Source organism: Aphelocoma coerulescens (assembly GCF_041296385.1).
Source record: "Aphelocoma coerulescens isolate FSJ_1873_10779 chromosome Z unlocalized genomic scaffold, UR_Acoe_1.0 ChrZ, whole genome shotgun sequence".
NCBI lineage: Eukaryota > Metazoa > Chordata > Aves > Passeriformes > Corvidae > Aphelocoma > Aphelocoma coerulescens.
The window spans coordinates 45,125,528-45,248,348 of record NW_027184085.1 but is presented as its reverse complement, the minus strand read 5'-3'; the positions used below and the strand labels follow the sequence as shown (position 1 = coordinate 45,248,348).

General features: G+C 40.9%; 2 protein-coding genes and 1 pseudogene across 3 annotated transcripts in view; 1 reads left to right on the top strand and 2 right to left on the bottom strand.

Moving 5' to 3' along the window:
- Window positions 1-11,148: 11,148 nt before the first annotated feature.
- Window positions 11,149-78,081, bottom strand: GAK (cyclin G associated kinase). Of its 2 annotated transcripts, none has more exons than XM_069000749.1 (28): window positions 77,766-78,081; window positions 71,557-71,618; window positions 70,240-70,299; window positions 68,333-68,447; window positions 67,761-67,903; window positions 65,395-65,520; window positions 64,164-64,253; window positions 60,010-60,145; window positions 59,292-59,404; window positions 58,633-58,744; window positions 56,297-56,420; window positions 48,190-48,239; window positions 47,947-48,095; window positions 44,235-44,357; window positions 42,325-42,458; window positions 41,146-41,340; window positions 40,451-40,568; window positions 38,030-38,109; window positions 37,486-37,679; window positions 35,483-35,641; window positions 34,242-34,709; window positions 32,081-32,245; window positions 24,615-24,749; window positions 24,171-24,290; window positions 21,396-21,608; window positions 19,301-19,449; window positions 17,982-18,158; window positions 11,149-16,394 (listed from the first exon to the last, which is right to left on the bottom strand). In XM_069000749.1, the coding sequence occupies exons 1-28, from the start codon at window positions 77,905-77,907 to the stop codon at window positions 16,293-16,295; spliced, it is 3,954 nt and encodes a 1,317-aa protein (XP_068856850.1). In that variant the 5' UTR covers window positions 77,908-78,081; the 3' UTR covers window positions 11,149-16,292. The 2 variants fall into 2 exon arrangements, with proteins under 2 accessions (XP_068856850.1, XP_068856851.1); XM_069000750.1 differs by having other exon boundaries at window positions 34,242-34,706.
- Window positions 78,082-83,606: 5,525 nt separating this feature from the next.
- On the bottom strand, window positions 83,607-101,754 carry LOC138103541 (S-adenosylmethionine synthase-like; annotated as a pseudogene).
- Window positions 101,755-118,344: 16,590 nt separating this feature from the next.
- TMEM175 (transmembrane protein 175) overlaps window positions 118,345-122,821 on the top strand; it is an 11,719-nt gene continuing 7,242 nt past the window's right edge. The window contains exons 1-5 of the mRNA XM_069001811.1: window positions 118,345-118,510; window positions 118,908-118,946; window positions 120,006-120,103; window positions 120,902-120,953; window positions 121,817-121,852. Of these exons, the coding sequence (XP_068857912.1) occupies window positions 118,373-118,510; window positions 118,908-118,946; window positions 120,006-120,103; window positions 120,902-120,953; window positions 121,817-121,852 (363 nt within the window). The 5' untranslated portion in view covers window positions 118,345-118,372. The remainder of the gene's footprint in view (window positions 118,511-118,907; window positions 118,947-120,005; window positions 120,104-120,901; window positions 120,954-121,816; window positions 121,853-122,821) is intronic.

The following is a 122,821-nucleotide window of genomic DNA, read 5'->3' as shown; positions in this document are numbered from 1 at the left end:
ATTATTTTATGAATCATCTAACATCAGACTTGGTACATCTTTTTTTGTTGTTGTTGTTGCTGTTAAGCAGAGCCCTTACTTTCAATTCTTTTGTCCACTGATACCAACGTAGCTCTGTCTGGCTTATCTCATTTCACAGGCACTAAATAAAGCCTTCCTAGCAGTGAAGCTGGCCATGCGTATGGCAACGTGCTCTGCATTCCCGAGGCGTCTGCTCACTGGCAGATGGAGCCTGTGGCCTCGGGAGGACGCAGATCGTGCTGTGCACGACAGGAAGGCGGTGCTGTCGGCTGGGTCCCACTGACAGGCTGCTTCGACCCAGGGCTCGGCTTCGTTTGCAGCCCAACAAGCCTTTGACCCAGACACGCACCAGGGCTTCAAAGTACACACACAAAACCTGTTCTGGGGCCAAAGCACGCTCCGTGCTTGCTGCTAGGCACAAACCCTGCCACCTCAAGCCCGGCGTCAGGGCAGCTCCTCAGCAGAGGGTGGGTGGGAAGCTCTAAAAGGTGTCATGCCCTGCAGCTCAGCATGGCTGTCACAGGCAGGGCAGCAGGAGGGAGGCCTGTGGGAAGTGCCTGTCCCTCTGTGGTACCAAGGAAAAGCCAGGCTGAGCAGCAGGGCCTCTTGTGCTGTTGTACGACACAGAGGTGTGTCTGTTGCAGAAGGGCATGTAAAAGACTTAAGAAGTGCAGCTTTGGACCATAAGGAGAACATTGCGTCCCTTGCTTTTTAGCTGCTGTGACAGTAAGAGGAGCAGGGGCAGGCCTCTCCAAGACACCTGGGACAGGATTTACAGGACATGCAACAATAGGCAGGTTCCTCTGGTCTCCTGCCCCAGCATGAGGTATGTGAGGGGGAAACAGCAGGAGAAAGAGAGCCTGGAGGGCTGGTTGAAGGAACCCAATTGCTTTTATTCAGTTCATTGTCCCATGGCACAAATGGGTACATTACCATGACACCAGCCCCTGGGGAAGGGAAGAACCTTTCTCTGATGCTGAGCTGTTAGATCTGCATTTGCATGGTCAGCTGTTCCACTGCTTCAGGCTCACAACATCACAGACATTGTATCAAGCTTCCCAGAAACCCCAGGATATGATAGCCCCCGAGCCGAAAGAGTAAACATACAAAGACTCCCCTCCAGGGGTCCAGACCACACAAGGCAGGTGGATCTAGTTCAGGGTTCCTGAGGAGGCAGTGTGCAGATTCCCAACTGTCATGTGCCTTGCTTCCAAAAGGTTTGCTCTGAAGTCAAAGATCCAAGACCACAGCAGATACCCAGAACTCCAGAGCTGCCCTGCTTCCTGCAGCAGCCTCTGTCGGCCCTGGAGCAAGCTCCTGCAAACAGTCCCCCAGCAGCAATGCAGAGCCAGCTCCCTTGTCAGCTCCTGTTGAGCCTGCAGCAGCAGGAGCAGAACCAATTCTGCCTAGTGAGGTATTTCTCCCTGACATCAGTCTGTGTAGCTGCATGCTGCTCATGCAGAGCCTCAGGGTTCAGTTGGCCAGCAGTGGCTCCCACTGCACAGGATGCTCCTGGTCCTGATGACAATGCAAACTGTGATATTACAAGTAGAGAGGCAGGAAATGGCTTGTGCCGTCTCATCTTCCGTGTCCCCAGGGCTGAAATGTCCATATTAAAAGCAAGAAATATTCTAAATGCATGTGTTATTTGCTAGAGATCAATTACAGATCAGTATAAACAGCTGATCTCCCACTGAATTCGCTTCCTTATTATACAATTTATTAGAGGATTATTCAGACAGCTCAGCTGGACCTTACTAGCACACAAATATTTATTCTGCCCTTTAGCAAGAAGCAGAAATGCAAAGCATAATTTTCTTAACTCTCCTGCTGGGAAGGCTGCACTTTCCTGATGCCACAGAAGTCCTCTCTGTCCTCCATGAAGTCTTGTGACCCCATGCAGACCCACTCCTGGGCCTGGCTTGGGAACACATTCCAGGTGGCGCAGGCAACACAGTGTCCATGTGTCACCAAAGAGACATCTGCCCAAGCCAGGGACCCCACAGCACTGGCCAATGACTGCTGTGGAAACCTGAGTTGTAGCTAAAAAGATAAGTGAGGACGTGCCTGCCATAGTGCTTAATGCCACGGGAACCACTTCAGAATTCAAAAAATACCATAGTGAGAAAAACAGATAAATCACCACTATTTCAGATGACTCTGATGCTGGAGTTTCAGAGATTGATAAGCAGATAGTTCTGCAAAAGCCATATATCTGAAAACAAGTCTCTGCCTCAGCACATATTTGCCTAGGGTGCTGGGCTGCTTTCTTGTTCATGCTTACTTCTCCAAAAATAAATAGCTTCAGCATTGGTAACTGGATGCGTAAAACAAGAGCAAACATTACTTCAGACACAGTCAAACATCAGAAAATACAAAATACATAGGCCTGTAGGGCCTGTACTAAAGGCATGAAAATCTAAAAACCTTAGATTTTTTGGAAGCTGCCTAAGTTATCAGAAGTATTGACCTCCCATTGCAAAGTCCACAGTACCGTAGATTGCTTTAAGGGCTTAATTCCTTGTAACTCTTGGAAATTCCTGACAGAGTAAAGTGCCTGTTTGCTCTCCACAAGTATATCACTGAAAACAGAATTTCTGACATTTCCTATCTTCCATATCAAAGAGGCCTCGGATTTGCCTTCTCTCACCTAGAAATTGTAACCTTGTATCTCAGTCATACTGTAGCAGGTTCAGTTTGTAAACTGGGCAGAAACACCAGTGTAGTGGTTTGGTTCAAAATATCCATTACTTACTTATTTTCCTTCTGTGAGATAAGAATTAGGAGAAAGCAAAGCAGGCACAAAATTTAAAAGAAAAGAATATAAAGAAGTTTATTAACAGATCTAAAAGAAGGAAAAAAAGTCAGACTAAACCTTCAGAACACTTCTCTGCCCCCCACCTTTCTCCCTTCTCCCACTGACAATGTAAAAAGACAACCCTTGAGATTTTCAGTCAGTTTACCACCTCCATAATAATCTTTTTCAGTTCATTTAGGGAGAGGAGTCTCTCTTGCTCATGCTATGGAGACATCTCCACAAGAAACAGCTCTCTCATGGCTTCAATGTCACAGCCAGACAGCCGCCCGGGTCGGTTCTCTGCTCACATGTGAAAGTCCATTCCTTCATCTTACAGCTTTCCCCACAACTGCTTTCGAGGGTTCAATCTTTAGCTAATGGGGTACCATTTTAAGGTTGAGCTGTTCAGAAGCAAAGGTTCTCTTCATCTATCTCTGGGAGCATCTTCATCTCTAGGAACAGAGGTCTTCTTCTTCCCTGGGAGCAAGGGTCTTCATCACTTTCATCTCTCTCTGTTCAAGCTTCTCATCAAATCACAGCTACTTCAACATTTGCTTATTTCAGCACAGGTACTTTTGCTCACAATTGCAGTTTGAACGCTCCACCCCCCATGCTTTCATGAAATTACAATGGGTACTCTGATGTATCACAGTCCATCACCATAGCTTTACAACAGAATTTCAGCTTCTAGGCTTGAAGCATCTCCTCTTTCTCCTGTCTTGGGGTTTCAGCTCTTCCTTCTTCACTGACTTTGGTGTCTTTATGGCGTTTTCTTCACATGCCTTCACCTTTCCTTTTCTTTTGACTTGAGAGAGGATTGATGTCTGCAGGCGTCATCTGTTCTGGAGAGAGTTTACAACACTACAAGGGTGAATCTCACCCGGCCCCGCAGCTGGAATTCCCTTATCGCTGTTGGCCACACGCTCTTTGCCGGCAGCGCCTCAGATGAATCTCGGCCTCACTGGAGGGGGGAGCCGGGCCGTGCCGCCCGCCCGGAGCAGGGCCGCGGGCCTGGCCTGACTGAGGGGCCGCGGGCGGAGCAGGGCCACACGGCTCCAGGATCGCTGTCTCCTGGGCCCAATAGGGCCTGGCCCGGCGCTCCCCACTTACCTGTCTGAAAGCCGGAAGCAAGAGAGCTTTCCCGGGCTTTGTTCATTCTCAAATGTGGATCACAGAGGTGTGTCAAGCTTCTTAAGTGGCTTAAAAAGTTGTCAATATTCAAACTAGCCAATTGATTGGTTCTGTTAGGTCATAGAGGAAGCTGTAAGCACCTCTTTGCAAAGAATCACTTCCGTGGCTGATGGAGACCTCTAACAAAAAACCCAAACTATACTAAACCATGACACATACTAACAACACCTCTTGGACTTCGTGACATTGCTTTACTAGACCTCAAGTTGTCAGGCCTTAAATGTATGTTTGCTTGATTTTGGCTACCTTTGCAAAATCTGTTAAGATGCATCACCTGCAATTTACCTTAGGCACTTATTGTCTAGCTCGTCTTAGCTGCAACAGCAAAATTGTCCAGTGGCCAGTGCCTGCTCTTGTCCTGTGGCTTTGAGCTTTTTTTCTTTGAGCTATTGCCTCAAATGTCTTTTATTGTAAGTTTTGTTTAGCTCATGCAATTGTGTTGCTCTTCCTTCCTAAGAAATTGTTTCTTATACAAAGAAACAGCAAACCTGAATAATCATAGTATAATTAACCCTGTGGACCCACAGGAGACAAGAAAGTATAACTTACCAGTATGTGCGAGGCTGATACATACAAAGATCTCCCTAAATGTACCCAAGAAAAAGAAGAAAAATAGTAACCATTATCCACAAAGCATTTTCCTAGAAAATGCTGTGAAATGCCAATGAGCAATGTACAGGAAGGGATAAGGCAAGATACTGGTGAAATAACCATTGCTACAAGCAAAGCATTGTCCCTTTTAGGACAAACTTTTTGCTCTTTTCCTTTTCTTATGTTGGAGAGGCCAGCTCAGGAGCAATGCTGTGCCCAAGATGAAGCCAGGACATGTCCAGGTTCTTGAGCTTCAAGAAAACTCCTGCCCCTTATCCTGTCACTACATGCTTTTTCCAAAAGTCCCTCTCCCTCCTTTTTATAAGCATCCTTTAGGTGCTGGAAGGCCACAATGAGGTCATCTCAGAGCCTTCTCTTTCCATGCTGAACGATCCCAGGTCTTCACAGGAGAGCTGCTTCAGCCCTCTGATAATCTCTGTGGCCCGCTTGGAACTCACTCCAACGGGTCCATATCTTTATGCAGGAGACTACAGAGATGGACTCAGTACTTCAGGTGGCATCTCACGAGAGCAACGTAGGGAGGGAAAATGCAAAAGACTCAAACCATTTCTAAGAGGAAGGTAAGGAATAATTGCTTGGTTTTCTTTATCTTGAACTCAAGTGACTTCCTGGGAGAAAATTCAGGGGTGGGTCTGGCAGGAGGACATGGTTGGCACAGTAGGTAGATGTGTGCCTTCTCCTGTGCATTGTCCAGTGGGGATCACTAAAACTGATGCAGCCTTTGTCCTGTTAAGGGGTAAAAAGGTACACCACTGCTCCACAGAACTGGAGCTTCATTTCACAATTCTGGATAAAAGCATGGTCTGCTAACATGCATGCTTCTGCAGAAATTGCTAACACTGCTAGGAGAAATGTCTTTGGGAAATGTATTTGCATTTCAGTCTGTCTGTGGAAAAGGATAATGAAGTATTAAATGCCACCACAGATGACAGCAACAGGAATTCCAGCCTGTACTAAAGATCTGCTGAAAAATTCAGCAGATTCTGATTTTCCAGCATCAGGAGTAATCTTCTAATATTATTTGCATAGCACTGAAATTAAATAACTTCATTTATCATGTCTCAGTTGAAGCAGACACATTACACTTGACAGCAATGGAATTAAAAGTTGAAGCTCATCTGATTTTATTTACCTTACACAAGATGCTTGATCATATTAAAATGCAGTTTCCAATCATTCATCCAGGTAAAACTCAAACTTTGTTTTTAAGGTCTTGTTAGTATCAAATCCTTTTGAATTGCTGTCAGTTAGGCTTTTATACCATCCTGTACAAGGATGAATAAATGCACATCAATTTTCCTTTGAAACTGTGGACATTTTTTTTCAGACAGGAAAATATTCCAGGACAGAACTTGATTCAGAACCTGAGTTTGAGTATTCAAGATGCCCACCAGATGAATTTTGTGGCATTCATGGTAGGGCACAGGAACACTGGTGAGAGATTGGCCTTTCTCTGAGAGCGCTTGTTAAGGCTGCGAACCCTGTCTGTAGTGCAGGACCGTGAAGGCAGGTACCCTTTGCAGTCACCCAGGAACCTCACCCCAGTCACCTCAACAACCTCACATGGGTGAAGCAGCCTGGGCCGAACAGTCAGGGCACCCTCATTTACTCAGAGCAGGTGCTGGGACAGTACAGCATTTTGCACTGCCAGGAAGCTTTGGGCGTTTAATCTATCATTCCTCCTCCCACTGCAGCTCTCTGAGTACCTGCATTCTAAATATTCCCTGTATGTGTGCTGTGTCACACTTGCTCACTACAGGCTGAGCACATGCAGTGCACAGCCCTGGGATCTACCTGGGTGCTTACTGCACAGCCCCTTGCTCTCCTGTGCTGTTTCCAGTCCGTGTGTCCAACCCCCCACCCAAAGTTCTGGGACTCCTGTGGTGCATGTCTCCTCTTCCTCATTCTCCAGCATAGATTACTTGCTTCTGTCCACTTGGAATGGAGCACCTGTTCTCATGGGGTAGGAGTTAAAAGGAGCTGTGTGCTCCTGGAGGGCTAAAGGAGACAGCAGTGCCCTGTCTGGAAAAAGGAGCAGCTGCACCGCACAGTCCCCAGCTGAGCTCGAGTAGAGCAGCTGTGTGCCTCTGCTGCTCTTCCAGCTCCAGAGAGCCGTGAGCTCTGCCTCAGGCATTGCCAGCCTGTGAATTCAGATGTCCAAAAGCAGCCCTTTTTGCAACATTCACATACAAACTGCACAAACACATTTAAAATGCTTAGTAGTAAAAAAATCTATGTGGTGTGTGTGAAATGGTAATGAATGCATCATTCTGCCAGCAGATGGCAATCAAAACAAAGAAACATGGTTACTGATGAGCAATAATTCCACATGAAGTCAGGTGCATTTTATTCAGGGGAGCAATGCAGTTGCCACCCACCACGAGGGGTTACATGGTGGAGGGTTGGTGGGCTGAGGACAGGCCAAGAAGAGCTGCCTGCATTAGAAAAAGCAGAGCTTAGATGGACATCCTTTCTGCCTCTCCCCCTTGGATGAACTCCTAGGAAGATAAGAAACCCCCAAACATCCTTTAATATATCTGAAGATGGCAAACAATTGCAGTTCAACTCTCCACAGGAGATGTGGTCCTCATGTGGTCCCACACACAAGGGAAGAAATAAAGAGGTCTGACAGAGGCTCGTACCTTGCACACGTGGGGCAGCAGCTGCAGTGGGGCCACAGAAGCAGGTGAGGAATTTCCAGGTCCAGTATGTGTTAGGCTCATGGTGGTAAGAGCAGCAGAAAAGCCTTGTGAGGAGAAGTGAGTGGGGGAAGAAAAAGGGAGGGCAGCTTCCATAGTGAAGATAGTAGAGGAAAAAAAATGTTGGTAATAAAACAAATATAAAACTCCTGCATTCATCCCTGGTTTCATGATGAGTAAGTAAAGGCACGACCAGCAAGTTTAGCCATACTGTATAAAAATGTCTCAGCATGAAATTACATAGAATATGTCATACATAAAATCCCTATTAGTGCTTGGTCTTTGCATATTAAGTGCTTTAATTAATTTTGAGTTAAATATTTTTAAATTGAATGTTAAAATTAACCCATCAGCCCAGGTACAGAAATCAAGTTTTATTATTTTGGTTTTCACTCATTCCAAGCTGTTCATTTGTGCCCTTCCCAGTAAAAAATCCCCAGTTAAAAGTTCCCCAGTTAAAATCCCTTTTCAAACATTAATCACTTGTACACCATAAGAGTTATCTTTCCTATGTTTACTGTATACTTTTACAAGTGTTTTAAGATGTGTTGGATGTATTTTTTTTATGTTTTTACTTGTACTTTAGTTCCAAAGAAGATTTCAAAACCCCAGTTCCAACAAACAGCACAGCCCCCACAGCCATTACCCTGTAAGCTCCATAGCAACCTGAATTTTAATGACCCTTATCTCAACTAATACCACCCCTCTGACAAGGGTGAGCCATTGGTTGACAGAGATAATCTGTCAAAGGGAAAACACCAATCACCTTAAACCAAAGGGGCGGACTGTGGGCGGAGCAAAAGCTATAAAACAGGGAGCACAGGAAAGACACGCGCTCATTTTTTCCTTCCTCTCCAGCTTGCTAAGTTCAGTGCTGGAGAAACCTACCCCTTCTCAGGGGCGTTTAGAAATATATTTATTTTTGACCAGCCTAGCACTGCAAGCCTTTTTTTCTCTACCTGAGGTCCAGTGCTGTCTAAGCCTGAAGATCTCGAATCCCTGCGCTCCTGGGGCATACCTCCTGAGCCACTAGGATCCCAAAATTTTTATAATTTGCTAATTTTTGCAATTTTACAATTTTTCTGTTTAATAAATTGTTTTAATTTCTACTAAGAGTTGTCTCATTCCTCACAAATATACACTGGGTTCAACAGCCTTAATTCAATCCATTGAAAAAACATGTAGGAGGCCAGTTATTATGGTTCATACATGCCTAGAACAGAACCTGGCACCTTATTTGCCTCTAAGGTGAGCCACAGCTAGGATGTGGACAGAGCAGGTGTGCAGCAAGAAAGGAAGAGCTATGAGATACCACAGTAGCTAACTGCTGTAGGTGACTGTTTGTGGTTCTGCTTTGCTGGAGGTCAGTTTCCACATGAAGTCTAGTGAATCCATTGCTTTAAAAACTTCAGAAGCCCAGAGAATGTAAAAATCTTGGAACTGGTGACAAGAGGAAAGTCTTTGGATCAGACACTCCACTAACACCTTCTAGGAATGCTGTCAGCATTTTTGAGCTTTCTAATGAGACTGACATTAATGACTGGGCTAGCAGGGGTCAGGAGAGGAGCAGATCCAGCAGGAGCACCAAACTCACACACTAAACTATGGAACACTCAGTGTTTCATAGTACACACAGCAACACCCCTGCAATGGCAAACCAAGGCTTGTAATTTAAAGTAGCTTCCTGAGCAAGCTGGATGAGCTGTTTCTTCAGGTTTCCTCTTGCACATTAGAAGTGTGCTGAACCCACTGCATATTGTCAGGGAGGCAGTGCACTGACAATCCCATCTCCTACAGAGTATTTGTGCTGTTTTGCTGCTCACCAGAGCCATGTGCAAAGAAACAAGCACTGCAGTTCACCAATTACTAATGGCCTTATTAAATGTGAGCCCCCAAACACCCGCACACAGACAATTACTTAAATCTTGGGTCTACCAACACCATTATATACTGGAAAATTTCACAGCCCTCATTTTGTGTGTGCCCAGAGATTTCATTAGGAGCTGAAGCCACTCCAGAATACCCAGCAGCTTTACAGATTAAAGGAGTTGAGGAGTTCCTTACAAGTTTGTACTAAAAGAGATCCTTCTAGTTCAAGTCTTCACCTATCTGCATGCTCCATTTTCCCTTCTTCAGTGTTTTTTTGCCCAAAACTCTACCAGAAGTCTTCCTCTCACCCTTGTAAGAGAGGCAGTGCTGAGGCAGGGCAAATCATATCCTCTCCCACACTACAGTAACCAGGTCAGGCATCTACAAGTGCAGACTTGGAAATCTTTGACTGCTCCAGGCTGCTCTGCACACCACAGAATAGAGGGTGTTTCTGCTGCCTTTTTTTAATCCCCCATTCACTCTGTTTTGTTTGCTTTGCTTGATACTGAATTTATGGCCATGCTATTTCTTTGTCATGCATTCTGCCTACCTGGTGCAATTACTGACACTTGCTAGCTTGACTCTTCAGGATTTCTATCTGCTGTGTTCTCCCAACTCAAGTCTTTCTAAATACAGGTCACAGTAGCCAGAAAGCCTTTCATACGGCAGAGAAAGATGCCCTTGACTAACATTATCCTCCTCTGCTGCAGTGAAGGACCAGAAGTAGGTATCCATGCATTTTTCAGCATCTTTGCATGTTAGGAAAAACCTGATTAGCAGCAAAAGTGGCAGCCTGTTCTGTATGTGATACATGGAGAAAGGTCTTTTAGCAGCTTGTCACTGCATAATCTATCATAAATTCTTGTAAACCCATCAGATTATTCATAGTAAGCAGAATATGAAAAACATTATCCAGTAGCAATGGCCTTTCCCTTAAAAGAATGTCATTTGCTTGCTAGTGCTTCTCTTTCTTGTCCCATGAATTTCCATCCGTACTTCTTTGGTCATACCTGTCCATTCTCTTCACCTTCCTGTTTTTCACCCTTCCCCTTGGGGACCCCCAATGGTAATCCTGTACTTCTGTGCTTTTAACTTTGAGAAAGCTTCTTTTAAAGTCACTGAGTGGTTTGTTCCCATGTATGAAAGACCCTGCTTGCCCATTCTTGTTTGAGGGTATGGAGCCAAAAGATGCTTCTGGGCACCCTGTCAGTACACTCCCAGCAGCAGCTCACCCTTTGCCATGCCACATTCCCTCAGATTCCTGCCAGCTGCAGTCCTTTAGCGCCAGATGTGTCCCCCCACCATCTCTACAGGCTGCTCAGTCCTCTCTCCTGCCTCAGTTGTGTCCACGTGCTCCTGCTCTCTTCTCTTTGATTACTGCTGTACACTCAGGCCAGAGCTTCCCTTGGGCAAGGGAAAGGAACCGCACCAGATCCTGTGCAAGGACCCCCTCAGCCCAACACAAGCACTTAGAAAATGCAGCTGCCAAACCCCAGGGCACACTGCAGCGACACCTCTCCAACAAGAGAGACACTTCTGAAGAACCACTTAGCTCCTAACAGGTTCAGACAACCTGAACATACTAATGAGAACCACTTCTCTAACATTTGCAGATGGCTCTGGAAGAGGCAGTGGAAATGCTTTGGGTGTTCAGACCATTTCTCCCTTGGTAAAGAAGGAAACCTCCCTTGGTAAAGAAGGAAACATACAAAGTTATTTTGTTTGTTTTAATTGATCACTGGTCAAATTGTACTACATTTCAAAGCAAAATAATCTGTTCAAGGACATTGTACCAAACATTAAATCTACTTTTAAACAAGGCTTAATTTGACTATTTTACCTTATATACATACAGGTATAAGTTTCATTTCACTAGTAGCAAAATTACACAGTACATTGCATTTCCTGAAAGATGGAAAAAACAGGACTTGACTGTTCTGTCAACAGGAAGGACTGTTCTGTCCTTCCACACACTCCAAATCAGAAAATAAACACAGGTATTGAAAGTACAGTCACAACTACAGGTAAATACAAGGACCTCAGAGCAAGCCAAGACCTTATGAGAGATGACAATCACTACAAGAAATCTACATTGCAAATATACAGTACATTCCACTAAAGAGTTTTGGGAGTTCCCACAATGCCTCTTAATCCCCTTTTGGTAATAAAAGCTTCTATGACAACATGTATCCTTCATAAAAATTACTGAATTCGTATTTTTGGAGCATATGCTGGAAGCTTAATGCAGTGTAAACTGTAGTCCATGATAAGCTCACCCAAAGAGAGAGTAAGCAAGCATTGCAAGATTGATCAAGTTCAGAACCAGAGGTCAGCTCGTCGTCATTGGGCTTCTGGGTGCAAGAGCTGCTCTGCACCAGAGACAGGCTCAAAAGAGTGGGAAGTGATACATTCCTTTTACAGCTTTCGCAGGTCAATCACCTGCAAGTTCTTGACAGAAAATGTCAACTGACTCATACAAGATTTATTTGAGCTTATTTACAAAGCAGCTGTTACACTGCTATTGTTAGACAATTAAGGACACAGCTAAGGAGCAACAAGTTTCCACATTTATGTTATCCCTGAAACACTTCTGTGAGCAGCAGAGAATGCAGCGGCCAGCAAGTACGCAAGCACACTGCCACTGCTAGGGAAACGGCAGTCTGGCCTCGGGAGGTGGAAAGGTGCACAGAACCCAGCAGCCCCAAAGGCCTGATGAGATTTCTGTTACGCTCAAACTCCGCTTTGGTTTGTGCAAAATACTAATCTTGTGCATGTAGCTTTCACAAACTGCTGCTCTGTGCTTGGCAACACAAAATGGGAGGAACTGTCCAGAATTACCAAGAAAATGGAGGTAAACAAGGCATTTTTCATGAGCACTAGCTACCCTCACAAGTACAATGCCAAGGACTCTGCCACTGTTCCAAGGATTTGTACTTCATCAGCACTGTTGGAGGTTTCCTGTTCTGTACTTGCTGAAGAAGCTACCATTGATTAGTTAATAGCTGAACTTGACCCAACTAACAATGCTGAAGAACTTTTCCTTCCAGGCTTTTTGTCTAACTAACCACTAACACTCTTTGCTGCTCCTAAGGAACTCTGACAGCACTAGGAAACACCGAACAGGCATGCCTGAGGTTGAAGACACCAACTGATTTCCTCCAACAAGGATAAAATACATCACTTGTTTCTATCAGACAGACTCCAGCCACACACACTCTGCACACCAATTCTTCTTCACAGATCTGTTTTAAAAGTTATGTTGCTGGACTCCCCAGATCTAACAGCAATGTAACACAAGCAATTTAATTAAAAAATAACTACTAGAAACCTGCCCAATCATTTTTTAAACCTGCTTTACAGAAACTTCTGGGGGAAAAAAAAGCTAATGACCCTTGGTACTCCCACCTGTTACAGTCAGACAGCAGCATTCTAAAAGGGCTGGAAAAGCATGCAGCAAACCAGGTTCTCTCTGCTAGCCTAGACCTGTTCTTAGCAGAGGTAGGTAGCAACAGGTCAGTGGACAGAGAATTAGAAAACAGTATTTCAGATGTACTTTAGAGCCCTGGTGTTTTTCTCTACTCTTCCTTTAATCTCTCTTGTGCTGCTTTCCTTTTTCCTTGCAATAACCATCTCAGCCTCCTTACTTTTGGAAAGTGAGCTCTGGTAGGCTGCAAACAGTGCATGACTTTAGTCAGGTGCTGTTACCAGACAGAGGAACAACCAACACGGGCCAGCAGGCACGATTTGCTGCAAGAGTCAAGGAGGTGCTTCACAAGAGAACATCAAGTGCCACAGGCAAAGCCTGGTAGGCACAGTATCAACCTGCTGGCAACAGCCAGTTACCTCAGCTTGAAGCTTCATAGCCAGCAGAAGCAGATACAAAGTCCAGCTTCCAGGGCACAGCTTCAACACTTCAAAACCGTGCAGTGAACAATTAACATGAATGGAAAATATACATTTTTAGCAAAGAGAGAATCCAGCCAAGTCTCTGGTTAATTATTTTTTTCTGAAGCCTGTTCTAAAAGCTTTTCAGTTTGTGGCACTAAGAATACAGCTACAGTGAAATGTGTGTGTAATCATTTGAGTGCACTCCTAGCCCATAGAGCAGACAGATAACGACCAAGTACAAAGCATGCAAAAGGTTGAAAAGCCCTCATTCCCAGATTTTCTACCATTTTTTTCTGCTGTTTTAAGATGAATTCATACAACTGCTGAACTTTTTCTTCCAAATGACCCTCTCCTATAAAAGTGACATTAAGACTCAATACACATTTATATGAAATATACTTCCCTCTTCCCAGGTTCTTGTATCTAACATAAAAACCTTACACAAAGAAACACTTAGTGGTCCTCATGCTGCTTTGTGTTTCACAGAAAACAAAACTTCAGTTTATTATGTTCATATTCACCACTTGAACTTTTTTTAATTTCCAAATTACAGTTTGCTTACAGAACCTTAGTGAAATCCCCATTGTTTGCACATTCTTGTATGTAACACAGATAAATGGCACAGCTACAAAAAAAAACGAACCAAAACACTCTACCTGAAGTAGTTTCATTGTCAAGATTTATTGGTTTACCAAACCAAGCTTCTCCCAGATTCTTAGCAGCAAAATTCAACTATGCAGAAAGGAGCAGGACAGAGAAATCAGTCAGTTCCCCCATTGAGAACCAGAGCTGCCTAAGCCATAAAATAAGCTGAGTGGCTCTATCAACCCAACTGAAGTTTCAGTAATTATCTAATGGCTCTTGGAAGAATCCACAGCCAAATGTCTTGATTTTCTGTAATTTTAAAAAGAGAGAGCTAATTTCAAGACATCTTCAGTTCCAGGTAAAATACTTGCATTCATGTTTTCCCTGCTTACTTAAATCACATCTAAGGTTCTCCTCTGATGTTTCAAGATGATTTTGCAAGCAAGAGTAGAGAAATTAAAAAAAGATTAGTGTAGACATCATCCAGAAAATGCTACCAAATACACAAAGCAGAGAAAGATATTTCCCTCCCAATTTTCATGTTTTAATTTTTTAAACACATATTTCAAGAAAAGAGCAATTAAAAATGTATGCCTCAGAATTAAGTTGCCTGTACCTGCTCAATGAACATGGGTTTTTAAAGCAGTTCCTCCCTATTCTAAGCAGCTCCCTCAGAAATGCTTTATCTCTCAACTGTATATAGCACTACAAATTTATTATATATCTGCGTCTATCCTTTTAAATCTCTTACTAGATATGATTTGCCCTAGAATGGTAAAGAGCCATGCAGGTCTCCCACAAACCTATCCTACCAGCAGAAGCCTTTAATTTCCATGGATGCAGAACACATATACAAAGAATTAATGAAGTGTCCAAAGGAAAAAAGATTAACTCTTACTTTAAATCAGACAGCAAGTTACATACTTTTATGAAGAAATCTACTGAGATTTAAGACTGCTTCAAAGCAGTAACTGAAATACAACAGCAGCTATGAATAATATATAACCTTCCTGATCCATAACCAATCCTAGCTTCATCTTAAAAAAAAAAACCAATCACAGCAGCTGAATATATATATGCAAATATACACAAACAAAACCTTTGATCAGAGGTTAATAAGTAACTGTGTTTTATCAGAGCTAGACATTGCAAATGTTCAGCAGACTCTAACCCATCAGCTCTCAGGCTGGTGCAGCAGTGGAAAATCTCTTCCAACACACCTTTCAGGTGGCATTGGAATCTTGTGTTTCCTGTTCAGATGTTGCTCAGCTGAACAGTTACCTCTGCTAATAATACAGCTTCCCTCTCAGTTAAGCATGCAAAATATATAAAAAGGCAAGTGATCAAAATATCCCCTTGAATGCCCAACTGCACGGTATTAAGAGACTGCTGCTGAAGATTTAATAACCCAGCACTAAATTTCAACATTTTCAAACTTGATATGAAAATTGCATTTTGTTATTACACAGAGTATAACAGTCATTGGTCGTTTGCATCGTACACCCCAGCACTAGTGAAAAAGTGCCTTCTGAACAGGGATGAGAAAACAAGGCAAGTTTTGTTACCAAGTTGTGTCTCTACTCATCTTGCACTAAGCAGTGCATGGAAATAGGTGAGCAGAAATTCAACAGTCTACCAAGACACGCCGTGTTTTCACATGCACTGATGCCATGCGTATCTCAAAAATACAGAAGTTAAAACATGCAGCAAAATGTTTGTTAAAGCACTTTAAATGCTCTCCAGATGATAATGAGTGATTTAATACTCAGACAAATCAAAGCACAGTAAAAGGTTTGTGCTTACACTTCAAGTTTCAGAGTAACATTGTTTCTATCAGAGTATCTGAAAAGGAATATTCCACTGAATTCAGAAGCAAGAGACACCATTTAAAGAACTAGGAAAACAAGCACAGGTCAGAGTACTGCAATAAATAACAAAACAGCAGGAACATGCAGACATTAAGAGTCAAAATTTCTTTTGAGATTCATGATATGAAAAAAAAAAAAATCATCAAGAACAACCCTGTCTGACTTTCCCGCATGTGGTGTCTTTTTGGCTAAACAACTGTTACTCTATTGTAGGGAACACACGTATTACCAGAAAACATTATTTACAGACTGATTATCAGATTGATTATATAAAATACAGATGAAAATATACACCCTTAGGTTTGAAATAAGCCAAGCAAATTCACTGCTGCTAACTAAAGCACTTTGAAGAAGGCGACAGGCACCAAATATCAAAATTGAATCACAAAACTACTCAAAGTAACAGACAAATTTGGGAAGGTAGAGGTACAGCAAAGATCAGTTAAGTTGGAATGATTTATAACTAATACTAGGCTATCAGGAATTATTTAGCTTCATTAAAATTCAATTTTTCTTATACAAAACTGAAGAGAAACCTTTACTCCCAGACTGTGATTTCTACAGGTACTCAGCAGCTTTTGTCTTAATGCATCTATGTAATGCTTTGTACTCTACATCTTACAAAATACATCCCCACATTTAAGTGCATGACTAGAAACTGTGCTGAAATCATGGAAAAGCGCTTCATAAATCTCAGGTGCAATGGAGTCATAACAATGCTCAGCTCCAGTTTCTGGAAGCAGTTCTGTGAAAGGTGAAGCTTCAGAAAAGGGACTTCGATCCCTGGTTTTCAAACTCTGACCATGCATCATTCAATTCCATGAAGATCATTTTGGCATATTGCTCATAAGGTTGTCCTGTGGCCTGGAAACAAACAGAAGGTACCATAAGCATAAAAATATAAGGAATTAGGTCACTTGGGAAATATCCCACCCCTTTTATATTTGCACTTATTCAACAGCTGCAGACTGCTTTGTGAATATAATTTTACAGACACAGAACCCTCTCCAACCTTATCCAAAGCTTGCCATGAGTATTTAAACAAATCCAAATCCTTGGTTTCCTTACTTTATCTTCAAGCTTTCAGTACAATTCATGAATAATTGAAACTTAACTAAAAACAGTTTTCAAAGCTGTTCTTTTCATAAATAGTTTTAGTTATTATTACTTACTAATCAAATTAAGTCATTTTTGGAATTGCTTCCTGAGAGATCTTGCAGTAGTGTACAAAAATAAAATCTGAGTCTTATTTAAGACAACTTCTTTTGAATGGGATTCCCTGGAGAAAAATCTGTTGCTGGTTGTGAATGATGCTAAGACTCAACATGACTGCCATAGCACTTCCTGTGTGTTTGCTTCCATACTCAAAGATAGTATGCTCCTGATTCTCTGCCTGTTTCACAGCAGCCCTGACTCTGGGCCAACACAATCCAACCCTTGTGGTTAATAAAGATCCAGTCCCAAAAGATGGTTCTCTCTAACATGAAAAGGAAGCCCCAGAGCCCCCTCCAGTATCCTTCCCCTTCTCCTGCTGCTTAGCTTTTGCCACCTGCAGTACTTTATTGACCCTTTTAGAGAGTGCTTCAATGGATAAGTGGCAGAATAAAAGAACAAGGAAGACAAATATGGCTTAAAGAGAGCTGTGTTCTGACCCTGATGTGTTAAGGGGCTTAAAGGAAACACCTAAAAAACCACCACAAAGGTGGAAGAAGTCACATGGCCAAGAACACTGAAGGACAGGGGGAATTAAAAAACCAAAAAATGTTATGTTTTTTTTTGTTATGGACACAAGATAACATAGGATTTAGACTACTACTCACCAGTGAATGCAAACCTGAAAATTCAAACCAGGTATATCCAATGCTTATCTTTATATCTAATGCAACTGCTCAGAACAAGAAGCTATCTTGATACATTGGGATGCATTAAATATTTTTAAAAAGACAACTGCAGTGTAATATTCATTACATATTTTTCATTCAATAATTTGTTAATTCTAGTAAGTTTACTTCTGCAAGTAAAAATGATTTAGTAAATGAGGGTCGGCAGGTTTTTCCTACCAGTTTTGCTGTGGCAGCCCCTGAGTTTCCATATTAGTTCTAAAAAACTTGAAGTATCAGCTTACAGAAATGAAACAGATTCCACTAAACAGCATGAAATCTGCCAGCTGTCAGTCAGAAGCCAGCATGACTGACTTTGGTGCTCAGTACAACCTTCATGGGATCTTTCATTTGTTAACACTTCTCTGTTGAATTCCATGCTGTGTCAGGATGACAAGAATAATCCTGTGCTACCTGAATGCAGTAGGTAGATTCAGAAGACACTGGAAGCAAACTGAAGAACATCTAGGGTGCTGATCAAGAAGCAACGCATTTGCCAGTAACCAGTATGGTGTGATAAAAGCAGTTTGTATTCCTTCTAAAATAAAGAAGATCAGAGGAACACACTCACCTTATCAGGATGAACCACAAGCACTGCTCTCCTGTAGTACTTCTTTACTTGTTCAGGAGTTACTAAATCTGCCATGCTGACTGGTTTCCACTTATTTTCCCCTTCCCAAAGCACTGTATGAAGAGTGGATATTAATGCTCTGATATTTCTCTCCTTTCCTTCAATCCATTCCAGAATCTGGGAAAATCAGAATATATAGAAGTGAATGCATTCTCAGCCTCTACAGATATAATCTTCACTCTCTGCAAGACTATATGATCATGACTCAAGTACAGTTGTCCAACTGCACTCACTCCCCACATTCAATTGTCTTAGCCATCCAAAAGTGATATTTTGCATCTACCACTAGGGAATAGCTAACTGTAACTAGTTTATTGCAGAAATTCAGTTACCGCAAGAGAAATTAATGAGATAGTTAACATGTTACAAACCCCTGTAAAAGTAATGGCAAGATAACTGACAGGTGTAATTAAAAACATCTGTTACAATTAGATATTACATTCATCTTGTCCCTGCCAGGGCACACATATTGAAATTATTACTTGATTTGTACAAAAGTGTAAATATATTTTAAAATTTCTATTGTACAAGCTTTGTGCAAAAGATCAAGTCTATTAATATTTCATGTTTACTTAAGCAACCTGCAGAGGTGCACAAATGGAAGTGTTCTTTGAGATATCCGCAAAGTCAATCAGAGTAACTTTTCAGACTCTAACAGCAATATTCAAGCCATGATACAGGGATACAGTGTTTTCATTGAACACTTACATAGTATGAAAATCTCTGCCCTCTATCACCAGTACATATCTGTACTTATTTCCACCTGTGGTGATTTGTGTTAAAAGCTACCCATACAAGCTATGCACTCTCTCTTCAGGAAGGACACTTTCTGAAAACAAGCTTCAGCATCCCTCTGAAGTTCTTTTACAAACTTTTGTAAAGCACCCATAAAGACCACAAAACAGGAAGTGTATTAATATGTGAAGTTATCAATGACTAAAGCATCAAAAAAAAAATCTGAACAGCAAGGAACACCTCCCAAACTAGTTATACAGCCTACCTCCAGAATTGCACCTTCTAGTAATATCTTAGGACAGCAGCAGCACTTGTTAACCAGAAAGTGAAAGTACATGGTCACCCTGAAGACAGCTATTCTCACATGCCTCATTTTTAATGCATATTTTTGTATTATCAACTAAATCCATCTTTTCTAAACCATGACCATTAGTTTCTCTGTTAGTCATTGTATCCTTCTGCTCTGTTACCTGCAGTTCTAAGCATAAGATCAGATTTTCACTTAAAATCACTGTTAAACAAACCTTGAGTTTCAAGGGGTCCATATCTTTAGACATCTCTTGTTTTCTCATCTCAGCAATTGTCTTCGGTCCCTTTTTATCAGATTTTGCTGAAAATCCTTGATTAGATAAGAGATCCTCAAAGTCATTTTCTGAAACTTTTGGCTTTTGACCTATGAAAGGAGAAAAAACATTAAATGCAAAGTTCCACAGGAGAATACATTTACAGGGGAAATATATTGCACTTATATTCACTTGGATGGCATTTATCACTACCATGATAAATACCCTTCTGTGATGACAGATGCCACAAAACTAAGAAGGATAGAAATAAAATGGATCATTAACAAACTTTCAGTCCAGCAGAGCAGACAACCTCACATGCTCACCTCTGACTAAATGATTGCATGCCGTCCTTTTTAAAACAATTGAGTAGATTTGATGGAGCACACAACTATCCATGATTTTGGAAATGGCTCCATTTTTCCACTCTAAGTTAGTTCCAAATACTACGTGGCAGTTTTTCAAGTAACCGTATATTCAATATTCTCATTCAAAGCATGTAGTCAACACCTAAGTACATCGAAACTTACCCAGAATAATGAAGGTGTAAAACACTAACATGAATATTCATTACAGAGCCAACAAATTTCAGAGAACTGTAGAATAACTCAACTCTGAAGAGGCCTCTGGATGTTGTCTAGTCCAATCCCCACTCAAAGCAATGACACCTAGGCATATTTGTTAGATCCTTGTTCAGCTGAGGCCCATCTGTTTTCAAGGGACAGGAACTACACCATCTTTCTTCAGCATTTCATTGTGCCAATTGATTTTTTTGTCTTGTTCTACAGACTTTCCCATGCTGCAGCCTATGCCCACTGCCTCTCTCTCCTGACACCTCTTCCCAGATATGGATCAACAGAATAATTTCAACTTAAAGAAGTACCTGCTATTCACTTATATGCCAGTTTAAGGGAGGCATAATCCTAATACCAAAACACCAGAAAATAAAATTTACTAATAAAGTTCATATAAAAGAGGCCAAGCCTATCCCTATAACTCTAGGTTTGCCTATTCAGTTGGAACATCTTAAAGGACTGTATGATTCCACCTGGTCCTATCCCCGTATCTCATTCAAACACAAGAATTTTCAGTCATTTTAATCTCAATGTTTCTCAAGACCAGCTACTTCTAGCTTCAGCTAGGAAAAACACTGTATCCCTTTACCTGTGTATCACAAATAGGCTAACATGAAGCAACATTATCAATCATGCCTCCCCAGACGGATCAAATTTACCTTTCTAAACCAGTGATACAAAACCCCTACGCATGTGGGCGAGTTATTATAGCCTTGAGACTTTATGCCCAAACTTGCATACGCTTGTGCCATCTTCAGCTTGTCTGTTACATACTGGGATAGCTTTGGAAAAGCAGGATACCAAATTTGACAAGGGTTTTTCTGTTTTCTACTAGACACAACTTAAATGTAAATAAAAATATGAAGTTAAAAGCACTTCTGCAGATAACAGCACACCTAACTATCTTCACACGTGTCCTGGGGTGATGTTACGAGGCCGCTTTATTCCTTAATCTTCCGCTCAATGCCCAAGAACGCTGTGCCTTTAAGATGGACCTGGGGCCGGAGCCACGGACCCGAGGGGGCAGTGGAACAGTTCAGCCCAATGGCTCGGGAGCGCTGTGCTGTTTTTCTGGGTTTCCTTTGTGTTCCAGCTAGCTGGGAAAAGGTTCTGTTGGGTTTTTTTCTTATTCTTTTTTCCCTTCCCTTCCCCTTGCCTCACTGCCTCCCTTTCCTCCTTGCCAGTCCAGGGAGCCTGCAGGGGTGGCCCCGGCTGGTCCAAGCCCGGGTGTTTGTTCCCTCTCTGGGAATTTGTTGTACTTTGAGCTTGCTTTTTTTTTTAATCCTGTTCTACCCTGTTTTGTTTGTGTGTTAATAAAAAGTTTGGTCTCTTTTTCCCACTTTCACTCCTTGTGACCCATTTGTCTCATTGATGGAGGAAAAGGGGAGGAACACTCATTCCAGAGTGTTTCCTCCTGAAGTTTTGTCTCAAAAACCAAGACAACATGGGACATTACAAATACATGTTTTCAGAAAACTTACCAAAGCTTGGGGCTCTGACTCCTCTTTCTTCTCGTCCTGCAATAACACTCAAGTTTACTGTGTAGTTGGGCTTAGCTGCTGTGCTGGACTTAGTCCGGGACTGCCATGAAGTACTCTGTGGCTTCGGGGACTTCTGCCACTGATTTCCCAGCTTCTGAGATGGAGCAGTCTTCTGACTAAATCCACTACCCAAGAGTCCACCAGTGGACGAACCTAACAATAAATACTAAGTTAGTTGGTCAGTTCAGTGCCTGTCACCTGTTTAATACAAGTAAGACAGTTTGGTCTTGACATACAACCACATAGCTCACAGCAATACCATCATAGAAGACAAAATATAACAGGAAAATGTGGGTAAAATGAAGTTAAGAGTCTCATTAACAAGTAACTTGGATGGCAGGAGCTGGAGGCATTACTGAAAATCTACTCTTAGAACTCAAGGTCTTGACTGTCAGTTTTAGCAAAAACATGCACCCTTATCTGAAGGGTCAGGCACGTGTCAGGCCAGTAGATAATTTCGTTGTGACAGTAGTTCTGTCTCCCACTTCATTATACTTCTGCTAACATGCAGTGCACAATAAATAACTAATTACAAAAAAGGTAACAGGCTGATATTATTTTCAAATGAATGCTTTCAAAGGAAGATGGGAAGATTATTCTACAGCAGCATTGACAGGGAATACTGCACGTGAGTAAGAGAAGCACAGCAGCCTGCAGGAGATACATTAACCACCCTGCTGTGGCATAGGCCAAGCTTGTCTGGGTATACACAGCAGTGTAAACTTGTCTTGCTCTTTCAAAAATGGCTCCTCACCCTTCAGCTCTCTTGATACCTCTTCTTTTGTAGCGGCTGCTCATAGTTCTAACTTGCACAAGACGATGTCTCTGCAGGGCCATGTATGAGATACCATACTATATCTTGAAATACCACACCTGATAAAACCCAGTGTTGCAATACAACACCTAATAAAATCTAGGAATGCGCTGTTTTTTCATGAAATCACTCAGCTGCAGTCAACTCAGTTTTCAGTCATTGATAACTTGTGAAATTTACAGAAAAAAAATTTGTTAGTAGTCAGAGCAAATAACCCTGCAAACTGAAAAATTCTGTCTTTTTCTTTCAAAGCATTCTACACTCATTATTCCAGTTTCCAAGGTCAACGAATTCTTCCCATAGGACAAGTCAAGGCCTCACTGTTCACAGAAACGTTTCAACACCACACTCCTACTTTCTGATACAAGACCATTCCTAAGGAAGAGTGTGATAACACCAACCAGGACGGAGCACTGTTGGTATCCTACCACTATGCTAATACACCACTATTAACTACTTTTAGCTACTGTTTCTTTTGGGTTTATATAGCATTCATAATTAAGCAGCTTGAACTCTTAAATTTTCTTCCAGAACAATGTTTTGTATGAGGAAGCCAAAAAACTCCCATGAAAAATACAACACAGTGTGGGCATTCCAGTTTATTCCAAAACTGAATTCCAGTTCTTGTGATGACTCGAAAATACATTTCAAGCTTGCGAATGTTAACTAGGACAGCGACATCTGGCTACTTTTTAATGCAGTCACTTTTCCTGTTGGAAGCTAACTGAAAAAGTAATGAATTGACCCAAGCCCTGCTACAATTAGTGTGATTTCTTTCACTGGATTCAGTGTAGGCTATACCTACATCTTCAAGTCAAAGATAAATTGACCTTTTTTACTGTTCACACTATCTGTATTAACCTGAGTTATTAAACTAGAAAATTTTTGAAAATTGTTTACTGCAAAGCAGCCTCATGGGTACTGCTTCAACACCAGAATTTTGGCAGTGATTATGCACAACCAACAACAAGAAGTCAAACGCTGCATGTTACCTAGTGTTTCTACAAGAATTCCACGGGTACTCAATTCAATACACAACACTAACTTCCAAGGCAACAGGGAAGCAACAGGCTCCAAGCTAAGGGAAAAGCAGGTTTGTGCAATTCAGTGACACTAGGCTATTCTGAATCATTCCTTGTATTCTGAGCAGCTGGTCACATTTGTTATGGTAGTATAGGTTCTGAAATGCAAGGACCTCAGGTCTTTTCACTGCCCTTCCTTTTTCCAGCCCTTTTGAGAATGCTGCAGGACTAATTCCTGAATTTCAGGCCAATAAAACACCCTGGAATGGGAGTTACTCTGCAATGTGTCTTACCTTCCAAAACTCCTTGTGCCCTCCATTGCAAACTGACAAATGTTCATAATGCTTTTGGTACTGGTGTGCACACAGGGCTTTACTTTGTGCTCATCTTACAGACATGCTAGATCTGAGTAGCAGAGCTATGAAAGTCCGCTGAATTCAAAATACTGAACTAACAGGAAAACAATTGTCACTTTGGAACTAACAAATTTAACTAACTTAATCCTGCTTTCATTTTAAATCCTTTGAGAACAGTATTAATCGATGCAAGGTAAGAAACCTCATGCTCACTTACTGAATCAGTAACTCCTGGTTTCTCTTACCATCTCAACTAGATTCTGAAGCATTGCTTATTTTTACTGTTTCTATATCACTGTTAGCTGTAGTTATCTTCTGAAATATTATTCTGGATATTTCACACAATATCTGTAAGATTCAATCTTTTCTTGTTACTCATCAGCTCTCAGCAAATACCTCAAGCTGATCATTAAGAACTAAAAGGAAATACTTTCCTTTATAGACTGTCAGTAACATTTATTGGTACAAGAACCAAATCAAACAGTAGAAGCACTAAGTATAGTCTAAAAAAGTAAGATCTCACCTGGAAGACCAGATCCCAGATTTGCAAGATCAGCAAAAGGATCAAAGTTCTGAGATTTCGCCTGGCTGAAAGACAGACCTGAAGACACACTGGACTGGCTTCCGGTGGTAAAAGCTTGGCCTGTATAATAAGAAAACACATCACGTACTTGGTCTGTTTGGAAATTGAGGGAAAGAATAAAAGTAGTATCTCCACAATGCCTCACGCAAACCTCCCCAGCATCCTGCTTCACAATATCTTTTCCCATGACAAGAATCACCATTACTACAGAGAACTGAAACAATTTAATTCCTGTGTCTTGAACTTAAATCTGAAAAACTACATGAGTGCATTACTAAAGGAGTTTTTAAGCAACAAACCAAAAATGCTTGAAGACATGTTCAGGTGGTTAAACTGACCCAGTCTGGAGTATTCCTCTAATGGAAACATTTAATTTCATAATACCTTCACAAACAGGCTTCAGCTGTGGTGATGCTGCACTGCTGGTTGTTGAGGAATCTGCCCAAGAATCCCAACCACTTAAGAGATCTGGGTGGCTTGTAGATGATGATATTTTAGGTGGCTCTGGTGTCAAATTGCCTACAGAAGAAAAAAGAAATATTTTTATGTTTAAGAAAACCATCACAATAACATATTTTACCAATTCCAACAGAATGGGTACCACATTGTCAGCTGCACAGCTTGCTTAAATCTCTTGACAATAGTTGTGCAGTCTTAAACAGGACTCAGAAGGGTTTTACCACTGGGATTCCTTCATCTCTATTTTAAAACATCCCACACACTTCATAAATGAAGTATTTTCATGCACAAGCAATGCTTTGAATTTAACAGCTTAGGTCTCCTGACAAAAAGGACTAGCTCAGGTACAGGTCTAGGGCATGCTGCTGTTTCTGACAACACAGCAGATAAGCAGGAAGCAGCAGTGCTTCATGAATGGTGCTGTTAATCACTCAGCAGTCTGGGTGCTACACAGGTGAAGCCAGGTCACTTGAAACTGCAGGTATGCCTAACCTAAGCCTCTTGTGACAAAGGGGCCTCTTGGACAACTAATAGACCCTTTTAGGTGTAACACACAAACAAATGCACAGAATTGAAGACCAGGATACAGGAAGAATGATTTTTTTTCTGGGGAAAGGTTAAGAATCTCTAGCTCCATGGATAAAAACCGCTCTTCTACATGCAAAACAAACCCACCATGACATCTAAATGAGAAAGTCGTATTTAAAAGCATGCAAGGGTGCTGCCACTAACTCCTGGAAAATGCCACATCCCACCTAAAGATATAACTGCCATCCCTGATGCTTGCAAATGATTCTCCACTTACACACTCACACATACTGTAAGGTGAGCAATCCTCAGAATGAGATATGCTATGTATGGAACACTCAAAGCTGCCTGACAGTTCTGAGAATTGTCCTTAAGCACAGCTTTTGGAGACTTAGAGTGAAGCAGGACAGCTTTTGAACGGAAGCCCTACTTTAATGCTACAACAACAGTCAGTGCTACAGTGAGAGGTGGTATTTCAGTAAAGCCGGAACATTTAGTGGTGCTCTAAGACATTTCACAGACATAACTTTCTAAACCCTAACCCACCCATCCTTAAAAAAGCAATGACATTTTCAGGGTTTGACTGTTTCAACTAGTACATCACAGCCTTTCACTTGTCTCAGCTTCTCAACTTTACATTCTGTAAATATTGATATCAAATCCTCTTAATCAAGGAAATCATTAGAAGCAAATTAAATACCCCTCCAGTACCTCAATCTAGTAATACTATTTATAATTAGATCTTACAGCTGCAAAGCAAGCACATCAAATACTGCACAACAAATATCTGCTGAAAGCCTGTATTTCAGCAGTATTCTCTGCTGCATGGGAAGGAAAACATCAGAATAAAATGCAAGAAGTACCCACCATTTCCAGCCCTTTCTCCACACCCACGCTTCATCTCCCTGTCTCTGAAACCATGAGAAAAACAGTACGTATTTGCCTCAATACTCAGGACCCCAGCTATCTGCTAAACAGCAGTGTCAGGCTATAAACCAGCACCTATTCACCAGCTCAGAAGTCTTCTCTATCATATACCACTCCCAAAAAGTTTAGCAGGCCTTGAATTAATACTAATATTGATTTTTAATATTAATATTTTTAGACTAGAAATTATTTTGTTCTACAATCTCTGCTATTAAAAGTCTTTTTACAGGGGCATAAGAAAATTAACAACGACACATAAAATTAACTATTATGAAAACAAGTGGAGAGAAATAAGAATAAATTAAATTACAGCTGAGTGCATTTGAAAGATTGAGAACATACTGTGGAAATTGAGCTGTTTTATAACAGTTGGCTTAAGAGCAGTCAAGTTCATCACCTCCCCCACCCTGAACTAAGCAGGAAGTAGCCTACTGCTACGCACAGCAGTAGATTCACTATTAATAGTAAAAACACATATACATCCACTACACTTACCAGAAAAAGCTGAAACATGCAATGTGCAATATACTAAACAGATAACCTATTCCTCCTGAAACTTTTTATTCTTATGCTATCTTCTGTTTAGTTCTACAACCTGGGCACTATTGTATGTCAGATTTTAACATCAAGAAAAAGTGATATTAACATGATTCTCTGACTTCTACATATTCTGAAAAGGTATGATGAGACCACATAATGATTCCCTATTTTTGTAACTGGTGCATTGGAGTTCATACAGACACATTAAGATAAAGGAGCAGAATATCTGAAGAAATGGTAAAACACGAACTATAGCTCAATATTCAAAAAATGGAAGCAATTAAGATCATGGGCATGCAGGCCCAAACCTGGTTGTTTCAAGTTTTTAATATGCATATTGATACTCCTTAGCCATACAGCAATGAACCACTGGAGGTCAGGGCAAAGAACTGTGTTCATTACTAACACTGCTCAAACTAAGCTAAGATGCAAGAATAAGTTGGTGGTAATCAGATCACACTTTCCAGCTTCCCAAAATAAGAGACCTGCATTTTACTATATCCTACACACAACTTCACATAAGGTTTTCTTTATTTAACTTGTCATGTCTACAGGAAATCCTTTAATCACAGACGACAACAGGATTTTCTGTGAACCAAGAGGCTGGTTTAGTATGATGCAAGTTTTTTTAACCTTGTCTAAAGCCTGATTGAGAACACAAGTTCACAGAAACTAACTTCTGCTCGAGAAAAAACTGCACTGATCACTCCGGTTTCTTTTGATCACCTTCCAAATCTTGTGCTGTCTTTGAGGGAAATACATTCCTGACTCAACCTGCATTAAAGATGATCTGCTACTTGAAAAATCCAAAAGAAAATTAAGTTACCTTGTAAAGGCACAGCTGCTTAGCAGCAACAGCACAACATTTTCCTATTACAGGACAGAATGCTTTAAGAGACCAGATATTGTATAAGAATGTCTTGGGGTGACTTTATGATGTGTATCCTCATATCGCTGCCCTATGCCCAGAAATTAATTTTTGTGCCTTTTTATGCCTTTAAACTGAGCCTGAGAGGGGGAAGGAAAAACTGAGCAAAACTTTTTCAAAGCAGTTTGCAGCTTGTTCAAAGTCACACAGAGATAGCGACTTTTTTTCCAGCTACGGCAGGGGAGGGAGGAAGCACCCGGCTTGCTGTTTTCCAGTCAGCTTTTGGCCAGTTTTTCAGCTTTTTCTCTGGAGAGACACTGAGAGTTGAACTTTTTTTCCTTCCCTGGAATTTCGGATTTTCTCCCTTTTCTGCTGGATGGCTTCAATATCAGAGCACATTGGGAGGACTTTCCACCGAGCACAGAGGGTCTGGCCCTGGGCCAAGCCCCGGCTCTGAGGACACCAAAGGGAGGACTCGAACACTTTCCCGGGCTTTTTCTCCACAGCGAAAGGTTTTATTATTTAGTATTATTTTCCTTTCCCGTGTGTTTGTTAAATAAATAGTTTTATCTCCTTCACTTTCCTTCGAGGAAAATTTATTCTTTCCCGAATCTGGTGGGGGAGGGGTGGTTGTGCCTTCTCTCAGAGGATATATTTCTAAATTTGGCCAAACCGGCACAAAGAACTATCTTTCATTTTAAAACTCCTGTGATTTTAAATTTTAAGTCAACATTTGAGAAATACAAGGTTAAAATTCTGTGTCTTGAACTTGTGTTCACTGAAACAGCTTTTCTCCTCTATCTCTAGCCGTTTAGTAATCATTTACTAGCAAAGCATACCCACCACTAAAATTCGATTCTAGACACTTATAATCTGAATCTGCTCTAATAGATTCATCAAATCTCATTACTGCAGCTTATTTTCAATGGTCATTGCCATTACTACTAATTTTTTTTCTCCCTTTAATGACCTCATGTTTGCACTGTCTTCTGCTCACTTAACACAACTCTTCCAAATATGTCATTTGAGAACATGTTCTTATTTCTCCTTTCTTCTCCAGTTACTAGTGATCCTGTCCTTTCAGGACTCACAAATTCACATTAAAAGCAATATAACTTTTAATATGCCTAACTTACTTGATTAAATTGGTAACTGTAACTGGACAGAATGCTAAAGGCTCAAATACATACATCATTTTAGCTAAACACAGATAAAAGCTCTCATTTGAAAGATAAAAAAAGCATGAAATGTTACCCCACTTTCTCCACTTCCATATGGTTTTTAAAGACTGCATAGCAATAGAGAAATATTGGGAAATCAGTGTAAAACAACAGGCTGAAGAGAAAATGGGTACATTTTAAGTATCTTTTCCTATGTTGACAGAAAGCCCCAGAAATTACATTAAAATAGCAGGTATCCTAATGCACTTAATGGAGTGCAAGCTATCAAGTAAAATCAGAAGGAGTAACCATAAAACAATAAGAATTGAAGTTAGATGTAAAAATATTCCTTTTCTTCCTGTACTTGCTCAAATATTATTAACAGCTGAATATTGATGCTGTTCTCCTTAAGACTGCAGATAAACATTAAGTGAACAGAAATCTGTACTTTTTTTTCCCACTTTAATTTAATACAGAAAAGGGTTTTTTGTCTCCTCTCTGATATGGGGGTTCTGGTACTATTAAACTTGGAGAAAAGAACTGGGAACGTTCTTATAAATGTGTAAAAATACTTAATGTGAATAAACAAAAAAAGACTGTGACAGACTCTTATCTGTGTTGCTCAGTGGAAGGACAAGAGGCAATGGGCACAAACTGAAACACAAGGAACTCCATTAAAAAATACTTTCCTTCTTCTAAGATCTCTCCAACACTGGCATAGGTTGCCCAGCTGCACAGTCTACAGCCCTGGAAATACTAAAAATCAGCAAGGACATGGTCCTGAATAGCCTACTTTACTTGACCCTGGCTTTAAGCACATCAACTAGAGTATCTCCAGAGGTCCTGCCTCTCAACTGAGTTAAATTTTGGCTGAGACCATAAAATATGTTGAGCTGCAAGGGAACCACAAGGACAATGAAGTCCAGCTCCCAGCTCTGCACAGGGCAGCCCCAAGAATCACACCATGTGCCTAACAGTGTTTTCCAAACACTTCTGGAACCCTTGTCAGGCTGGTGCTGTGACCACTTCCCACTGTTCCAATGCCCAACCAGCCTCTGGGAGAAAAACCTTTTCCTGATATCCAACCTAAACCTCCTCTTTCAGGCCATTGCCTTGGGTCCTGTCACTGTCACCACAGAGATCAGATCAGTGTCTGCTTCTCCTCTTCCCCTCACAAGGAAGTTGTAACTGCAATGAGGTCTCCCCTCAGTCTCCTCCAAGCTCAACAGACCAAGTGACCTCAGCTGCTCCTCATACAGCTTCCCCTCAAGAAGCTTCACCATTCTCATGGCCCTCCTTTGGACACTCTCTAACAGCTTAATGTCTTTTTTACATTGTGGCACCCAGACCTGCCCCCAGCACTCGAGGTGAGGCCACCCCAGAGCAGAGCAGGACAATCCCCTCCCTTGCCCAGCTGTCGATGCTGTGCCTGATTCTCCCAGGACATGGGTGGCCCTCCTGGCTGCCAGGGCACTGCTGACTCATCCAGCTTGCCATCGACCAGGACTCCCAGGTCCCCTTCCATGGTGCTCCTCTCCAGCATCTCATTCCCCAGTCTGCATCCAGAGTTGCCCCATCCCAGGCACAGAGTCTGGTGGAGATAATGCTCCACAGATCAGTATTGATAAAATCTTCTACTGAGCAAAATATTTATGTTTGGTAACCTCACACAGGGACAGCAATAGTGGCATAAAACTGGCAACTATACAAGTATACAACTGAAACATATGGCTGTTACTATCTACAGGACAGAACAGAAACATTGCAAAGGAGGCAGCAAGTGGAATCTTCTCAGCAGAATCAACCACAGCTGGAATATAATGATTAATAATATGGTATAGAGAGCAATCAGCTGGGTAGCCTTTTATTTCAAAGAAGAAGCCCTTCTGTCAGTCAGACAAATAATGCATTTTTTTCTGTCCAGTTTATCTGTATCTAATACTCAGACTGCATCACTCAGAGGCAGGGTCAACTAGAGCAACTGCTAAACAAGGAGGGGCAAGTCAAAGCTGCATGCAATAAGCCCTGGGAAGAAATCATTCTAGATTCAGGATAAGGTGTGTGATAGCACCATTCCTAGCTACCTGCACATTGTAAGTAGGTGTCTGTGGGAGAAGAGGCCTGGGCTTCTCTGTTGGAAAGAGCCAGCTCCAACAGATTCACCACAAGCCACAGCTGAGCCTCGCAGACTAGATGTCTTTGAGAAAACATGCTAGAAAAAGCAAAAAATGCTGCACAGCAGCTGTAAGAGAAGGGAGAGATGTGCGAGAAACAGGCCTGCAGACATTAAGGTTGGTGGAGAAGGAACAGAAGGAGGTGCTCCAGATGCCAAGAGCAGGGATTGCCCTGCAACACATGGGAAACACCACAGGGGAACAAATACTCACACTGTAACCTGTGGAGGATGCTACACAGGTGGACATGTCCTGGATGAAGCCACAGCTCAGAGAGAGCAGCTCACACAGCAGCAGGTTCCTGGCAAGAGCTGCAGTCCCTGGGAGAACCACACCCCTATATCAATCTCTTCCTAAAGGACTGTACCCTACAGAGACCCATGTTCTTAAAAGATTGTATCCCATGGGAAGGGCCTATGCAGAAAGAGAAGAATGAGAGAGCTGCAGAGAAGAGCTCTTACAGACTGATCACAGCTTGTATTCCTATGGAGAGAACCCATACCTTTCTTTCAAAGCCAGATTTTAAAAAGCTCTAACACTAATGGCTCTACCACTCCACCATTTTTGCAAATGTCTGTTTCTCTTTAAAGAATGATGGGAAGACTGAACATATCACAAAGATTTTTGTTTAAAGATTAATAGATTTTAAAATAAATGCATGAGGAAAAGGCTTTGCCAAGAATATATCAGAGAAATGAAACAAATAAGATTAGAGTATTACATAATGTACTTTGTGAGTATATTACCAGAATGCATTCAGGTCAGGAAGGTGCTAGCTAGCCCCAGCCTGCACTTTCTGAACTGGCTATATTGTAACTTGACTTGCTCATTTCTCTTCCTAGGTTTCCATAAAATCTTTACGATCTGAACAGTCAACATAGCATACTATCACCTATAACGTAAGTTTCCAGATGTTTGTGTACCCTCAGTTCTTAGATCATTGAGAGGAGACTCCATCTCCTAACATATGGTTAGCAATACTAGAAATCCTGTCACATCATAAATAATAGCATGACATTATACAGGAAACACTTGCTTCTTGGTGCATTTGCATCTGCACTTCCAGAATACAAAGCCAACTAAAACAGCAATCACAACAAGTGGATCTATGAAGACACTAATCCACTAAGCTGAAAGATAAAGGCACAGAGGAGAGGAAACTGTTGAGAAACAGAACACCAGAAGCACACTTACCTAAATTTAAGAAATCTGAGCTGGAAGAAGGTGGAAGTGAACTTTGTGTGGAAGGAGCTGCATTAGCTGTTGAGGTTGGATTAAGAAAGTCCCCAAAGAGGTCTGGACCAGATAGGGCTTGATTCTCTGAACTTGATGACATTGTGAATGGGTCAAATGGATCGGCTAAAAAAGAAGCAAAAAACCAAAAATTATCTTATGACAAATTGCAGAATAAATGAAGCTGGAAAAGCCTTACTCCTCTGAGGGCACAGACAAAAAGTAAAGTTCATGCTAGTAACTGCAGCAGCCTTCTGACAACTTTTTGTGGCAAAGAGTAATCACCTATTCCTTCCTCTAGACAAATGAACTTTCACATTGGTACAAAAAGGATCTCAGCCATACATAATATGAATAGTTTTGCCTTCAAATACAAGCAGCAAGACTGCATACAATTCATTAGCATTGTTAATTTCACCCATTTAAGACACACCTTAAGTTTGAGTGATCACCTACATACACGAAGAATTACATTTGTTAAATACTCTATAACACCAAATTTGCAACAGATTTTAAGAAAATGGACTATTATACTATTAAAAAGAATATGAAGTAAAACATTCATACTACCATTTAGACTTGAAGGCATTGACGATTCTGGGGCAGAAAGTACGTCAACCCAAGAATGAAAACCAATAGAAGTAAGACTTCAGCAGGTCTCTAGTGATTCCAATGAAGAAAAAAACTAACTGGAAGAGTATTTATAGTCAGCATGGAGTAACATGTGACAGTCAGCTGGAATCACGGCTTTAGAGCTTCCTGTTTCTGCTGCCCTCTAGGGTCAAGAACCCTCAAGAGCCCAGGGAGTCCTGCCAGACTCACTCAGAAGCTGAAGAGAAGGAATAATCCTGCTATAACACCTCAGCACGTCCTCAGGTAATAACCACATTGTGCAGGACTCAACAACGTTTCAATCAAACTTACTATAGCATCGCACATAAACAAGAGCTCAAGTACAAGTGTGTTGTGCAAGACAACATGTAACAGTGGCCAAATATTCCCACTTTTGCACTTACCTCTCAATACAATTGCATGAAATACATTGAATGACAATGACTACAAGAATGCGATACATACATGACTACTGCTCAGGTGCTTCATGCAGTGGATATGAGTAAAGAAAGATAAAGAATTCTATAAAAGGGAACCTTTATTACTACCTATGTAAAAATGGTAAATTAAAATTATTTCTCCCTGACCATAGTAACTAAGTTCAACAGTGAATTCCTCAAAATAAGTAAATATTTTAAATCATCTAAATACTCTGTAAAAAATACTTTTAGTTGTCTATAGATGAAAGCTTTTAGTCCCTATGAATTATCTTTGTGCAAACAAACAAAGCCTTGTAATGGTTTCCCAGGTTACGCAACTAATATTCCCAGAAATCTTAGTATTAACTTCAGGCAGAGAATTGTTATTACTGAAAGGTTAGTAAAGTGACAAAGAGCTGAATATTCACTGGTAAGAGGAACAGAATCTCTGAACTAAAACACCTTGATTAAATACCAAATAGACAGCACTACCTAGCATTCTCTTTAAGGATACTGACCTGCCAACAACATCAGTAAAATCAGCAGGAAAACATCGTTTAGCAGTATCATTATCCTACTGGTTTGGACAATAATCTACAGGATTTCCAGTTGCTCAGCAGTCTTATGTGATTAACACTTAAAAATCCCACACACACATTTGACCTAAGCAGACAGCTCTGTGCATCTAATGGCATTGCTTTATGTAAAGTTCAAGAAAGCAGTAAGTTATGACAATTCTATGCCTTAGCAAGGAAAGTTATAGATTTAGAAAAGGATCTAGCACATAACATTCATATGGGAAAGCTAAGAATTCTTTAAGATACTAAATTTCCCTTAAATTCAAGATTTTATACTTTTCTGTTTACGGAATTTAAAGTTAATAGGATACTGGCAACATAATAGAACGCCTGGAAAATGTACAGGAATTTTTCTCCTTCATGCAGAAATAATATCTATTCTATTCACAGTCTTGCTATAGACTGACATGTCTTCACAGTACTGTTGAAACATGGTACTTATTTTCTAAGCACAGTGCAAGCAGCAATTCATGTGTTGCCCAGGTGACAAGTACTGATGTTAAACTCACATACCTGAAGACATGGCTGCTGCTGAAGACGTACCCTGAGTAGCAGCTGGACACTGACTGCTGAAAAAGAAATCTGTTCCTTGTCCAAGAAGATCTCCAGTGGGCTCTGAAACCTGTGACATACTACTCACAAACAGATTGTTCAACAAGTCAGCATTACTTGATGACGAGTTAATTTCTGAGATAGGTTGTTTCTGTTCTGCTGAAATATCAGAGTCTAGTCCCAGCAAGTCTACATTCTCTTCAGGGAGAGATTTTTGTAACGGTGCAGATGGAGCTTCAAAACTAGTTTCAAAAAGCAACTCTCCTTCTGGAGTAGAGTCTTTTTCATCAACAATTACTGCATTTCCTTCATCTGGAAATGTAGGGAACTCCTCATCTGAAGGATCACTCTCTTCTCTGTCATCAGATAGCTGAACAGGATCATTTTTAGATGAATTGTCTTCTATTCCACTTTCTGGAGTTTTTCCTTCTTGAATAGAAAAAAAAGAATAACATCTTTAAATGACCAGGCTTATTCTTCTGACTAGCGTAAGAGAGACTTTCATGGTGACATCATATGAAATTAATTCCTAACTAACCAAAACTCACATAAGAATTGATGAAAAAGGAACTACGTGTTGCCTGCCACCTGTTTGTGCAGGGCAGGCAAAGCAGCAGCTGACTACCCTACTTGCCACTCCACAATGGTAGGCATTACAAATTTTTTCAAAATTAGACTGACTTGGACATTCACCTCAGATCTCTGTGCCCCTCAGAGCTTACAAGATTTCTCAGTAATTGCTTCTCCACTCAATGAAAGTATAAGCAGCTGCTGTCATTTTTGCCAACAAAGCAGCACCCAGAAAAGGGAGTCACACATGTACTATAAAATTACATTTTCTTAGTCCTCTTTACTGATCTGGACCCTACAGGCTAGTCTACTTTGTTTCCTCTGTTCCTCAGCCAACATGGGGCTGTGGGAGTAAAAAGCTTCCTTGCAGACCTTAAAGGTTAAGATTTCTACAGAAAAAGAAAAATTTAGCTCAGCATTTAAGTTATACTCAACACCAAACCCCCTTACTTGGTGTTTATCCAAATGAAGCAGAACAACTGCTTGTTATGCTGCAGGGCTCACTCTTTAAATAGCTTTTCCTCATGGTTAGTGAATTAGAGACTCTTGCTGCCTAAGAAGGCTTAAGCATTCACTGGAAGGCATACAAGACAAACGTAAGCCACACAGTTACTTCAGAGGAAAACCTGTACCTTTCCAGTCCAGAGAGTGAAAGAAGTTATTGGCATCAGTACTACTGCTGTGTGGGGATTCTGTATCAGTAGGTGCACCTTCTGAAGACTGCTCCAGCTGGGATGCCTCTGCTTCATATTGTGCAGTGGAACCTGGCTGTCTAGGCAACTCTGGTTTCCCTATAAAACAGAATTTAAGCCAGAACACTTAGAGAGAAACTTCTCAATCCTCCACATGGCAGCTGATACTTGTCTTTCAGGCTGACTGCTGTAGGAAGACAATTATCTCCAATCTTTTGCTCTGCAAATGCAAATTCCTGCCCCCACCATCTCTGAAATTAGCATTATTAACTTTGTTTCAACTGCAAAAACTGGTAAGATCCTGTTTTGAACTAGGACATTAAATCAGAATCATAGTGTAACACTCAAGCATTCTATTTATATTTGTAGAAAAATGTGATTAACACCTCACTTGTACCAACCATCCCCTAAAACATTCAAGAGCTATGAACAATATCTGAAATAAGAGACAGAAAAACAGAAAATAGCAAATGCAGCTGTAGAAAGACTCAGAATATACAAAGCTAGTGAAGAACATGGAGCTATTAAAAAACACCACAAAAGGGGTTAATACATTGTATGCTGCCATTAACTGCTTCTTTTATTTCTTATTTTACTGAAATCAGATATTAAGTGACCCTTGTGTAAGACTCATAGGGCAGTTACCTACTGTTGTATTAGCTCTCAAAACCAAAGTTTTGTCAAAGCAAATTAAGAAGATTTCCTAAATTAGTTAGTATTCATCTACTGTTTGAAAAAAGTGGATGAATGGCTGGGAGAAACCTATTTATCTAAATTGAAATACGCAACTAGTAGAGCACTTTTTCACTCTTCCTCCACATTCTCAGTTTTAGTTCAGAGGTGCTGAATAAATAGTATGTCTCAAACCATACATGAAAGATTATAATGAAAGAGTAAATTCAATTTTAATGGCAAGTTTAATAAAACTTCACAGCACTTGCTTTTGTCGTATTCCCTTCCCACCAATCTTAAGAAATACTTTCAATGTAATTTGAAATCCTTACATTTCATGTATCAATCAGAAAATGGAAGTGACTTAAGAACACAAGAGTAACAATGACGTAAAGCTACACACCTTAGCTTTAGAGAGCTGAGAGTTATGTTCACAATAGGATTAAGATTAGTTAAATAGAAAGTGGTCAAAATCATAATACAAACAACATATATCCTGCTTTAAAAGAAAAAAAGGCCAGCAGCAACCACCTTATATGAAAAGAAACGTACTTGAGATGTACCACATTAACATAGGGTGAGATCTCACATATTACTAAAATCACCATAGTAATCTTCATCATGCCTCTTTATCCTCAAAACACAGAGAAGGCTTAAGAGCCTGAATGAAAATGTCAAAGCTAATTACTGATATCAGGAGAAGAAGAAAGATACTGAATAGCATTAAGTGGAATTAATGCAGGCATCTACAGATGAAGCACTGAATAAGCAGCATTAACAAAAAAACTCTGCTAGAACATATTAGGAAAAGTTGGGGAAATTAATTACAACATTACATGGCTATGCATAAGGATGTTGATAAAAACATTCTTACCTAAAATCATTTGTGAGGCATGCTCACATAATTTTAACTGAAATGATACTGATGCCAGTTTAGCCAAATAAATCTCTTTCAAGTATTTGTGTCTACAAATACCGACTTTTAAAATTCCATTTGCTAAAAGTCCCTTCCCTGCAAATGGCCTATTCATAGCTTTAAAGCAAGCACATGTAAGCACAATGAAAGTAAGACAGGGATAATTATAATCCATTACTGGAGGATAACTTAAGCTCCTCCATACAAAGCATATTTTAAACTGGTATTTAAAAAAAAAAAAACACCTTTTAAATTTCTTTCAATTAATGGAATATCAAAAATTAAACAAAGGCCTCAAACACTAAGTACATTGAAAATTTTTTCACGTTCTTTAGTTTTTCAAGGGATTCATTACCAAATTTGGATAAAATCTCTTGTTGTTCCTCTCGGGTGGAGAAGAGAATCTTGGGATTTAGTCCCTTTATATTCATGTTATCCCAAGGTGGCTGTTCACAGCTGGGCCTGTCTCTGGGCTCCACCTCTACTTCCAGATTGACTTGAAATAAATCAGGGTATTTCTCTTGTATGTCACAGGCATCCAGATCATACCTGTAAAGACACGGACAAGAAGTTTCTTGATACTGAGGGCTAACTGAATTAGACCTACTGCAGTCCAAAACAAAACTTCAAAGCATTTAGTGTAAGACAAAAAAAATGCTGCATTTGTTTACTTTTCCCATTTTAAACAGGTGGTATTTTTGCACACAGGTTTTTTTGTATCATTAACAAAACATTTAGTTTCCTTAATGTGAGTAAACAAAATAATCTTATTGCTATCAAAGTCATCTACTTCCTACACTGACTATATTTCCTTCTCCCTGCTATATGTTGATGTTTGGCAGGTTAAGCAGTTTCAAAGAAAATTTCTTCCAGTCTCCTACAAAAAGGTGTCAACATACTTGGCAAATTTCACTGTAGTGGCATTTCGGGGCACAAAACCTGTATGGAACTGAATCTGAAACATCTTCATTGAAGCCATCTGTTGAAAAGAAACAGGAAACTGCATAAACCAACACGAACAGTATGTACAATGTTCTGCCTTTAACATAATGCAAAGTATTAACAGTATTAAAATATTTTAGTATTTGCTTTGCTACAAAAAACTTCCATTTAATTAGAAGTATACTTTATCTTGAAAGATTTAAATGCAGTTGAGACAGAACATAAATAGATCTATTACTACCACTAATAAACCAAATGATCTTCAGTAAGATACGTCTCATCACTAACCTCAAAACACGCTACCAAAGTCTAATGTAGTTCCAGATCCTGTTCTGGAGGCTAAAATTGCATGACCTTTGTTCCTTTTCTGAATAACATATGCTCAGAAAAATCCATTGTGCAATACAGTAACCAAGAAATATACTTATGTCACATATAAAGGAATCAATTGAAAACAGTTTTAAATGTAGCACATTTAAAAGAACACTTCAGAAGGCGTGCAAGGAGTTTTTTCTTCAAGTGCAACTTCAAGTCAGCCATTCATTCCAGACAGAATTATAGGGCTTTTCTGAACTGACTCATTTTAGTCACTCAACTGTTGAGAGAAAAACTACTTTCCCATGCCTGATGGGAGTGCCCAGAAAATGCTACTGTAGAAGATTCATGTACCTCCTGGTCTTGCACAAATCCAAATTACAGCTCAGTGATCAACGTAGCCTGTATTTGTTTCCCAGCCTTAGCTACAATACCTGTGAAATAGTCTTGCCAGTTCTTACAAAGAAGTAATACAGTAATAGTCCAGAAAATATGATACAGTAATTTGAATTATGAAAGCTTTCCTTGTAAATGAGCGTTTACCGAACATCATAGCCAGAAATCAAATACTACAAAAAACACTGCCACAGGTTAAGGGGGGGGTTGATCCTTCCCCTCTATTCAGCACCAGTGAAGCCCCATCTGTAATTGTGTCCAGTGCTGGGCTCCTTACTCCAAGAGACATGGATATACTGGAGAGAGCTTCTCTGATTCTTCCATCCCTACCATCGTTTTCCTAGAAGATAAACTAAACCCTCTCTCAAATTAGCTGTGAGCAAGTAGAAGACATTCACAATGCTCAGCTCTAAACACAAGAGAAATCCTGAAATGTGGTGGATGATCTCTGTAAGAGACCTGCAGAGAACTTCAGGGGGCAATTTACAGTACATAAAACTAAGGACACATTGAATATTGTTCCATCAAACCTCCAAACCCAGATCATCACACACACTGTTGATGTATCATGTGTTATAGCTGACAGCTGAGAAAATTCTAGTCTTTTCTATTAGCGACTAAATGCCAGAGAAACCACATCAAAGAAACTCTATCATGAATAAAGGTGAGGTTGTACAAGGAGTATAACCTAACCTTCACTAAATTTTGTCAGTTTTATGCCCTTTTCCTGATGATGTTGATACAGCAGTTATTTTTGTGCATTAAGGAATCATTTCACTGAGTTTTTAGTTTTAAGGTGTTCTGGAAGGTCTTGTTGAACCTCTGCAACATGACAAGATTTGATACTCACCTTCCTACTCACAAAGCAGAAAAAAAACACAGGAAAAACAATTTCAGTAACAGTAACAATGTATGAATATATATGTATGTCCCACATGTACAGAAACTGGTTGAAAAACTGGATCAATTTCCACAAAGCTCCAAGCTCTAAACTTTGCACTTCCCCTCCTTATCTTTTACACAGATTTCCAAGTTTAATTTGGGTTACTCATCTGGAGAAAAAAGAACATGCCTCTCTTTTAAAAAATTTGAAGACAGGCTTCATTAACAAGTTTCTTGTGATATTATTTGCATCCATAGTTGAATTAAAAAAGAAAATATGCATTCTCCCTAGTAGAACAAAAGTAAGAAAATTAGCTATAAAAACTGAACCTGACTTTAGAAATAGGTTATAAAACCACATGGATTTTTCTAGCCTGTTTTGTATAGGCAGTCTCTGGAATCCCACTTTTCTGGTGAGTGGTATTTTTCCCTTGTTTGCAGTTTGTGTGCATAGAATCAAAAAGTTCTGGGTTGTTGTGTAACTTAACAGACAATAATTGCTGCCTCAAAAAAGCTGGCTAGTGGCTTTCCTTACAAATACAATAATTATCAATACTGAAGTACTTTCCAAAAATGCTTACCAAAGCATCTACATGTACAGCATTAGGAGTGGACATACTCAGAAGGCCTGAAAAGGTTGAATTCACAAGTGAATGAAAACCTCAAACATTTCTATGAACGAAGAACAGTAAATATAGCAAAGTACTTAGGAGATAACTAGTAGGATATAAAACTGCAACGAAAAAAGCAAATCCTCCATTTAGGCTCTTAAATTTGTCAATTACCTTGGCTTGTAGTCGTCCTCCTAGAGTTGACCTGGCATGATAGATCACAATGAGAACATCTCCTTGGACCGTTATACCCAGTGGGATTACTGCTTTCCCATCTTCAATTTTAAACTCCCTAAAGAAAAAAAAAAAAAAAGACATAACCACAGTTAATTTCATTTAAAAGAGATTAAATAGAGTACTACCTTAGTATTTAGCCTGCTTTCTCCAAGGCCTTCAGTAGCTGAAAAGCTAGACAGACTTCTGTATTCTCTCATTTCTCTTGTCTATGATTACCCACATCTAGTAGTGTTAGTATTTGCAATTCTTGCACAGACACCAGAGCTGTACAGGGGCTAATAAGCAGTCACCTTGCAGCTGCCATGCCTGTGGGATCCTTACAGTTTCCATGACTGAGACATAACACTATGCTTAGCACAAGTACATCAGGGATCGAAGTTCCCAGTCTTACATCACATGGAGTGAGAAGAGGGTCTTGCTCACTGCCTTGCAGTGTCCAGGGTGCCACCCCACCATCACACCCACTGTTCTGCAAGACCAGATCCAAGCTGCTGTAACAACCACATTCTCTTCCCCATGATTTACCTTTCAAGATCAGGTAAAAGGGGACAGAGGAATCTAGAAACATGTAAATGCTATAATCTAGAAAAACAAAACTTGCTGTTTCAGAGCAAGTTGTAATCTATACTTACTTCATTTTGTCATATTCCTGGGACGTAGTGGTTACTCTTTCATCCCCCACATAAACCTCACAAAAAGGCCTGCAGCCATTACGCTGCTTACTGAAAAGCGGAACAGGAGTCATGACAATTGATCTGACCAGGATGGGCTTGCTGTGAGGAATAATGGGTTCTTCAGCCATCATGTCACACATGTATTCAATGTATCTGCCAAACCAGAAGGTACTCATTTAGTCAGAGCACAAAATTCTAAGAAACGGGTGAAGGCATAAGCGAGTTACTTCTGTTCTTATCCAGTCGCTAAGCCTTGGTAAGTGTTAACAGTGAAACAGAGGGAACACTTAACACCACCTCCAGTGAACAGATTTTCAAACCTGATCAAATGACACAAAAGGGTTTGTAGCTTTACATATATTGACTTCTAAAACAAACTAGCTGCTATTTTAAAAGGTCTTAAAACACTAAACTAGGAGAACTACTTATTTTGCGTCTTATACATAATGGATCACTCAAATCTTCCTAAAGGCTTTAAATTTGTCCTAATAGATATTATTTTGTAGAGAACCCCTTAAGCGTACTCAAACTAAATGTGTACAAAAACATAATCTGTCATTTATAGTGAACTAATACTTTACTTCCCACCCCTCAAAATTTAATCCTTTTTGTAGGAAACACCCTTACTAACAGTGTCACTTGCTATTCAGACTTTATGGTTGTAAGATCTATCAAATTAAATCAAATAATCAGTTTAAAACATTTGTCAAAGTATATGCAAGTCACCTCTGCATACACTCCTTTAAAAAGCACTAGGCATTTTTACCCAATTGACTGAAAAAGCTTCTGGTATTCCCATAGACCTTGCAGTGTTCTGACACAATAAAACCTATTGTAACAACGAGGAAATAGGAAGTAATTCTTACACATGTGGAAGAGGATTTTGTAATTAAGAAAGCATTCAAAAGCTCTGCATACCCTTATCTTCATTCCTGACACTTCTTCACTACAGGTCATACTTGACCCACTTCTGATGGGTACTTACAAGCTCAGAAAATTCAGAACTACCTTCTATTCACAATACAGCAAAATACTTGGAAAAACACGTTTGAACACAGACATTACTGAAATAATCTATCTTTCTAAAAACATCCTATGCCATATTCAGAATTCAATAACTACTTGCTTCAACAGTACCTTTTATGAGAAGGCCAAATGCCAGGTGGACAGCGTTTCATACTGAACATATAAACAGCAGCTTCAGCAGTAGTGAAGAGACGACAAAAACACAGGAAGGAACAAACTACAACAGCAGATGCTGCTCTTCCATCCTAATAAAAAAAAAAAAGGCTTTGTTAGTAAACCTAGTGGAAAAAGCATTATACAAGTTACTGAAGAACATCCTATTATGTATCCTATATCCTGTCATTATTTCATGTCATGACGTCCAGGGTCCAGTGCCATGATTTGATTTGAAGTTTGTATCTGAATGTGAGACGTTTTCAATTCATTTCCACACAACACAAAAGATACTACATATTATCTTCTGCAAATGCGAATAATTACTTTAGCCGAACACTATTTGAAATTTTTAATTGATGTTCTTTACCTTATTGTCACTAATACCCATTTTTTAGGTTTGTTTCCTGGCTGCTATCTGAAATCCCAGATCAGTGCTATTTTTGACTGACAGCCATGGACTTCTGCTCAAAGGGAAGTACAAAGATTCAGAAGAACTAAACCACACTACACTCTTTAGACTTCTGTCTAAAGCTGTTAATAGCTTGCCAAGAAACCAAGAGAAGGAGATTAAAACACTGAACTTCTTTCTGCAGGAACCCCAGCTACATACATATCCCTAGATACATCCCTATATTTTAAAAGGCAGAAGATTTGAAAGAGGTAATGGTTGACAGAATAGCACTTCTCCAGGTTTGTTTGCTAGCCACATGGAACAGAATTTTTATCATTGATTTCTAATAGTCCTGGTGTACACTTTTTGCATCACATTTGGCACACAGCCACATATACAAAAAAGTTTCCCTCACACATGAGGAAAATGAATGAGTTAGGTGCCTTGAACAAAAGATTTCGAAGGAAAGATGTTACAAAACCTGGCGCTAATTCATCACATGAGCTTCTTACCTACTTGACACAATCATGTGACACTGAGGTATTAGAAGTATCACATTAATATAGAACTAGATGCCTAACCTCACAGCAGCACCAAAAATTATGTTGGTTTCCAGGAGCTGACATTAACTGACTTATTACTTGCAAAACACTGCATAACACACAAGTATAGCTTGTCAGATTAACAAATCCTGATTTTGACTCTGATAGTGATATTCCCTATTGACTGCTATACCATATCAACAAACAGGTTTTGAATGCTTTCCAGCAGCATTGCAAGCATTGTCACATAGTCATGTTTCTCTTTTTACTGTACAGTAAAATGTCAAAATTTCACATTCAATTCTCTTAAGTGTAAGAGTGACCTCATTTTTAAAACCTGAGCAGAGTTACTATCCTTTAAATTCATTCCTCCCCCACACCACGTTTGACATGAAGTGGCTCTACGGACAGTTTTATTGTTTTTTTGGTTGTATCGAAGTTAATAATACGTTGGAGAATAGTGAAAGTTACAGAGCAATCTGCTCCCAGCAAAAGGAAGTAAACCAGAAGTCTCACAGTCAGTTTCTGACATTCTGTAGCTAAAGATTACATTCTGAATGGACAGTAGTGGGATATGCAGTGTACACCCATCTATCACACAGAAGACGAAAAAAGGGAGCAAATAGCAAAAGAGTGGAGTTGATTTCTTTTTCTCCCAAATACCTTAATACAACCTTATTCACCTTAATACCACCTCTACACTGCATTTCACCCTAAAGGCAAGTAAGCAAGGACTACATTATCCTACTAATTTCCCTAAGGAGAAAATTGATGCAAGTAACTTCCCTACAAACACAGTAGGAAAGAATTGACCTTGGGGCTTCCATCAAAGAAAGCCAGTAACAGTCACAAACTGCATGGATACTAGCACCCTTATTCACAGTTTAAAGCTCTATTGAACAAAGCACTTCAGACTTAGACCAATTTCTTACAAGGCAATGCACAATGCAAACATTTTTCTGGTCTTGTTTCAGCCATAAATGCATGTTCTTGCATATGCTATAGAGATTCTGAAGATTTGGTGCTCGTCTTGCTGGCCAGCCACATTCAGAAACCTGCAGTGAGAGAGACAAGAGACAGTAGATGTGAGAAACAGTATTATATAGTCACATATACACAACTTAGGTTATGCAAATGTCTAAGAAGCAATTTTACATTTTATTGCCACCTTCATGTTGAAATTAAGCAAGATGCTCAACAAAAGTAGCGTTACACAGTATAAGCACCACTTTTTAGGATGAAGTGCAATAAAACTTCACTCCTGCCTACAACTCTGCTGCACTAGAAGTATCAACAACTCAGATTACTATCTGAAATATTCTTAAAGCAAGGAATAAAGTAAAACAGCTTTCAACTTAATTTGTACACATATATTTAAGCCAAAAAAAATTTTAAAACCCAAAAAACAAATAACAAAAAAACCCCCAAACAAACAAAATAAAACAAACAAACAAAAAGATTAGGCTTCTTTTAATATTTGTCCTTTGTTCAAAAAGCTTGAATGGTTCAGTAATATTCCTTTGGTGCTTCAAAACACTAACAAAAAATCAGCTTTACTGCTAAGAACCTATATCCTTGAAATCAACTGTCCAGTAAGGATGTAGTATATGAAACTCGATTCTTGGGGCACTCAAAACACCTAAAGAATAGATACATTCAGGATCAAGGAAGCAAGTTAAAACAAAAAGAAGAAGCTTCATTTGTAAGTCTCAACTGCAACTGCCAGATGTTGAAGACCAAGTTTTCCTGTCAGCAACATGTCTTCCTATCCAGATAAAGAGTTCAAGCGTTACTGAGATGAATTACCTGAACTGATTATCACACAAAATTGTGTTTGTGCCAAGCACAGGAAAAAAGGCTGAACTAAACAGTCTAAATCTCCTACAACTTTTCATTGTACTCTAGTATTTTAATTTATAAATAAGACCATTTCAGAAAGCATCACTTTGTAAGAGATTCAAATTGCACATTCTTTTGTTAGTGCAAGCTTATGTAAAGTCACCAGTAAACAAACGAAAGCTAAGGCAAAAAGTCCTTTCTATCCCTGTTCACCACAGGATTCAACGTGGGCTTAAGTACATCTCAAATATTACAACAGTAGTGTGTGCTGGTTTCAGCAGGAGTAATTTTCTCCATAGTAACTAAATGAGGCTGTGCTTTGTATTTTTGAGGGAAACAGTGTTGATAACACAGAGATTTTTTTTTTTTTATTGGTAAGCAGGGCTTATACAGAGTTGAGGTATTTTCTGCCTCTCACATCACCTCACCAGCAAGCAGGCTTGGGGTGCACAAGAAACTGGGAAGGGTCATAGCCAGGACACCTGACCCCAGCTATCCAAAGGAATATTGCATTACACAGGACATCATGCCCAACCCATAAAGCTGGGTAAGGGGAAGAAGGTAAGGAGAAACATTCACAGCAATGGTATTTGTCTTCCCAAGTAATCATCATGCATGATGGAGCCTTGCATTCCTGGAGATGGCTGTATACCTGCCTGGCCATGGGAAAAGGCAAAGCTTGTGATTCTCTCCCCAGTCCAACCAGGGAGAAATAAGCTAGCAGCTGTGTGGGCTTGGTTGCTGGCTGAAGTTAAATCACAACACTGCAAAAGAATCGTATTGAAGCATTGCAGCTTCAGAACAGAACAGAGCCTAGAAAAACAGGTGTATTCAAAAAAGCAAAGAGTACTAACTTCTTTCCTTTTTATTTACCATTTACTTTCTACTCAAACACTAGTTTTCTCACAAGATGTAACAAAAACATCACTTTCTGCTTCTTTGGCTTTAAGCTCAAAGCGTCCTGATAATTAGCAGAATGATGGATAGTGCACAAACTGTCAGAGCAACCCATTCCAAGCAAGACTCAAAACTAGCAGAGACAACTTCAAAACTACCATTAATTTTAACCAAGATTAAAGAAATTTGTAGAAGTTCCACACATATATCAACAGTAAGAAACCAGTAATACGTAATTTCATAAATACCTTCTAAGCAAAGTGTCAGAATTAAGAATTTTAGAAGCTGTTCTTCTCTGATCAAGTTTAAGGCTTGCCATTATCATCTTCTGCAGGCACTAAAGTAAAACTAAGCTTCTGTGGGTTCCTACACAGCTGCTCTCACCCAGCACTGAGCAATGAAGTTAGTGAGTACTGCTGGAGATCTCAATTTTAAAAATAGGCAGGTCAGCATTCCCAAATACAATTAAAGAGTTTGTTTCCAAGTAAAATACTTGCCTTCCTAAATACTCCTAGATAATAAGTTGTCGTGAACCTGTAATGTTTCAACAAGTTAAGTTGTACTATGACTTCCCAACAAAACCAAAATCATATTACCATTCTTAGTACCAACATATCAGAAATATCAGGTGTATAAACACCTCAGACTTGCATAACCAAAAAATCCATTTCCAGAGTAAGCAAATTCCAAGTCACAGAATTTATCATTCCATAAACAGAACTGGTCACTTGGTAGGATGAGGAATAAATCAGTTCATTACATCAGACTTTCCAGCGATCTAGTGCTAAAAAGAATTGCTGAACATTTTGCTTTGAGGAACCTGCTACAAAAAATCATGAATAGATGTCCTGCATAATCAAGTTTTTTTTGCCTCCCATCTTGAATAGCCTCTGCCTGAACTTCATACTGAACCAGATACAGATAAAGAAGCTGATTGCATTCATCCAAAGAGGCAGTAATTTCTTTCAAGTGTGACAATCTTTTATCTTGTTTACAAGGAAACAAAAGGAAGCGATAGCACTAGAAAGAATACATTAAATATACCTCACCCTGACATGTTAAGTCAACTCTGACTACTGAAGTAATGCTAAGGATGGCTCTGCATAATAAGGCCCAAGAGGCATCATTATTCTGTAATAAATAATGGTTCTAGACTCTCTTCTTGGCAGATAATATTGTGTGGAAGGGGCATGATCACTACAGACTGTTAAGGTGCTGGACAATTCACAACACAGTAACAGTCTCAACTGTTGAACCTCTTACAGGACAGTTGAGGTTTACTTTGAAGCAGACACTGAAGTCCAGTACCTCAGCAACTAACACAATGTTCTCAATACCTTGTGGCTGAATTAGGCAACGCCTTCATATTGGTATCAGAGAAATTGCCAGGAAGGGTGATGGAGGCTCAGCTAAGCTACAGTAATACTGAAGACAGCGGGAAGAATCAGTCAGCTATGGCTGAGTCATATGGGAATCAAATGGTATGCAGTGGGACAAGGAGAAATTCCAGGGAACAGGTTATGCAAATCAGTCACCACATCCTTGATAAAGGAAAATGGCAGACTATAGGAGAGATTGAAATTTTAGTAAGACTTTAATTACTTTAAGGATTCTCCACTTAAATTTGAAACACATAAGGTACCTGGGCTTTTTTTCAAAGATACCACCATCCGAGAAAAAACAGACTTTAGTCAGTAAGGTTAAGGATTAGTCTGCTACCAGTTAAGTCTGGATTTAAAGCAAAGACAAGCAGAATACAGGTTACTCTTCAAACCTGTGTTTATAGTTATTCTTTTGTCATCTTTTTGATTAACCTACTTTAACATATTTTACAATAAAAAGCTGAAGGTATAATGAAAACATTGTGTTGCAAGGCCTTTTAGAGAAATACACAAAAATTATACACACCCTGTTATGGAATCTTGAAGGCCTGTATGTTCTTGGAGAGAGATTGTACACAGCATAATGGCCAGGATGTTTAGAGTCCAGACACAACCGCACATCTTCTATGTTATTTTTGATAGCAGATTCTACACCTTCAGCTGGAAAGGACATCACTGAAGACAGAACAAACAGCAGGTGAAATTTTTCAATGAGAAATTATATAAGAACAGTAAGAAATTATATTTAAGAAAGATATAGCTATCATACCAGCAATTCTGGAAGTGATGTATGATATATCCAAGTCTCCTTTTGCATAACTGAAACAGAACACATTGGCGTTAATACTGGGAGATAAAACCATTCAAGCCATAAGTCTAAAAGCCATATCTCTTCAGGCTGCACACACCACCATGAATAATGTTTCATTTCTTCCATCTGAGGCTTGTTACCTCACACTTCAAGAGTTTCAGAACAGAGCTTTCAGAACAGATACTGTGTATAAGCAGTTACTCCTTTAAATAACTTGCACCAAAACCATCTGTGGGATTTTGTACAGATGCCTCCTTTAATCTTTAACTCACTCCTCCAGCCCCTGCTCTTACTGATAAATATTCACCGTAGGGTGTCAGTTTGAAAGCCTAATGAGGATACATTAACATCTTTAATGAAGATTATCACAATGCTTAAAAGAAAGACTACTAGTTGAACATCAAAGTTTAAATTATGTAACTCTGGCATGTTACTATCTGGCAGATGGCCATGCTGCCCAATATCCAAATTCCATGCTGACAGAGTGTTAAGAACACTTCCCTGCTAGCCATTCAGGAAGGACTCTGGCAGTCACACTCAAACCACCACCAGACTTGTCACTGCCAGGACTGAAGTTCCTTTGCAGCTGGTGAGCTGATGGGTGCCCCGCTTGACTCCCTACACACCCCGCACTCATACAGTCAGACCAGGCTTCCTTACCAGTTGGACCCTATGTTTCCCACAGCAGGGTCCCAGATCTCTGGTTGCTTTTAGTAATTTAATCCTGGTGCAGCAACAGAGTAACAGCTGCAGCAGCTGCCTCCCAGGAGGGACTGCGAACAAAGGAAACAGTGGGCTTTTATACTCCCACAGTCGATGGGTGCCAAAGTCTGGGGTCTTCCTGCTGAGTCCTCAGCTCCTGCTGTGTCTCAGCATCCAGCCACCTGGCTGGATCACAGGTTCCTGTGCCAAGGGTTGGCAGTTCCTGAGCTCTTGCCTCAGGCTCCCACTCTGAGTTCAACCTGCAGCTCCCACTGCAGCTGCACCCTGAGCTACCTGCACTCAACATAGAGGGTACCAGAATCTCTTTCCTCATTTAAATCATTCTTCCAAAAATTCACTTCCAGAACTCCCCTAGTGAGCAAGGCATTAATGATTACTCATTTCTCTCTCATACAACTGTGCAGTTTAAAAAAGCAGCCTTTTAAAAAAATAACCTCCCAGTAGTAATATTTTTAATTTATTTAGGTCTATTCATTGCACCTTTACCTAATCATCCACATTATGTCAGTAATTAACTAATTTAAGACCACTATAATTTTTTTGTTTCTATGGTATCTGCTATGTAGCAGAATGAAAAGCAAGAGAAAAAAACTGAAGAGACGCAGTGCGTGCCAGCATCCTTAAGTATAACTACATAGGTCTGCACTCCTGGATTGGCAAAGTAAGAACAAATCTCACCTACAGAATTTGATTTAAACATCCCTAACGTAAACATTTCAGTAGCCTATTAACTCCAGAATACCAAAATGTCATCAAAACACTATGATGCATATTTAGTGAATTCAGAGACACTAACAAAACTTTTGTATTCCAACAAAGTTTCAAGACACTACTTAGAAGAGCAGACCTCAGATACTGCATTCAACTTTTGAAACACCAAGAGAGAACATTAAGTTTTGATTCTTTACTGCTTGCTAGTAATCATAGAGGTTAGAGGGAGGATTGATTAAAAGACTACTGAATATACAAGGATAGGGAGGCGAATTTTAGATTAGGGGAAAAAAATTCCTGAATTCAAGGCCATTAAACAGTATTTATGCAGAAAGGCATAATCAGCATCCTAGTGATGATAATGACTCATTGTCTCAAACTGAAACCACAAGGAAGTTTGAGTCTCACTAGACAAAGCAATAAATAAAAAACAAAAACCAAAACCTCAGGCTTGAGAAACCCTGCATAAGGAAGTAGACAAACGGCCACAATTTCAGAATTTTTTGCGCCTTTGGAAGGACATAAGTCATCAGGTAAGATCAGGTGGTAATCCTGTTGCAGCCAAACTAATGAAGGCAGAAATTTACATTCAGAGCTAACAATGATTGCTTACTAAAATTTGTGATGATTGTTGTCCTTTATACAGATGAGAAGTGTCAAATGCTATTTGTTGACTACATCAAACAAGAAAATGTGTTACAAAAAAAATGGATATTACAATGGTATCAAGATAAAGGACCATCTAATACAACAGCTGTAGAACACAGAACCACTATCCTGAGGTTAAGCAGCAACTTGTAACAGGCACAGAACTATGAAGAGCAAAAAAACCAACAGTACTCACACCCATTTCCTTGGGAAGACTTTCAGATACTGAGTTCTTACTACCCATACCACTCAACTCAGCTGTGGTTTCTACATTTGTCTAAATTGAAAAGCAACACAAGGAGCATGGATCTCACCATATATATATTGATGTAAGAGTGCAGTTTAGTACATGAACAACAGAGCACAGCACAGCCAACTCAAGCTTTTTATTTTCCAGGAGTATCCCAAGCATGTGACTGTTACACTGAAAAAGCTTCAGAACGTTTGCGCACTCTTAATTAAAATGAAGCTTCTAACTGCAAAATCAACGCAAGTCTTCAGAACACATCCATGTCCTTGAATTCACTGAACTTTTTCTGAAGATTTCACAGCTATTTCAGTAGTAAGAGCTGAACACAAGGTAGTCTGTTTCCAGTGAAGTGTTTTATATCAGAATGGTAACTGAGATTTCTTTAAATGGTAAGAAATTTAAAGAATTTTCTTACTTTAGAAGAAGAAAATTCTTCTTAAGAAGAAAAAAATGTGTATTCTTCACATTGGTAAGAATTCCTATGCATTTCAAGATACAACTCTCTTAACTAAAAATCATAAATAAGGTCTTTCCTTTCATATCCTTAACAGCAGAATTTTTATTTACATAGCAGTTTTGTTGGCAGGTGATAAGAGAGGGAAAGCATGGAAACATGGACATACATAGAGGGTTTCCAGCCTGTGATTCAACATGGGAAATTCTGTGTGCTTTTACAGGTCTAATTAAGCTCAACAAAAAAGTACAATATGACACCAACATTTAGTCACTTTTCTGATGATAGCAGGCTACTTCAAAACTGGGACTACTTCACAGTCTAGCGGACTAGACTAGTCCAGTTTTTCCTTACAGTATCTAATGGGGGCCTACAAGAAAGCTGGAGAGGGACTTTCTACAAGGGCAGGATATGAGGGAATAGCTTTAAACTGAAAGAGGGCAGATTGATATTAATCTGGTCTAATTGAAGGTGCCCATTGCTCAAGGGTTAGAATCAAGATGCTTCTTCCAATCCAAACCACTGTTTGAGTCTATGAAATGTAGCAAATAAGACATGAATCCTGATTTTGCAAAAACACGTGTTAAAAACTTCTCACTGTGTAAATGGTTGGCATTATCATTCTTGCCAGAGAGTAGCTGCACCTAAAGACCATAAGTAATATTAAACAAAAGGCCATTCCAGCAAATTAAAAACAATGAAACTAAAATTAGCAACTGAATTCACAGAATAAACTACTTAATATACAGAACAAAATTCTACAATAGTGCATAGTTACCTTCTGTTTACTAACAACTGAAGATGAGAAAGAACAAAGAATGACAGACTAACCAGCATAGCTACAATGTGAGCATATAAACCATTAAGTTAAATACTGCCCTAACATGAAGCAATAAAATTCACATCTATCTGTTCCCACTTGGTTTTGCTTCATAAAACTGAATTAGTCATTCAACTACCTAGTGCAATGCAAAGATCCATGAAATAAAGTATTAAACAAAAACAAAATAACATTAAAAGCAAAGAAAGTGAGCAAAAAAGGTCACTAATTGTTCCTTGATTACTACATTATAATCTCTTCAGCAAAAGAGATCGTTCTGACAAAGTAGACCAATCACAAGTTTTCCCTGCTGCTTTCAATACCAGTGAAGATCAGATACTTAAAACATTTAGCTATGTTTTTTGCCAGGGCATTTGTAACCTGTATGGATGCAGGTCTCAAGCATAAAAACTGATCAAGGGCACAGAAGCTCCACATGCGAGAAACTGATCATCTTAACAGAGATACACTGTGGCTGCACCACTTGCAAGGCTGAGCTTTCAGGCACACAAGGGCACATCTGCTGGATCCAAGTTCCCATTGATGCAGATGGTGTCATTTCATAAAGCAGTGCATATCTTCTCCATCTCCACCCTGGTACTTGCTTTTAAGTCCATTTGTAACAAGAGGGCTGAACCTCTGTTGCTCTTTGTTCTCTCTCATATAACTATAATCTGCTGCACCGGCCTGACCTGAATCTGTAATAGAAGTTATGACACTTGCAACTCAGGTGGCTTGGGGGACAACGAAGATGTTCACTCTCCTGTTCCTACCAGCCTGTAATGTGTGTTTTAGTTCTTAGATTTTATTTATTATTTATTTATTAGGACTAACAAGAGATCAAAATCAGAATCAAGCTAAAGGTAGCTACAGAAAAGAAAAAATTAACTTTCTTTGTCATAACTACAAAATACTTAAATCTTACACCGTAGTTTGGATTCAGTGAGAGAGAAGTCTGTCTGCACACAAAAGAAGCAATTCCATAATTCAGAAAAGCAATGGTAAGTAGGAAGGAGAGAGCCTACCTAATGAAATGACAGACTCCAACATGAAAAGTGCTTAAGTGGGGTGAGGGATATGCATGACAAAGAGACATTTTAATTTTTCCAGAATGTCTGCTTCTTATGTTGGTTGAAGAGTTTTGGAAAGAAAGGCAGTCAAAGATGCAACAGTAGAAGAGGTCATCTCACATCATTGATCACACGTATCCACAAGACAAGTTTGTGAAGGCAGAGAAAGAACATGACAGAAACAGACATGCCCCACCATAGATGCAAAGAAACAATTAACAATTCATCTTGATTAAACACAGTTTAAGATTGTACAAGCCCAGTGGTGGAACTCTCAGCAACACACAATGTTCAATTCTAGCAATGTTAAATACTGAAGGACCTAAGCCTACCTTAGGCCCTACAGAACAGTAAGTATTGGTCACGCTAATTCATGTTTTGCCATTTCACTGAACTGTTAAATACAGTAAGGTTTCAAAATAAAAGACAGTACAAAGAATGAAAGCTACGTAACTCAGGGCTGCTAAATAATACTGGCAAATTACAAGTGGAGAGAGTTTCTCTTTCAGTCACTGGAAAATAAGTATTGAAGTAACTGATTCTCACTAGAAGAATTACATGCTTGGCACATTCCCTTTTTTTTCCACTCCTCAGCCCAATGACTAAATCCACTTAGATAACACAAGAAAATAAAAACAGTTGTATGGAGACAGAAGGTGCTCCACAAAACCAAGATTTGCTTATGATAGTGCAGAACTCAAACAAAAATTTGACAGTTTCACATATTGTGTCAAAGGTGATGTTTCAAGAGTCACCTAAACATAAACCCTTATTCAACCAACCGAGTCCAAAATATCTGAGAGGGACTGATCACCTCATGGTGAATCTTGGGACATAGCATACACTGTCTGACAATCCTCTGTCAAACCACCGCAGTCCATACGAATGTGTATCCCTCAGTAGCTTGAAATGGTCTGTGGCTAATTGATCTTACTTGGATATGACAATGTACTCACCCATTAAAAGCTACAAACCAGCATGAGGTAAAACAACTATATTTTCAAGATACTCAATTCTAGTAAACATCCACATGTGACTTTCCGCAATTCAAACAAGAGGAAAAATAGTGGGTTTTTCTTTGACTAATATTTAGTAAGTTCCACAAGCCATGCACTAAGCTGTTGTGTTCAGCCACAGAACACTAACTAGCAACTGTAAAGAGGCATACTAAGTCTCAACAACAAGACAGATGCAAGACTTATTTCAGGCAGTCACCATAATCTACACAAACAATTGCAGAGAAGAGCATGAGAACTGACCAGAACCTTTTCAGACAGCAAGTACTCACTGTCCAGTACTTCAGAAGTTGCTAGATGAGCTCTGCAGATGTGGTTGGATGTACAGTTACTGTTTTACTCCTTGCCCACTACACTTACTATGGAAGCAAAGGAAATCACACAAAGCAAAAAGCTATACACATCTGTAAGGTAAAAGAAATAAAAATAAGGTGTAGGCATAGCATAAGCCATTCCATATTAAAATGACAGTTTTAGACAGTCCTAATACACTGCTAGAAAAGGGAAAAAAAGGCATAAGATGAAATTCAAAAAAGTAATTGAACTTCCAGTAGCCTTTAAAGAAGAAACCACTTGCAAGGGCAGAAGAGAAAACTTCTTCAAACATAACTAAGTGATGGAGGCACACCCAGAAAGTCATGTGGAGTCAAGAGAATAAGAAAGTGAAGTGTAGGAGTACTTCAGATGTATGTAGTGTACAATAAAAACCATAGTAAGATCTAAGCCATGGGAAAGTAGGGCTTGTAACTCTGTCAAAGCTGCTTTTCATCATGCAATAGTTTGTAGCCCTTGTACACCTCCCTGTCCTGTGTCCATGGGAGAAGAGTTTGATGCCACTGTCCCTGCTGCCATGAAGATTTTTTGCCTTTTCTTTTATACCCTTATTATACCTTTTTACAACTTCTGTATTCTTCATGCTTTTTGCCTACATTCTTGGACTTGTTTGTTCAGCTAGAAGACTAAACATTTTAGAAGTTTTGTAAGTAAGGGTTAGTGTGCCCCAGACCCCAAGGTCCTCTCCAGAACACATTCTGTAAACTAAGATAGAACCATCCAGTGGGGAAGGTTCCTTGGGGAGGGGGGGCTCTTTCAAGCCTCTCATTGAGGAATTTTTGATAGATATGCTAATTAGTAAGACCTATAATGTTATACCAGATCTACTGAGGTGTGCATTTCTGTGTATTCAACCTGGACGTGATGCACCTATTAGGGATCCTTAAAATAAATACCAAGATAAAATCCCTTCTAACCATGTTTGACTCTTGATTTTAAGACCAGAAAAAGGAATCATCCCAGTAACTTCTATAGAAAGCTTAAGGATAAACCAAAGCTGCGCAGCTTTTGCAACCTTTAAAAAATAGAGGACCTGGCCTTTCTGAGCCATATATAGCAATTTAAACAGACTAAGTGTAAGAGCAAACAATTAAAACACACTCAAAGCGGCTACAGAGGTGCAGTATCTACAAATCTAACTTACCTGATCATTAAAAATACTTTCGAGCAGTACTATGCATAAGTTCTGAAAAAGCCTACATAGGAAGAAATAGATTTCACAAGCTGTAACACAACAGCCCAACTAAAGGGACACAAAGCCTACAGTGAGAAAGAGAGTTCAGTGTTCTTTCAGAGGCTGTAGTTCCGACATGGTACTCAGTAGTGACTTACCTGCTCTTACTAGAACTAAGAAAACCCTTTAACGCTGCATAGAATTTTATTATGAGCTAAAAATGTATAAATTGTACAGATTGATTAATATTGATCATAAGGAAGTATTAGAAACATTCGAAATGGGACTGACAACCTGATTAGAAAAGAATAATCACACAATACGAATCTGAAAACATACACATCTAAACATGAGAGTATTGATCCAGGCAATGCAAGGCAAACGAGACAAACAGTGGAGTTCCTCTCAGACTGTCTTGAATGCATAGGATTCCCCCTGAAAACTAAACTGAAGGGCTTATTTCCCTGAAGGTTTTTCCCCTCCTAACATCCATTCCCTTGATTTGTACCTTTCACCACTCCATCTTTTTAATTTGTTTCTTATTCATTAAGGCCCTATCTAATATTTCAATTCTCCATGCTGCTCCAGTCCCACCTGCTCATCTCTTACAAGTTTTCAGTATTTAAAATACAGCAGGGCAAGTAATACTTATGGACAGGCTCTTGCTGCAACATTCTCAATTCTCATATATAACTGATGAAGTAACTTTTGTATTAATATCATTCATAAAATCACAGGGGTTAGCTACCAGCTATTACAGCTCAAACTTGGAAAAATATGCTGAATTTACCATTTCTGGAGTAAACTCCTGAGCCTTCATTTAGAACTCTTACCAGCACTTTTTTTTTTTTTTTTTTTTTACTCACTTGGCCACAGACTGGATAACTTTAGAAGATGTATCCTTAATATTAGTGAAAAATCGTTCTGTTCCACCCCTCAGAATATCAAAGAACCCTCCATAAGTCTGGTCACATTCCGCAACGGTCAGGCCTAGAGTAGTTGAATAAAAATAATTGTACTTTATTATGGAGCCCATTCCAGGATATGACTTAAAGTATACTGCCTATAAAGCTGGAAGGAAGTGAACACACATACAGGCTACACTTTGCTGTAAGGCTCACAGTTCTAAAGCTCTCCTTAACTATGACCTATGCAAAAAAATAGTACTTCCTGCAGTCAGGAGGTACTAGTGATATCTAACACAGTGTTCAATTTGTTGTCTGTATTATGAGACAACAAGGTAAAAAAATTCTGGAAGTAAGGCATATGTTTCATATTGTCAATGCAGCAAAACATTGCTTTGCTTAAGTATCAACATCTTAAAGTGCAGCTTATCATTAGCAGAACAACTTAATTATCTCCAGTAGACACACTTTAATGCAGAAAAAAGCAGCTGGAATAGTTAAGCTTAAGGTTTAAGCACAACATCCCAGATAGCACATCACAGCACAATATCCCTATTAATATGATTGCATACAACAAACAGTAGGCATTCTAGCACAAAACAGATGACTAGGCAGACTTTTGATTATAATTGCATTAGGAAGCTGGATTCTTCCACAGAAATAGATATACACATAATATTAGTGCTACAAATATTACGCAATTTTAACATTTCCCCTGGAAAATTAATATCCCTTGTCTCATTGACCCTTCACCATAATTAATATCAAGCAAGAAATATCAAGCTGGAAGGAAAACTGAATACAATATGAAATAGTCCCTTGATATCTTCCACATTAATTGAAGTGCTTCATATTCATATGAAACAGTTAATATGGGTGCAGAAAGAGTAGTAAAAAACTAGATGTAAATAAGCCTATGAAGCGTCTTTTTTTTTTTTACTATATTAAGTATTTTCAACTGAATGTACTCTGGAATATCCACTTCTACAGAATAAGTACTTCAGCATTTAATTGTGTCATTTTGGAGACATGTTTTGGTTGATTCAGTTCTGCTGGTCCAACCTCTGTTTTTCCCAGATGGAACCCCAACTCCTTCTCCTCACCACTGATGTCCTATGGTGCAACCATCTCCTGAAGTCTGGCCTGGACAATGCTCCCATAATCAGCAGGGCTCAAGGCAGTAGCAGCTACAAGTGTTTCTAGTATCCAGTGCTGACTGGATAGTCACTAGACCGAATTTAGATCGAAATTAGTTTAGATTGAAAGACTGCTGCCTTTTCCCTTTCAGGCTGTCAGACACGGATCTTCTGGAAGTGAAAAACCAAACAGCTTTAGGCTACTATCACTGTCAGATGCACTTTAAAATATCACGGGGGGGGGGTCAAAAGTCTTTTGGGGCACGAGAGAAAAGGAGAGAGAGGTGGACCCAGATGCTTATGGAAGCTTCCTCATGTAGGATTTTTGCCGTCTAAAATAAACACATGTGAGGTCAGTGACTTTCGAGCATTACTGAATTATTATGGTCCATAGCCAGAATCCCTACAATTGCTTCTGCACTTCTTTATTAAGCTCTCTCATGAAGCCAGACATGAAGCCCATTTTAGCACAAGGTGATACCAACACACCACAAACAGCTGCTATCTTTTTATGTTGGAACATATCTGATGTTAAATCAGATAAGCAAAGGCAACTCTTGTTTTTTTTACCTCAGAGACTGTGTTGAACACAAACTCAGGATGTGTCCTGATTTCAGTACCTTCTTCCACAAGGTAATGTTTCAATTAAAATACAGAACTTGAAGATTTTTAACAGTTTAAATTCAAACTCCTCTTAAATGCTACTCTTTAGACAATGCACTTTCAAATATGGTTGCCTCATTGAATCAAAAAATTTTGAGGTTTAAAATAAGCTATTTTCACCTGTTTGTCATAACCTGCAGACTCTACAGCTCTTATCCTTTAGACTACTATTGCTTCTCATAGCCACACTTTCACCGAGTTTTAGTTCACTTATGTCAACACTCCTGCTTCTACAGGTCAATAGTGCACTTTAAATTATTTTCTATAGGAAACAATTTTTATCTTGCACAGCAATGAATATGAGAAATTCATATTTGCATGTATCAACATAAAATGAAACCTTACAAAAAAAAATATACAAGGCTAGAAGCAATCATATAAATGCCAAATAGCTAGTACTAGCACAAAATACCTAAAACCCCCAAATGACTTTTTTCCCCCCCCACAGAAAAGATGCAATTGTCATTACACTAAAATGACATCTCTTTTTGAACATACCTGCATTGTACAAATTGTTGAGCTGCCCTGCAGGCTTGGAGCTCTGTGAAACAGAGGTCACAGATGTCCGAGACTGAGCATTGTTTCCATAGCCTCCATTCTGTTCCAGGAGCTGAGGAGAACAATATTCCAGATCAGTATTTTCTTGCTACTTTAGCCATCTTGCTATGCTTGGCAAATCACTGCTACTTGGTGAGAACAAGCAAACTGAAGCTCAGGACAAAGCCAGGAAGTTAAGATACACTAATTGACTCACCTGAAGTATTGTGCAAATTAAGCATTGAACAGGAGATGCCTAAGTGGGTTTCAAGTTAGTGAAGGCAGAGCCTTCACATACGAAATTTTTCTGTGCAAGTTAATTATGATAAAATACAGCATGTCAAACAGAGTGCTAGCATACTAAAGAATAAACCAAGAGGATGAAAGGATTTTCAAAAAGGAGTAAGAAATACTAAATTCCCTTTAACGTCTCTGTTTTTTAAAGTGCATATTTTCAAATGTCCTATCAATTCAACTGAACCTCAAAATAAATTAGTGCAAAATTTCCAAAAATACCAAGGAACAGGGGACCTGCTCTGAAATCTGTTACTAAATGCACATACACTGCAGGGGACAGAAAGGAAGCCTAATCAATAATACTCCTTATGAGACATTTTTACCTCTGTGATGGGGGATTTAGGATTGACATTCCTAGCTGCTGCAATCTCCTGCAGTTGGTTCACAAGTTCAGTGATTGACAACCTCTCCTCTGGGTTCACCTTCAAAGTGGAGCCTAAAAGGAGATTCAGACAATGTAACAAATCATTCAGAGATTTTCTCCCAACTGATAATGACTTCTTCAAAACATTCCAGTGCAATAAGCAAACGCATGAACAGAGTGGAGAAACCGCTAAATCAGTACCTAAATATAGTTTTCATAATAGTATCCATTATAAAAAAAACCACAACACTACTTAGGGTCAATAATATTTCAAAGAATACACCTTTGGACCAGTTAATAAAGAACATCACAGGTAGCTTTGTGTCTAATACTGTTGGAGTCAGATAAATTTCTGGATCAGTAATTAACACTTCCAGTAATCTATTTGAAATCTAAAGAAAATAGAATTTTTTAAGCAAGTTCAAAGAAACCAAATCAAAACACTAGTTGTACCAATGGACTAATTAACATACTAAGCAAGACAATTAACAGAACTAAAAAAGCAATTTTCACATAAAATTTCATCATTTTTTATAATGGATTAAGATTACTAATAAAATGAGTTGCTGCAGTTTACCTTTTTCACCACGTCAACAACATTCAACTATTAGTAAAACAATTCTCAATAACAACATGTATCTACAATGACACAGAATTAAACAACACTGTAAACTTACGAATGAGATCATGAAACACAGAATAGCGGGTGTCATTTTGTGGGATGACATATTTCCCATTGACTATGCGAAGTTTAGCTCCATCTTCAAATGGGTGTTGCCTAAAGCACAGCAAGTACAGGATACAGCCCAGAGCCTACAGAGATAAACAGAAATACTGTGTAGAATCATGGAGTCATTTAGGCTAGAAAAGACCTTTACAGTCCTTAAGTTCAAACATTAACTCAGCACTGCCAAGTCCACCATTAAACCATGTCCCTCAGTACCACATCTACACGTCTTTTAAACACTTCCAGGCATGGTAACTGCCCTGGACAGTCTCTTCCAATGCCCAGTAGCCCTTGCAGTGAAGGAATCTTTTCTAACATCCAACTTAAACATCCTCTTGTGCAACTTGAGGCCATTTCCTCTTGTCCTAGCACTTGTTACTTTGGAAAAGTATTCCTGTCTATTTTTAAAAATCATTTAGAAGTCATTACAAGACTTCACACAATACAAAAATGAGTAGTTTTGCTATATTGAACATGTTCAAGAAGAGATTATTCTTTCAAACTAAGTTCAGAAGTTTTATTTCGTATCTTCATCCTGTGCCGCAAGGAAACATTTGTGAGGACAGAATTTGGTCTAATTTAGATACACTGTTACACAATACAACAGCTAGGTGATTATATAAGTGTTAAACAAATTACTTAAATGACGCTAGGGAGACACACAACAATCTCTCTAAAACACATCTTTCAGTAAAGGTTTGAAGAAAACAAGCCCAAAATGACAGTCCCTTTATTCGCTACAGTCAGATGGCTTCTCAACTCTTGGAAGAAATAAAATTTAAGATCATTTTCAGGTAAGTTCATTCAAGCCTCAAAAATCACAAAACCTGGACTACCACATCCTGGGAACTTCAAGGTTCCTTCGTGTGTCTAACTTGACATTTATGTAAACTGAGAAGGGAACAACTAACAAAGACAGAAGTCAGTTTTGAATTCTAATCTCTAATCTAGGTGTTATGGATTAGCTAGGATAACTGTATCTGTTACTAAAGTAAATGTAAATTGATACATATGTTTTCAAATAAATTAAGATATGAAATATGCTGGCAGAGTTACGCTATTGTAACATGTTCCATGTCACCTATAAAAGTTTGATAATAAAGCACCCAATGCCTCCAAGCAACAGCTGGCACAATGAGTTGGAAAATTCCTCCTCAAAGTTTCTTGAGCCCCAGTAAGTATGGTTGCTTAAGCATATGGGCTTTTATAGTCGCCACAAATAAAGTAAGCCATTTTAGATGTTACCTAAGAAAACTGCCCAATGCCTCCAGTCCTCTGTGTGCACCATCTCCAACTGCCCGTGGTTGCCAATTTATCCCAAGAACAGCTTCTAAGATCTGAAGGTTATTGAAGTCTCAAAGGTGTAGTGATTTAGTTACTCCAAAACACTCAGTGAGTCTCTCAGTCCAGGGCCAGAAATAAAGTACATGTGTTAATTCTGTATATTCTTGCACATTTTTGTCAGGCTGTTAAAAAAAACTCTCTATAATGCATACAGTGAAGCATCAGAGAGTCCACACTAACTAATCCAGCAGGGGAGTACAGAAAATACCATCTACTCTTCCACAGAAATGCCTGCTTACAAAGCAGATCATCACTTACTCAGAGGAACAAAACTACTCCCTGTGCAGTCCAAGACACTCTGCAGTCATGAGGAGAGAGCACCCACAGCCACACAGGAGAGAAAAGCACCAAGGCAATCAGTTGAACACACAGGAAATGCAGGGCCACCCAAATTTGAGTTTTGGTTCAATTGCTAGAGAATGTTTTTCATTTCCTTATTTTACCTGTAACTTAGCCAAAATTTATCACAGTTACAGTCCTATTTTAAACACCGTCATTCAATTTGGCTAGAAGGCAACTTCAGGTGCAGCAAGGCAACACCAGCCACACAGCCTCAGCACCACTACGCTTAATCAAAGACCCCATTTCCAAGATGTTGTCCCAAAGTTGCATAGTCCCTCTACAGAAGTTACCTAGATCAGTCTGAGCACTCACATGCCAGAAGGTAAAAAAGCAGAACCATAAAGTGACCAAAAATAACTGGGAATAACTTTCTGACCTGCTACTGGGCCCTTAGCAGAAACTAATTTAAACCTTCCTTAAGGGAACAGCGCAGTTTTTGGAGGGTTGATATAATGTTTGGGGATTGAGGGAATAAGGAAGGGGTGGGATTGTTTGGAACAAATGAAAACGTTGTTTTTCCCCTGACTAGCTTCAGGCAACAAGCAGCACACAAAGTTCTACAGTACAGCTGCAGGATGACACCAAGATATTACACCAAAGTACTTTCTAAGTCAAATTGAACTACATGAAACCTACAGAGATTGTTCAGCTCACACTGAATTAAAACCTGCAAGATGTCTTGAATGGACCATTAAGATTTTTTAATTAGATATTGGTAAGGAGAACCCAACTTTGAAGTTTTGCTCCTTCACAAAACATTTCCAAAGTGAACTACTTTGCTCTTTCAGAAATCTTTGAGAGTGAGTGTCTAAGAGTCTTGTCCTTTCAAGCAAAAGATAATCTCAATGACAGAAAAATCACTTGACAAGGAGAAAGCCTGTCACTTAGTTGAATTTCAGATCAGAAATTCACATTAATTTTGAAAACATGTAACTAAAACATGTAGCTATTTGGATTTAGTGTTTATTTCCTGATCTTCAGACTTAGGTAGGAAATGTACAGAAAGCAGTCAGCCAAGTCTGAGAACCTCTAGTCTTATAATCGATACCTAATCACATTCCCATTGTGGAGTCAATGTAGTTGATAACTACTCTTTCATCTGTCCTGCTGTTCCATGACAGACATTACTTCCTTTGTTTTTAAGGTCACACAGTGACAAGCACACAAACTCAAGAGTATTAATCATTCTACCTGCTTTCTTCGGGAAACTGCTTTGTTTATCCTAACCACAAACTACAAATCATTTATGCTTCTAGAGACAGAGCCATATTCTACTGCCAAATACTTTGCCTATTTTTATTGAACCCAAAGCATAAAGAAAAAAATATGGAACAACATGTTCCAATCCAGTCATGGTAAATGAAATAGATCTTCCCAAGATACAGAAGGCGACAATCACCATGTTAACATACAGAGTTATTTTAAACAAAAAAAATAAACTGCAATTGCCTTTTTGAGTGAGGCTTTTATTAAACACATTTCTAGTTTTGTCTTTAACTGGATGTAATCCTGGCTCAGACCGACAGTATTTCATGCATGTTAAGTGACCAAGTGGTCAGAAAAATGTGTTTTACTTGGTGTTTCTTCACATGCCACAAGAACATCACCAACAGCTGTAGAAACTGAACAAGAGTATCCACAATATCTTGCAACTAATTTAATAAACTGAAAAAAGTTCTAAGATTCCATATGAAAACTTTTAAAGCACCAGCATCACATTTTCTCAGTATGTCTTTCGACACATTGCCCATACAGGTAAGAACTGAACAGCTTGACATGTGCCTCTGTAAAAAACACTCCATAAACTAAGTCCCTAAGAACTACACTACTGGGGAGTACCTCAGTACTGCAATATTATGCAGCCGGAAAAGGTACAATTGAGGATTTAATATTTACCTTTAATTCCCACTACAGATTTTTAGTGAATGGGAACAGCTTATCATCCTTTCTATACAAAGCATGAATGACTTCTGCATCGTTCTCATCCTTGCTATCTGTCAGTATTTTAGCTGCATGCCATACCTCAACATAACCATTTTGAACACAGCAGTAGGCTGTCCCAGGATTATATGCATAGCAGAGTATGAAAGGCAAGAATTTTAATCTAAGGACTCTAAGAATTCTGGATTTATGGTGGCAAGTTCCAGCTAGGCAACAGTTCCAGTGAATGTTAGGGAAGTTCAGCACTGCCTCTCAAATGGAAGTCAAGCTTGATCTGGGAGAAAACCTTGAACAGCATTGTCTCATTATTTTAACATTTAGATACACAGTCCATACTATTTAAGTTTATTTTAAGACAGCATCCTACATTTATTTTGGTGCTTTAGTTATTTAATCAACAAACTAACATGAAGCCTGCAAAATCAGTTTCACTGTGACATGAGCAATTATGATGCAGCAAGAAAAAAAACTTCTTACCCAAATGTCCTGCTTTTCACCAATTGGAAAATTTGAATACAAGTCTATCATTTCTGGTGTCCTGTACATTGGTGTTGTATTCCTTGTGATCTGGAGAAGATAGACTTTATTGAAACAATCTTGAACAATGAGCTCTAACAGCATTCAACCAAGGAAACAGCTCTCCATGTAGAATGGATAGTACCCTAAATTTTAAAATTAATTTCAGAAACACTTGTCAAGGAAAAAACCATCAACTGAATCCTGCAATAGTCACAACAGCTTTGACATAAGGTCAGATGAAGACAGTAGTACTCAAATAACATTATGACAGCCAAGAGCCCTCCCAAACAGCAAAGCGCATAACGTGACTGTTCTAAATGAGGCAAAAATGGGTAGGAATACTGATACCAAAAATTAACAATAAGCCAATAAGCGAATTCATGCTCCAGTATGTCTCTCTTTCTCAGTACACTTAATGACAGTGCAGACACATCCAAAGAGAAATTCTGGTCATAAGGACACACCTGAAGAGACTTTTTCTACCATCTTTTTGCATAGACTATACAAGACAGTGGGTACGACATCATAATTTCACCAGAAACCAGTGCAGTGCTTTCCAAGAATGCCAGACTGCAAAACAGGGGACTTTTAAAGAGATTTGTGATGTCTGAAGTTGTACACATGAACTTAAGAGTATTTCTCCTGTTGATGTACCACATTAGATTTACCAGCATTACTCTCAACTCTAAGAACAAAAGTACTTTGCAAAAGCACACTGCACGCTAGACTTGGCCACTGTAGTCCAAGACACTGTAATGTTGCCCATTCCTGTTCTGCTGAGCAGATTTGCCTCTCTTTTACCTATCATTCAACTGAGAAAAACAGATCAGAAGGAAGATGGGACAACCAATGGCACAATCACTCTGGCACAATCAATTTCTTGTCAAGAGCACAATTAGAAGAAGTTCTAGTAATCACTTCTACTTTCACAGAAAATTGCAGAATGGACACCGACCATGCTGAAGCAGTGTTTCTATATGTAGCTACAGAACACAAGCTTTAATTGTAACTGCAGACAGCTTTTGAACTCCAGCAAAACAAATACAAAACCAAAACTTTATAAACAACACTCTAACTGAAACAATCTTCAGTTGTCTTAGAAGCCTCATGAATTAATACCAGATTAATACTAACAGTTAAATTATTCCACTGTTGTTATTAAAATTAAATCACATTAAAATAGTCTCACCTCTTCTTCAACCAGTGCTCTCTTCTGTGCAGACCAGTTGTAGTCAGGATAGTAAGCTATAGTTGTAGCACTACCGAAGTCACAAAGTTTAATTGTCCCCTGGTTACTAATAAGCAAGTTTTCCACCTTCAAGAAGATGTGGAATAATAGATTAAAAAATGCATCTTTTCTGCCCTGTACACTAAGACACACGCTTTTACACATCATCTTACTTGTGCATACATATAAAAACTAATCACTTGAGCCAAAAATACTGTTTACAGGAGAACACAGATTTCTTACAATACTGTAGTTTTATAGGGTAGCAACATAGCCAAATTTTAAAAGGAAGCCCCAAGCACACCATGAGCAGGAAACATTCAGGAGAGCAAGAAATAAACCCCAGGGGGAAAAAAATAATTTCATTAGAGCCTAAGAATAGGCCAGATTTTCACATGAGAACTTGTAGAAGCAGTGTCTTAGAATCCAAATGTTTTCAGGCATAAAATTGAACACTTTTAGCTTAACTGCAGTAGAGCGGAGGTTAGAATTGCTAGAGACACAAAAGAGGAAGGTACTAGTAGAGAAGCAGGCTGCTAGGAGACATCCATAAAGAGGCAGCTGTCACCCGTACAGAGACAGTAAACAGCTATTTGAGGACCATGTGTTGCCTGAATAGTTTATCATCCATTATCCCTGCCTTTTTCTACTTCATAAATTCCAACCTTCCTGTATTGTTAATTGAACATGGAAGAAACTTAAGGAAAGAGTAAATGTATTGGGCAGATGTACTTGGAGTGATAATCACTGAAGGGCTGAAAAATGAAATTTGTACGTCTGTATAATGTTAGGAAAAGGTGTCAAAGTTAATTGGCTCAAAACTTTTGATTTACAGTTGTCTATGCTGCTGACCTTAGTTTAGCCTGTTAAAAAGGGTAGCACAGTTAAACGATCCCTATTTGGCTCCTGGCTGTAGTAAGGCTTCTGCCACTTGGAGCACAACAATCATTTAACCTTGCTTTGCAGCCTCTGCAACATGAGACCAACACAAAACCAAATTCCTGTCTTTTCCCATGTTTTATCTCTGTCAGGAACATACACTCCTTGAGAAGAAAAAACAGTTATTGAATTACAGCATTAGCTCAACATCTATGAAAGAAATACGGATTTTAATTTTTTTTTTCCCCCCAGAAGAGAGATCCCTTTTCTACAAGCTAGGGACTGGCTTATAGAATTTCAGTGACGAATGATTAACATGTCTTTGACATGACCTCACAACCTAAAAGCCTGTTCAAAGCAAAAAACAGTATGAAGGAAAAAAAAAAAAAAAAAAAAGAAAAAAAAAAAAAAAGGAGTGCTCTGTCACAAAAACTAGGTTTATATTTATGGGCTATACTAACAGCTAACATCAAAGCTGTCATCAAGAGTGTTGAAAACACTTAACACATTAACTTCTAAAAGAGTGGTCTTATTTTCCTTTCCCCCAAGTAACTGACTACATGCTTATTTAAGGAGGAACAAATTTTCCTATTTTTATATTCAAACGAAATCACATCAGGCTGGATACAGACACATGTGAAACTCAGATGCTGTTCCAAGAGTAAGAATCTTCTCTCCCTTATTTTATGTTAATGAAAATTCAAATATATTCATGGTACAGCAGAATCTCACTGATGATTAGAGCTTCTTCATCTAAGTGAACAAGTAAAGGTGGAACCCTGTCTTCAAAATACAAAATTCAAACTCAGGTAAGTTCTTTCCAATCCCCAAAGCTCTTATGGGTAGGACACCTTTTACAGCATAACTCTATAGACTCCAGGTGAAGGCTAATAAAACAAATAAACACAATCAAACACAAAAACCCTAACAAACAAGATCTAACATGAATTATGCCTAACAAATTTTAAAATTCAACTTAAAAACAAGCACTGAAGTACAATGCAAGTTGCCAGTTCTAAAACTAACAGCTTACTACACATTCTCAAGGGCAATGCAATCCTTCACAGATAATTCGACATTCTTCTCCTTCAAAGCTTTCCCTCTTTTATTAAGATACCTATTTATCCAAGAACTGCAGTTCCCCAGTTGTAACTGGCTATTTTATCAAACACATACTTAGGCCAACTCAATCAGCAAAACGTGATACACTACTTTTCTGCCAGCTTGTTTCAGACAGCGTACAAGCAGTTCTTAACCCCAAGCACAAGGAAAAGATGTTGTTTGAAGAAACGCAAGTACTTCAGTGATGAACTTCACTAACACTCAGCAGTTGTGGCAAGGCAACAGATCTAAGCACCATGCTCAAGAGTCGTTTTTAACATTGATCCAGCCCAAGAGGCTCCTTTGTTGTCTAGAAGTTCAGCCTTTATTTAAATACTGTAACGCACCTTTAAGTCTCTATGGATAATAGGAGGCTTCTGCTTATGCATATGCTGCACTGCTCTGCAGGTTTGATAAAAGATCTTCAAAACTGTGTCACAAGAGATGGGTGCTTTGGATTCTACTTTCTTTAAGAATTCCACCAGCTGTCCTGCAGGAAATCAGAGAAATTCACATAAGTACATAGAGAACACTGCAAATTCTGAAAACCTGACACAAATAGACTCTTGTCAAGAAAGATTTACAGTCGTGAGTTGCATTTAATAGATATTCTGAAAATGGCAAGTCCACACTGACTACAGTGACAAAAGAATGAGTCCTCTAAGGAACTACTCCTATTCTTCCTTTCTCTGACTAGTCTCCAACACAAAAAACTTAATGATTACCTCATATTTAAGACAAGGTTAAACTGTAGTCTAAAAAACCATGATCTTTATCCTATAAAAGATAAGGCTGAACTCTAGCTTCACTGAACCATGCTATCTTCTACAGTCATTCAAAGCTTGTAAGTTAACAAGCAACCTGCACAAAACAGCTGCCAGAAGTGATGTGCTCTGCTGGGAAAAGAAATAAAGTTTACCTTTACACAGCTCTGTAAGCAGAAGGAACTCTCCCTGCCCCGTGTCTGATTCTTCTTTTCCTATAGATGCTGCAGAACAAAACTGGACAATGTTGGGATGACCTGAAAGTTTTTTCTGGAGATAACACGCTCAAGGAAGATGACTGCCAAGCTCATTGATACTACTGCATCCAGTAGTCCATTTGAAATGTCAGCTTAAAACCACAGAAAGCATAACAGCTGCAATCAGTACCCTAAGAAAAACAGGAAAATCCATGCCTTTGCTGAGAAAGCAGCCTAAGGTAATGTAATAAAAAGTCAAGACAAAGTATTTTAAAAATCCTTGTGATTACAGCTTAGAGGAAACTGGATTCAATAACAGGTCTAGTTCTTTTTGTCTTTTGACAGTGACTGCAAGACCCTAGCATGAGCAGTAGGGAGGGACATCTTGTAATTATCAGCTACTTCTACGGATAGCTGATCAAGAAAGGGCTATTGCCTCCTCATCCCTCTTTCCCAAGGAAGTATTAAGCATGCCATGCTTCAATTTTAAGTAATTAAAATAAAGTTCAAAAGAATTAGAGGTCTAAAAGCGCAAGGAACTTATCCTCCCATCACTGGTAATATTCTTCATGCTAAAACCTTTACCACCTTTCACTTCCAGTTCAAAAATTCGAGGTATCATTTTTGAGGTATGTAAAGGGGAGTACAGTGTAAGTGATCTCAGCTCCTGCCAGTGGAAGTTATGTTGCATTATGCCTGTCTGTGCATACACTGAGACTCGTGCCTATGAGACAAAAGACAGTCCATTTATAGGATGTATTCACCAAGTCTGAAGAGAGAAAAGCAAAGATTGTAAGTAGAACAAAGCTATTGCAAAAGAGCAAGTTGGATCCATGCAATTTGCATGAATCTTATCTTATGCATCTCTCCACAACCTTCTATTCAGAGCTGCAGGAATTAATTGCATTTCACAGCCTTATCTCAGAAAGTTAGCAACAATTAACCCTTCATCATGTTGTACACATGCTTTCATGACTCTGAGTTGTGAAAAACATTCAAAGAACATTGACATTATCTTGCCAAGAGTAAAGAACTCAGAGTATATAGAAAATATATAGTGCTATGGTACTCTGCTCTTGGAAGTGAACTTCTAGTAAGTGATGTTTAGGCTATGATTTCGCCAAACATATCAGCAATCATAAAAAGAAATGTTTGAGTAGCTTAAATTAAGATCAGTGGGTCTGCCTGCTAATTCAAAATGAAGCTTCATACTCAGAGTGGAACACATCAGCATACCAAAGCTACTCACTGACTCTTGAAATAAACTGAGGGTCTAAGAGGAGCCAGGCCAGGGAGAAAATATTGAATTTACTAAAATCAAGGACTGAAAATACTCTGAGACTACATTATACCCTACTATCTGACTGAAGACAAGAAGAACAGCAAGGACACTGAGAAACATCTGCTTCTTGTTTCTGATGCATGTAGTCTACTGAAATTTCTTCCTTAACATCCAGCATTACTTCTTAAAGCCAGATGTATCCAAGCAGAAATTAATAAACATTCAGAGTAAAAGCAAAGAGCAATAAATCCAGTGCATCTAAGTATCATCTGAATAGTCAAAAGGTCTCCTGACTACATTCACTGGGCTGCAAGAAAGCCCAAATAAGAATTTCACTTCTTGCTAGAGGTACATGGCACAGTCTACACCAGCTACAAGAATTATCTGCACACACTACTACAGCAATTTTTCAAGAACAGAATTCTGGATGTTGGTACAAGATTCATGAGAAACCATGAACCCAGACCTCCAGAATGTCAGTCCTCTTAGGCAGTGTATGGCATGAAAAAAACCAAGAATCTGTACAGCAGTCCTTTGTTTCCCAAAAATATCAGACAGTTAAATACATTACAGAAAAGGATACCATAAAACAAACTTCCTGAATGATGGCTTTGTTCTTTTCCTCTTCATTAGACAACAATCGCTGTCAAAAAAACAAAACAATTGAGAAGACAAAGTTACTAAAACTTACAGAATAACAGTGCATAGATTTTTTTTTTCACAGAATATGAAGGATGAACTACAGTCAAAAACCTGAGGAACTGTAATGGGGCAGTAAACAGAGCTGGCTTATTGTCCATTTTGACATTCTGCCATAAATAATACCCAGTTTTCCAGTTACCTGGACCATTCAGGTTTAGTGGTAATTGAGCAGTTATAACTTTCGACACTCTTCGAAGTAACAGCTCTGACAGTTCTGATATATAAAACTTTACTAAAGTCTCTTGGCTGCAGCATTGTGGGCTAAAAAGGAAAGATTCACCTTCTGTCTGAAATATTCAGCAACAACCTTCAACTCACTCTAGACAGAACTCCTCCAAATTATGTAGCCCAACTTTTTCAATGGTACTTGAGTAATCAGTAAAAAAACTAAGCACTACTGTTTCTAGTACTACCTGAATTTGCAGTCAATATTTGACTACAATCAGCCTGAGCATTTGCTACAAAAGTACCAGTTTTACAGAACAGAGGAAGTATAGTAATGGTTCACCTTTTACCTTTATTTTTTAATGGGGCTACTTCTAGAGGATCTTTTGAACACATATAGTGCTCAAAAGGCTTTGGTCACACGCTTTGTTACTGTAGGATATGGCATAAAATGGAAAAAAACAAACAATATTATTACTGGTGGTATAATGCCACCTTACCTCTCCCACCCCTCATACAACTACCCTGTTTACAGCTGATTACCAGAAGCCTCTTGAAACCAAGAATCCAGACAAGTGTCTCTAAAAAGTACCGGGCTGAATGTTTAAACAATGAGTGAAAGTTTGCAGCATTACTTTTAACGCTAATTAAACTTACTCTTAAAGCAAGAAGATAGGCTAAATCTGCTTCTGATGAGTGAAAAAGATCCCTGCACCCCACTTCAGGTAACTATGAAATTTTCTTTTTACCCATGCAAAAAAATGTTTTGGACTGGGTCATGAATTTCTAGACCAAGTGAAAAATAAAGACCAGTGGCACCTAAAAGACCAATTCCCATGTTTGTCATCTAAGTATGAAGTGCAGGGTTCTACCTGGAATGACTATTCTAAATAGGGGGCTACAAACATCACTATTACACTGGATTTTTCCAGGTTACTTGTTCAGTGGCATACATCAAGGATTAACTGTCATGCTAAAATATCAAGCTAAAAGACAGACCTTATAAACCTATAGTGAAGTAAATTAATATTACCTTCAAAGCATAATCTTTGCCACTTCCAAGATCTTGAGCTTCATAGACAAAAGCAAAACCCCCTACAAGAAGAAGGCACACAAAGTTAGTTTTAATTTCAATATTCAGGTACATCATTCTTTTTAGTCTAAAAGAATAAATACATGAATTTAGATACATTTCTGAATGTACCAAGCACACATTTTTCAGCGTCTGGTCAAGATTGCTGGTTACCTGCACACGAGAGTTCAAATATTCTATTCCTTTCTTGTATATATGCCAAGAGCACACCGGCATTGTTACTTTCCTGCATTTTGTTAAGTCTGCATATGCAGATTTCTTATTAAGCCATCTTTTAAAAAAGATCCTTATAAAACTAAAATCCAGTACAGCCAATATTACCTGATAATTTCAATTAAACTTTTTGGTATTACACTGCTAACACATCCTATAAAAGCAGCAATAACCAAGAAAGATAAGTGTTAAACATAGACCTCCTATTTTTAAAACAATTGTCTTTCTTCAAGCTTCGTATTAAAAGCAGAAAGCATTTTAAAGCACTGAAGCACGCATTCCAATAAGGGGGTTACTAAATAGCAATGTGTTATTCCATAACATATTTTCCTTCTGGCTCCTTTTGTCAAACTATTTTCTCAAACACTTCCCTTTGCTCAAGAACAGTGTGCAAACCTCACTGAGATAGTAGAAGTTTGAGAGTACGTAACAAGCTTAAAATACACATTTTTACTTCAGTGACTGCACCTTATTATCAAGTACTGAAGTGCTAAACAAGAATAAAGTTCACTAAATTTTGCAGACTTCCAGAGAAAAGCTAGTGGTATCACACCTGGTTAATTCCTACTTCATTGCACCTGCTTTATAGAGAATCCAACTGCTATGGTCTACAAGCTCACCTTTTACAACTATGCTCCTCTCAAAACATCAGCTTCAAGTAAGTTTCCCATTCAGTCATTTCATTCTTTTTACCTGAACACAATTCAGCTCTACACAACACAGCTCATTCCATGTAGTGTTTGGTTCACTACTACTGCAGCACTACAGCAGATACCATGTTTAAATCCATGGATTTTCTGGGATACTAAAGGAGCTAGAGCATGTTATAAAGGTACTTTTAATTTTTTTTTTTAAACCATCTGTTTTTGATGAAAACAATTCTTACACAAAAGGTGAAGCTAGTCCTACTGCTTCATTCTTAAAAGCAGTTTCATTTATAATTTGATGCTGGCTCCCTTGAAGAAGTAGTCCATTAAAGCAGTTTTAATATACCCTCAGTAGGGACAAGTTTATTGGCAAAACTTCTTCTCTGCCATAGCAGTTTACTCCAAGCCCTCTGACCAATATATTTTGCCGACAAATTCAGAAAAAATAATTTTAAAAGCACTTTCAACAAACCTGTACAAACAAACACTTGTACAGCAGACCTAACTGAGGCAAATGGTAAAATGGAGGTTAAGAGTAGAACAACTTCTAGGGGTGTCTAAAGAATGTAATTACATTTGGCGTGTTCTCACTCATTTTTTTCCACTTATGTAAATGTTTATAGATGGTTTTAAAACAGTTTTCTGAACCTTTCTGTATCAGCAAAATCATCTTAGTATTCCCTCATAAAGATTACCAGTGTAGATATGGACACACCCATCCCAGCTACTGCCCAGAGAGACAGGTTTTGCATTGCTGAGGCATTTCAGAGCCCCGTTCTCAGAACACAGCCCAAGCCCTCTAAAGTTGTCTCAGATAATGCTTTCTGCCACAGAAATTACAGCAGAAGAAAACTGGGTTTATTTCTTTTTTGTAGACACAAGCTCTCACACATCAAGGCTCAGTACAGAGCACCACACCATGTCATGAAAACCAGGAACTAGCCCCACCTCATTTGCTTTATTAGTGAGCACTCTACACTTATCCTTATACCACCACAGGCCTCAGGCAGTGTTCCTGTCAGTACTTCATCATTCTCTTACAAAGATTTGAAGACCCTTGATTTTCCAACCAAGAGATTTGGATTCTCCCTCAAATCAAACCTAGGTGTCACATAATACTGAATAACTTCACTGCACTTACACATCAAGTTGGATTTAAAACTGTTCTTCTTTATCCTGTCCCTGTTTTTCACATCTTCACTAATTATTTTTTCAGATAAGCAGCTTCAGTAAAATGACAGCTAGAGAAGGATCAAAATAGGGACATCAACCACAACAGTAACACTGCTTGCTACTGTAATTCACTCACTGTTTCATTACACACTTAACAAGTCATGAGAAAGCAGTGGTGTGAGTAGCTTCCTGTTTGTAACCATTTGGTCGGGCTTGTCTACTCCCCTCCCAAATACTGACCAAATTTGTTACTATATCAATTTTCAGTGGTTTATGTTTCAACTATAACTTGACTGAAAGACTATAATTATAGCCTGGACTGTAAGTTACAGTGCATCTTACCTGAAAGCTTTTCTATCAGAGTATCAAAACAGAAAAGATGCTCTGTTATTGTTGCCAAGGTTTTTTTTTTAAGCCCAGTCATGCATTTGTGTCCATTGCAAAGTCCTAGTTAACACGATGAAACTGCCTCAAGAATGAAGGATGGCCCAAACTTAAAGATCTGTACATTTTCCCACACCCTTGAGAAGCAGAGAGGTAGAATGTCTTGAAACTTTCAGAGCTCCCCTGGAAGCAGGAACTGCTAGAGCCAAGAAACAACAGCTTTGAAAAATAGAACTGTTCTGCTTCATGTTGAAAACATTGTCTACATTTACTGTAAAGAGAATACAAACTGGAAAGCTGCTAGGTCAGGTGCTTTAGTTGTTCTTTAGGAGGGAAAAAAAAGATTATTCCTATCTGTCAGCAAACAAAACTAACAACGTTCACAGAAACTTGACATTAAGCATTCATTGTGCCTCTGCTGCTAGAGTTTTACAAATTAAATCCACCCAAAAACCTGGACCTAATTAGGTTATCATTATTCTGTGAATCCAGTAGTTGGAGAGACAACAGAAGTGTTCCTACAAGCTTGGCAAACTGTAATACTGCCTGTTCACACTCAAAATACTGAGGAAGCCTTGAAGTACCAAAGAAAAGAAAACTTCCTTTAATTGCAGAAGTTTCACCTTGACAGAAAGCAGCCTGTAACAAGCCCCTACCTACGTGGCTTCAATGACATCTATTTTTAAACTCAAAAAAAAATTAACATCTGTTTAAGTCTGTAGCCTATTGCTATCTTTCTGACTAAGGAATGATTTTTTCATTATGATAAAAGTTTTAAACTCAGCTCAAACAGTTCGAATAGTACATTCTTTTTCTCATCATGTTTCTCTTCTTGTGTGCTCTGTTGTCAATGTTTGTTGCTCAAAGGAAGCATAAGAAATCACTACACATGAAGAATGGTTGTTAAATGTGTGCTACAGAACTTGCTTCTTCCTCGTTTTTCACACAACCAAACACACGGTTTATTCTAAACTGTTCAGCCTCATACGCAAAAGAAGCAACAATATTCATTAATTAAGTAGGAGATCTGTGACTATTTTACTTAAGTAAAATTGTGTGGGGGTCTGTACACTTAACTGGAGGACCCAAGAGAGCCATGACATCTGAAGCCACCATCATACCTAAGGCAAGTAGGGATTATACATAAAGGCCCCCACCAAGATCCTCTAAAATCTTTCCTGCAGTGAGCTACTAAAACATCCAAGCAGAAAAAAAAGGATACCATATTCTAGGAGTGCTCAATCCAGTCTGTGACACACTTAGTCTGTTCTTGCATTCAGAAGTAGGATCAGCGCTAGAGATCATGACCAAGCTCAAGCCCCACAGGGATGTCAGCCTCCTGCAGCAGCACACTGTATTTTCAATCAGCCCAGTCCCACCCCAGCACAACACCTCTGTGAAACCACCGGGGAAACGCATCCAAGAGACCTGTGCAACGAGTCTCAGCTTAGAGCACTGCCAAACGTGGCCTTGCACCAGCGCTGGTGTCCAGCACACTACAGAGCTGCAAGGAGCTGTGCACTACGGGAACAATTGAACCTGTGCTGCCACATGATACCGTGCAATGCTAAACTACAGGCTCTGTTCACACCAGCTACAAACAAAGCTGAACGTACGAGCCTACAGAAAAGGCATTGGCAGGTGACACGCAGTTCACCATGGATTTGAAATCCAAACTCAGAAAGCTGCACTTGACTTTCCAGTAGGGAATCTGGCATGAAAGAGCTCATCTAGAAGAAAAACAGATTCTGTATTTGTAAATATGGAAGGGAATACATACAAGCCACAACTGTGGACTCATGTATCAGAGGGTACCACAACAGGTCCAGAGATGAAAGATAAATGCAAGATGAGCAACAAAATAAACAATACGCTACAGACAAATTCAAGTCTGAAGATAGCAAAAGAAGCTAGGACTTCTACATTTTATGTCTAGTTTACCTTTATACTCAATATGCCGCAAGTGCTCTTTTAGACCAGCTATGCTGGCCAGAAAATTACACTTTCCAGAAAAAGCAAGCAACTAGCCCAACTTCAGTTAGCAAAATATGGAAAGAAAACAACATAAAATGAAACCATAGCACTGAGACAAACATGGAACACAAAGCAGTGGTCACAGAGAAATTGTTAAGAACTGTAAAGTTAAAGCATGTCTCCATTTGCTCCAACCTGGCATCTTTCCCCTGACATTTTACAACGCCTGTGTCAGATCCTGGAAACAGTAGGCTGCTGTCAAAGTGCTAAAATACCTGCTCCAGAACCAAAAACTAAATAGCATGTATGCCTCAAAAATAGCTTCCTGCCCTAACTTTCCTTTGTCCTTTGGTAACTGCTGGGGTCACTGCCTGCAAGAATGTTACAGTATCAGCAGCACAGACCAGTTCTTTTAGCATTCACATCCTACTGAGTGCTTACATTTCGCTCACAACTCTGTAAAGTTGACTGTAAAGAAGCTGTAAGTAAAGGCCAAAGGCAGAACAGGAGGATGTGACATTTAGTACCGTTTTAAATGCAACTTACTACATAAGAAACTGCCAGGTTTTCTCTAAGATCATATGCCAAAAATGCTTGAGCATTCAAGTGACAAATTATTGCCCTTAAGAAGATACATCAGAGGTGAAGATCTATTTGCTGTCGTTTTAAAGAACAAAAATTTTATAAGTAGCTTATAAGTAGTTTGAGGGAGCGAATCTTAAAGAGGCAAATTTTTCTTCTATACTGATCACCAAGATTTCAACAGAAAACTACTTAGTACCAGATAATTACAAGAAGAAACTGCAGAAGGAACTCCAATAATGAAAAGGAGCTCTAAATAGAGCTTTGAGATATTTAACCTAAGTAACATCAACTATCTCTATAAAGTTAATGAAATATTTAAGTGCAGTAGTACGGAAAAGTTCAGAGTTTAGTCTTCTGAGACTACCCTTTAACAGTTCTTCTGCTTGAGGAAATAAAGTATTTCCTCTGACCACAAGCATAAGACAATCCAAGTTTCTGCTAATACCTAAGTAATTTGCATCCACCAAACATAGCATCTCTTCTAAAACAGATTAACAAGTCGTGTGCCAGGCTACCTACCCAAAACTTCCCTGAAACTGAAAACTGCCCAGGTATTTAACTCCTTGTACGCTAGCGAAGTCTATGTGCACAGTTAGATCAGCCTTCTCTAACACATGTTTAAAGCAAACACATTTCCTGCATTCCATAGTCTTCCAAACAACAGAGGCTATCTTGTATGTTTGGCATAATATTATATATACATTGTCATTAAAAACAAAAACAAAGCAACCCAGAATTTCCATGAGGTTCTTGGTAGATTACAAAGACCTTGATAGATTATAAACTCCTCTGACTTCTGTTATGTGGTGAAAGCATTTTAAACCACGAAACAAGCGAAGAAGTGGCCACACAACACAGCGGCTCTCGGGCGGCTATTCCTCAGGCGGGACAGTAACACCAGGCACTGCTCCGACCGGGCCTGGGGCACCGTCCCGCCGTGCCTGTGACACTGGCTCGGCTCGGAGCGGCACGGACACCGCCAGCCCTTCCCGAGAGGCCGGAACCGCCGCCCCGCCCGCCCCCACCCGGGCGCGGCCTGCCAAGGAGGAAACCCTCCCGGTCTAGGAAGAGAAGACGGGGAAAAGGGCACCAGGAGGCCCGCGGGGAAGCCCATCCCAGCCCCGCAGCGCCGGGGTCCGCCCCGCACGGCCCGGCCCCGCCGCCCGCTCTTACCCTCGGCGATGACCCGCTTGATGCGCAGCTTCATCTCGCCCATCTCCACCGTCTGTCCCACGAAATCGTTCTGGTCGCGGCTGGCGGCTCCCAGCGAGCCGGGGCCCGCCAGGAAGTCCAGGGCGGACTGGAAGAGCGACATGGCCCCCGGCAGGCAATGCCCGGCGGCAGCCGGGTGCGTAGGAATGGAATAGAATGGGGCAGGACGGAAGGGGATGGAAGCAGAGTGGGATGGAGTTGGAGGGCTCCGCCGAGCTACCGACAGCCGCGGCGAGAGACCGCCTGCCTCCTCCTGCCGTCTCCTCAGCCGCCCTTCCCTCAGCTCCGGGCGGCTTCCGGGAACGCTGCGTCATTTACGCGCTCCCGGTGCCGCCCGCCCGCCCGCCGCAGCCAGGCCGGGCGCGGCCCCGCCCCGCGGGAGGAGCTCCGGCTCCCGCCCCGTTCCTTCATCGGCTCCCGCTCCTGCTCCGGCGGCCGTTGCCGCTCCCGCCCGGGCTTCCACTCCCGCCGGTCCCGGGTGACGCGCGGAGCTCGCCTTCCTGGCCTGCCCGCGGCTTTCTGCCCCAGGAAGGGTCGCCATTTCCTAGGCAGCGGTACGTTTCCCCAAGTTAACCCTTAGGCTGGCAGTCGGCGAGAGATAAATGTTCTTCTGTTCGCCGGCACTGCTGGCGCTTGGGCAGCACCTGCGCTTTTCCCACAGAACATTGCTGGCGTCCTTTCCCTCTTCGTCTGCTCTCAGGATCTTACCGCGTCTGTCGCTTTCCCCTGCAACCCTGACGGGCCAGCCGCTGCCCTCCCTGCACCCCCACTGCCCGCAGCGGCACTCACGGGAGGGCGTGGCGGGGAGCACGGTCACGCTGTGACACTGGCCAAAGGCCAGGCACCCACGAAGGCTGCTCACTCACCCTCCCGTGCCACAGCTGGGCAGAGAAGAGAAAAATTTAATGAAGAGTTCACGTGTTGACATAAGGACCGGGAGAAAACACTCCAAGGGCAAAAGGGGCTCAACGTAGAGATACAGAGTTTATTAGTAACAAAATGAGAGGAGGATAATGAGCAGCAAAACAAGACCTTAACACCTTTTTTTCCCCAACCCCTCCCTCCTTCCCACCGACAGTGCGGGGAGACAGAGCATGGGGGTTTTTGGTCAGTTCATCACCCGACGTTTTCTTCCGCTGGTCAGATAGAGAAGGCATTCCCCTGCTATGCCATGGGGTCCCTCCCACGGGAGACAGTTCTCCGTGAACTTCTCCAGCATGGTTCCAATTTCACGAGCAGCAGTCCTCCCAAAACTGCTGCGCCGTGGGTCTCTCTTCCACGGGGTGCAGCCCTCCAAGGACAGGCTGCTCCCTCCTGGAAGCAGGGCCCTCTCTCTCCACTGGGTCTCCCACTGGATCACAGCCCCCTCCAGGCATCCACCCGCTCCGGCACGGGCACCTCCCCCAGGGGCTGCGGGTGGATCTCTGCATCCCCCATGGACCCCATGGGCTGCAGGGGCACAGCTGCTTCACTATGGCCATCACCACGGCCTGCAGAGGCATCTCAGCTCCGGGCCCTGGAGCACCTCCACCCCCTCCTTTTCACTGACCTTGGTGTTGCCATGTTGTTTTCCTCACATGTTCTCACCTCCTCCTCTTTGGCTAGAATTAAAACTGCGCCCCTACTTTTGTTTCAATTTCTTAAATATATTATCACACAGGCGTTACCAGCCTCTGCAATTGGCCCAGCCTTGGCCAGCAGCACGCCCATCTTCAGAGCCATCAGAGATTGGCTCTGCTGGACATGGTGGAAGCTTCCAGCAGCTTCTCACAGAAGCCATGTCTGGGCCCACCACCACTACCAAAAACCAGGCCATGCACATGAATGCAAAAACCAACACACACATGAATATTGGGAATTGCCGTATCCACAGAGAGTGTTAGCCTGTGTTTTTACAGGTAGGGCTGATTCCTCTGTATGTTTGGCAGATCCCAAACTGGCCAGCCCATTTTTTGAATAAGGCTGTATGACCTGATCAGCAGATCACTACAAGCAAGGCTTTTCTCCAAACTTTTTGTTTCAGAAATAACACTGATAGTCAAGATTCTCTTTCAGAAGTTCAGTCTTTACTGTCTGCACCCTGCCAGCAGTCATTACTTTGAGACGACCCCAGACATCCCCACATTCTGCAAGATTTCAGGTGGCCATGGCTACTTTCTCCTGCACAGATGACTGGTTAAATTTTTTAAAGTTGTATTTCTCAATCAACTTCCATAAACTAAGAACTTGCTGTTCTTCATGTACTGTGTAAATTACAGGGGCATGGCCTCTTGTGATTCCCTCACTGTTCTGTAGCGCTTGACCAATCAAGAAGTGTTGTTTTAAAGGCCAATAGATTTACATGGACATCCCATGCTTTTATACCTTTAATTTTAAAAAACCCCAAATTATCAAAGATTATGATAGCTTCCTTCTATCTGTAGCAGAGGTCAACTCAGCTGCTATTTTTCTCTTTCAATTCTCACTGTAATAAAACTTCTTTTGTTACAGTAAATCATACCACAATTACTTCTTTGCAGAAAATTCCTACCTGCAGGAGCATCTTACCTTCAGTCGTGTTTTGGTTTCTGACTTTTCTGGTTATTTTTGTTCAGGGAAATGCTGGAATTATTTTTTACAAACAAACACTGATAGTTAGGCTTGCTACACCATACGGTTCCAGTCACTATCTCTTATATCATTCACCTGCACCTACCCCTTCAAAGACTCATTCATAAAAGGCCACTGGAAAAAGGACAGGAACTTCTATGAGGAACCACAGAAGCAATCCTTCTGGTTTTGAAAGTCTAGGTTTTCTTTTAGTAGCTTTCTTGTTTCCGAATATGAGACATAGAGATAGAATATGAGACAACTACTTCATATTAGTTCATCTTAAATGAAGACTGAGGTTTCTGATGTAACTTCAGTAACAGACTGAGTGACCTGGGCTAAAATAACCTCTTTGGATGTTTGGTTATTTGTGGGGTTTTTGCTAACCAGCTTTAATGCCGCGCTAAAATTCCATTTCACTGATAAGACTCACATTTATCTCAGTGCAGAAGAGGTGTTCTAAAGTCAAAAGAAACAGCTGAGGATGACAAGGCAGCAAGACTTTGTTTCAGCAGCAGCCTGCCTGACTGAAATGCCATTAACTGTATTGTCTGAGAATCTTTATTCTGTATCAATGTGTACCTTCTTAATGTATAAAAATTAGTAAATAAAAGTCCATCCCCGAAAACTGATTGTATTTAAAACTTTATAGGTTTACTGCTTATGCAAGAGATTTAATTTGACTGTTGAGAAAGGCTCTTGACACAAATAATCAAAATTCCATTCCAAAAATTATATGCAGGTAGGCACCAAGTGTGAGATTTGATACTAAAAGCTCAACCAATTGTTGCTTGAAATTGCTCAGATAGGTCAGTCATAGCTTGCAGTGGGAGCTTGTTCTCAGAAAGATTGAAGGAACAGTAACTATCTGTTACACATGAAGGAGGTATAAGAAAAAATGTAGGATAGGCAGCAGGAATGTTACATTTGAAAAAATCAGGATGGATTTGGTACTGCAACTACTGCAGATAAGGTAGGAGACCCTTGATATGAATGCAGCTTTTCTGGATTTAAAAAGTTTAAAAGTATACCTGGGTAATATTTTACTGACCTGTGGTTTTAAATATCCAGGACCACACTGGGGAGGTCAAGCAGATCATTCAGTGAGTCTAGAAGGCTCTGCAGTGGTGGGGGCTGACATTTTCATTTATTGCTGAGGCAAAAGTGTGGTAAAATGCTCCAGGTTTTAAAAGAGTACTTGGTCAGAAAAAAAGTAATGTATCCTTTTTATTTATGCAGCTTGAGAGGCCTATGGATTTTTTTTTAAGTTGCTGAAAGCAGTAAGGCTTATCCATTTATATGCTGGCACAGTTCCTGTTGAAAAGCAGAGGAAAACAACGTTGTGCCATCTCTTACTAGTTTGGATCCCAGTTCTGACAACCACACTGGACTCCAGTGGGATGCTTGAGCTCCTGATTAGAAAGCTCCGCTCCAGCCTTCCCATTTTAACTCTCACCTAGTCCTCTTTCTTCTACAGCTTCACACAGAATGCACCACAAATCATTCTGGCCACAAATGTTGGGTGGGGAAGGTAGTAAAGAAGGGATTTCCTTTTGTATCGTAAGTTCAAGGCAGGGCAGAACCATAATCTGGGGAATTATTAAATGAAAAGTTCATTCTGTCTATTAGCATGTAGTAAAGATAGCACTTTAATTTTCATTCCAGTAATTGCTTTCAGCTTCTTAGGGATTAAATTAATTAAATAGCAATGAATTAACATTCTACTTTGCATTTCTCTACATAACCTTTAATCAAAATATAACTAGAAAATGGAATAATGTCTCCATAGATCTAGATAGGGTTCATTAGGTTCAGCAGAGCTGAAAATCTATTTTAGAAGTACATCTCAGAAAGAAGATTATATACTTCTTCAATGTTTGTACTTTTTATTGCAATTGCTCTTGTGATATACTCCAAAAGAATGAGACATAAAGCTAATCTTCACACAAAGCAAACAAAAGAAGCTTGACCATTCTTAATTTAATATCTTCAATTTGCATGCAGAGACCCTCAATTTCTTCTGAGAACAGAAATATACCAAAGGCATTCTTACAGCTGAGGTGGCACTTCTGTCCAGTCATTTTCGTTCCTAATTGGCTAGCCTAGGTTTGAGCGAAACTATGCCCTTTTGAAAGATTTAGGCTTAATTCTCTGCCTCACACAATAGACCAAGAATCAGCAGCTTTGAGAAGTGAACAGCCAGTAGTACCTCCACGTTACATCCAAGTAATTTTGTGCAGTATAAATTTTTCATTCATGTGGCTTTTTGTATTAGTTTCAAAACACAATGCATAAGTTGTAGTGTTCTTCTGATGTACTTTTTTTTCATATGCAGATTATCACCTGCTATATGTTGGGAGATTTTTATAACATACTCTAGCTGCAAATTTCAAATAAGAGCCTGTTCATTTGATATTAAAATAACATGGTTAATAAAGCAGTAGTTGAAGCATTTGGAAATAAAGATATTTGAACTGATCTCTACGTATGAATGCTACATTCTAATTTAGCTAAATTTTCAGCAATAACTGTCATCTTAATGCTTATGTCTGATTTGGGAACCCTTTCTTTATAGTTTAGTTTCTGGTTTAAATTAATTATTTCTAGAATGATAATAGGAAAATATGCCAATCTTTCAAAAAAATTACTTCATTGGTTTTGTGGAGCAATTGTTTTTTCTCTACCTTTGGAATAGACATTACAAAGTTAGCAGAGGTGTCTTATCTCTGTTCACTGGCTTCAAATAAGGCATATATCTTTTTGCTCTTCTTTTGGAAAATTTCATATGGGGCAAATTAGCTACCCCGTACAATTAAAATTAATTTACTGGTTATTAGAAAACCCACTGAAATTTGTGGACAGGGTCTCTGGAGATTGAAGGTACACTGTCCCAGTCTGTAGTTAGGGATTTCTTCTGCAATTGGTGCTTCTGGCTTCTTTGAAACACCAGTCAATGACAAGGGAAAGGAAGATTTGGGGTCTATCCAACTCCTTGAATAAAAGGTCTTTAACTTTGAAGCCAGAAAGCAAGGTGAAAGAAGCGTTTCAGGAATGTGTTCTTCCTGTCTGATATACACTGTGGGGTTTTTGGGGGGTGTTGCTTTTCTTGTTTGTTTGTTTGTTTGTTTGATGATAAGCCGTGATTAACAGACACCTCCATTGAACAATAATTTCTTTATTAAATTAAACAAAAGACTTTTTATCAAAATGCTCTTCTTCTGTGATAACCAAAGCATCACTATTTCACATTGGAAGGGTGAAGTATTATGACAGTAAAATTGATATTAACTGTAATTGAGACAGCTGTAAAATTGAGACTATATGCCCATTTACTGAACTCTCTATTAAAAGGTCATTATAGTAATTTTACTGTGTAGTGATCTCTGCAACCCCTTGCCATTTAAACATTGTACCCCTATATTACTAAAAGTGGAAATTATTCTGACATTTCAGAATTAGCAAGCTACATTACCATTTCTTAGACAATACTACTTGGAACAAATTTTAGTAAAGGTTAATGATAGGTTTGATGCCTACATAGCCATACGCAAACTAAACTGGATTATTTTCAGGCAATGATAGGGTCCAGAGTCTTGTGATAAAAAGGAAAAGTTCTCCTTAAATAAAAAACTGCCCAAAATGCCCAAAAAAGAATTGCAGAAATTAATTTTGGTTTCTTATTGTGGGAACTCAGAATGCAGAGAAATTCATGAAGATAGGTTTGCATGTCTTAATTGTTGTTGTTATTCTTTTAGTATTTGTGCCATGTATACTTCACTGTGCTGGACGAGCCATGGACAAAGCTGTCAAAGAAGTGGTTTTGATTCAAATAGGAGGGGGAGATGCAGGAACCCAGAATGCAGAGAATATTTCACTGCCTGTTTTGAAGGGTTTTACACCCCTGGACAGTACTGGTTTTGGCCTTTGTCCATGGGAAAATTTTTGCCTAGCTTCTGGGAAGAATTTGAATCTACAATGGTGTGAATTAGGTGATAGAATACTATGTGAGATTATCGCAGGGTGAAAAATTTAGAGTTTTTAGGTCTATTTGCATAGTAAATAGATAAAAGCAAAAAACATCAAAATGGAGGATTGTTGTTGTTCTCCAAACCTTCTTCTTCTTCTTCTTCTTCTAGTACTCCATATTCTGCAGTAGAAGTAGTTTGGGATGATTGGATACAGAATTACGCAGTTCCTGTCTACGTGATTTAGGAACTTGTTGGACATTGGTAAAAAAAAGAAAATATCTTGTGTTTTAAGTTTTCATTGGGTAATTTACCTTTAAAAAGGCTGTGAAATCTTGATAAGTTGTCTTCTTGCTGCATTCTCTGCTCTGTGCTATGTCTAGGCCACGCCAGTGGCTTGTACTCCTTAGATAAGAATTAATAAACACCTCTCTGGGGACTGAGAAGCATGAAGTCCCATTCGCCTCCTTTTTTCTCCTGGCAAAAATCTGAACATCTCCCCCATCAGGGAAGATGGCAATTAATAACTCGGACAGCATTACTTATGCAAGAAAAATGTGCCTCATGTATAGGTCACAAGAACTGACTGCAGCACTACTGTGCTAAATCAGGTTAACTGTACCAAGGCAGGTAAGGTGCAGGTACAGCTGTACAGTGACTTCATGTCAGCTCTGGTCTATCAAAGGATTGATCAGTCTTTGCATAAAAGGAAGAAGCTTATTAAAACTTGCTTGAGACTAATGATATAATCAACTACTTGCATTTGGTTAGACTTAACCACTGGAGCCTTTATCTTTCTATTAACAGGGGCAAGGTAGCTGTTTTGCTTAGTGTTCTGTTAAAATTCCCTGGTATTAGAGCAGTGGTAACACTCCAACATTCTGTCTTATGTATCAATGTAATGATAAATTTGCTTTCCAGAATTGCTATTTTCGATGTTCAAGCATTTTCCTCTTCTCTAGTCCTTGAAGAGAAGCTAAATGATTTTGAATGCTCTCTCTCCATTTTATCCTTTCAGACAGAAAAGTAAAAGGAGAGTCATGTCCTCCAAGTGTTTTTTACATTTTATTACATTTCAGAAGTGGCCAAAATAAACTTAGTTGAAAATTTATATGACCAATTTCAATTCATACAGACATGGAAAATTCAAGTTTGAGAGAATAACTACAAATGAATAAAAGAATCACAACACAGGAGTTCATCAAGTTTTGTAGATACAACTGCAAAAATATAATGTTAAAAGCAAACAAATAGCATTACTTAAGAGCTACGTATATGTAGGGTTACAATGACCAGTGTTCAGAAATGGGTATTTTTACTGATTAGTTTAAACATAACTGAAGCACCTTAACTAAAGCTGTAGTCATGGAAGTTCTGGCCCAAATAATTATGGCAATTTGTGCTATTTCTGCTCTCCTCTCACAGGGAGCTCTTAAAGTTACCTCACCAACTTCATCCACTTCAGTGCTAAGTTGGGTAAGCAATAGTGGATTTCCCTGACAGAACAGGAATGGCATCAATACCCACAACCATTTTAATGTCTGGTCACAGTCAAAGGTCTAAATTATTCACATTACCAAAGCTGAATACTATCCTAGCTAGAGCTGCATGCATTAAAAGTATAAGGGGACTATAAAAGTTAAAAATCAAATGCAAATAATTTTCAGGGTATCTATTAACTACAGAATGCCATTTTTAAAAGAGTAGATATAGTCTTTCCTTCAACTGCTTGAAATTTTACCAGATTATTAAACCACATGTCAATAACATGGAGCATTTTGAAAAGCTTAAAACACAAGCTTTTTGGGTATTTCCCAAGTAAATTCTTCTCTTCCAAAGTGCCCATAGCATGCTGTTTTTTGATAGATTGGCCTCTTCAAATCCAGCTCCCTAAATGAAAAATAGAAGAACAGTCTTACACTTAACTCTACTCCAATGTATATTGTGATCTAGATACATCAGAGGGATAATCAGTATCATCCCTGGAAGATAATAAAACCTAGGTGTTGTTTCCTTCCCCACACAGATTTACAGAAGGAAACATAGAGAGCTTATCATTAGAATAGAGCATAACCTGACATAATTATGACCAGATAAATCATAATGAAGGTGCAAGTCATGCTTGTTGCCTTTTAGCCTGCACAATATAGTGGATTGCAGCAGTGCTAAAGGGTTAGCTACAGGTATCTATATAGAAGTTTCTCTTCATTTCATGAAAGATCTGAAACATTTTCATGTGCTTGGGCTTTCTTATGTCTGGTATTATCTTGCTTTAATTATCTTTGAAAGCATACTTAAAAGGGATGATTCATATTGTAAACTGCTGGAGAGAAGATTGGTAGAGAAATGACAAAATAAGAAAAGAAGTACAGATACTGACAGGATAATCAAGACATTTCAGAAGGTGAAGAGATTACACATTCTTGCAGTTATGTGGACATTTATGATGTAGAACAGGTAAGTCTTGTTTCAAGTAATATTTTGTGCAGCATAGTGACATGCTGCAATGGCTACTGTGGGAGTCATTTGTGCTTGATCCTAAGCCAAATGCCGTTGAAATACAACTGCTGACTAAATGAAAAGTAAGACATCATGAATTATATCAATGAATAGTCGATTAGAATGGACAGCCAGCACCATTTATAGGATTTTAATAATGGTGAGGTGATGTTTAACAGGGAAATACTCACTCAACAATGCTCATGGTTTAATCCCTGCTTTCTTCCTTTCCTACTGCCTTCATCACTTCCAGGATTATGACAGTGTATTTTTTAAATGCAGCATGTTTCAATACAACAGATCAAGATGAGTGTCTGGGAATCCCCACACAAATTATTAGCAATGAACTGCCATAATGATAAAGCTAACAAACAGTTTTGATTATATTTAGGAACTGATAACACTTGGAAAACATTACTTACCAATAGAAGTTGCCATAATGCTTTCCATTATCTTTGACTATTAAAGTTATAAGTCAGCTCTGCTCTCAGCATATATATTGGATACTCTGAAAAGGAATGCAGAAGGCTGAGCACAGCAGCAGAATGTTGATGTAGCTTGTCAGAAAAGTATTTCCTTTTTCAAGGGAAAAAAAGAGACTTCCTAGTCATGTTGATATTTTTTTCCCTCAGAGACAAATATGCTCAAGATTGTTCTGGAATATAGGGAAAGGAATGGTATTAATATCTCTGGATTTAAACCAGAAGTGAATCATTAAAATCATTTTCCTCAAATAATGAGATGGCTAACATTTATGTTTTAGCATTTTAGAACAGAGCTTTTAAAATCTGCGTTGCTCAAAATGACAAAGTATGTGCATGGACTCAAGTTCTTGCTGGTATCTATCTCAGGCTTGAGCTTCTATGTCAATTTCAGAGACTTAAAACAAAGGGGGAACTCACTATGTGGTTGCTCCCTTAAAAGCAGAAAGAGATAGTGTTTCTCTCCGTTACACAAAACTTCTAAGAGGGCCTGTCTATCAGGTTTGGTGAAAATCAGCCAAAAGATCAGGAAGTTATTCAGAACTGAGAAGATGAACCTGTACCTTTAGATCTCAGGAAGCCATACTACAAAAAAAGCAAGAAACTCTGCTGCCTTGAAGTTTACATAAAGAAACATATGCGTTAGTCACAAATGGGAGAAGAATAGTGAAAAATGCTAGGGTCAAATTACAGCTCCCTGGAATGGAGATCAGTAACGGCTGATAAGGACAAGTGCTGATCTTCTCTCAAAGAAAAGAGTAATTCCCATGCATCTTTAAATGTAAGGATTGTATTTGTCTAAAAGACCTGCCATTTCAGGCCCAGAAATACTCCAGAAATAGTGGGCTGCAAAAGGCAATGTTAATAGGTTTGGGTTTGCATGTGCTGTCTGATTGCATGGTGGCCTCAGTGACACTTCTGATCACAACTGAATTTTCACTTTAAGAACGTTCATCTCATGGCTATCCTTCTTCTGGTTTCTAAATTTTTACAATAGTTCAATTGCAATAGTTTCGTTACAATAGTTCAGATCTTAAGAGAGCATTTAAGAAACCTGGATTCCTTTTTAGTTAAGTTTACTCGACTCCAAACTGACATGAGAGCACCAGAGCCTTTCAGCTGTCTACTAAGTTGTTGTCACCTGAATATCAAAGGCACAGAGACCATACTTAGCCTAATACTTCTTTCAGAAAGAGCAATATTTCTGTTGCTCTTCAATAAGGCAGAGATTTGGAGCCTTACACAGCCTGTAAACAGACTGGAAAGCCTAACTACGTTGAATGTTAAATTTTAATTCTGCTTCACCAGGCACACTACCACCTGGCTAATGAATTACAACACAGCTCACTGTCAGGGTTACTGGTAGATATACATGGTGTAATTTAGGCAGGTCTTACTTATTCAGTGAACTTTGTGACCTGATTTATCAATTGGCTCTTGTATGTTGTACTGGATGCACAGATGAGGGAAAAGCAGAAATTCTATCAATTAGAGATTTAAGATGAAGGTGACTTTCTTGAGGTTATAAGCCAAATAATTAAACTGTTAGAGAGAGCATTAAAAATATTATTCCCTACAGTAAATACTAACATCACACTAACCTTATAATAGCTCCAAGGTGTAGATCAAAGTTTTTCTGGACAATTTCAAGCAGTTCTTCTTCAGATCTGTCTGATGTTCCATAATGAAACACTGAGATGGCAAGAGGGTGACTGAGGCCAATAGCATATGGTAGCTGTAGAACACAAGCATAACACACAAATACAGTTAATACAGTCCTTCCTGCTTTTTGCTTAATAGAAAGGAAAGACTTATCATATGTCTCAGGGTAGAGTTTATTAACATCCTGTCTCCATAAAGAAAGTTAGGAGATATCTTTTTGCTATTTGTCCTTTATGTAAGAAAATTATGTTTTCCTCAGAGGGTGTTCAGCCTAGTAAAATATGAGACATAGGTGACATTCCTTTAAAACAAAAGAGGTACTTTCTGTCATCCTCAGCTACGGCCATCCTTCAGTTTCAGCTAGACACAAGGATTTCATGTCTTTGGGACTGGAGACTCTGAATTCTACAAATATTTATGGTTTGGTTTTGATTTTTTTCTTTTCTGAGGCAGAGAAAATATTATCTAGGAAAAGATGAGGAAAAGCTCCATGTTCCTAAAGCACTCACAGACTTTTTTCCCCAGAGTGAGTTACTTCAATGCACTCCCTAGAACTTCATGCTATAGTGCCATGTACTTTTTAAAACATAGCTATCAGAAGTAGACAAAGTAACCCAGGAAGTACAGCTCTACATCTCCTTTCTGTCATCCAAGAGTCATGCTAGCTTCTTTTCACCGCAACACTGCACAGCATAGCACTGGCAGGTTCTCCTGAAATCTATTTTCTTTCATCATTCAGTCCCCTTTCCAAAATACAGCCCTGCTGCAGTATAGGCTAACATACACCTAATTTTTATCTGCTGTAGTTTATTTGGATGAAAATATGTTTTGACTGAATCTCACCAAGTAATGCAAACCATTTTGTGCCTTTCACTGGTCTTCCTCATTGTTGCCTTCCTCATTGCCCTTCACGGGTCTCCCCCCACCATGTAGCCCTGGGAGAGGGGCCCTGAGGGAGGCACGGGATTTCCCTGCCCCTGGTCAGCCTCGTTCCCCATTGGTTGTTTTGTGTTCCCCTGCGTGGGCAAAGGACCCTCGGGTCCCGGGATTGCCTCAGTTCCTCGGCAGAGCCCCGGCCATGCAGCTGGAGAAATAAACATCTCTCTGAAACATCTAGCAAGAGAGTCAGCCTATATATATTTCTTTTCCACGGGCCTCGTTGTCTGATACACGTGTTGCAGTATCCCCACTGTAACAATTGTGTCTGCTTTCTGCAGATTTCAAGAGTAGTCCAGTGGCTCAGTTCTGTCTATATGCATCTTAGTAACCAAGAATTGGGGTTTTTTAGAAACTGTTCTAATCATGACTGTCTTTCCCGTAGCTAATTATGAGATTACGATGTCTGTTTGCCATTAACCAATAAGCTGACAATTCTATGTAACACTAAATAATATTGTATTAATATACAGCTAATTAGATTGCAGTTACCTCTATTATCCATTTTTTCCTTTCCTTGTGAGAGATGGTTAGCATGGAAACGATATCCATAGGAGAGCTAGCTCAATTGTCAGCCTCAGTGAAGGCTTGCAAGGCCTCGGCATAGCACACAGACGTTTATGGGCTGAAATCATTTTAGCATTTCCACTTGATTCATTTTGCCTTTCATTAATCTTTAATCCAGCCTTCGAAGACTTAAAAGGACATTGGAGTTTCTGGTCTCCTATCTTCTCATCTTATCTTCATTGCTAGTATCTGAGATCTCCATAATTTGCTGTTAAAAAGATCAGTCTTTCCTTGTCTAGAAACAGGTTCAGGGATTTAAGGAGGATCTTTGGAATTACTGGAATAACAACATTCCCACCTAACTCAAAAATAAGTGACATAGTTGTTCAAAAATGACACAAAATGTGCATACCAAGAAATCAGAAGTTTGTCTTCTTTCCTCTCAGAAAAAGAAATTATCAACAATTTGCTAACCAAAACTTACTTGTGCTTGCTTTATTCCCAGTCTCCCCTTTTCTTAACTAACTGCAAACTATCAGGTGTCAAACACATGCACAGCATCTAAAGCAGGCAGACTTGTTGCTAATTGGGATGCCTGGATACTATGTCATTGATCATAACCACATCCAGTGGGCTTCTCCTCTGCTCCGTAGAGAAAGTAAAAGGTCTTAAACACACCACTGCAGCAAAACATTGGCCAGATTGCTGCTACATTTTACTTTCTTAGGAAATATCATGCAATTACTTTGAACATAGCAGCTACTCAGAACAAGTATTTGCAAAAACTAGTATTGCAAAATACCTAGGCAAATCTCACTGTTTAATAGTCACATTCTGTTCACGTTTAATGGTGAAACTGTCAAAGTGTCAATAAAATACCTCTTTCTACTTCTTTGACTTAGTAGTCAAAAAAATTCATGCACAAGTGCAATTTTTTTGCCTGAGTATATAAGACTAATGAAAGTTGTTCTTGTCTTAAACTCTAAACCAATTGAATTTTGCTTTTAGTCACACCCTACACCGTAGGAGAATACTAGGAACAAATCAAGGTAATTTCAAATACAGCTTAAAACAGATTAAGTTATTGCAAGTTGCATAAGTACATCTGGGAAGTGCTCCCGTAACTGTGATGTGCTATGCAGCCCAGGCCAGGGTGCTGGCCATGCAGGTGTGTGCAGAGCACCTAAAAAGTAAGGATTATGCAGAGAAGTACCTAGACATGGGATGACAAGGGAGTTGGAGAAAGCACATTACTGAGAACAAATTCCTTGTTTCAGGACCATCCTGGCCCATGTCTTTGGTTTCCCTCATAAGGGTCCTAAAAAATTCCTGGAGCCCCATTCTACTATTGAGGTTTTCTGAAACTGGAGCGAGGCTGTTATGTTGGTCATATGTACTCTGAGACAGAATTTCTGTTTCAGAATTTGGTATATTACTTTTATGGTTGCTCTTACCTGGATTAATACCCTTTTACAGAGACCAGCTTTCACCAAAGATTTTGCAATCCAGCGAGCTGCATATGCTGCAGAACAATCAACTTTGGAGGGATCTTTTCCAGAGAAGGCACCTCCACCGTGGGCTCTCCAGCCTCCATACGTATCAACAACGATCTTCCGGCCAGTCAGTCCAGCATCAGTCTGAAGGAAAAATAACTAAATATATTCACAAGACACAATAGCTCATCCAATCCCATATTAGGTTAATGAGTATGGCTTTCTTTTTTTATTTATCATGTATATGATTCTGTTCACAGTGTTCACTTTCCCATGCAACTGCTTAATGAAATGAAAGAGTTCACTCTTAATGAAAGAGTTCACTCAGTGGCTGGAGTCCTCTTCAGAAATGTACTAAGCTGTCTGTGCTGCAGTCACTCTTGAAAACCTTTAACAACGCAGCACAACTGTAAACATGACAAAAAGAATGCTCCCTTCAAATCAGCAATTATGAAATACTGTCTCTGGGTTACTGGTCAAAGTCTTCACTCAGCAAAACTTTGATGAAGGCCAAGAACTTAGAGAGACAAAAACAGATCACAAAAAACCTAAAAGGTTAACAAGCTTCAATTAGATACACACACTGAATGGGAAGCAGGGGCTTCGTGGAAATGCAGCTCAATGTTGTTAGCACAAGAGTACTGAGAAATTCTAGATGAGTTTCAAATTAATGGTTCAGTAGTGACACAAGTGATACTACACTTCTTTCTTCTTCCTTCCCTCCTGTGCCCCTGATAATAGTCCCAAACTCTTGCATAGATTTTTGTCTGCCTCCTACAACTTTATAAGCTGATCCAACTTACTCAACTAGGAGAGAAATACTGCCTGTCAGATTAGTAAAGCTGGCAACTACATGCTGATAAATGAACTCAAGTGCTGGTAAATTCCATCCTGAAAGAAGATAAACAGCACTAATCCACTGTTTTTAAATCTCCAAGTAAGTAATATGGGAGCAAAGCCAACATTTATTTCTCACTGAAAGTGGTATCCCTACATCACTGCAGTGTGATCAAGAGCACACCTTGTAGTTTTAATCCTTATGAGCTCTTTACACAAACTAGACAGTTTCATGTAACATAACTTTTTACAATTTCACACCAATGGCCTTCTTATCTAGTGTCAACACCTGGAAAGTAGAACATATGTCAAATCCTAACGACTATTGATACTTAATATGTTAAGTCTCCCTTGAAATTTGTTCAGCTTTATGAATAATTTCAGTGTAGATATCAGATTGATTGTTATTTCTGGTTTTGATTTTTATTGTGGAAGTGAAGAGATACTTCCAACCAGCCATTTTAGCACGTAACTTAAGAACTGGCTTTTGATTATTTAAAATACTTTCTGGAAGCAAGACGAAGATCCAAGAATGTGTATATGTGGCTCTCTGAGCAGATATAGCTTCAGTTTAGATGACAGCTGTACAGCAGGAAAGCTCCAGTAGAAATAACTGAAGCTTCCTTAACAATGCGAAGACTTTTTGGTTAAAGGTACACCATTCCATTGCCCTATTGTTCAAGAGAACATTTACAAGCATGTGGTGAAGTGGAATCCAAGTCTGCATAGGCTGTTGTTTTTCAAAGTACCGTACCTTAGGACCACCTTCTACAAACTTTTCACTTGGAAGGAGATGATAAATGGTGTCCTCATCAAGATACTTCTCTGGAATGACTTTTTTAACAACTTTCTCCATCAGCTCATTCTGTATTTGTTGTAGCAGTATGTCTGGCACATGATTTACTGAAATCACAAGTGTGTGCACTTGGATGGGCTCCAGTTCACCATTACACTCCTTGTATTCCATTGTGACCTAGTGAGGAAAAAAAAATGGACAATGAACATTCAGGGCCAAGATGAGCACTCAGGGCCAAAAGCACCTGTCTGAAAGCTGGAAATGAACATCACAGTTATTTCCTGCAGCTAAAAATAAACAGATGAAGAGAAATAGGATGAAAAATAATGTAGTGTTGTCAATGCATAAACTCATTTTAACAAAAAAAAAAAAAAAAACTGAACTACCACTACCAAAAGGATTAACTACAGGATATTACATGTATTGTCACAGAGAAGCAAAATAACAACAAGAAAGCTACAAAATCCTATGATTTTAGCAGTTGATGCTGAAATCAATCTGGTTTATTATGTTAACATCACTTCAAATTGTGGATTAGCAAAGTAAAGCCAAAATAAATTTTGGAGAACCCTGCTAAAATGAACAACTAGATCATATGATAGGCTGTATCTTTTGCTTCCTTGTGCATGGCTTTTATGCACATGCAAGTATAAACTGGCATTGCTCCATCCTTAATACCTGTTTTCTTACAGACTAGAGTGGTCTCTTTACTTTTCTACTCTTCAAACATGCTTGAATAGATACATCATAAAGAAATCAGCCTGTTCACATGTTCTGTACACTCCTTACAAGAGGCAGGGGCACAATCCATGTTGTACTGCAACAGCAGCAGTATAACTCAATGCAGTTGATCTGCACTAAATAACAGAAATTAAGACTAAAGCACTTTGCTGTACTGGAAATCCCTTTCCTGTCCTGCAGGTTTCACAGCCCAGAAAACAGAGAACTTACAGTCTTTGAGACAGCCAAAGTGCATCACTTTTACAGTAGGCTCAGTGACTAATCCACTGAGCTCTGCAACACAGCTGTCAGTAGCTGATGTTTATTCAGAAAAACCCCCAAACCTGATTGTTGGTAATTTGTTAATTTTCCTTATCTCCGGGGGAAAAGAAGGAAAATACAAGTATTGTTTCGAAGAGACCTGCTGAGACACTGATAGAACAGTTTAAACAAACCATATGTGCTATATACAAATGTACCTTATGAAACTCACATCACCTTGGAACACGAGAATGACAGTACCATTTTTGACAAATATAAATTCTAATATAGTAGCAGACAGGGTAAATGGTTTCTGTTGTTTCTCACCCTTACAGTTGGTGCATTTGTTACACACCTGTGTTTTCCCATCTGGTCTAACCCAGGACCATGTTCCATTCTGTTCCAGAGCCCTTATGCTTGCAGTCAGTTTGTGTGCCAGGAGGACTGTTAAGGGCATACATTCCTCAGTTTCATCAGTGGCATAGCCAAACATCAAACCCTGCATTGAAAATTGGGGAACTGGATTAAAAAATGGGGAAATAGGCCACTCATTTCCATGTTCTCTTTCCATTTCTGCACCTGTCTTTGCCTCATAGTACTTTAGAATCACCCATGCTTAGCAAGAGGCAGCAGTAACATGCAGAGTTAATACCCTTGACATATAACCAGCCTGAAATAACATATATGTGCAAGAATCACAGCCACAACAGGGGCTGGTTTCCAAGAATGACTCTGCCTTACACATCCATAAGAGCCCACTGCAAAGGCTTAATAAACATGAAGCTCATCAAGACTGCTCAGTCTTCTCCCCACACGTGACACAGAAATTGCTGCCTGGCTAAAGGACTTGAAAGGTCAGAAAGTTACTGACTGACAAAAATCCTAATTGTGACTCTATCCTGCTAAGGCCACTGAATATGGGGAAAGCCACTTTCCTTGAAATTGGTGAAGGCTGTGATACATTTTCACACTTCTGGTGATTAAGAGAATGCACAGTGGTCAACTGCTGATTCTTGCAATTTGCACAACAGCTTTTAAGGAAAGTCTCTGACCCACTGTAATTGTAACTGCTTGTGCTTAAACTAGATTTGAGTAGTGACTGGAATTACCTGATCCCCTGCTCCACTGTCATCATCAGTCTTGCCATCAGAGACAGCATGCTTGATTTTTTACACTGTTGTTCTAGAGCAACTAAAACTGTGCAAGTCTTATAGTCCAGTCCTAGTGAAAGGAATTTTGTAAAGTTAGCTCATACATTCCTGAGAGTTCACAGATTGCTAGAGAAGGTTTTAAGGATTATCTAGTTATCTTGGCTAAAACTTTCAAAATTCTAAGCATGTAAGCTTCCTGTAGTACATTTTTTATTGCTAACAGAAGCAGACAATCAGCACATTTATTAAATAGTTTCAGGACATGGGTAGGTTAGTGCTATTACATCAAACTTGAATCCTTGAAACCGACAGGTAAGTGTAATCCTACAAGCTACCCTGCCAAAGCTTGTTATGCTTATTATGGTATTGCTTATTATGAGATAACTTACTTTGACTAGGGTTCAAACTATTTGGTTATTAAACCTGGGAGAGGAGTGCAGAAAATATTACCAGAAACTGGTATTTGGTTTTTCGTGTAGTATGTTCTAGTATTCAATTGAATTTGAGAAAAAGTATATATCATGCATGAAAAGGGAAGACTGAAGGCAAGTAGTCATGTAAGTAGTTCTGCTGAAAGGAAACTCCTTCAGGGTACATGTTAAGAACACATAAAGAGGTCCTTTGGTGTGAACTTCCAACATAACGGGCCTGTACATTCCAAGGACAAGGAACATCAGTGTTAAAGTTTTCATTGTACAAACCTACAGATGTAATCACCTTCTAACATTTGTCCAAACACTAGCTTTTCTGCATCAGAGAAGCATTCTTGAAACCTGATGCTTTCAAGAATAAGTCTTTTACAAGTATGCCACCTTAAAATAGCTCCTTCAATACCAGGCAGTGAGAAATACATATCAACAACAACAGCTGTGAGTCTTCTCCCGGGCCTGGATACACACTTCATTTTATTCTTCAGAAGACCATAGAAACATGACTTTGGCCACGTGCAGAACAGATCCATGGATGAACACATGTACGATCTCATTAGAGAATCACAGAGAATCACCAAAAATTCTGAGTTGGAAGGGACCCACAAGGATCATCACATCCAATTCTTAAGTGAATGGCCCATACCTGGTTTGAACCCACAGTCAGTATTACCAACACCATGCATCTCACTCACCTTTGGAAGAGTCATCATATCCTATCTTCTTAAGGGTCTCTCTTACAATTTGTTGATAATCTACTATAGCCTGGGATGTGATCTCTCCACAGAGCAAAATCATTCCAGTTTTTGCCACACACTCTGGAGAAAATATGTTGGTAAAATGTCAGAATTTTACTTATGCTATTTTACAGTTAAACAGAGAGATCCTGAAGATGGTTCTATGAAAAAGGACTTGATCACAGGGGAAAGTCAGTGTAAAGCCTTAGCACACTTGTGGGTCTTTGTGCAACGACCCTTCTCTTCAGCTGATATGAACATTTAAAAGCCTGCATGTGGTCATCGTAGCCAATTATCCTATCTTCACATTGGCTAGAAACAAATGTCTACAAAACCAGATCAAGTGTGTAGGGCTGCTTCTCCAAATACAAGAATTTCAGCTCAGGGTTTTCCTGAAGCCAAAGGAACATAATTTATTAACAGATGGTACTACCAGTCTTTGATATATTTTTATTACAGTAATTCACCCAGTTGTCCTTGGCAACCACAAAAACTTTCAGCTTTGACAAGATCCTGGAGCAGGAAGCTATGCAACTTCATTAGAAATTTTGTGCAGAATCATTCAATATTTTATATTGTTGTTTGTTTCAAGAGTCCATCTGGTCTCCAAACTTTTCTGGTTTATGTAAAAACATATAGCAGACAATCACAAAAAAAATTGGTACAACAATACGATCTTCTAGGTCTATGGAATCATGTCACACCTCAGTCTTTTACCTTAGTAAGACAAACTGTTGGTGTTTCTCACATCTCTTACACACATTTTTCCTTGACATTTTTGCAGCATTCCTCAGTTACCATCGTTTAGGAAGCATAACTGCCTGCAGTATTGAGATACATGCTTCATCGAGTCTAACACATATGCTAAACCCTTCCCTCACATCTCACGGCTCACATCTGTGCATCAAGGATCACATGAGATTTTTCAGATGAAAAATATTAGATCGTTGTGTTTATGAGACGCAGCTAGTCCTCTGTGCTGTACCTATGGCCTTGGTGGCTTGTTCTAGAAACAAAATTACTGTATTTGGAAAGCTCTTTAGGTACATTCCCTTTCCATGTCCATTTTTCTGTGGCAGTCCAGCTCTTTCCTATTTGGTAACACATTCATAGCCTCTATTGCTAATGACAATATCTGTGCATCGTCCTAATGCAAAGTCACACAAAAAAGCAAGCCACTTTGACCAGAATCACATTCAAATGATCTTATCCTCCTGTGAACAAAGGGCATCACCATAATGACTCTGTGAAGACATGCATTTTGACATATATCTTTCCACACTTCTCTTTTTGCCTGGTTTTCTTAGATTCCTCATTATCATCCATCCTGACAACCCTACTTTTCCTTGATACCACCTAGTGTAGTTCTTACATTTCATAATTTTTAATTTGCACAGGAGTACTATGTATTTCCTTTATTCTGATCTTTTTTTGTAGCTTTTTTCCTGCTTTTCCTTTTCTTCTGAATCAGAGTGTCACAGCTGACATCTTTACTGACTTTACTGAAAGTCTTGAGTGGCAGCCAGCTACTGGAGAAATTTTGGAACAAAAGACATTATATCAACATTGATTACATGTTGTACTTCATTAATCTGTTTTTCTATCTGTATTGTACTTACCACAGGCAACCTTGGCATCTGGATCAATACTGAGATGAGCATCTAGAACAGCATCACTTATCTGATCACTTATCTTATCTAGACGATAAAAATAAGACATATAACACATTTGGGTTTTGTGATTAAAAAAAAAAATGGATTTCTTAATAAAGTGTAATTTCCAGCGGGCAAGAGACTTCTTTGGGCATCTGCCAAGAGGCAATTTTATCAACTTACATCCTGAAAGGTACATCTTACCCTGTTTTCACTCCTCTCCTCAAGTCAGTTCTGACATTTTATTATCACCTGCATAGGCCAGCAGCCTCCTTGGTACAGGGACAATGAAAAACGCCTGGAAAGGCATCTCAAATAATCATTATAATTTCAGGATAAAAACTACTCTTGTAGTAATTTTGGAAGAAGTATTTAAGATAAGACCTTTCTCTAGCAGTTTTGCATTCTTCTCCTCTTTTATTTTAAACTTTATATTGCATTTTCTGTGTGGATTACCTGTTTTGATCCACATCTTATAACTGTCAGAGGTCTACACTTTGGCGAGGGTTTATCCCTTCTCTACCTGCAGTGTGGACCTCTGAAATATCATGTGTCAATTTTTTGGATGACAAGAGGAATTGCTATCCCTACAAAAGGGTGCATTATATTGAAGTCTGCTCCTGCAATTATACACTGCTGTCTGGATCACTCAAGTTCAGAAAAGCTTCTGCAAACATTCTCTCAGAGTCAAGCATTCGCTCCCCACGACTTTTTACAGTTATATTTCTGAAGTGCTGGTCTTTCTGTTTTGGGAAAAAAAGCACTGGAGAAAAAAGGTTTTACCTATACTGTCTTTAGCACCTATGCCCTGTTGTCCACATGAGACCTGAGTATGTGAAATGCATTTGGTTTGTTAAAAGTTAATGAACAATTTAAGGGACAAATTGGGATTGTCTCATCAGGATAACTGAACCAGGTGAAAGCAATCCATATTATTACCTCAGAACTACATGTTTGTGAGGTAGCATATCTGCAGAACCAACATAAGGAATATGAATGAATTTTCACCCACCATCATTACAAAAAACCCCTACAAAATATGTTCAGCCACACAGATACACAGCTGGATCTTCAAGATTATCTGTATTAGTTAGCCAGGTGCCCATCTAGTTTGTAATAGTCTATGTAGTTATACACATAATTGCCAATTGAAAATATTATCTTTTGAGGGCCCACAGAGAAAATTAATGAAGAAGCATAACTGAATGTCCACCTTAAATTACTTATTTACTTTTACAGATAATCTCATCTGGAAGCACACAAACATCAGAATGAAATTATAAATCAAGAGTAGAGTTATTCTGTACCCTGAAAGGGCTGTAATTCAAAGCAGAGTTTAAGTACCAATTGAATTTTAGTATGGTAACTGCTCTTATCTTTCATCACAATCTAAAAGCATGGAAAAGGGAGAAATGCTAGCAGGTAGCTTTGATGAACCATTGTGCCATCAATACCACCACACTCAAATACAAACTATAATCAAAAGCAAAGCATGAGTGCTAAAAATACATGTGTCCCTTTTATTCAGACAGGCTACAGTGGTTTCAGTGTCTTCATGAGATTTTCTTATGGAAGTGCACAGGTTGCTTCTTCACTGACATAATTTTCACAACATGAATCGGCAATGTCTGTACTTTCTACATTCTATTTCTAACATTTTCCCCAAGCAAGCTAAACATCTAACTGCATTCCTTAATCATTCACAAAGTAAGTCCAACAACTTAGAGGCTTGGAAAACAAAACAAAAAAACACCATCTTCATAACTGTAAAGCCCATCTTCAGCTATTTGTGCTGCATTATTTCCCAGCTTAGGCATTATCTTCCTGAAATTTCTTGCTACTCAAAGATTAAGAATCCTGATCAGTTCTATAAGTTGTATTTCACCTTCACTGATAAAAATTGACCACTGACTGAAGATGCAAGGACATAAGGTGAAAGGCAGAAACAACATGTGGTCATAGTTTCAGACACAGAAGCCATTTGTTCAAGCAAGGATAAAATCAGAAATGCCACGTCACCTGGCCGGTTTGATACCCTGAGGTGAACTGAGTTTCGAAGATTGAGAAATTGATTCACACCAAAGGGTCCAAGGCTCAAGCAGGAATGGCGTAACCTTTAGCAAATGGTAAGTTTTATTGCTTATGTGCACAATTACAACATGCAGTACACTGTTTTACAGCGAGCAAGTGGTGGTTCAAGACATGGTGCCACATGCTGCAGTGGTCCCAAAGCTGTTCAGCCATTCATTAGGGGCAGGGCAGACCATGTAACTGGTCTCACACTGTACCATTCCCATCTAATGAGTAAGAATATGGATACACAAGAAAAACTCACTGCAAACTTTTAGTGTTTGACACCACCCTCTATTTCTGACTTTTTTTTTTGTCTTCTACTATGGAAAAAGTAAGAGGAAATGTTAGTTTTACTCTTAACATTAAAATGCTCCGTTTGAAGGTACTATCTTTACTGTAAATTTGAGTTATTACCACGTGTCTTGAAGGTCCAAACTTCCTCCAGTGCCTCTTGTTAACCGCAGTGCTTCTAGATAAATATTTTTGTAAACCAAGCTGTATGACAAATAGCTGAATTTAGTGAGCAATTAGAGCTGAAGCATTGTCTTGCAGTTCAAGACCTGGAAAATACAATGGTTTTGTACATACTACACTTGTTGTAACCTTGTGTTACCAAAACCAGAGTGACAAATGGACATATGCAGTATTACAGCAGTATCTGGAATGCAGCTCTGATGCAAATTAATGCTGAATATTCCAAACATTTAAGAGAATCAAAGTTCAAAGATCACCTATAATATACATGTGCATAAAGTACTAGTTTCTTCATTACAGGATAAAAAATGAAATTGCAATTCTAATATATGTGGCAGCTCCACATCTACCTGTAGACCAATCCATGCTTCTCTCAAGCAAAAGTTTAAAGTTACCTATGCCAGATTGTATTGCATGCTAAACAAATAAGACAAATCCTAGTCAAGAGAACAAAGACACTAATCCAAAATCTATTCAAAATAATTAATTTTTCTTTTCTCCATTAGGGGAGATATGACTGAACTTTCATCAGATAGCATTTTTCTGAGCAAGCATCCATAAAAGCAAAGATACAATCAGAGTTTTTACTTACCAGGATGTCCTTCAGCAACAGATTCTCAGGTAAAAAGAAATAGTTTTTCTTTATTTGACATTTTTTGGTATCTTTAGCAGGCCTGCAGGTGAGAAGGAACCAAAGCAACTGGACTACAGAGAAGCACAGGCAGAAGGTGAAGTGGAAAGGTTAATGTCTTAATGCAAACAGCTGATGTCATTGCTCCTCCCTGTTTGTTCCCCAAAGGTTCAATAGGTAAGACTGATCTGTGTGGCTTTTACAGTGCACTGCTAGAGAGACTTCTCTCCTAATACTCCAGTGTGGGTAACCTCCTAAACTGTGCAGAAGTGTATTGTTACGTGAAATGTGAACATAGCTAATTCAGAGTTCAGTGCTCTTGGAGACTTCCCTGAGCCTCCACTCTTACTCTTTATTCTAGGTGCTAACTAAAGAGCATTTCAAGATAGTAACGCAGAACACAGATTTTATTTGAATTTGTAGGGTAAACGCTGTTTTCAACTAGGCATAATATCCATACTTTTTACTCAGCTGCAGTAGTGAACTGAGCAGAAATCTCTCTTTATGTGAGAACAAATGTTCGTAACAGCTCGAGGTGGAAGAAATGTGCTCTTCTTCCACAATACTATGGCTAAGTCAGGACCTGTAGAGCAACAAAGCAGCATGCTCCGTAGAAGCAGGGATGAAGGCAGTAGGTTTACTGCAAGTTACCTTGCATTCTGAAATGGAAAGCTATACCCTAGCTCAATAAATTTTTGATTCGTTAATGATCAGGCTCTCACAATTAATTTTAAAGACCCCTTTTCTCATACTTTTTTTCTCGATTGAGAGACACTAGTAGGAAACAGATAGACTCACGTATCCAAACTAAGCAAAGAAGCACTTCCCATTTGGAAGCACTATTTCCCTTTAGCTTTTTTCAGAACACAGGGCAACAACACACCAGAGCACCTGAATACAGCAGTGTCAAAAAGCTACCTAGGAGTGACAACAGTTGTGTCTGGTCTTAAAAACCCTTGTCCTTCTGAGCAGCTCTACACTGCTGCTATACATCATGTTGAGCTCAGCTTCTCTAAATAATTCATCATTTCTGAAAATGTTGCTCCACAACCTAAGCGTATTAAACAGCAGCAAGTGTGGTACTGAAATGCAGGTACAACTTCACTGACAACAGAAGGCTTTACAGCTGGCCATCACAAGTAAACCACATTCCTTACCAGGCCACCAGCAAACATCTCATAAGAGATGTGTGTTCATTCTGAAGTCTTCAGTGCTAGGAAGAGACACAATTTCACTTCAGGAGACTTCCCAGTAGTGAGGTATATGAGATAATAAAATCAGTAATGAAGGGAAAGCACTTAAACAAATGAGACAAAGCCAACCATCAAAAATATAAAGCAAAATTATATGTCAGCTGCAATGACTGGAGAAGGCACAGCCTAGCTGTGGCATGCAAGTGATAGCTAGTGTGCTGCAAGAGGCCAGTCACTAACAGTGAAAACCATCCCTCTGGAAAGCAATATCTGAAGAGGTGAGTTAGTTGAAGGAAAAAGACCATCTGTACCCTTTTTTGTTTTGTCTTGCCTGTTGGTTTTTTTTTTTTAATCCTAGAAACAAAAGTTTTCAGCATGTAACACCAAAAAATACCAGTTCTCCAGAGAACAATTATTGCTTAAGTGTTTGTGGAGAACAGCATGAAAGAGAAAGACTTTAAATCAAATTCACAATTATCAAGAATGCCCTGTGAAATCCATTAGCTCATATATTTAATTGCCTTTCTTTAGTTTAAGAATTTATTATGATACACTAGAAAATTAAACTAGCCATACAGAGATTTGTATGTATTTGCCTCGAAATATTTCAATTCTGTGTAATAAACATGCTTTGAGCTCAAGTTACATCTTCCGTAAAACACTTCATACAACACATGGGACAGCATTCAAATGAATAATTTCAGTCTCCTCCATCAGGAATTCATGTTACGCTGCATTCTAAAATACTTGTGCTTTATGTTGTTCCAAGTGAAAAGGTGATGGAATGGCAGATCCTGAAGGATATCTCTCTCCAAATGGATGACAAGATGATCAGAAGTAGTCAGCATGGATTCACTAAAGGAAAATCATGCTTGACCAACCTGACTGCCTCCTACAATGGGACAACTACCTGGATGGATGAGAGCAGTGGATATTGTCTACCGTGACTTCAACAAGGATTTCAACACTATCTCTCATGATGTGCCCATAAATGGAAGCTGGATGAATGGATGGTGAAGTGGATGGAGACCTGGCTGAATGGCAGATCCCAGAGGTTTTGTAATCAGTGGCACAGGGTCTAGTTGCAGGCCTGTCACAAGGTTCAATTCTGGGCCCAATGTTGCTTAACTTGTTCACCAATGACTTGAATGAAGGGACAGAGGCCTCCTCAGCAAGTTCACTGATGACAAAAAGCTGGGAGGACTGGCCAATACCCCGGAGGGCTGTGCAGCCCTTCAGAAGGACCTCGACAAGCTGGAGGAATCAGTAGAGAGGAGCTGTTTGAAGGTCAAAAGCCAGTGCCGGGTCCTGCACCTGGGGAGGAACAACCCCAGGGACCAGCACAGGCTGGGGCTGACCTGCTGGAAAGCAGCTCTGGGGAGAAGGACCTGGGGGTCCTGGTGGACAACAAGCTGTCCATGAGCCAGCAGTGTGTCCTGGGGGCCAAGAAGGCCAATGGCATCCTGGGGTGCAGTAGGAAGAGCATTGCCTGCAGGTCGAGGGGGATGATCCTGACCCTCTACTCAGCCCTGGTGAGGCACATCTGGAGTGCTGTGTCCAGGTCTGGGCTCCTCAGTAGAAGAGACACATGGAGCTCCTGGATTGGGTCGAGCACAAGGTGACAAAGATGATGAGAGGCCTGGAGCATCTCTCTTACAAGGAAAGGTTGAGGGAGCTGAGTCTCTTCAGCCTGGAAAAGTGAAGATTGAGAGAGGATCCTACCATTGCATAGAAATATCTGAAGGGAGGATGTCAGAGGATGGATCCAGGCTCTTCTTGGTGTTTAGCAATAGGACAAGAGGCAATGGGCAGATGTAGTTACAAAAATGCTGCTAGCGAGGATTTTCTTGTTATTTTCTAAGTCCGTGAGAGACTTTTCTCTCTCACAGAAGAGGTAGCAGGGAATGTAAACAACCCAGACACCTGCAACCTTGAAAAGTCTTGTTTATGGTATAGTAGAAAAATATTTTGACAATGGATGTTTTAGGATTTTAGCCAATCACCCCCAAGGGGTGGCTGGCCCTTTGTCCAATTAGGCTATGAAGAAAAAAGTCTATAAAAGAGTTTGTAAAATAATTAAATAAATCAATCTTGCTGCACAACTCCTGCCTGCTGGATCTTCTCCTCCTCCTCCTCCCTATGGCTGCGGGACACGGTGCTATACCGTAGGAACCAGGCCTGCGGTAATATTTGGTGCTGCCCGACGTGATCTGCACTCTCTGACGTGTCCTGCTGCTGCGAGCTAAGCCGAATTCCTCTAGAGGTACGCTGCTCCCCTTTGCCCCCGGGACCGGGAGGTCCGACAGAACTGAGAAATGGCAAACAGCGGCTCACAAACCGAAGCTGCGATGCTGGTCTGGAAAGGTGTGTTTAGCATATTGCGCACCTCCATTCCTGAAAACTCAGTTCGGGAATTATTAGACTGGGCTACTTTAAAAGGGATTTCCATGGACAGAGATACTGCCCTGGACTTTGCCTTATGGCAGGAACTCGGATGCGCTGTCCGACAGGAGCTCCCGACTGGGGACTCAGCAGCGTTAGAATTATACAAAACCTGGCGTTCATTATTTTTCCTGCTGACAGACCTTGACTGTGATAGCAGGGCTGGCTCGCCTATCTCGGTGATGAGTGACGGAGGAATGTCCGAGGGGGGCCCCGTTGACTGGGTTTCCGGGGAAAATGATAATAGATTCAGAAAAACCCCCCCGGCTCCACAGGCAGAGCCTGCGCCGGCTCACCCTGCACAATCGCAGGACTCCACAGCCTCCAGCAACCCCGCGCTGCCAGAGGCGGGGGGGTCAGGGCAGCAGGAGGGCGCACAGCCTGCCTTGCCATTCGGCTGGGCAGCGGCCACGGCTTATCCAGTGCCTCAGATCAGCGGCTTAGCCACTTGGATGCCCAAAGAGGCTCCTAGCTCGGTTCCGTATGGACCTGGATCTAACTTCTTAGCCGGCGTAGCGCCGGGCGTGCCTGCCCCGGGACTCCCTGGGTGTGGTCCGCTGCCCTCCCTGGCGCTGGACTGTTCTGCGCAGTCGCAGAACCGAGCCATCGACCTTTTAGTGCAGCATTTGCCTTTGCTGATGGAGCTGCGGAACTTATCCCGAAGGATGGAGGAACTCCTCACCCTGCTAGATCAGCGAATGCCCGAACCAGCGCCGCCCGCGCCCCCCCCGCCATCCGCGGGAGACGCGGCTCCGAGCCGAGAAACGGCGCGGCCGGCGGCGAACCCAGAAGCGGCGCAGCCGCGGGCGAACCCGGCAGCGGCTGTGGAGACGCGGCCAGAGACGGCGGCTGCGGAGCAGCGGGCAGGGGGGGAAGCGCCCAGAGCGACCCCCGAGAACGGGCCAGCGGCGGCAGCGCCGGGCGCGGCTGGGGAGCGCGAAACAGCAGCGGCAGCGGCGACCGCGCCGAACGCAGCTGCTGTGCCAGAGGCGGCGGCGCCGAGAGCGGCTGTAGCCCCAGGGACGGCGACAGCGGTTCCAGTACCAGTTCGGTCGGGGCTGGCCGAGACAGCCTCCCGTATAGAAACTGGTGTAAAAACTGCTGCGCAGCCAGCTGCAGTCTGTCCTGTCTGTTCTGCCTCTAGCGAACTTAGCCAAAGTGCCCCTCCACGTACATTTCTGTTCACTCCCAGCACCCCAAAGTTGCCTTTGCCTGATGATTCCTCGTCAGGCAGTGAGGAAGATGAGGCGCTGGCCCCAGGTCGTCAGGCGGCTGTAGCCGCGCGGCGAAGGAAAAGGCTGCGCCGGTCTCGCCCCTGGACCTTTCAGGACTGCACGGTAACAGTGCGTCCGACGCATTACAATCGCTTCTTAGAGTCAGTTAAGAAGCGAGCATTGGAGGAGGGTGACTGGAGGTCATTAGAAATCCTTGGAATGCCATATAGATCTGAGGATTCTGGGGGTAACGGGGGAGCTGTTACACTCCATCCACAGGCGGTGCCAGAAGTTCAGGATGGTAGCGCTTCCCCTAAAGGGGAGATCCAAGCTTTCCCAGTGTATAAGGCTCTCCCAGATTCAGGAGAGCATGACAAGCATGAGGTAATTGCCTGGAAAGTTGCCCAGGACCTCCAATCCAAGGTGGCACAATATGGGCTAGGTTCTGCTGAGGTTATGCAGATAATAAGGGTGATAAATACGGATTTGCTTTCTCCATTTGATATCAGACACTTAGGTCAAATTCTATTTCAACCTGTACAATTTACAGTTTTTGAGAAAACCTGGAGAAAGCTGGCCGGCAAGACTGCTGTCTCGGTTTGAAGGACAGGTGTCTGCTAAGGAAGGCAGAAGCCTCCCTTGGAGTGGCAGATGTAACCCCTTTCCCTCTGAGTTATTATAATTTTGAAATCAAGGGTCTTTAGGCAAAGATGTGGGAAATAGGAATAACAGTTCTTTACTATATATATATATATATAACTAGTCAAACAAAACAACAACAACTATGACAGTAACAGCAAACACAAACCCAGTCCCAGCCTTCTCGGCTGTCAGGCTATTTCCCCTCGGGTGCAGTTCCGCTCGCAGCCGACAGGGATCGCTGGTGGCTCCCGGTGAGCAGGGCAGGTGCGATGGTTCCCCCGCGGCTGCAGGGGGCGCTCCGGAGCGAGCTCGGGAAGCACGCGGCTGCTCTGATGCCCTGGGATCCCGGGGAAGGATGGAACAAAGGAGCTCCACAAACCGGTGGGCAGCTGGTCCCGGGTTCTCGGAAACAGCAGGCTGGACTGGTAGGCTGGAGCGGCAGGCACAAACACAAATCCCGGGTGGCAGACGAGATGTATCCAAAAGGGGAACCCCCCGGGGCTCCAGGCAGGCAGGGTAAGCACGGCTACAATGCAGCGAAGGCTCGAAGCAGCAGCGGAGTAGGGCGGCCGCAGCCCACGCTCCAGCAGGGCAGGGAAAGCAGCTTTGGGATCCCGGTGTTGTTTCCAGCAGAAAGGAAAGACGCCGAAAAACGGGAACCAGCAGCTCCTCTCTCTGCACCTTCTCCCTCCAGACGCTGAGAGCGAACTGAACTGCCCGCCAGGTGAGAACAAAAGCCTGGCCGGGCCCTTTTGTCTTTCTTAAGTATGGCTATCTCCTCTCAAGTATGGCCATTTATCTCCTAGCAACATGCTATGGGAAAAAATTCCTTTAACAGAAAAAAACTAGGACTAAACTAAAAACCCCAACATTATCCACCCCGAATTTTTTTCCATACTAACATGTTACATGAAACTTAACTTTTTAACCATATAAATACAAGCATCACCTAAATTATATACATATGTACATGCTGATACTGATACAAGTACAGAGCCATGGGTAGTTCACCCTAAAACAAGGTCCCCTTGCGGTATGCATCGGGTCTCTCCATCCCTTTGCATCACCCACCAGGTGCAACCTGGTCCCTGAGCAAAAACAACCCCACGGATGGGTTTGCCTTTGCTCAAGGCAGACTTTACCCAAACAGTTTTTCCAAGCATACCTCTCATGTGCACCACTGGAACCTTATCCCCATCCGTCGTTTGTAGGGGTTCGGATTGGGCAGGGCCTGCTCGGCTGGTGGAGCCTCGGGTGTTAACTAACCAGGTGGCTTTTGCTAAATGCACCTCCCAGTTTTTGAAACTCCCCCCACCCAGTGCCTTCAAGGTGGTTTTAAGCAGTCCATTACACCGCTCAACCTTCCCAGCTGCTGGTGCATGGTAAGGGATGTGGTACACCCACTCAATGCCATGTTCTCTAGCCCAGGTGTTTATAAGGCTGTTCTTGAAGTGAGTCCCATTGTCAGATTCAATCCTCTCAGGGGTACCATGCCTCCAAAGGACTTGCTTTTCAAGGCCCAGGATGGTGTTCTGGGCAGTAGCGTGAGGCACAGGGTAGGTCTCCAGCCATCCTGTGGTGGCTTCTACCATTGTGAGCACATGGCGCTTGCCTTGGCGGGTTTGAGGCAGTGTGATGTAATCAACCTGCCAGGCCTCCCCATACTTGTATTTGGACCACCGCCCACCATACCACAGGGGCTTCACCCGCTTGGCCTGCTTGATCGCAGCGCATGTCTCACAGTCATGGATGACCTGGGAGATACTGTCCATGGTCAGATCCACCCCTCGGTCTCGTGCCCACTTATAGGTGGCATCTCTGCCCTGATGGCCTGAGGCATCATGGGCCCATCGAGCTAGGAACAACTCTCCTTTATGTTGCCAATCCAGGTCTATCTGGGACACCTCTATTTTCGCAGCCTGATCTACCTGCTTGTTATTACGATGTTCTTCATTAGCCCGGCTCTTGGGAATGTGAGCATCTACATGACGGGCCTTCACAGATAGCTTCTCTACTCGAGCGGCAATGTCTTTCCACTCCTCAGCAGCCCAGATTGGTTTTCCTCTGAGCTGCCATTTTGCCTTATTCCACCTTTCCAGCCAACCCCACAGAGCATTGGCTACCATCCATGAATCAGTGTAAAGGTAGAGCTTTGGCCACTTCTCTCTTTCAGCAATGTCCAGAGCTAATTGAACGGCTTTGAGTTCAGCAAATTGGCTCGATCCACCTTCTCCTTCCGTAGCCTGTGCAACTTGTCGTGTGGGGCTCCATACAGCGGCTTTCCATTTCCGGCTAGCGCCTACAATTCGGCAGGAACCATCAGTGAAGAGGGCATATTGTTTTTCACTCTCTGGTAGCTCGTTATACGGTGGGGCTTCTTCGGCACGCGTCACCTGCTCCTCTTCTTCTTCAGAAGATAACCCAAAAGTCTCACCTTCTGGCCAGTTCGTAATTATTTCCAAGATCCCAGGGCGACTTGGGTTTCCAATTCGGGCGCGCTGCGTGATGAGGGCGATCCATTTGCTCCAAGTAGCATCAGTGGCGTGATGCGTGGAGGGAACCTTTCCTTTGAACATCCACCCCAGCACTGGTAGTCGGGGTGCCAGGAGGAGTTGTGCCTCAGTTCCAATTACCTCTGAGGCAGCTTGGACTCCTTCATAGGCTGCCAAGATTTCTTTCTCTGTGGGAGTGTAGTTGGCTTCGGACCCTCTGTAGCTTTGGCTCCAGAATCCCAGCGGTCGGCCACGAGTCTCACCAGGCACCTTCTGCCAGAGGCTCCAGGACAGACCATTGTTCCCGGCTGCAGAGTAGAGCACGTTCTTCACCTCTGGTCCTGTCCTGACTGGGCCAAGGGCTACGGCGTGAGCGATTTCCTGCTTGATCTGGGCAAAGGCTTGCTGCTGTTCAGGGCCCCAGTGGAAATCGTTCTTCTTGCGGGTAACCAGGTAAAGAGGACTCACAATCTGGCTGTACTCGGGAATGTGCATCCTCCAGAAACCTATGGCGCCTAGGAAAGCTTGTGTTTCCTTCTTGTTGGTTGGTGGAGACATCGCAGTGATCTTATTGATGACCTCAGTGGGAATCTGACGCCGTCCATCTTGCCACTTCACTCCCAGGAACTGGATCTCTCGGGCAGGCCCCTTGACTTTGCTCTTCTTGATGGCGAAACCAGCTTTTAGGAGAATTTGGATTATTCTCTCTCCTTTCTCAAACACTTCTGTTGCGGTGTTCCCCCACACAATGATGTCATCAATGTACTGCAGATGTTCTGGGGCCTCACCCTTTTCCAGTGCAGCCTGGATCAGTCCATGGCAGATGGTGGGACTGTGCTTCCACCCCTGGGGCAGTCGGTTCCAGGTGTACTGCACACCCCTCCAGGTGAAAGCAAACTGGGGCCTGCACTCTGCTGCCAGAGGAATGGAGAAAAATGCATTGGCAATGTCAATAGTGGCATACCACTTTGCTGCTTTGGACTCCAGCTCATACTGGAGCTCCAACATGTCGGGCACAGCAGCGCTCAGCGGTGGAGTCACTTCATTCAAGCCACGATAGTCCACAGTCAATCTCCATTCCCCATCAGACTTGCGCACAGGCCAAATGGGGCTGTTGAAGGGTGAGTGGGTCTTGCTGACCACCCCTTGGCTCTCCAGCTCACGAATCATCTTGTGGATGGGAATCACAGCATCTCGATTTGTCCGATACTGCCGGCGGTGCACTGTTGAGGTGGCAATTGGCACTCGTTGCTCTTCCACTTTCAGGAGCCCAACTGCAGAAGGATTCTCAGACAGTCCGGACAGGGTGTTCAACTGCCTAATGCCCTCTGCCTCCACAGCAGCAATCCCAAACGCCCACCTGAGTCCCTTTGGGTCTTTGTAATAGCCATTCCGGAGGAAGTCTATGCCCAGAATACACGGGGCCTCTGGGCCGGTCACAATCGGATGCTTTTGCCACTCCTTCCCAGTCAGGCTCACCTCAGCTTCCAAAAGGGTCAACTGCTGTGATCCCCCGGTCACCCCAGCAATGGATACAGGTTCTGCCCCCACATGTCCCGATGGCATTAAAGTACACTGTGCCCCAGTATCAACCAATGCATCATATTTTTGTGGCTCTGATGTGCCAGGCCATCGGATCCACACTGTCCAGAAAACCCGGTTTTCCCGTGCCTCTTCCTGGCTAGAGGCAGGGCCCCTCTAGCCCTGGTTATCATTCTTTCCCTGGGCATACATACTAGAGGTACCTTCGAGGGGATCTGACATATCATCCTCCTGTCTGTAATACCTGGCAGCTCGGTCACGGGAGGCTGAGGCTACTTTCACCTTAGCGGAACCCCCTCGGTTAGTGCCTCCCTCCTTGAGTTCACGCACCCGCGCTGCCAGGACAGAAGTGGGTTTCCCATCCCACCTTCTCATGTCTTCCCCATGCTCACACAGGAAAAACCAGAGCTCAGCTCGTGGGGTGTACCCTCTCTCTCTAGCAGGGGGACGACGGGCTCTGACCTGGGGGCCTGTGACTCGCACTGGTGCCACACTGACCTTCCTCATCTCCTCCCTTATCTCCTTCATCTCCTCTTTGAGGTCCTGGACCACAGCAGAGACATGAGCTTTCAGTGGACCATTGACCATGCTGTCATAATTCCTGAGCTTGTTGGCAACAGAGCCCACTGTTTCTCGGTTATTGTCAGCATCAATGGTTGCAATGAAGGTGGTGTATTGCGATGGCCCTAGTCTTGCCAGGTTCCACATCATCTGTCCTGTGCACCTGACCTTATCGGGGTCATTACCGTGCTGTCCATCCCTCCCAAAGAGTACCTCTAATACTGCCACCTCTCTTAGCTGTTGGATCCCTTCCTCAAGTGTCTTCCACTGCATTCTATGATGGTACTCCTGCATTCTCTCTTTGTGAATGAACCTTTCTCTCACACTCATTAAGAGCCGGTCCCAGAGAGAAAGGGGTCCTGGCTCCCTCACAAATATCTGGTTCACACCTGGGTCCTGGGTCAACGATCCCAGATACCTTGCCTCACCACTATCCAGTTGCACACTTGTGCCCATAAGGTCCCAAACCCGAAGCAGCCAGGTGGTATAAGGCTCACGCCCCCTTCGCACAATGTCGTCTCGCATACCACGGAGACTGTCGTACGACAGGGACTCAATGATGATTTCTGGCTCTGGCTCCCCTGCTGGTTGTGAGGGCCCTGGTTCCCCATCATCATTAACTGGTCGTACTGATTTGGTCTTACACTTCCTCCTTTGCACAGGGGCGACTGCTGCTGGCTGTACTTGTCCTTGGGGTTCAGCTGAAACCTGGGCGGTTGTAACATCTGTGGGTTCCACTGCTGCACCATCGGACTCACCCTCTTTGGGGCAGGGAGAGGTTTTTTCACTAGCTGAGGAGGTGTATTCCCTTAGCAATTGGCATATCCCCTGGTGCACCTGGCCCATCTCCTGGCATATCTCCTTGCGCACCTGGCCCATCTCCTGGCACATCTCCTGCATCCCTTTCGCCAGTACCCCCACCCATTTCGGGTAGTCCATTTCTGAGGTGGGCTGTTGGGCGGTATCAGGCTGTGGGGCAGGGTCTCTAGTGTCTGGGGCTGTGTCAGGCTCTGGGGCTGAATCAGGCTCTGGGGTAGGAACTCTACTCTCTGGGGCCATGTCAGGTTCTGGGGCAGGGTCAGGCTCTGGGGCAGGATCTCTAGTCTCTGGGGCTGGTGTCTGGGTAGTTATCCAAGCCAATCTCAACTTATCTTTGAATGCTAAATAGAGTAGGCCTACCAGCAGCAGGTGGTTAGTATTCAGAGGGAATCTAAACCCTTCAAAAATTGATGGGGTGGGTCCAAATAACTGGTTGAGGGGTTGGGGGAAAACTTCCCCTGGTGTCATTTCCTCACAGAAGGTACCATTGTTAACATAACCCCAAAAACATGCGCTCAGTGTGTGATAGCCGTTTATCCACGTGCCCACATTCCGGAGGAAGTTAAAAACCCATGAATTCCTCACCTTCTCGACCCATAGCACAAGCTGGATAACAGCAATGGTAGCCTTAGTGAGAGGACCCATATTCAAGTAGGGAGCTGCAAAGGGGAAGAATATAGCCACGGCCACATGCCACCCGAACCAGGGCAAAGTAGACCACATAGTGCTGCCTACCAAGGTTCCTATATCCAACACACAAACTTAAGTTATTCAGGAACTGTTATTCCTTTTTCAGCTCTCTCTCTTAATGCCCTAAGTTATTCAGGAACTGTTATTCCTTTTTCACCTCTCTCTCTTAATGCCCTCAGGCCCCACGTTGGGCGCCAAGATCTGTCTCGGTTTGAAGGACAGATGTCTGCTAAGGAAGGCAGAAGCCTCCCTTGGAGTGGCAGATGTAACCCCTTTCCCTCTGAGTTATTATAATTTTGAAATCAAGGGTCTTTAGGCAAAGATGTGGGAAATAGGAATAACAGTTCTTTACTATATATATATATATATATATATATAACTAGTCAAACAAAACAACAACAACTATGACAGTAACAGCAAACACAAACCCAGTCCCAGCCTTCTCGGCTGTCAGGCTATTTCCCCTCGGGTGCAGTTCCGCTCGCAGCCGACAGGGATCGCTGGTGGCTCCCGGTGAGCAGGGCAGGTGCGATGGTTCCCCCGCGGCTGCAGGGGGCGCTCCGGAGCGAGCTCGGGAAGCACGCGGCTGCTCTGATGCCCTGGGATCCCGGGGAAGGATGGAACAAAGGAGCTCCACAAACCGGTGGGCAGCTGGTCCCGGGTTCTCGGAAACAGCAGGCTGGACTGGTAGGCTGGAGCGGCAGGCACAAACACAAATCCCGGGTGGCAGACGAGATGTATCCAAAACCCCCCGGGGCTCCAGGCAGGCAGGGTAAGCACGGCTACAATGCAGCGAAGGCTCGAAGCAGCAGCGGAGTAGGGCGGCCGCAGCCCACGCTCCAGCAGGGCAGGGAAAGCAGCTTTGGGATCCCGGTGTTGTTTCCAGCAGAAAGGAAAGACGCCGAAAAACGGGAACCAGCAGCTCTTTTCTCTGCACCTTCTCCCTCCAGACGCTGAGAGCGAACTGAACTGCCCGCCAGGTGAGAACAAAAGCCTGGCCGGGCCCTTTTGTCTTTCTTAAGTATGGCTATCTCCTCTCAAGTATGGCCATTTATCTCCTAGCAACATGCTATGGGAAAAAATTCCTTTAACAGAAAAAAACTAGGACTAAACTAAAAACCCCAACAACTGCATTAGCAAATATGCAGCTCCCTGCTGCTGATCCTAGACAGACAGCAGGAGTGGATGCTTTGATGGGGACTGGTCCCTTCTCTGATCCCAGTCTACAGGGTAACTTGCCCTCTAGCATCCTGCAGCAAGCTCAACAGGTCGGCATGGCTGCCCTGTTGAAAACCATAGAGTTGTCTGCGCCCAGAAAGCGATATACTGAAATAGTTCAAGGCAAATCAGAGTCATTCCTCTCTTTTGTAGAGAAAGTTGCTGCTTCTCTTGAGAAGCAGGTTGACGATGACGGGTTAAGACAGATGTTGTTAAGGCAGTTAGTGAGAGATAACACAAACGAGGAGTGCAGAAAAATCATAGATGCCTTACCAGGGGACCCTGAGGTAACAGACATGGTTGAAGCCTGTGCTAAGGTGGGATCTGGGAACCAGAAAAGGTCTGCCTTGGCTGCGTTCCTGCAGCCTGTTCACGCATCTTCTGGTCGTGAACCAAAGCCACCAAAACAGGTGAAGAAACGGAAGCGGCCTAAGCCGAGCCAAAAAGAGAACACACCGATCCCCCAGTGCAAGAGGTGTGGCAGGCCAGGCCATTGTACGGGCTACTGTAGATCCCGGACTCATGCCGATGGTCGGCCTTTGTCGGGAAACTTCCGCCGGGGTGCAAGGAGGGGGAATTGCTCTCTGATGCAGTCGCTCCCCCAGAGACTGGCACAGGTACAGGCACAGGCCTACCCAGCCACCCTAGAGACGGCACCCAGGGATCAGACGGTCCCCACGGATCAGACAGTTTTGACGTCCACAGTGCAGCCGCAGTCGTCTTAGACTCTAGCGGTATTTATAAGGTTCCCTTGGATGCATATGGACCCTTAGCCCAGGGATCCAGTGCGATGCTGGTGGGAAAACCTGGCGTTGCCCATCAAGGAATCTTAGTGCACTCAGGAGTTATTGATTCTGACTTTAAAGGTCAGATTTGCGCTATGGTCTCCACGCAAAAACCCCCTGTAACTATTCCTGAAAAGACCTGCCTTGCTAAATTAGTGCCTTTTAAGTCTTGTGTCCCCAGGGTAGAACAAATTCAGGAAGATAACGGCAGTGGATCTACGGGACTTCCACAGGCCTTCTGGACTGCAGACATCTCTGACCAAAGGCCACAGATGACATGTACCCTGGTCCTGCCAAGCGCCCAACCACCCCGGATTCAGCTTCGAGGTTTGATTGATACGGGTGCTGATGTAACTATCATCTCCTTCTCTGCATGGCCTCCCTCATGGCCTTTAGCCCCGGTGGGATCGGCCATTGCAGGAATAGGAGGAACCACACAGAGCTATTTAAGCGAACGGCCTGTGATGGTGAAGGACTCAGAGGGACACACAGCTACAATTAGGCCTTATATTGCTACCACTTCCCATAACCTTTGGGGACGGGATGCGTTGGCAGTTTGGGGCGTACGGATTGGGACAAAATTTTAGCAGGGGTCACTGTGTGTAAGAGCACACAGTATCCTACACTGCCTTTGTGGTGGTTCATCAACACACCAATCCGAGTCAGACTCTGCTCAGTTAGTTGAATTAAGGACTGTTACCATGGCTTTTCAGCGATTCTCACAGGAACCTTTGAATTTGGTTACTGACTCTGCTTATGTAGCAGATATAACCCAACGCTTAGATTATTCCCTTCTGAAGGAGGTGAACAATGTGGCTCTGTTTTCGCTGTTGCAAACCTTGTGGTCTGCAATTCAGGCTCGAGTGCATCCGTATTACATTCTGCACATTCGAAGCCACACCAATTTACCAGGTTTTCTAACGGAAGGCAATGCCAGGGCTGACATGCTGGCCAACCCTGCATGGGTAGGGCCTCAGCCTGACAAAATTGCACAAGCCAAGGCATCGCACGGTTTCTTCCATCAAAGTGCACATACCCTGCAGAAGCAGTTTCATTTAAAGCCAACCGAGGCGCGCCACATTGTCAGCGCTTGTGCTGACTGTCATGGACTCGCTGCGCCTTTGCCAGAGGGGGTAAACCCCAGAGGGCTAAAAGCCTTGCAGATTTGGCAAACGGATGTAACTCACGTCCCAGAATTTGGTCGGCTGAAATATGTGCACGTGTCTATTGACACTTTCTCCTCGGCTATGTGGGCTACTGCTCACACTGGAGAGAAGGGCCGTGATGTCATTGCCCATTGGAAATTGGCTTTCTCAGTCCTGGGCGTGCCAGCTTCTGTGAAAACCGATAATGGTCCTGCCTACGCCTCGGAGAAGACACGGCAGTTTTTACACCTGTGGGGTGTAGACCATACCTTTGGTATCCCACATTCTCCTACTGGCCAAGCCATTGTTGAACGTGCTCATGGTACCTTGAAGCGTGTTTTGGACAAACAGAAAAGGGGAATGCATGGAGAAACCCCACAGAGCCGACTAGCAAAAGCTTTGTATACAATTAATCACCTTACAGTACCACAAAATTCAAATAATCCTGTTATTCTGAATCATTTTCTCTCATTGCAGTCTGCAGGTGACAGACAACTGCCCCGGGCAAAAGTCTGGGTGCGGAATTTACTCACTAACCAGTGGGAAGGCCCACATGAGCTTATCGTTTGGGGTCGTGGGTATGCTTGCATTTCCACAGATACCGGGATACGGTGGCTACCTTCAAAATGCGTTCGCCCTGACCTACGGCACCAGAGGCAGAACAGGCAACCTCCAAATGATGACCAGAACGCCAATCATCCAAATGGTGACCAGAATGTAGATCATCAGCCTAATGACTCTTCTGATGATGACCAGGATGTCAACCATCAGGCAGATGGTCCTTCTACAAGCAGAGACTGGGATGGTCCTTCCACAAGCAGAGACTGAACTTTAAATTTCTTGTTATGGAGTCAGATAGTTAAAGCCTTAAGGACATATTTAGAATTAATAACTGATGTAGATTTCTATTTGGCATTAATAGTAGAGTTGTTATCTTATAAAACAAAAAGGGGGAATTGTAGTTACAAAAATGCTGCTAGCGAGGATTTTCTTGTTATTTTCTAAGTCCGTGAGAGACTTTTCTCTCTCACAGAAGAGGTAGCAGGGAATGTAAACAACCCAGACACCTGCAACCTTGAAAAGTCTTGTTTATGGTATAGTAGAAAAATATTTTGACAATGGATGTTTTAGGATTTTAGCCAATCACCCCCAAGGGGTGGCTGGCCCTTTGTCCAATTAGGCTATGAAGAAAAAAGTCTATAAAAGAGTTTGTAAAATAATTAAATAAATCAATCTTGCTGCACAACTCCTGCCTGCTGGATCTTCTCCTCCTCCTCCTCCCTATGGCTGCGGGACACGGTGCTATACCGTAGGAACCAGGCCTGCGGTAATAGGCAGAAACTGATGCGCAGGAAGTTCCACTTGAACATGAGCAAGAACTTCTTTACTGTGCAGGTGACTGTGCACTGGAACAGGTTTTCCAGAGAGGTTGTGGAGTCTCCTTCTCTGGAGGTATTAATAAGCCATATGGACACAGTTCTGAGCAACATACTGTAGGGGACCCTGCTGGAGCAGAGAGGTTGGACTAGGTATCCTCCAGTAATCCCTTCTAACCTTACCTATTCTGTGATTGTATCTCCAAAACATTCTCATTCAACAGATACTCCTTAGTAGGGTATATTCCAATTCCAACCTTAAACGTGAAAGGAAAAAAAAAAATACATGCAAAAGAAAAGTCAATCTTTCTGAGTACACTGTTAAGAATATAGCATATGGCAGAAGATAAACCCCCTGGTTTTTCAGCTGGTCCTGGGAGATCAGAGGGGCTGGGTGCTTCAGGCGCTGGACGCCCAGCGACACCACGGCTCAGGGACATCTATCCCATTGTTTCCCAGAGCAGCGCTCCCCTGCCTCCCAGGCCACCGGGCGGCTCCCGCCCCTCTGAGGGCGAGGGGAAGCGCCGCCCCCGCCGCCGCTGAGCGCAGCGGGGCCATGTCGGCTCCGCGAGTTGCGGCGCCGGAGCGCGGCCTGGGGCTGGGGCCGGAGCCGGGCAGCGGCAGCAGCACGCAGACATCGCACCGGCTGCTGGCCTACAGTGACGCGCTGCTCTCCATCATCGCTACCGTGATGGTGAGCGCCCGGCGGCGGGAGGAAGGGAGGGAGGGAGGGAGGGAGGGAGAAGCCTGGGGCAGCCGCGGCTGGTCCCGGGTTTCCGGGTAGCGCCCGCGCCTGTCCGGCCCGCCCCGCGCTCCCGCGGGGCCGCGACCGCCCGTGCCGCCCGGCCCCGCTGTCGCGACATGTCGGCGACTGTCCCGGGGCGGTGTCGGCAGTGCCGGCCGTGGCGGGCCGGGCTGGGCCGGGCCGGGCCGGGCCGTGGCGGGCCGGGCCACGGCTCAAGACTGGCTGTGACTTCCAGAGCGTAGCTCCTGGCTGCGCGATCCGCGGGCACCTGAGGGTTGTGTGGTTTTAGGGAAGTGCTCAACAAGGAAAAGAACGTCATGTGCTAATAAACATTTTGTTATTTCAGATTTTGCCGGTGGCTCACACAAAAATACATCCTGACCAGGTATCACGTGCCTTTTGTTGTTTCTTGAGTTCAGCACGCCTGCTTCATTTCAAGTAACGGGCTTTAAAAAGTAGAAACCATTAAGGAGCATAAAACCTAACAGAAATTTTGCATAGGGCGAGGAGCTGGTGAACTTTGAGTGTAAAACTTTAAGATGAATATTTGTGTTATCTGCAGATGTTTTGACATAAAGCCTGAATGAGCTATATGTTATAGGCCATAGATTATATGTAGTTACTTTTCTGTGAAAAATGAATTGCCCATCTGACCAAAACATCTTTCAGAAAGCATCTGGTCTTCTTGGTAATAAACCATCACTTAGGGAAGCCACTTATATAGCACAATATGAATGCTAGTTTTAAAGTTGGGTTCATAATAAATGTAATTTGAATGAGCAGAGATTGAAAAAGAAGACTGTAGGAAATAAATTAATTCCGAAAATACCCAGGAATTTTAGGAAACATTAATAATTTGAGAATGTTTACAGGTGTTTTTTTTAATCATGATTTGTTTTTCTACTCTCAAACAGACCTAAGTCTTAATTTAAGGAGCTCAGATAAGATCTGTAACACAGCAAATATACTACATGAGTCTGTTTAAGCCATTTTGGTGGTAAAATGTGCAAAATTCGGTGAGGTTAAGCCCTCTCCTTTCTCCTTGTTAACAATCATTACACGAAAACCTGTGTGAGGCTTCTAGTACAGAAGTCAGTGCTGTGAAAGTAAAAGGGGCATGTTGTGTCCAGTTCTCTGAAATGCATTATTAAAGTAACAATGATGAGAGATGAATCACAAGGTGAACAGAGCATTGGGAAGCCCTTTTACAGATTGAAGAGATGTGTTGGCATATCACATGCCATATTTCAGCCTACTTAACAAGTTCCTAATAAACCGGTTTCTCTGCAATGTACTAAAGAGATTGTTGAATGGGAACTGCATTCTTGGGAGGCATTTTCAAAAAATAGATTACATTACTGTACATCTCTTTTGCAGATGTTGGTAATGATTTTGTAATATAACATCTAAATTTTGTTTCCTTGGGTGTCACTTTCTGTTTCAGAAATTAGGTGAAAGTGTTCAGCAACTTCTTCTAGCAAAAATTGCAGTCTACTTGATGACCTTTTTAATAGTCACAGTGGCATGGGCAGCTCATGTAAGGTAGGATCACAGTGTTTAAATCTAAAGTTAAAAGTTAGAAAGTGCAGGAGATAACCATGTCTCTGAACATTTCTGTCTTGCTGCCAGACTTCTGGAATGTCTTTTGTTGAATATTAGAAAATCATTGTAAAGAAATGTTACTCTTACCAGTGAATAGCTACTCTTACACCACTGCCATAGTGATACAGAGAAAAACAAGCATTATATAGCTTTTAGAGTTACTTTTCATTTTACTTTGAAGTCTAGATGGAATTAGACTTCTAATTGTGCTGAAAAAACAGGAATTTGTAACTTGCAAGCTCCACAACAAAGGAACTGATACAGTACCAGCTAGGCAAAACTCATCTCTCTGTCCTCAGAAGTACTTGTCACAAAATCAATTGTAATGTTGCAGATTCTGAATTTTATAGAGCTGTGGACATCCCCCCCTGCCGTGTCTTGGTGGTTAAAAAGAAATTGGCATGTAGGCATCATACTGGAACCAGGGCAGTTTTTGTTTGAATTTTGAAATTTACAATATTTTGAAAATACTCTGCCATTCAAATAGAAACAAGATTCTTGATAACTGCTCCATGAGTGACTTGATTGTATCTCACTTTTCGTATTTTTCTAAGAAATTACTTTTGTATTTGAGCTACATGAGTTTTGGTAGCACCTGGAGCACTTGTATTAATTCCGGAGCAAAGGAAATTGGGTTCCCCTACACTATGAGAAATGTACAATTCATATGTAGTGTTGTAAAATATATTTTGTGAGTTGGCTTGTTCATAATAACCTTACCTTGCCTTGCCTTGCCAGGTTGTTTCAGGTGATAGAGCATATAGATGATGTCCTGGCTCTTCTAAATCTGGTAAGTCATGTCAGACAGGCTGGATGTTTAACCTAGCAGATACAGGTCACTTTTTCTTGAGTGTGTCTGTGAATATCCAAAAGTTTCTACTTTAAATAGCGTAACTCTGTCATATTTCCAAGTCAGGAAAATACAAAGATCTTTAGTTCCAAGATGACTGATTCATAAGTAGCTTGCTTTTAACTTAAGAATGTTTTACTGTAAGCCAATAGAAGCTCTGCAGCAGGTTAGTCTGAAGTTCATCTGAGAACTGAGTATTTTGCTATGTTGTTTTAAACTCTGTTCTCTGAAAGTATGCAACCACACAGTTAATTTAATTTTGTTACTCGTGGAGCACTGTTGGAGCTCTATGAGATAACACTAGAGGAAATTCTTTTAGAAGAATATCCTAAGACATCTAATTCTTACCTAATGTAGCTTTCAAAGCAATGCATTTCTTTACTCTTTTGTTTGTTTGGTTGGTTTTTTTTAATTTTGCTTTTTTAGATATGACGTCTTTGGGATCAGATATTAATGTTCTTGACAAATCAGAAACACCTATTTAGACGGTGTGGTACATTTAGCATTGCTACTTTAGAGAGAAGTCTCTTAAAAACCATAGCAAAACTTTTACCTGGGGTATTGGTAAAAAACTGCAGTGTTTTCTAAAATAAGCCTGTACAATTCGGATAGAGAACATGGAAGATGTGTACAAAACTAGCCATTTATTTTAGTCAAAACTCAGTAACTTCAGAAATGTGGGTGATTTTTATTATGCAGTGCAAGCACTTGATCTCTTTGTAAAATGCAAAGCAAGCAATACCCTCATTGAAGATGTGTCCAGAAAATACATAGTATTTCAATATGCTTTTTTTCTGTTTTAGGCTTGTATGATGATCATAACCTTCTTGCCATATACAGTAAGTAATTTTCTAAAATCTGTCATATGTTTAAATTAAAGTGTTTGTTTGTTTATTTATTTGGAAAGACTTTACCAAATTATTCAGAAACCCAGGAAAATGTTGTTATAGTGTAAACCCTGAATCCATTATCATAGTCAAGTGTTTCTTCTTTAAAATTCATGAAGCTATTTTATAACCTTCAAATATTGCATGTTTTAGACCTGGCAGAAAATCTGTTCCATTTTCCATGACTGGAACAAAAATTACAGTCATGGGAAGTCATAGTATCATAGAATCATAGAAGAGTTTGGATTGGGAGGGACCATTAAAGGTCATGTAGTCCAACCCCTGCAAAGATCAGGAATATCTTTGACTAGATGAGGTTGCTCAAAGCCACATCCAACCTCACCTTATCTCTCTCCAGGGACTGGGCAACCTGTGCCAATGTTTCATGGTAAAAAAATTCCCATGATTTCTTTTAAAAAAGCAACCAAGTTATCTGATGAGAATTTTGGCAAGATAAATAAAACTGTGTTTCAAACTCCTCCTTATATGGCAGGACATTTTCCTTTTGTAATTTAGACCAAGTTTGTGGTATCACTTCTGAGTTGCTCTGCAAGGTTGGTTCTGGCAGCTGATGGTTCATGTTTAAAATCTGCACAATTTTTGGTCAGATGACCTCAAAGGAATATTTGCTGAATATATATTAACTGAATACTATATTAACTGAATGCTATATTAACAGAACAAAACAGTTGCTTAAAATGCATCTTGACTGTTGTATGTGTAAGACAGGCACCTGTTTCTCTATGGATATATATGTCCTACATTTAGTCTGCAAAAAATAAGGCTGTGGTCAGTAAAATGATCTTTAGCAGCACGAGAACATGCATTTTGTCTTGAAGCTGAAATAATTTTTGGAAAGCTGTCAATGTTACTTTACTACTACACTCTGCTTTTCTTTTTTTTTTAATCCTCCCCTAAAGA

Excerpts from the sequence above, each read along its gene's own strand:
- GAK (XM_069000749.1), bottom strand. The coding sequence starts at position 77,907 with ATGTCGCTCTTCCAGTCCGCCCTGGACTTCCTGGCGGGCCCCGGCTCG. Across the intron at positions 41,341-42,324 it reads ATTTGGCCTTCTCATAAAAG|ATACATTGAATACATGTGTG; the intron begins GTACTGTTGAAG and ends CTGGTTTGGCAG. Across the intron at positions 16,395-17,981 it reads TTGTGGTTCATCCTGATAAG|GCCACAGGACAACCTTATGA; the intron begins GTGAGTGTGTTC and ends GTTTGTTTCCAG.